At 46.8% G+C, this 139,316-nt stretch overlaps 10 protein-coding genes across 43 annotated transcripts in view; 6 read left to right on the forward strand and 4 right to left on the reverse strand.

Moving 5' to 3' along the window:
- The first annotated feature begins 1,739 nt into the window (after positions 1 to 1,739).
- On the forward strand, positions 1,740 to 15,361 carry LOC125725211 (receptor-type tyrosine-protein phosphatase-like N). 2 transcript variants are annotated; one of them, XM_049001934.1, is made up of 13 exons: positions 1,740 to 1,820; positions 1,944 to 2,104; positions 7,087 to 7,296; positions 7,794 to 8,009; positions 8,583 to 8,730; positions 8,817 to 8,890; positions 10,266 to 10,343; positions 11,636 to 11,755; positions 11,854 to 12,020; positions 13,043 to 13,096; positions 13,212 to 13,276; positions 13,739 to 13,812; positions 13,898 to 15,361. In XM_049001934.1, the coding sequence occupies exons 4-13, from the start codon at positions 7,812 to 7,814 to the stop codon at positions 13,967 to 13,969; spliced, it is 1,050 nt and encodes a 349-aa protein (XP_048857891.1). In that variant the 5' UTR covers positions 1,740 to 1,820; positions 1,944 to 2,104; positions 7,087 to 7,296; positions 7,794 to 7,811; the 3' UTR covers positions 13,970 to 15,361. The 2 variants fall into 2 exon arrangements, with proteins under 2 accessions (XP_048857891.1, XP_048857890.1); XM_049001933.1 differs by lacking the exons at positions 1,740 to 1,820; positions 1,944 to 2,104 and adding an exon at positions 6,686 to 6,731.
- A 905-nt stretch (positions 15,362 to 16,266) lies between these two features.
- LOC125725206 (dnaJ homolog subfamily B member 6-like) lies at positions 16,267 to 21,913 on the reverse strand. Its single transcript, XM_049001928.1, has 9 exons — positions 21,636 to 21,913; positions 20,818 to 20,905; positions 20,082 to 20,191; positions 19,898 to 19,951; positions 19,660 to 19,776; positions 18,769 to 18,891; positions 18,324 to 18,453; positions 18,145 to 18,215; positions 16,267 to 18,055 (listed from the first exon to the last, which is right to left on the reverse strand). The coding sequence occupies exons 2-9, from the start codon at positions 20,880 to 20,882 to the stop codon at positions 17,565 to 17,567; spliced, it is 1,161 nt and encodes a 386-aa protein (XP_048857885.1). The 5' UTR covers positions 20,883 to 20,905; positions 21,636 to 21,913; the 3' UTR covers positions 16,267 to 17,564.
- A 2,816-nt stretch (positions 21,914 to 24,729) lies between these two features.
- On the reverse strand, positions 24,730 to 28,510 carry LOC125725185 (tubulin alpha chain). The gene is made up of 4 exons (XM_049001894.1): positions 28,353 to 28,510; positions 26,421 to 26,643; positions 26,163 to 26,311; positions 24,730 to 25,906 (listed from the first exon to the last, which is right to left on the reverse strand). The coding sequence occupies exons 1-4, from the start codon at positions 28,353 to 28,355 to the stop codon at positions 24,929 to 24,931; spliced, it is 1,353 nt and encodes a 450-aa protein (XP_048857851.1). The 5' UTR covers positions 28,356 to 28,510; the 3' UTR covers positions 24,730 to 24,928.
- Positions 28,511 to 32,242: 3,732 nt separating this feature from the next.
- On the forward strand, positions 32,243 to 37,166 carry LOC125725180 (tubulin alpha chain-like). The gene is made up of 4 exons (XM_049001888.1): positions 32,243 to 32,402; positions 34,783 to 35,005; positions 35,329 to 35,477; positions 35,954 to 37,166. The coding sequence occupies exons 1-4, from the start codon at positions 32,400 to 32,402 to the stop codon at positions 36,923 to 36,925; spliced, it is 1,347 nt and encodes a 448-aa protein (XP_048857845.1). The 5' UTR covers positions 32,243 to 32,399; the 3' UTR covers positions 36,926 to 37,166.
- A 2,427-nt stretch (positions 37,167 to 39,593) lies between these two features.
- On the forward strand, positions 39,594 to 41,814 carry LOC125725181 (zona pellucida sperm-binding protein 3-like). Of its 3 annotated transcripts, none has more exons than XM_049001889.1 (9): positions 39,594 to 39,948; positions 40,093 to 40,338; positions 40,408 to 40,526; positions 40,610 to 40,713; positions 40,792 to 40,969; positions 41,036 to 41,153; positions 41,238 to 41,329; positions 41,398 to 41,471; positions 41,552 to 41,814. In XM_049001889.1, the coding sequence occupies exons 1-9, from the start codon at positions 39,643 to 39,645 to the stop codon at positions 41,644 to 41,646; spliced, it is 1,332 nt and encodes a 443-aa protein (XP_048857846.1). In that variant the 5' UTR covers positions 39,594 to 39,642; the 3' UTR covers positions 41,647 to 41,814. The 3 variants fall into 3 exon arrangements, with proteins under 3 accessions (XP_048857846.1, XP_048857847.1, XP_048857848.1); XM_049001890.1 differs by having other exon boundaries at positions 39,595 to 39,912; XM_049001891.1 differs by having other exon boundaries at positions 39,596 to 39,876.
- Positions 41,815 to 51,893: 10,079 nt separating this feature from the next.
- On the forward strand, positions 51,894 to 55,448 carry LOC125725192 (motor neuron and pancreas homeobox protein 1-like). Its single transcript, XM_049001904.1, has 3 exons — positions 51,894 to 52,595; positions 54,202 to 54,362; positions 54,482 to 55,448. Exons 1-3 carry the CDS (start codon positions 52,205 to 52,207, stop codon positions 54,818 to 54,820), a joined length of 891 nt encoding a protein of 296 aa, XP_048857861.1. The 5' UTR covers positions 51,894 to 52,204; the 3' UTR covers positions 54,821 to 55,448.
- Positions 55,449 to 56,768: 1,320 nt separating this feature from the next.
- cfap65 (cilia and flagella associated protein 65) lies at positions 56,769 to 68,830 on the forward strand. The gene is made up of 33 exons (XM_049001840.1): positions 56,769 to 56,873; positions 57,328 to 57,409; positions 57,579 to 57,760; positions 57,863 to 57,965; positions 58,304 to 58,470; positions 58,674 to 58,873; positions 59,552 to 59,676; positions 59,844 to 60,066; positions 60,925 to 61,193; positions 61,270 to 61,467; positions 61,587 to 61,928; positions 62,066 to 62,203; positions 62,283 to 62,522; positions 62,612 to 62,836; positions 63,042 to 63,188; positions 63,268 to 63,433; positions 63,617 to 63,745; positions 63,939 to 64,146; positions 64,236 to 64,364; positions 64,941 to 65,090; positions 65,363 to 65,429; positions 65,518 to 65,628; positions 65,802 to 65,993; positions 66,087 to 66,245; positions 66,362 to 66,505; positions 66,595 to 66,711; positions 67,113 to 67,238; positions 67,323 to 67,373; positions 67,480 to 67,679; positions 67,755 to 67,874; positions 68,033 to 68,293; positions 68,381 to 68,515; positions 68,676 to 68,830. Exons 2-33 carry the CDS (start codon positions 57,335 to 57,337, stop codon positions 68,749 to 68,751), a joined length of 5,175 nt encoding a protein of 1,724 aa, XP_048857797.1. The 5' UTR covers positions 56,769 to 56,873; positions 57,328 to 57,334; the 3' UTR covers positions 68,752 to 68,830.
- Positions 68,831 to 71,434: 2,604 nt separating this feature from the next.
- Positions 71,435 to 100,058, reverse strand: LOC125725157 (fibronectin-like). 31 transcript variants are annotated; one of them, XM_049001816.1, is made up of 60 exons: positions 99,741 to 100,058; positions 99,308 to 99,433; positions 98,903 to 99,040; positions 98,687 to 98,818; positions 98,085 to 98,222; positions 97,438 to 97,596; positions 96,863 to 97,054; positions 96,341 to 96,523; positions 95,565 to 95,741; positions 94,244 to 94,399; positions 94,023 to 94,151; positions 93,702 to 93,845; positions 92,126 to 92,247; positions 91,568 to 91,736; positions 91,223 to 91,399; positions 90,911 to 91,039; positions 90,705 to 90,794; positions 90,425 to 90,619; positions 90,135 to 90,224; positions 89,854 to 90,048; positions 89,544 to 89,633; positions 89,263 to 89,457; positions 88,952 to 89,041; positions 88,671 to 88,865; positions 88,392 to 88,481; positions 88,111 to 88,305; positions 87,830 to 87,919; positions 87,552 to 87,746; positions 87,274 to 87,363; positions 86,993 to 87,187; positions 86,455 to 86,553; positions 86,174 to 86,374; positions 85,143 to 85,421; positions 84,718 to 84,981; positions 84,353 to 84,447; positions 84,062 to 84,230; positions 83,717 to 83,803; positions 82,816 to 83,007; positions 82,065 to 82,337; positions 81,108 to 81,296; positions 79,783 to 79,872; positions 79,410 to 79,676; positions 79,076 to 79,192; positions 78,815 to 78,979; positions 77,889 to 78,044; positions 77,630 to 77,743; positions 77,241 to 77,510; positions 76,945 to 77,132; positions 76,440 to 76,527; positions 76,118 to 76,297; positions 75,925 to 76,014; positions 75,550 to 75,738; positions 75,368 to 75,457; positions 74,564 to 74,691; positions 74,158 to 74,296; positions 73,857 to 74,018; positions 72,973 to 73,098; positions 72,775 to 72,881; positions 72,544 to 72,657; positions 71,435 to 72,374 (listed from the first exon to the last, which is right to left on the reverse strand). In XM_049001816.1, the coding sequence occupies exons 1-60, from the start codon at positions 99,886 to 99,888 to the stop codon at positions 72,303 to 72,305; spliced, it is 9,114 nt and encodes a 3,037-aa protein (XP_048857773.1). In that variant the 5' UTR covers positions 99,889 to 100,058; the 3' UTR covers positions 71,435 to 72,302. The 31 variants fall into 31 exon arrangements, with proteins under 31 accessions (XP_048857773.1, XP_048857763.1, XP_048857771.1 ...); XM_049001806.1 differs by having other exon boundaries at positions 74,564 to 75,012; XM_049001814.1 differs by lacking the exons at positions 89,544 to 89,633; positions 89,854 to 90,048 and having other exon boundaries at positions 74,564 to 75,012.
- Positions 100,059 to 129,188: 29,130 nt separating this feature from the next.
- Positions 129,189 to 136,191, reverse strand: LOC125725200 (melanoregulin-like). Its single transcript, XM_049001916.1, has 5 exons — positions 136,094 to 136,191; positions 133,846 to 133,936; positions 133,229 to 133,383; positions 131,581 to 131,664; positions 129,189 to 129,263 (listed from the first exon to the last, which is right to left on the reverse strand). Exons 1-5 carry the CDS (start codon positions 136,184 to 136,186, stop codon positions 129,189 to 129,191), a joined length of 498 nt encoding a protein of 165 aa, XP_048857873.1. The 5' UTR covers positions 136,187 to 136,191.
- Positions 136,192 to 138,663: 2,472 nt separating this feature from the next.
- The window catches only part of cpo (carboxypeptidase O), a 4,301-nt gene continuing 3,648 nt past the window's right edge, over positions 138,664 to 139,316 (forward strand). Inside the window, exons 1-2 of the mRNA XM_049001913.1 lie at positions 138,664 to 138,762; positions 139,045 to 139,114. Coding sequence (XP_048857870.1) covers positions 138,704 to 138,762; positions 139,045 to 139,114 — 129 coding nt within the window. The 5' untranslated portion in view covers positions 138,664 to 138,703. The remainder of the gene's footprint in view (positions 138,763 to 139,044; positions 139,115 to 139,316) is intronic.

The following is a 139,316-nucleotide window of genomic DNA, read 5'->3' on the forward strand; positions in this document are numbered from 1 at the left end:
AGAACAACCTGTAATTAAAGTTATTAAAGTAGTAATACCTGTCAGTTCTATTAAAACATCATTATAGTTCAGTACGTTAATATTATAATAGCCATTAAAGTGTTCAGAACAGTGTAGCCTACAGCATGATACAAATGCATTTAAAGCTTAAATAACGCAGTATGGTGAAATTGAACGTGTCTGATAGTAAGATTATGCCTGTGTGAAGTCAGCTTTTGGCTGGCGCCCTGACAGACGTTTTGCCTCCCGATTACCGAGTCGGCTTTTGGGCTGGATGTGCTTCTCCTGTGGTGCCGGCCTCTGTTTCAGTTCATCAGATTTTTCCATACGTTTGCATTTATCTGCCTCATCCGCGTGCTCAGTGGAGCCCATCACGCAAACGGTTCCGAGGGCCATCGACACGAGCGGATAATCAGCGACTCGCACCTTGAGCCGCTGCTGCCCCCGCTGAGATGTTAAAGCTCTCTCTGCATATGTGAAATTACAGCCTCCGCGTGGATACTGTGATCTATTCAACAGCCAATAGTTAACTATGGACAGACAGACAAAACTCAAATGTTAACCAGAAGTGGAGAGTATGAATGTTGTTCTGCATGCAGATGCAAGAGCATAAACCCAAACGGGGGAGTATAAGGGCTGCCCCCGCAGGTGGGAGTCACTCAGTCCATAACTGTGATGGTTACAGGGGTCGTGCCCCCCTCACTATTGTCAGATACATGCTCCGGTATTTTGTTCTAGACACTGTGATAAACCTTACCTTAATTATGTTTTACTCTGATGAGTTCCAGTTTGAGCAAACTCCTTATTTAATCTTGTATCTTTGATCCATTTCCTTTCCATTGATATGTGGGCATGCAGGTTTACAGTTTCATGACAGCGTACTCTGTCAGAAGGCGCTGGAGCCTGTTGCATAGGTGCATGAATAATGAGTGCGTTTCAGCCAATCACATGATCAATGGCAGTGAGCATGTCAGCCAGCAGGCTCGACGGGGAAGTCCTACATCACTTTGGATTATAGTGTGACCTAAGTGGTTGAATGTGGATGTTCTTCAGACCTCCAGTCAGCAGAGGCTCTTGTTGGGACGGGTGTCCTGCTTGGGGAGGTCAGGAGGTCAAAGTTAGCCCCCCCCCCCGATTTGTGTAAGCTGTGTATGTCTCAAGATAACATTCAGCACCATCTGTATGCATGATCTGCACGTGACCCTGAGCTCTGCTCATAGTGCCTTCAGTTCATCATGTTAGAAAAAATCCTGAGCTATTTATATATTTATTTATTAATTGAGGGGTCCTGAGCTGGGATATCCCATGTCTTTGTGCATGAAAGGCTTCAGATTGTGAAACTGACTTTAAATCGTGTCTCGAAGGTACATCCTACACTGAGTGACAGTAACCCCAAAAGACTTTTATCAATTACTTTATAATATTACATTACGGGTATTAAATTATTTATAATTCATCCATATGAGATGGGGGCCCTCCCTCCATCTGGCTACCTCCCTTTGCGCAACTCGCCCTTTCACTCCCCCCCCTCGGTGGATGGCCTATCCAGAACATCACCCCCCTTAACCCTCGCCGCCCCCACCCGGGCACCATCAGCAACATGTGGAGCTGTCACCAAGGCAACGCCTTTTGATGTGTCAAGTTGGCGGCGCTGGGTGAATGGGGTAGCGGCTTAAGCGCGGGGATGGGCCGGGGAGGCGAGGCCCGGGGACGCGCATTTACATTCCTCCTCTTCCCCCTTCGCCAGCCTTACGCCGCAGCTTTACACTAATTCGTCTTTTATTTCTGCCGATCTTTTTCTTCTCATTTCGCCCTGCACGGTAGAGGCTCCTCCCGGTCTCCCCCTCATTTCAGCTTGTCCTTCATCAATTCCAATCAATTCTATTAGTGTTTAAATGTAGCAAGCTTAAGTTTAACGTATTGTATTTCTGGGGAATAATCAGGCAGATAAAGGAAAAAGAAAAACCTAACGGCACTGATAGCGAAACTCGCGAAGTCCTCGTCCCTCGCCTCGTCCGTCATCCCATGGCCCGCTTTTCGCTCCGCATCCCGGGCAGCCGTCACACCAGGTGGCGGGTGGGATCCCTTCGCCGGCTGATTTCGGGTGAGTTTCCATTCATTTGTTTTACAACTACTTTAAAACCACACCGAATAAGAAAAAGATCGTTTCTCAACTTCACTGATTTCACTTATATACAATAACAGCTAGTTATGCCACGTTTCCGTGCTGGCTTTCCATTTCGGATTTACAGCATTTTCACCGTCTTTTACGTAAAGAAGTGATGTAGTGAAGAATGATGCGTTTTCAATGGCCCAGTTTGAATACAGTTTAAAAATCCGTTAATCCGAAAAAAAATATATAAGGTCTATAATGTATAAAATATATTGGCGTATTTTGCTGAGGAAAATAGTTTAATTATTATCTCCGTAGTTAAATTTTGCTTTTGGTACATTTATAGACTTTTCGTTATTAATTTAAATATTGTTTGCATAAAATATATATAAAATATATATATATATATTATAATTGATAGCAATAATATTTGAAGAATTGCCGTAGCATTTTGTTTCCAACTCCGTTTTTTATTATATTTCGTGAAAGTCCCGTTACAAAAATGACCATATTTTCACAAGATTTGTTCAATTTATCCAATATAAACTGTTCTGAAATATTACTCTTGTTAAGTCTCTATTTACACAGACGCCGTGCGAAACGGTTAAATTTTGTACGTTTTAAATCCTTTCGCTATTTAATTTAATCGCATATTACGTTTGCTGAGAGCGCAGCCGTCCACGTTGTTCCGAAAATAAAAACGGAGCAGAAAAAGTATTAATCCTCAATCAAACACTCATTTCACTCTGGTTTGTGGGTTAGTGAAATATTAAGGATGCACACGCAGGCAATAAAACTGGCATTAATAACCATCTTTGCACCTCCTGTCAGGTTTCACTTTGTAATGGACAGTTTTGGTGAAAACACGACACGGATGTGGTGCAGCTTGACATTTTATACCACGATAATAGCAATCATATTTGCCAGATGTAAAAATCTGAAAATAAAAGCATGCTATTTTTATTATTGTTTATATTTTAACCTGCATATTATTATCAGTTGGCTGTTATCCGTTGCTTAATTCACTTTAGATTTTCAATAGCTTTAACAACTGAGGGAACTGAACCATTAAAAGTGATTAAAATTATATAACCCACATTTATATGTTTAACGTTATTTTTCCTTACAATCACATGATACACGGAACATTAACATGAGGTTATTAGATGGAAGGAAAACATTGGCCTTAGTTTTTAAGCACAAACTTTAAGATTAACACACAATGAATAATTTCGCACAATTACTTTACAAATAGTTACCCTGTCCATACTTAACTGTTTAGTATATGTTTACAATACATATAACGCCTAAATACCAAATGAATGCTGACGTACGGTCTTAATTTTATTTAAATATGGAAGCTTTGCCTTATCGCATTTGTGCTCAGTGGTTATTAATAGCTTATTTTCTTGGATTAGTATTGAAAAAGATTCAAAACAACCGTAAAGTGTCACGTAGAATCTAAAGCAGCATCCATTTTTACTGAAAACCATTCTAAATAAATCATTATTAGTGTGGCATTGCTATAATGAATTGAGTGCACTGCGTAAATGGGCTCTAGGTATGTTGTGAAAAGTATAATGTCCAGGTCATATTAAATTATCGGAAACATATGTTTATAATAATATTTATTATTATAATGTTTTTTGTGTTAATACTTGCCCTTTCGCACAGAACCGCCGCTTTTAGCTGGAAGTTGGGGAAGAGATTTGCGGAAAGGGCTTGGTGCTACACGCCTTAAATCTCACCTGTAGGCATGCAGAAGGTTGTTGGATAAAATTGGCCGGATGCGGGGCTCGACCGGGCCGTCGGGCAGAGCTGTCCGTGCTGATAATACGGTGCATTGTATTAGGAGTCCCCACGACCCTGAATAGGATAAGCTGTTACAGAAAATGGATGGATGGATGGATATATTAGGAGTAAGATGCACTCTTCATATAAAAAAGAAGGTAGAAATTAATTTTCTGAGTTAATGCAGGAATATAATTCTTTCGGGCCACTAGATTATCCTACACAACCTGACACTGCAGAATTTGTCGGTATCTTCTCTGTATGAACAACCGTGCCGAGCTTCACGGGGACACCGCTGTGCCCTTTGCTGCTGTCCCGCCTTTCGGAAAGGCCTGTGTCTCGATTCATTTGTGTTTTAAATAGCGTGGATCCGCTTGAGGGAAGCTGTCCGGTACCATGAAGGAGCCTGGATTTGGGGACAGGCACCTCCATGGACAGACCTACTCTGGGAAAGAGGCTGAAATGGGAATTCGGACAGTGTGTGTGTGTGTGTGTGTGCGTGCATCCTCTCCTGTCTGAAGCAGCAGGTCACACCGTTGCTCTGAGCCTCAGACTGTGATGTCAGGTGGAGGCGGTTGCTGTGGTTACGCGGGGGTCAGTGTGGCGCACGCCACTGCAGTGATGTAATGTGTCTGCCGCTGGCCATGTGTGCCACGATGCACTCAGAGCCTCGGACCTCCTCCTAACCCCCCCACTGCAGTACCGGTGTAGGATCTTGTGTTAGCAGTGTGGTGGGTAACTAAGGCTGCTGGTAGAAACCCTATGACTGTAATACCAGAAGTATCACAGGTTGCTCCTGCCTGTCTAGTCCTCCATTTGGTGGGTGTGAAAACAGCTTAATGAAACCGATCTGGTGCCCCCCCTTTCCCCCCTCCAGCAGGAGGCAGCGGCGAGAGCCGGAGCACATGGAGCCTCGCTGGCTGACACCTCGTGTGTTTGCAGTTCTGTTCGTGCTGGCGTTCTTGACATGCCGCGGCGTGTTTTCCTGAATGGCTGATGAGTGTCAGCGGCGGGAGGCCGGAGGTAGCTTTGGCTGTCGGCAAGTAGTGGGGGGGTTGGATCTGATCTGCAGAAGGGGGTGGGGGGGACCTGGTGGGAAGGACAGGCAAATAAGGGCGGCAGATTAGTGCCTACTTCAGCCCCCCAGATTCATGCATCCCAAACACGCAGACAGAAGTCTAAACACACATGCAGCAGATATGTTTATACATGGGGGGGTGTGAGGGGGGTCAGGGTCATAGGCAGGGTGTACTGGACGAGCTGCGCTGACGTGCTGGGAAGGCTTTTGGGGGGGGGGGGGGGGGTGGCAGGTTCCTGAGGGGAGCCTGATTGTGTGGCTGAGCAGAGAGGTCAGTGGGGTGTCAGGAAGGGGACGGGGGGGGTATAGTAGGCCTGGGACACTTATTTTCCCAGCATGGCTGAACGGGGTGGGTGTTATTGTCCTAGTCTGCTTGGGGGGGGGGCTGGGGGGTGTTAGAACCAGAAGGCGCATTTTTTCCTCTCTATTGTTCTGAGGCAGAGATGGGGCGTCGGTGAGGCAGGCTGTTCACTCCTCTGGCTCGTCATTTCGCCTGGGGGGTTAGCGGTCTCCCCAGCAGTGACCTGAAAGTGGGTTTCACCCTTGTCCAGTTTGCCCTGGTCTCCGTGTTCGTGCTGCCCTCACCTTCCTGCATTTTGCAATTTCCCTCTGGAACAGTCTTGTGGTTGCTGGGTCGGGGGGGGGGGGGGGGGGGGGTCCTGACCTCATGCATCCCTCTTTGTGCATCTAGGTGCCCCCATGCCTGTGCCAGTTTGCTTGCATGTGTGTGTGTGTGTGTGTGTGTGTGTGTGTGTGTGTGTGTGAGAGAGACAGGCATCAAGCCCCACTGACCCACCCCCTCCTGCCAGCCCCTACCTTTGCTCTCCTCCCCCTTTCTGTTTCTTGTCTCCCCCCAGGCCAATGCCCCCCCCCTCCCCCAGCAGAAGGCCCCTTGCCTTTTTGCCCCCATTGCCCTAGCCTCTTCACCCCTCTGTGTGGATCTCCTGACCCCCCCCCCCCCCCCCCCCCCCCACTCGCCTAGCCTCTGGGAGTCTTTGTGCTCCCATCCAAAGGGCTGTCAGTCACCCAGCCAGGGGCCCCGACGGGTAGCAGGTGAATCCCACAGTCAGTACATGCGTCCCGGGAGCTCGGGGTGGAGCGGCCACCTTCCTCAGCCTCTGCAGCGTTTCCCGCCCAGCTGGCAGTAATCCTGTGTTCCTCAGGATGCCCAGCTGGCAGGACGCCACCCTCCCATGTGGCTCCTGAGGGCGACATGCTGCTGCTCACCTGTTGCTGCCTGCTCGCCATCTGCAGATGTTCCTCCTTTTCACCGTAGAGCTGCGGTCGCTGCCCAGTAACGAACTCTGCTTCAGTTAGCAAATGGGACATCAGACAAATAGAGAAGGAAAGGGAAAGGGTGCATAATAGAAAGTGTTTTTCTCCACTCTCTGAAAAGGGTATCGCCCCTTGTCTCCCCCCGACAGAAGGGGGGTGGGGATTGAATGGAGCATTTTGTGGTTACCATGGCAGCAGTAGGGCCCGTTCTTCCAAGGCTTGGCTCAGACTTTCAGTTGCCAAGGCAACATCAACAGCCCAGGCTTGGGGGCTTAGTTGGGGTGGAGGGGGCGTGTATGACATCATTCCCCCCCCTCCACCCCACTCCCCCTTGTCCAGCCTCCCTCTGCGTGCCCATTGGCCGGCCCGGCACACTCAGTGCTGATTGACAACGGGAGGGGACTGCCCCTCCCATTCCCCCCAGCTCCGTTCGATTAACTCGGCGACGGGCGAAGAGCTTGTTAAATGCCAGCGGTAATTAAGAAACACAAGCTGAGGAGCGTGTGTGTGTGTGTGTGTGTGTGTGCGTGGGCGTGTGGCTCTCACAAATTATATGCGGGCGGCACGTGTCGGTTTGTGGGCTTTAGCTGGGTAATTAGCCTCTGATGGCGCCATCAATGCCTGGCTCATCTCTGCGCGGAGGGGGGGCGGCTCAGACGACCAGTTGCTGACCATCCCACGCCGGCGGGGGGCAGAGCGTGACTTTGGGGCAGGCTGGCCGCTTGCCGATCAGCTGCTTCGCACGGAAGTTCGCAACGAGGCTTGGATTCCGTTGTCGTCTTCCCGCTGTACCGCTGCTCCCATGGCGTTCCTCTCCCTCTCTCCACAGAGGAGTGACGGTCGGGGGTTGCCCCAGGCAACGCGGGTCCAGGACGGCTCGCGGCTGGTGATCCTCACGCTGGTGGGCGTGGCCTGTGTTGGCGGGATCCTGGCGGCCTCGCTGACGGTCGCCTGCCTGCGACACCATGCCCGTCAGCTGGCCTCCAGAAAGCTTGGCCTGGGGCCAGAGGGGGGCCATGAGACGCACTTTGAGTATCAGGTACGGAGTGCCGGAAGGGTCAAAAACCACACGCAGGTTACGGTGCCACAAGAGCTTCTATCAGTAAATAGCTCACTAGGGGGTGAACATATGGGTCATTCTAGATAAAGCACCAAGAGGCTGGTGCTGTTATATACAGACTATATAACCAATGAGATAATTAACCCTGAATAGCTGCGGTAAAACAGCAGTAATGTAGCAGTTAGGAGATGTGGCAGGATCTCATGAAAGTGGCAGAATAGGGGCTGCATCCTTTGGCTCCGAACCTGTGGGTGGGGGGTCACAGCTGGGTGGGGGGGGGATTGCTGCCTGGAATGGTTCCTGTTATTCCTACCAATGCCCTGGGAAGGTATGACGATCTGAGGAGTTTGAAAGGCTCACTGCTGAAACTCCATTAATAATACTACTACTACTACTACTAATAATAAAAATAATAATAACAATAATAGTGATGATAATGCGTGACACCCCCCCCCCCCCCCCCGTCTCTCGCCCAGGAATTATGCCGCCAGCACATGGCCACCAAGTCGTCATCGCGGCAGGACGCAGGTGGTGGGGGGGGCGGCGGTACGGACACGTCGCGCGTCAGCAGCGTGTCCTCGCAGTTCAGCGACGCACCGCAGCCCAGCCCCAGCTCGCACAGCAGCACCCCCTCCTGGTGTGAGGAGCCGGCGCAGTCCAACATGGACATCTCTACCGGTCACATGATACTGGTCAGTGCGGGCCTGCCTCGCGGCAGCTGGCGAAGTGTTGTATAGCGGGGGACAGTGAGTAAACTAGTAGCAAACTATTTAACGGAGGGGGGCTGCAAGTGGTGCTTCAGCCTGGAGCTTCAGCTTTGTGAAGCTCACAACCTACAGTTTTTGTTGCAATACATAAATACATACATATATACAAACATATACAAGTTATTGATTGTTTCCCCAATGACCTCTCTCTCTCTTTCTCTCTCTCTCTCTCTCTCTCTCTCTCACTATGCTCTCTCCTTTCTTCGTCCCCCTCTCCTCTCTCTGTCCCTCTCTCTCTTTGCCCCGTCACTCTTTCTCTCTGTCCCTCCACTCCTCTTTCTCTATGTGTCTCCCCTCCCATCTCTTCCTCTCTCTCTCTATCCCCCTCTCCTCTCTCTCTCTGTCTCCCCTCCCATCTCTTCCTCTCTCTCTATCCCCCTCTCCTCTCTCACTGTGTCCCCCCTCCTCTCTCTCTTTCTCTCTGTGTCTCCCCTCCTGTCTCTTTCTCCATCGCTCTCTGCCCCCCTATCTTCTCTTGCCCCCTCGTTCTTTGGCCAGGCCTACATGGAGGACCATCTGAAGAACAGGGACAGGCTGCTGAGAGAGTGGGAGGGTCTGTGCGCCTACCAGGCCGAGCCCAGCTCCGTGTCCATCGCCCGGGGTGACAGTAACCACAAAAAGAACCGTAACCCTGAGTTTGTGCCCTGTGAGTGCCCTGGCTCTTCCACGATCTTCCACACCGCCCCCCAGCCCCCACCCCAGTGTAAATCATCTCGCGTGGCTCCGTTACAGACGACCACTCCAGGGTGAAGCTGAAGGCTGAGATCAATCCCTCGCGGGCCGACTACATCAATGCCAGCACCATCGTGAGTACTGGCACTATCGCCACGACGATTGCCGTGAGCGGGCCTGGTGTGGAGCGGGAGGCTGAGCCAAACGTTTTTCGTGGTGAAATTCATCATTAAAGTGGAGACTAGAGCACTGTGATCAAGCTGAACTACTTTTAAATACATTAGCATTTACATGCTAGTTAGGCTGGGAGGGGGGCTGGCGAGAGGGAATGGCAGTCTGCCCGTTTGTAATGAGAACGAGCCCTTTTCGCCTTGATGGATTAATCCCTAGAAAAGACCTGAATGACAGCTTGCCGTCTGGCAGCCCACACCTCTCCATCTTTTAGTTATAACAAGTCCGGTAATCTTACAAAACATCCAACAGTGCCAAAGATTATTTCAAAGTCTGCCGGTACCCATGTTGTGCTCGTGGGAGTTTTAAATACACAAAAATGTTCTGAGGGCAGTGGGAAAAATGATTGGTTCAGAGAGATAACCAATCAGATTGTAAAGGAGGAGGGTCCAAGCAACTAGAGAAGGCGGAACCAAGACATCTGATTGATTGGTCCCACTCCCTCTAGTTTCTTAGATCCACCTCCTGTACAATCTGATTGGTTATCTTTTTGACCAATAATTTTTCCTTCTGCCGTCAGAACATTTTTGTAAAAGTTCCATGAGCCCTTGTTGCTTTGGATGATCTGTCAGTGTGAACACTTTGGCCCTGCTTTAGTCCTGTGGTCATAATGTTTTAACATCTGTGCCATATGGAAACTGTCCTCAAACAAGGCCAAGCCAACCGCATATGGAGCAGAAAGTGTGGGACCGTCTCCTTTTTCCAGAAGACCAGTCGCATTTAGATGTAAACTTCCTTCATAAGGGTGCCGATGAAGACGATTGTTGATATTTATGACCTTCCAACCTGTGAGAGCTGCTTCACAATCACCCAAAGGAGACATACAGCAGATTAAACCAGTCCATCCCGTACACTGAAAGCAATAATGAAAAATGTTATAAATCTGGAAAAGTTCATTTTTTCTCCTCTCCTCGGCTGTGTTCAGATCGATCGTCTGACATGGTCACCAGACTAATCCTGCATGCTCTTACACATCAAAACTCATGGCGCTATTCAAACCTTCTGCCAGTTGACCAATGAGATGTTAGGGTCAGATAACTATGGTTACTTTTTATCAGCAGGACCCAGCCGGACCAAATACAAAAGTGTATATATGTTTCTGATGAAATGTATTGTGTTGGCTAATCCCGGCGTTATTGGGAGCTGGATTGTAACGATTTAGCACAGTTACTAAAAATCTGTGTTTTTTTTCTCATTCTGCTGTTTGCCTGGTATGATGATGATGATGATGATGATGATGATGATGATAGTACTTTATCTCTGTGTCTGTACGCCTAGATCGAGCATGACCCCCGAATGGCAGCCTACATCGCCACCCAGGGGCCCCTGCCGCACACCATCTCGGACTTCTGGCAGGTCTGTGTCGTGTTTCATTGTGTGTGTTGGACGTGAGGCTGGATGTGTGTTACATGAGCTGTTTGCAGTCCTGGATCAGATAATATGAGGCAGGTTGTATACGTGTATTGCCTGATGACATCCTGTCTTTGCCCAGTCTTTCCCTGCCCCCCCATGAATCTGTGTGTGTGTGGGTGGGGGGGGAGGACCAAACGTCCTGTTCTTTTGACATTAGGGGGGGGCGTTTTTCTGGTACCCACAAGGGGAAAATCAATTTAATAGAAATCAGTAACTGACATCGAAAAACTAAAAATGCCAAAATTTGAGACTTGTTTGATTAATTAAGCTTAAGGTTACGGCTGAATAGGAGTAAAGGTTGCCAATACTGGGATTAGGGATTTTCCAATAGAAATACATGGACGGTCCTCACAAAGATATGAATACAAACGTGTGTGTGTGTGTGTGTTTTATTGCATTATAACCTCCATTAACACTAGTGTTCAGCTACTGTTCCATTAATGGTTCCGATTTAGCTGGATTATTTGGACTAGTTAGACTTTTGATTAGCGTGTGATTCAGGTGTTTTGTATCGCTCTGTGTATCTCCCACCCTCTAAGGAGGAAGTAACCTTTAGGTGGCACTATGGCCTTCTGCTGCGTGCTGGAATCTGGGTCGAAATTTGTATGTTTCCTTTTTTGACAGAACAAAATGCCAAACTTACAATTTGTGTGTGTTTTATTGTAGAAGGTGTGCAATATTTATATTATACTGTAGTTAGTGTGTGACAGTGTTTTTGCCGTACACACAGGTTTTGCCGTAGATGGTGTGTGACAGTGTGAGTTACATTATAGATGATGTGTAACATAGTGAGTTTTGCTGTAGATGGTGTGTGACAGTGTGAGTTACATTATAGATGATGTGTAACATAGTGGGTTTTGCCGTAGATGGTGTAATAGCGTGAGTTACATTATAGATGATGTGTAACATAGTGGGTATTGCCGTAGATGGTGTAATAGCGTGAGTTACATTATAGATGATGTGTAACAGAGTGGGTTTTGCCGTAGATGGTGTGTGACAGTGTGAGTTACATTATAGATGTTGTATAACAGAGTGGGTTTTGCCGTAGATGGTGTGTGACAGTGTGAGTTACATTATAGATGATGTGTAACAGAGTGGGTTTTGCCGTAGATGTTGTGTGACAGTGTGAGTTACATTATAGATGATGTGTAACAGAGTGGGTTTTGCGCGTAGATGGTGTGTGACAGTGTGAGTTACATTATAGATGATGTGTAACAGAGTGGGTATTGCCGTAGATGGTGTGGGAGAGCGGTTGTACGGTCATCGTCATGATGACAGCGCTGGTTGAGGATGGAGAGAAGCAGTGTGATCGCTACTGGCCTGACGAGGGCTCGTCTCTCTACCACATCTACGAGGTTGGTGTCCTCCGAACTGCACCTGTATGTGTGCGTGCGTGTGAATGCGTGTGCGTTCGTGTACAGTCAACCCTAACTGCGTACTGCCCGGCTCCCAGGTCAACCTGGTCTCAGAGCACATCTGGTGTAACGACTTCCTGGTGCGCAGCTTCTACCTGAAGAATGTGCAGACGCAGGAGACACGCACGCTGACCCAGTTCCACTTCCTCAGCTGGCCCGCCCAGGGCATCCCCAACTCCACGCGCCCCCTGCTGGACTTCCGCAGGTACTACCATTCTGCTGGCCCAACCACTCCAGCACAGGAAACCTGCTTGCCCACGTGTAGCTGTCACAGGGCGCCTCTTGCATTCCCTTCAGGATTTATTCCACTCTGACTTTTACAGCTATGTAATTTTAAGCATTACATCAGCCAGTGATGCTATTTGTGTTAAATCTTTGTTAAATACTTTGGAAAAGCTGTGTCAAGAAGGGCGCTATATAAAGCTAAATCAAACAGAATAGATTCAAGCATCCAGCCTCTATAATTCCCTCAGTGTCACACAGTGTGTGTGTACACAGACTAATTACACGCATGTGCACCTGGCCGTTTGAAAACAGAGGCACGTGGTCAGCAACACGATCACCTACAGTGTGCTTTATGACCGGCCCTTATCCTGCTTCACTCCCAGGTTGGAACTCGGTCCAACTGGCCAATTTAACCCTCACTGTCATCTGCTTTGCCTGCTAACCCGGCTTCAGGGTGCCGACTGGCTCCGCAACAACCTAATTCTTTCCAGTTTGTCTTCCAGCTCCTCTGTCTTTCTTGCGTAACCCCCACCCTACACACTCAGCCTTCCACAGTATCACCCTGGCCACCCCCCCCAAGGGCCATCGGTTCACACTCCTGCCAGTGTCATTTTTGTGATTTGCAGCTTGTAATCTGGGTCCAGTTGCATAGTCACAAAAATGATCATTGGCAGGTGTGACTGCAGCAGGATCAGTGTTATAGTGGGACAATCCACTGCATGCCCCCTCCCCCCACCACCACTGCCTTATCCCCCCTCCTCAGGTGTCCTCACCAGCCAGTCCCCTGCTGTTCATTCAGATTTTCTGTCAGGCCCCAAGGCACCTCATATTCCACCCCCAGCCTGCGAGACCCCAGGCACCTTCGAGATAAACCTTAAATGTTAGCTTAGCCACATGCTGTTGAGTGAATCCCCATTATTGTTGTGGTCACTGTTGGCTAACAGTACCCTCACCTGTTTGTCCTTTCTCTTCTCTCACTTTCTTCTCTATTACGCTGCTCAGGAAGGTAAACAAGTGTTACAGAGGCCGATCCTGCCCAATCATCGTGCACTGCAGGTAAACCGCAAGGTGCAATGCCGACATCCTCCACAAGATGGCATAAAGTTTCCAAATGTAGCTGTTTTGTTACGTTTCATAATTATTTGATGATTACTTTCTCGGTCCCACGCAGTGATGGCACAGGTAGGACAGGCACCTACATCCTGATCGACATGGTTCTCAATCGCATGGCCAAAGGTGAGTAACTCCCCTCTAGTGTCGGACCTGCATGCTTGACCGTCTCCTATCTTTGGCCCCACTGGAGTCCCTCACTCAGGGAGGCAGGAGATGATGACTGTGTTTCAGTGTTTTTATGTCCTATGGAAAGTGTGTGTGTGTGTGTGAGAGAGAGAGAGAGAGAGAGATGGTATGCTTTACCTTATGGGGACACAATGTCCCCACAACGTGATGAATACCCATTTTTGATGAGCTCCATCAACCATTAAGTTTTTAATAAAAATCTGTGACTGCAATGAAAAATCTAAAAATGCAAAAACTCTTGTATTTTGCTTGGCTACCTATATTAGCGTTAGCATTTTTCCCATATAAATGAATGAGCGGTTCCCATAAAGATGTGTTTACCCGACATTCTTGCGTGTGTGTGTGCGTGTCTGTGTGTGTCTTTGTGTGTGTGTGTGCCCCACATTCCCACCTCCTCAGGCGTGAAGGAGATTGACATCGCCGCCACCCTGGAGCACATCCGTGACCAGAGGCCTGAGATGGTCCACACCAAGGTAGGTCATGGCCGTGGCCCATCTACATATCTCATGCCCTCATCCCCTTAACCCCCCCCTCCCACCCCCACCTCTCTGCCCGCAGGACCAGTTTGAGTTTGCCCTGACGGCTGTGGCAGAGGAGGTCAACGCCATCCTGAAAGCACTGCCCCAGTAATCCATTACCCCCCCCAGTCACTCTCCTGTGGCCCCCTTCCTGTACATTCAAACACACGCTGCCCCCCCCCCCCCTCCGCCCCCCCAGGAATCCATGTGAGGGAAACATTTACACCCAGTATAGACGCCCATTTAAAAAAAGACAAAGTGACTCCTCTCGGCCTTCGCCCCCCTCCCCTTTTTAGTGACGTACTGAATGCCTTACCAAAAACCCTGACCCCCACCTACATGACAGCAGGCAGGTGCAAACAGACAGGCAGGGCCCAGGTCTCTCAGCGTCACCTTTTCTGGGTCACGTGACGCACAGAAGATCGAGTCTAAACAGACCCACCTTCTACCGTACGGTACAGTAACGCTGCAAATCTCTCAAAAACAAACTGAAAATTCCGTTTCTGTGAAGTGCTCAACCCAATGAGGTTATATGTCCGAACACATAACAGAGAAAAATAAATTAATTCAGAATCGCACTGCAAAGACATAACAGCAGCTGATGTTACACTGCATTAAACGTCAGAGCTGGTAGATGTAGGACTTATACAACCTTTCCCCGGTTACCATGGCGCTACCTTCCGATAAACCTTCCGATACACCTTCCGATAAACCTATCGTAAGGCGAAGATATCGTAAGGTGAAAATGCATTTTAATACAGAACACCTAACCTAACAAACATCATAACCTAGCTTAGCCTACCTTAAACATGCTTAGAACACTTACGTTAGCCTGTAGTTGGGAAAAATCATCATCAAAAAGCCTATTTTAGAATAAAATGTTGACTATCTCATGAAATGTATTGAATAATGTACTGAAAGTGAAAAACTTTTACCCATCGTAACATGGACCATCTGAACCTGGGGAGAGTCCAGGATTTAAAAAAAGATACACATTTATAAAATACTAATTTCTATATTACTGAACAATATAAGGGTTAAAGTGTTAGAATAGTTAGGACTGGATTTATGATTTACATGGATATACATGGATACTAAAGATGGTCTTAATATTGAAGGATTAAAGGCAGGACACAAGGAGGATTTTTTTGTGGCCCAGCTAAACACTCTGAACTGTCGATATTTGGTCCGTTTGCTGTTCTCGAGGCCTGGCTGTCACCTAGAGGCTCCTGATTGGAGGTTTGGGTTTGGGAGGTTACCATGGAGATGTTCCTGTGCTCCTCTGTTCCACAGTTAAAGCAGTTTAAAGAAACCCCTCTCCACTTACCCTCTGCCTTCATCTGGTTTCAGCTTCCTCAGCTAAATCTACCCTGACCTCGCTAAAGCTTCTCCCTGTATCACTGTATTTTATGTAGCAAATAAACAGAAAATAAGAAAAAAAAGAAAATATGCTATTTTGTAACTTCCTGTGATTAATAAAGTTTGTGATGTAGTGCAATGCAGAGAGCGCGTGACTGGCCTTTTTCTTGGCCTTGGCTCTGTGGGTGGGGGTGGAGCCAGATGACACAGCTATCCATTGGCTGGAAGTATCTCTCACTATCCAGTGATTGGCTGGATGCTTCTCTGGTATTTGTCTCTGTCAAAAATCTGTTAGCGGCTTAGTGGCTAGAGCAGCCGTGGAGCAAAAGGACACAGATTGACTCTGGGAGCCCCCTCCCCCCACACTCCTGCGTGCCCCCACAAGACAGATGACTGCAGGATCACAGGACAGCCATGGACTTAGGGCTGTGGACATGTGCTGCAGACAGGTCTCTATTCACAGCCAACATAAAACCCCACTTCACACAGAACTACATGAGAAGTTATAAAACTCTTTAAAACATGCTCCTTTTTGGCTGTATAGTGAAACATTATCCAGTGAAGAGCTGATCCTGAACTTGAGTTCCCAATACATTTCATGGGCAGTTGTATAAACTGGGAAACAGGAATGTAGACAGTATATGTTACAAAGATTGGGGGGGTGATTTTGAGACCAGTCAAACCAGCTGCTTCTCAGCATTCCACACATTCAGGAGCAATTCCGTCAGACTGCAAAGCTCTTTCTAAGAGCCACAGGCCCAGAGTGGACACTGCAAGTCTAACTAAGGGGCATGAAGTGAATTCCAGTGAACCTTGGGATGCAGAGCTGGGCCACAGGCAGCTCCAGGTTAATGATCAGACTGATGTGAGAGTGAAGGCGGGGGCAGGTGGAGCAGGAAGTACACGGCCTCCATCGCTGTGCCCTTCTAAGGCAAACTACCCCACAAGGCCTGCCTTGTATTTCTCAAATCCATCCAACAGGAGAGAGGTCACCTGTGTTCGGTTTACCCTGGACTTGACAAATCAGGGACTGCTCATCAAAAACACACATTTTCTTTTTATACTGTATGTTTTATTTTCTCCAGGTGCAACAGAATCACCCCAATCACAAGACATAGATATATGACTGTCACTGAATCAAAAGACTGTGTTTTGTTTCCTTCACCCATCTACCCCTGCTGAGTAAAGCTCGCGTCTGACCACGTCAGTATAGACGAAAGTGGCTTTGGGTGTTTAGCAGAAATGACACTGATAATGTTAATGAAGTGTGGATGACAGCTATTCAAAATATTCCCTGTCAACCATCACGGAATTCCATTGCAAAACATCATCAGTCCATCTGCTGAGCCTTAGAGTCTCGTGAGAAGAACCATGAGAAATGAACGATTGTCTTTTTACAGACTGAAGACCAAATGTGCTTAAATACAGAAATTACTGACAAAAACGTTCTGCTAACACCACAGTAAGAAAGCCTAGCGCACTTCATATAAGTTCCCATCCAAACTGAGACAATAACTGGCATCTTCCTCACCATGTTCTTCATCACACATAAAGGCACTGAATGACAGAAAAAAAAATGTGAAAAAGTTAAGAAGCTTAAATTTAGCATTATTAACGGATGTGAGTAACACTATTGTAGAATTTGGTGGCAATGCACGTACAGAATTCACGTGAACACCCGGGCATTTCCGTAGCACCTGATTTAGCATACATGTAAAGACAGGTGTCATTATTCTGGAAAAAAAAGTGCTATAGATCTTTATAGACATTTAGCTGATGTGAGAATCCACTGCCATTTAGTAGATTAAAGTAATTTAATATTACTGTCAGATTCGAACTTCCTTTAAACCAACAAAACTAATGTAAAAAAAAAATCTGTTTTACGCTTCCTTTCCCATTTTTATAAGTGTTATTTTATATTTGTACAAGAGCCTAGAAAAATACTACATTTCCACAGGCTCGACACAGGGCCATTTCACAGGCACCCGTGAAGACGACTAAAACAAGGAGCAGCTTAACCCACACAAGCAGGGGGGCCTCTGAGGGGGGCGGGAAGGCAATACAGAGAATATGAAGCGGATTCACTGCAGCTGAAGGAGAGCAAGGAGCCAGCGTGGGGCTGGGGGTGACATCAGCGTCAAATGTCTATTTAATTTCATGCGGGCCACCTCAAAACACATTAGGAAGGCATGTCCCATGAGATGGTGAAGGTGGGTGGGTCACAGACAAGATACTTTCAGTCAAGGCACTGGACTTTAGAGAACATGGGCTTAACATGGAAGTGAGGTACACGCTTGGAAAATGGCCGCCGCCACTCCACTCTTGCTGCTGGGTTCTCCATGCACATGTCAACAAACCACGCAGTTGCACTTTCGTTTCTTCTTGACATTATTCTGGGGCCGGTTGCTCTCTTCATCCTCTCGGGGTCTGCTGGGGGCCTGGCTGGCCCCATGGACACCACGGCTGATCACAGGATCTGTGGGATCCCTTCGCGGGGGAGGGATGTTGTCCTTCTCTGACCGCATCCTCTCACTGGCGACTCTGGGCTGGTCCTTGATCACCTTGCCCTTCTTGTTCCCAGACCCACGCCCACCCGGACTGCCATCTCGAAACTCTGACAGGCTGCGGGCCATTGCCACCTGCAGCTGCTCATCCTCTTCTATAACTCTGCTTTTTCGGGAGCGGGGGCTGGATCTGTGGGCGGGGCTGTGCTTCTGCCGGGGGGAGCCCTTCGACTTGCTGTTAGATGAATCCAGGATGGACTTCTTTTGGTGGGCCAACCTTCCAGGTGAGTCTCTAAGGCTTAGCTCAATACCCAGGGCCATTGCGTCCTCCACACCTGCACGAGACAATGCAAAAGTGATTATGGAGAAAGAAAAGGGAAGGCAGAGAGAGAGAGTATCACAAAGCTGAAATGACCACCTTTACCGTTGATGAGGACCTTCTTCAGGACCCCGTCCTCCTCGATCTCCGTTCTCTCCTGCCCATTCTCTACGATTCTATCAGGCAAGAATGCATCACAAAGTTAAACACAAGCGGAAACGTCGCTACCAGAGACTGGAAAGGCGTGAAGCAGCATGATGGAGATGGAGCTGATGGAGACTGACTTTCTGGTGGTGGTGCACTTTCCGTTAACGATGCGCGTGGACGTGGAGACGGACTTGAAGTGGCCCGTCCCGCCGCCTACAAACTCTCTTCTGGCCATCCCTCCCATGGGGGGGAAAGAGGTGAATTCCACTGGAGGAGAGACGGGGTGGAGCCAGTGAGCTTACACTGCAGGCAGTGGCGTAGCCAGGAATTTTTGACAGTAGCTGCGTACCATGTGTATCCAACCTTTCACCGCCTACTTCCCAGCGCCTCCAACTGTGGCACCACCCAACCTATTTCCACGTTTCTTAAGAACAGGTTTTTAACAGTAAACTGTATTTACTATATCTTAAGTGATTGTGCATAGCCGCAGATATTTTAGCGAATTCACTGTGATTGCAGTGATCTAGACGTGATAAGCTGTTCGTATAGGACCTGTCCCACAGGGTGACGGCACAGACTCACTTTGGGGTGCGGGGAAGAAGTGCCGACCGGGAGAATGGAACGGGGGTTCAGGGTACCCAAAAAACCCGCCGTGCAAGCCGCCGTTGGTCATCCCTCCGCGCATACCACCAAAGGGAAAGTCATCTGCAGGGCAGAGAAAGAAGGACAGCTGAGATGTGATGACGCCGTTGGGCTGGTGGCTCGATCAGAGAGGCAGAGCTGGAGATGCCCAGGTCCACGGCATGTCCTGAACTTCACTCTACCTCAGCTTTCAGCTGCCTGACTGTAATGCTCGAGTTATACATTTTGCAGGTGCTTCAAGAGGAGAATGTCTGAAAACGGAAGACTTAAGGCCGTACACAAGCCAAAGTAAGGCCCACAGGTCAATAACAAAGCATCACAGAACAGAACAACTTCATGTGATGCTGCCAACCTGTATGAAGTACACATAAGTACATATTAGTTCTAGGAAAATAATGCCTGACTGAGTTGCAAAATTCTGAGAATTTTCTGTTAATTCCCATATATTCCTGGTAATTCTCATGGAAAGTTTCTAACTGAATATTTCCAAAATTTCCCAGCTTAACTTCCCATGGAATGGAATGTTTCAGGAAATTTACTGCCTCTCTGAAACCCTAACTGCTATTACAACTAAAGTCAACAATGAACAAATGAACAATGACTTTCTTGAATTAATTGCCACACCAAATGAATGTTGATATGCTTTCCAATGTGCTGGAGTAACATTCTGTGGTTTTTCAATTCAATTCCATTCAATTCAAATAACTTTATTTGTCCCCAAGGGGCAATTTTTAAGACCCATAACTCATTTCCATCCTGATGCTGTCATCTGCACAAATACACAAAGCATCCGTTGTGTAGATGCTCCTCCCCGCGTCCTCGGGCTCTCACCAAAAAAGCTGACAAAAGGATCCTGGCCACCAAAGAACTCCCGAAATACTTCCTCTGGACTGCGGAATGTGAACGTAAATCCGGGGAATTCTCCAGGGCTGGAAGGCCCACTCGAACCTGAGGGAGATCACGGACACAAGACATGAGACAATGAGGCACTGTGGCTTGTTGGGGAAGTCCAATCTTTGTAATCACTGCCATCAAAACACAGATTATGCTATGAGCATGTGCACCTCACCTGAACTGCATGTGCTCTCTCTGCCATAATTATCATATGCTTCCCGCTTCCTGCCTGAGAGAGACAAAACGCTTATCCTTACACCAGAGCTTCACACAGGGAACCAGGACCACTGAGTAAAACATGGGTAGATTGTGAACTGATATTTAGATCCAATAAATCAGGAGTTGGACCCGGTTCTTACTATCAGACAGAACCTCATACGCTTCTGCAATCTCCTTGAATTTCTTTTCTGCTTCTTCTTTATTGTTGGGATTCTTGTCTGGGTGCCATCGCAGAGCCTGTTTTCTGTACCTTGAGACAGACAAGCACACGATCGGCCGCCGGGTGAAGCACAAACACCTCGGCCGTTGAAAAGCCCAGCGTTGTATTTTTACAAACGATCACATTCTCAAAGCTGTTTTACACTGTATTACCTCGGGTTAGTGATAAGGAGAATATTTAACTAAATATGAAAAGCTAAATTTGCTGCCAAGGTTTAAATACTCACTCAGTGTTCTGTGTCAGCACTAATGGTGTCTATGAGCTACGTAGTTCTCTTTTCGTTGACACAAGCGCAATTTAATAACGAATACGCAGGCTAACAAAAAAATCAGCAGATATACATTAGCTTCTGCCAAAATGTACATTTTATATTCCAGACAAGGCATGCAAAACGCGGTCCTGAAGCTGTTGCAACGAACACGTTTTGACATTATTTAAAGTTGACGAAACCGTCATGGGATCAATAGCTTCTTTCGGCGACTAATTCAGCATCATCATGTTTGGGAAGGGAGCCGAAAGACACGTATTGCCAGTCATTTTATTCACGTGGAGCGGATTTGCGGGCAGGGAGACGCGGGGGCGTTTCACTGGGTATGATGGCAAAACGTGCTGTTCAATTCACTTACAAGAAACGGCAATATCTGCGCCGTACTTACGCCCGTCTGATATCTTCAGGAGAGGCATTCCGTGACACCCCCAAAATGTCATAGTAATCCACCATGTCTCACCCCGCCTTTTATTAACCTGCAAAATTAGTCGGATTAGATAAAACCGCTACTTGGCCTGCTTTCTAACTGTAGGCCATATACCGCCGAAATGACCTTATCGTTATTAATGCCCGATTAATAAATGCTAAAGTCCAATACTGGTCACTTGTTAATGCCTGCAGATTTGTTACCCTATCTCACCACACGAGCTTCTTAAAATAGTAAATTTTAAAGACAGAGCCCCCACAGGCTATAGCCGATCTACAGTACCCGGAATGGGCGTGTCGGGGGGGTTACTGGTAACACCACGTGCAATCGTTATTATTTTTATTACACTAGGAAGAAACTGTCATAGTTCAGGCCCTATAGATAATAGCCGACCATGGACAGTGCGTTTTACGTCAAGCCCAGCATTGTGTATACAGCACACACATACCCCGACCCCTCTGCAAACCGAAAACAATGCGCGGTTACTTCCAACTCCGCATTACTTTGGCCATTATGGCTCCTGACAGCTGCAGCATCTCGGCGAAAAGAGACGCGACTCGCTTACTCTCCACAGCAATGCATTATGTAAACTAATGAGAACGATGATATTCCCAGATCAAGTATGAAAGCTGTTTTGAACCATCAGGACACTGGGAAGGCTGGTACAAGATATACGGAATTACAAACAGATTTGGAACGTTTTAGTATCTGAAATCGGAAAAAAAAACGCTCGTTACATCGTGTATTATTATAGGATCCATAAAATGATGACACTTTACCTTGATATAATCCGATTAACAGACCATATGGCGTGTCTCCGTTTTCTCCAATGGCCGAGAAATGAGACCGATTCCGTGATTGGCACTCCTAACTAGATCAGTCACTACGGAGGATGCAGTAGCCCAGCAAGGCTCGCCCCGATCGTGCGTTTCCCCTATTCCCGAAGCTCTGTGTTGGAAGCCCTCTTATACATACACTAAAAACCGAAAGTGGTGTAAAAAAACGACCCGACGATCATGTAACCGCAGCACTACGCCCTCTGCAGGGGATAGAATTCACACCCTTACGTCACATTAGCAAAGTGTCCAGGAGAAATTAATATAACGTTCAGGTCAGAGATGCCGCGTGGCAGCGTTTTAATTATGCACCAATATTTCATCGGTGACAAGCTAGGAAAACCCCAACCAAATACCCCTACCTCTACTCAGAGTGTCTATGGATGCCGAAAACATCTAGTCATGCTCCTAAACTTACCTGTAGGCTATATTTGATCTAAACTAATCACTTTCACTTTTGTTTTAGTTTGAGTATTGGTGTAGTGTCCAGATTATGGAGGATAAAGTGTTTTTTCGTCTATACTTTATTAGTCGCATATTTATATGTGACTATATAGCTATCTTATTCCGGTAACTAGTACTTTCTACCGAATGGTAAAGGGGAAAACAGAGTTAAAATATATGTTATAAGGTAGATTTGGTTCATTAACGTTTGACCTATCATCCAACAACATATTAACAAATATAGCTGACGGGGTCGTAAAACATTTACACTAGATGATCATTGGGCCTAATGTGTTTCATTTAGAATAATAACCCAAATTTCAGCATCACACATTTTTTTTTATCGTTTAGGTCTACTTGACAAAAGAAACTGAGCGAACATGAGTACGATTGGGGTCTTGAATCAGGCAGCGACGCCATCTATCGACAATTACTAATTATAACGGACTGAAAGATGGACTAAATCTAAGAACGCAGTGCTCGACCAGTGAAGGAAAAAAAATAGTGTACAACGTGTGGACTTAATAGGCCCCATTTTTAACAATTTCAGAACCTGGCAGTAAACAGAAAATAACAATGCATTAAATCGGTGTCATTAGACCCAACATGCATAATGCTAATTATTATTAGTCATTTTCGCTGTGTAAACAAATAACGACGGCAAAAGTCTCCAAAGAGATGCACGTATTAGTATTTACTGTAGTAATTAATTTACGATTCAGTGAAGTTTTCGTTATTAAACCGGACAGCGTTGGACAGACGGAATTTGGTAGGTAAGTAAAACATTTTATATTCATTCTCAAACTTCCTATACAACATTTATGGGATTTATTCTTGCTATATTGTTATTTGATTATTCTGAGGGGCAAAAAAAAAAAATCTATTATTCACAGCACTGCGAGACTTTTCATGCGTTTCCGCATCCTGTCAGCAGGAGGCAGACTCACCTTAAATTATCTGAATCGTGTTCGGCATTCAGGATTATTTTATTTTTTGGTTTATTTACCCTATTCTGCCTGGAGCCATTAGCCAGTTTGACATAGTACTAATATATGGCCGGCCAATAAAAAATAAATCCCTGGCTACTATAGAATTTAGGAACTGTGTAAATAAAATATAATTCCTTACTATAATATAATAGAATATTATATTAACCCTAAATAGCCTTGTGAATAGTTAAGCATATTTGCTTTACTGTGAATGTTTTATGAGGCAAACGGTATGATTAATAGATGACAAGACTCCTCGAGGGAAACAAGAGTGTTTGCTGTGAGCTCTGCTAACTTTCTGTCCCTTTTTCAAAAATTGCAGAAATGACTCCGATCACTTCCCGTATAAATGCTGATTTTGGTGTTTCTGCTCATCCCAGTCTGTTCCCCCACCGTTTAAAAATACAGACACATTATTTCCTTTGGTGGTGCCTCCTCCTAAGAATGAATAATGGGCAGGTCACACTTTCAAACTTATATGGAAACATAGGGAGTTCTAGACCCGATTTGGCTTCGGACACCATATTTTTTGTCTTAATGACCTGAAAAAGTTTTCTAAAACCATTTAGCAATTTGTCGTGGATTTTCATATACCTCCGGCTCAGACTTTATCGTGGAGATAAATCCGATCAAGATCAGCTCAGGAATGGAAGCCCTTATAAAGGGCTGTAATGTCAGCCGCAAAGACCATTGTAAATGAGCTTCCATCAATCAACTGGATACACATACATCTACCGCTGTCCCAACAAAGAATATGTTACAGCAGCCATCCCACCCTAGCCACAATCTCTCCTCACCCCAGTGTCTAGTAGGAAGTAGGATAGGAATCTTATCCCGCAAGCTGTACACATAACAGCTAAATACGGACCACTGTAATATTAATCACACCTGCACTTTATGTGGATCATATCTAAATGGAACCTGTTTTCACTGCACTGTTGCATGCCCATTTATTTATTTGCACACTGTCGGTTGTTCTTCGTGCTGGGCATAGCTGAAGACGCAAATGTTCTACACTTGTAGCACACAGCCAATGCACCACCTGGAATCTACAGCTCCGAAATTTTGCATATTTTGGATGTCTTTGCAAACCCTTGGGTGTGTAACCGTTACACCAGCTTCTAGTACGCACTCCCTGCAGCTCTGTCCTACCAGACCACACCCTGCTTAAGCTGCCTATAAAACACACCTGTAGTATATAGACGACAGATAGTATAAAGAACGTAAAATATTTTAACGGTGTTTCTCAACCTGCTCTTTAAGGACACCCAGACAATCCATATTATTGCTCCCTCCCAGGTTTCATGGACTATCTGGGGTCCCTGAGGATTGAGCTGTGAAACACTGCTTCCTAAGGTCTCATGGCTGATTTGGTAGTTATAGTAATTGTAGGGCATCTAATTGACTTATTGATGTATAAACGATTTTGTTTGCTAAATGAGATTTTGACTTCTTGGATTCATTTCAGAACTCAAGCATTTTGCCCTGATTCTTTTCATATTTTGATGGTCATTCCTCATTGGGAATCAATAAACCTGCTTGAACTTCCATTAAGAGAAGCGTAGCTTACAGTGATAACATCATAAGCATCAAATAAATACAGGTTGAGTTTTTAAAATTGCATTTATTTCAAACAGACCCATAACAGCATTGTTGGAGAGCTTTTAGGTTGATGTAGGTTCATGGAATGCTCATTGACATTACGGAATGATTACTTGAAATGTTTTATTGTCCATAAGTCACTAATTAAAACTTGGGGAGTTTTGGAATGCAGGGTCAGCACACAAGGGTGTTTCTTCCTCCTTAGTATTCCTCTCCTTCCTCATCTTCCTCACCAACGCTGTCTGTGCCCACCTCTTCGTAGTCCTTCTCCAGGGCAGCCATGTCTTCACGAGCCTCAGAGAACTCGCCTTCTTCCATCCCCTCTCCCACATACCAGTGGACGAAGGCACGTTTGGCATACATCAGGTCAAACTTGTGGTCCAGGCGGGCCCAGGCCTCAGCGATGGCAGTGGTGTTGCTCAGCATGCATACAGCCCTCTGAACCTTGGCTAGGTCTCCCCCGGGCACCACAGTAGGTGGCTGGTAGTTGATACCAACTTTGAAGCCAGTAGGACACCAGTCCACAAACTGGATGGTGCGCTTGGTCTTGATGGTGGCAATAGCAGAGTTCACATCTTTGGGCACCACATCTCCACGATACAGCAGGCAGCAGGCCATGTACTTTCCGTGGCGGGGGTCACACTTCACCATCTGATTGGCTGGCTCAAAACAGGCATTTGTTATGTCAGCCACTGACAGCTGCTCATGGTAAGCCTTCTCAGCAGAGATCACTGGGGCGTAGGTGGCCAGGGGGAAGTGGATACGAGGGTAGGGCACCAAGTTGGTCTGGAACTCAGTCAGGTCCACATTCAGGGCTCCGTCAAAGCGCAGGGAGGCGGTGATTGAAGACACAATCTGACCAATGAGCCTGTTGAGGTTGGTGTAGGATGGACGCTCGATGTCCAAGTTCCTGCGGCAGATGTCGTAGATTGCCTCGTTGTCCACCATGAAGGCGCAGTCGGAGTGCTCCAGGGTGGTGTGTGTGGTCAGGATGGAGTTATATGGCTCCACCACAGCAGTGGACACCTGGGGTGCTGGGTACACAGCAAACTCCAACTTGGACTTCTTCCCATAGTCGACAGAGAGGCGTTCCATCAGCAGGGAGGTGAACCCAGAGCCAGTACCACCACCAAAACTGTGGAAGATGAGGAACCCTTGGAGCCCAGTGCACTGGTCAGCCTAAAAGTAAAAGAAAAGGAATGCAGAATGTTAACCATAACCCCGGCCCAACTAAACAAAAACACAAGACTTGTAGTGTTTAGTTCTTTTAACGCGGTCACTTTTATAAAAGTGGCTTTCCCCTTACGCGGATGGGAAAAAAATGGCCCCCATAACATCAAAACAGGTTTTTAAAATCACTGTCCCCACAATGTAATATGCCAGATCCAACCACACACACGCTTCTATTGCAGAGTTCTTGGTAAACATTGCTAACCAGTTTGCGTGTCCTATCCAGAACCAGGTCGATGATCTCCTTGCCGATGGTGTAGTGCCCACGGGCGTAGTTGTTGGCAGCATCCTCCTTGCCAGTTATGAGCTGCTCTGGGTGGAACAGATGACGGTAGGTTCCTGTGCGCACCTCATCTGAGGAAAGATCAAGACCCCAGTCCTTAGCCTTTCTAGCATAGCGGTGAAAATCAGACAACAGGAAGCACTGTTGTACCATAGCAGAGATTAGCAGCGAGTTCAGTACCAATGACAGTGGGTTCCAGGTCCACAAACACAGCCCTGGGGACGTGCTTTCCAGCACCAGTCTCGCTGAAAAAGGTATTAAAGGAGTCGTCTCCTCCACCGATGGTCTTGTCACTGGGCATCTGGCCATCCGGCTGGATGCCGTGCTCCAGACAGTACAGCTCCCAGCATGCATTGCCCATCTGGGCTCCGGCCTGGCCGACGTGCATTGAGATACATTCACGCTGGAAGGGAAAGGAAAAACAAAAGCTTGACTGTTATCTGGTAATTACAGTACCGTGCTCTCTTATCTAAACGTGAATGGATAAACGTTCTGGCCGAGGGCAAACGTCACTGCCTATATAAAAGTCAACCAAAATTGAGCCGTTCCTGCATCCTGAAGAAACCTGTTCTGTAAACTGACAGCAAGCCACAGTAACAGTGCTGAGCAAATCCTGACTGCAGGACATTTGGGGATTAGCCAGCAGCAGCAGCAAACAAAAGCCCTATAGTATTTCCCCTGGGATTCTTCCATTTTGGTGACAGTCTTCCTCTTACACCATTTCTGTTTGCGAATAGTTTTCAGCAGACCTGCCTGAAATATTTGAAAAGGGGGAGCTGTAATTGAACGCATCTACGAAGATTGAAAAAAAAAAAAAAAACCATCTGTTCAAATTCTATGTGCAAAAGTTAACCCGCATATAAGCAAGTTTTAAACAAGAAACAACTGACTTGTGCGAAACTAGCACATCGTATGGTGAATATCAGCCAATGGCAAAAGGAGGGGCACAGCAACCCACTTCTTATCCCGTGAACCAATCAAATAGCCAGACTCTCTTTGTTCTCTTAGACCACTCAGAGAAAAAGTCCCCTCACCCACGTGTACGCAGCACATCTTCACTTCAGCACAATTGAAAGCAGGTTAACTAACTAAGCTGTAAAGCTTCACCGGCTTTCGTGCAGCTTTGATGGACCATGACCAAACATACCGGAACATTCCTCAGACAAAACACAGGGAGCCGTTATGCTATTAACGCAGTATAAAAATATGTATATAGCATCAAACATACTATATTAATGTGCAGATGTGATGATAAAGGATCAAACCCACATTTATGAGCATATTGCAACTGCAATTTCAAACACTCGAAAAGCAAAATATCGGTGACATTTTGCTTGAAGGGCACCCAAACGTTAATCCGTTATACCTGTAGTCTACGGACGTGTGTATATTTCACAGATGTCAGTATAGTTCAGCCTAAAATAAATAATCCAGCCTCTTAATGCCGGTCTCTGTAGTAATGACAGAGCTGACCGAAGTGCGCGCGAGCCTCGCTTCAAAGATCTCAGTGGCGCGCAGAACAGAGGTCGCACCCGGTCTCCCCTGGAAACGGGCGGTCACGCGCCAGAGAGGGTGGAGGGACCCCCGGGCCGAACCGCCCCTCCCCCCAGCCTGCCCCCGGCAGTCAGCACGCCCTGCTTTGTGTAAAAGGCGCAGATATCTGACTGCGCCCTTCAAGGGAAGCGGGCCGGATTGCTTTTATCCTGCCGCGAGTCCGCTATGCCGCAGGATGCGGCCTGTTCCCCACCACCCAACAAACGGTTTATTTTGTTTGTAGAGCAAAATAACGTTATAGCAGTAGGACTCGCTGTCCCTTTCTAGCACTACGGATAAAACATTAAGGTTGGCTCGAAGTGGCTTTCCTGCACGGTATGGCCCCCAGCCTCCCCGCAGTTAGCTCTATACCCACCCCCACCCCGGTCAGTCTCCTGCCTGTTCCTGTTCTTCGCGGGACACAGTAAGTCCACGTAGCCCGGACTAGCCCCACACTCACGGTACCGTAAGTCAGCATCCTCTTTTTAACGTTCCCTTTACATCTTGCTTCTTAAACTGCAACAAAAACGCACATAAGCGCCGGTTCAGAAGCGTGACTCCATCTGCGCAGACACTCACCATTTTGTCCTTTTTTTCTCTACCTTCTTGCCGACGTTGAGGGTTCGGAAAGGCAGCAGTGCCGACTGGCGCCCGGGGTGGGGCTTTTATAGCGAAGAGGGAGCTGAGGAGCGAGGGGCGGGCGGTAGCAGGAAGCTGCTTTGACTGTTGGCGGGAGCGGCGGTTAGTGGGGGGGAGGGAGAGAAAATGGGGGCCGTCCTTAGCAGCCTACCCAGAATGCACTGTGATGGTGCGCGGTGGAGCCAGGGGCCATTTATTTACAAATAAAAGGCACCCATCTTAATCAATACCAAACAAAGGGCCGTTTTTTCCACCTTGATCCCTATGAATGAGAAGGAATAAGAAGGAAGTCTCAACCGCAATGCAAAAGGAACAATAGCTAAGGGTTTGCCCCACCTAAGAAGGAGATCCGCTGATTTGAAATGGTAATTCATATCTTATCGTAATTAAGCGGATCCAGATGCTGAGCTAGAAGCCCGTAGATGTAGTACGCAGTTAGCAAGGAACAACATCACCTAATGATCATATGTCTGTGTCAGAACAAGAGACTGAGTTTATACCTAGATTCACTTTTTTTTTTAGATCCGCTAAGCTGGTGGTGGATGCTGCAAAAATAACGGCAAACAGTTCTTCATTTTGTTAGGAAAAGAAATTAACAGCGACATCAGTAGTTTTGTTTTTCATGTTTCCTCTGTCAGTCCTTAGCATGAAATTATATTTTCCTTATTCAGGAGGATTCCTTGTGCATTCTTTAGTCCATACTAATACTATTTTTACATAAATTAAACTCAAATGTGATATGTAGTCTTTCTATGAGAAAAGATCTTTCTTGTGAGAATGTATTTTTTATCTCTAACATCTGAATAAAGAACATCAAAACTGTAAACGAAATGCTGCACGCCTAAAACAGGGCTTCTTAATACAAAGATTCTGTTTGCGTTGAGCTGTTGTTAATGAAGTTGAGCTTTCTGTGAGGAAGTGGTTAGTCTTGTGTCCATGACAACAAGTTTATTTTGGCCTGTATCGGTCAGGAAATACTGTCATGAAGCATTAAATTTGTAACCAATAAATATAGCCTGAAGGATGATGGTCTTTAAAACTATATAAACGCGAAATCATTTTGCATTTCCTAAATGTATTTGTTCCTAAAGAAGACTTTGTTAATGCAGGTTGAAGTACAGCATTTTCTTTCTGCAATAACAGAAGGGAATGATAACAAACGCAACGCGTGGTAATAATAGAACAGACCAGTGAGTTTCAACAGAAGGAACCTCTGTCTCTGGGATGTTTACGGACACGATTGGGTGGGGCTTCCTGAAATAAACAAATCATTCAAAGTAGTTATGCAAAAAGCGAAGACCAAATTTTTTTTTTCACATTGACCATAGCGGAATGATTTGAAATGAGTTTTTAGTTTATTTATTATTTTTTAATGGTAATTCTAAGTCATGAGCAGGCGGTTCATAGTACTGAGACTGTAGAAAAGAAATTCACTCTGCCACCTTCTGCTGGGTTAGGAGCCTGACGAATGTACATCATACCAGCATAAGAGAGTTCGTAATGACATTGTAAAGTGCAAAAGTCAGTTTTCCCATATTTTATTAACGTTCGGTAAGAATTTATGTTTATTTACCTGTATTCCATTCTGTGCCACCAGATGGCAACATTTAAAATAAAAAAAATCACTGTGGATTATTTAAAAGTATGCAATTTTGAATTCAATATGAATAGTAATAATATATAATATGTACTAATCCCACATGTTTGAAAACAGTCGACTTTGTTTAAAAATATTACTGACAGTATTGGTCTTAGTGACACAGTCACTATTCATCAACTGCCCTTGACAATTAATGAAGCCAGAAATTCTGCTACCATTCGCTGTATCATTATATTAGACAATACGTCGATATTACAATTGGACTTTGGAGGCATCACCAACTGAACGCCGATCATCGCGACAACCACAGTGAGAGGTTGGCATTCAGGCAGATGTAAAAAGTTTTAACTGCTTGTAAAGACGTCGAAACCCGGTTTAGTCTTAAAAAAGTGACTGAATCTGCTCACAAGACAACGAAATTTGGAGGTGCGCGAAAAAATGTTACTTGCGAGTTTTCTTTTTTTAAAATCTAGCCACAAATGTAACATATATCCGCTATGACCCTACACCCGCTAGGCTGATCAGCGGTAAAGGCGCCTAGACGCAGGTACGAAGTGCGCTTGCGCGAGTCCCTGAACCCCACGACCAATCACTGGTCGCCAGTGTTTGTCCCTCCCACGCACTCCTTCGGCTTTACGTTTGAATGCTTTTTTCTGTATTTATACAGACAGTAAAACCACGGCCATCTGCTGTTTTCCATCACTCCTGTTTTCTCGTCTTACATAGACTCCTTACACTCTTGATAAATATACATTTATTTGCTGTACTTAGGCTACATACCGCACATTTTCCCCCCCAACACTACTTGTCTAACTAGCTCGATACATTCCAAAGTTTACTCATAAAAGGACGGGGTATATTGCAAGTCAAACCATACATTTTGGATATCTTGAAAATAACATAAACATTATTGTCTTCTGCGTGTAACACGTTCTAATATGTAATAATTACACCGACGTAATGATCACAAATTAGTATTATCCGTAATTTAGCAACTTATTTTTTAGGGTGAGTCAGCTACTTCTCTTTGGAAGGAGTTGGCAACACTACGTGTGACTGCTAGACTGGACAGACTGTGAAGAGATTCCTTTCCGTACACACCCTTTTCGGAGTCCTGTAAAATATTGAGACGACCTAAAATTGTTTTGAACCGGTCAAATCACACGATCTATGGGCGTCACACTCTTTAACCCCGGGTGTTGTGTATTGTTACACTACTTTCTGTTTAAGACTAAAAACTAGTTTAATGCTTTACGCTGCTCTTGAAACCCGAGAAGTCCTTTTGCATTACGTGCATAAAGCTCGCTTCAGGCTAAGTCACAGTGCACGAGCTGCTGGTTTAAAGAGGATGTGTTTCAGGATCAAAAAGGCCTCCAGTAATCAGAGGGATAATCAGGGATGCCGGGTTGTTGTCTAGCTTTCTAACTTTGGGTTTGGTTCTGTTTAATTCGCTTTCACCACAAACAATTCCAGAATAATCCATGCATTTAAATAATTAACCACCAATCTTTCATAGCTTTAGTGTTGTTGTTGGGAAAGAAGGGGGTGTTGACGCTGCCCCAGCTCTGGGTTATTCACGTTTTCTTTAAGTATCAAGTGACTCGCACGATTATGACAAGCAAAGGACAAACTCCGCTTTTGCAAGGTCCGATGAACAAATTCCGACAGAAATCAATATCCAAACGCACAAGGATAAAGAACTTCGAAACTCTCCCCAGAGAGAGAGAGAGAGACATAAGGAATAATAAGCCAATTTTCCAGAACTACCAACGAAGTAGCAATGACATAATTTAAATGCTGAAAATGAATCGATTTAAAACTGCTTGGGAGTTGCACCTAAAGAATTTGAAGTTACTGACGTCATCGCGTCCCGGAGTCACTGTTCGTATCACTAACGCCCCATAATTAGGTTTTACGTAGTTACAATGCATTAAATATAACTCTCATTTGGGTCCCACGACATAAAATCAAGTAAATCAGTAATCACGGGGTTGCAGTCTTCACATGCGACTTCTCTAAATAAACCCAGACGACAAATAAGTTTGACTAATAACACAAATACCTTAGATTAGCTTCAGTATATGTGCGACATCACTGCAGACTTATGTTAAAACTGCAAGACTAAATTTTTGCTCACTTGCACTTCTATTTTCATGTGTAGCACACAAAAACACCCTTTTCGTAACCAGCTGCGTGTGATTTAGGTAGGGGCGCCTGCAGCGCCCCTCCTCTTCCGTAAGACCAGCGCTCGGTATATAACGTGACAGCTGTCAAAAGCTGGTGCGACTTCACTCACGGAAACCACATTGAAGGCACCCCGTGAGGAGTTAGATTCTTGCATTAAATTTTTTTTATTTGTCCAGCGAGACTGACCAATACAGACTAAAATGGTAAGTTATATTTTCTACGATGAAAACATTATTTATAGTCACCTTATACATCAACATTTCCACGGATGACTAAGGTTTTATGTGCGCATTTTCTGAGAATTCACCGTCGTATCTCACTTTGCAACTGATATAGTCTACACCCGATACAGTCTACACATTATTTTAATTATTTGTTATTTCTCTTATTGATTTTAAAGACAAGACGTACACACAAAACAGTACTGATCTATTTTGGTCCTGTCGGTTTTATTTAATTCTCCCTGGCTGTGATTCGGTGCAATGCAGCATTACTTGATTGTAATCGTTCCCGATATTCTGGCGCTCCGTTTGAGGATAAGAACGTATCAAGTTTTTTCCCCATGTTTACAGCTTTTCTGACCCGGAATTACGGGTCTGTGCGTTGTTCGAAAATGCATGGAAAAGGGCAAAGGCAAAGTGACTTAATTTGCATTTGGTGACTGGAAGGCTTAATAATCGCTAGGGCTCAACACAATGTACTGCAGGCCTATATTCAATTTGTCGATCGCTATATAAAATACCATACGAAATAAAACATCACGGTGGATTATTATTTCGCTGTGTAAAAAAAAGCCGGGCATTAAATGTGAATGTAAAGGAGATGTTTTCTTAAAGTATATGGGTTGTGAGTTTCAAGCTGATGTTATCCTAGTGACTTATTAGGAAGCTTTAAGACTACGGTTGCCGCAGTGTCCCTATATTAAGTTGTACATCGCACGGGAAACTACCCGAAGTTGCCAGCTCGTTTTGGCTCTCTATTTCCGCCGAAACAAACACTACAACTTACAGGGAGTTCATGTCAATATAACCGTTTAACTCCTATCTCTGTTAATAATTACTTAGTGTTTGACACCATACTATATAAAGCAAATTCCAGCCTCCCCTCCCCCCTTTTCGCGGATCATTTTACAGCTTGCGGTTCCTCGGATGTTTTTTGTTTTTTTTTTGCCCCTGGTTGTACGAAATGGTTTTAGCCGTACCAGGAATTCAACAAAAAATATTCGGAGAACATAACGTGTTTAATTTGCTATCCTCCCAGGCGCAACAGCCTCACTTCCATTTCTCGGTGGGCGGATTAGAGGAGCCCAGAAATAGTGGTCTGCTGACCTGGTCATCGGGCCAAAATTAGGAAATTTCAGCCACCCTCTGCTCCCTGATCCCATGTTCCATTCAGAGTGTTATCTGTAAAAATAGAGCCCTCGTTCCCGGGAGGGAGGGATTAACACAAAAAACACTCCTACTTAGGGACACGTATCCTAGATTTTGGGTCACAGTCACCCACGTAGGCTGAACTGGAGCAATTCCCACGTGACGGGGGGGCTATTTCCAGCACAGGTTACAGCAGGAGATGCTCCCCCCCCTCCCCGCAACCCCAACTCATCAGGGCATTGCAAGAAAACAGGTGTTGGGGAGTCTGTCTGAGATTTCAGTGCTCATTCACACATGTAATCCATGTAATTTTAAGCTCCCAGGGATCAACAAAACAGCAACAGGATTTTTTTAGGTATGTTGATGACCTGGTAGGCCGTGTCTTAAACTGCTCTAACCTGTATAGGAGTCAGACTTTAGAGTACAGGAGCAGACTGAAGGTTTGTTTGCTATCTTTCCTTTTCAAACTTATCTCCTCATGCCTGCAATATTCCGTTAGGGCGTGTCAAAGCACACACCTCCCAAAAAACTTGTTGAGGCCCCCTCATGGAATTCGTCTTTTTGTTACCTGTCGCTTACTCAAGTCAAGGGTAGCATGGACATTGCAAGTGAAGTTGCATCATAGACTACTGGAGATAAAATATAAAGAAAACGATTCAAGCAGGAGCAGCGTGTAATTATCTCGGGTTAAGCTCTGTGGGTGTATTTTAGTGTCAAGCTCTTTTATTTATTTTCGATTTTACATAAAAGGTCCTTAGTCTTTACACGAAAATAAAAAAATTCAAAAACCGTTTAACTTAAGCTGTGTGTGTCATTCTGCTATTGACTAAAACACCGGTTCAAGGTGTCACTTCTTTAAACTCATTGACAGCTGCATTTGTCTCTGCCCTGTCATCTTACCCCCCCCCTCCCCCGCCCACATGTTGTTTCACTCCTGTCCTTTCGTCTGAATTGGTCAGTTGTAGCGTCGCTCACCTCTACTGTTGACTAGTGCTGCCACCTTATGGATATAAACCAGAACTTCAGTTAGATGCAAATGTTATAACTCCTCTTTATTAAAACGCATATTACTATAGCAGATTATGGCATTTGCAAAAGAAGTTAAATTACCCTGTTCATTCCCCTTAGCACTGGAGGATTATGGTAATGACGATAATGATGATGAATATTATTATTATTTATAATGGTAGTAATTTTATCTCTCTCTTCACAGCGTGAGTGTATTTCTGTCCATGTTGGCCAAGCAGGCGTCCAGATGGGCAATACCTGCTGGGAACTGTACTGTCTGGAGCACGGGATTCAGCCTGATGGCCAGATGCCCAGCCAAAAGCCAGCTGGGGTCCATGATGACTCCTTCACTACATTCTTCAGTGAGACCGGTGCCGGGAAGTATGTCCCCCGGGCCATCTTTGTTGACCTGGAGCCCACTGTCATTGGTAAGTCTACGAGAAGTCTGGTTTCCTTCTTAAATTCCTCTAGGAATCACGTGGCCAGGACTCTCTGGGCATAACAGAGAGACTTATAAATATTCAATAGCTGATATTACCCAATCAAAATAGTCTTTGATTGTTAAAGTAACAACCTGAGAATTTAGGTCACCAATAAATAACAGTGACCATATTTCACACCTTTTCAGTGTTTTTTTCCCATCAGCAACTCTAAAAATTCTGTGTAAATCAAGGAATTATTGTTCTATAACAATCCATTTCGAAAAGAACATTTTAAACTGTGCCATTAAATATAATTACTGCGCTTTCAGATGAGGTGCGAACAGGCAACTACAGGCAACTCTTCCACCCGGAGCAACTCATTTCAGGCAAGGAGGATGCTGCCAACAACTACGCCCGTGGGCACTACACCATCGGCAAGGAGATCATCGATTCCGTCCTGGACAGAATCCGTAAGCTGGTATGAAAACACTGCCTCTGCATAATCACACTACTGGAAACATGAACCTATTATTACCATTTAGAACAACCTAATTAGAAGGAGGTATCTATGTCCTGTATCTTCTTCTATTTTGAAGAATAGAATGATACTTCATTGATCCCTGTGGGGAAATTCTTATTTCACCGCCCCCCACCCCCTCCCACACACACACATTCTCCATGAGACACACACAAATGAGACCACATTTGGGGGGGGGGGGCACAGTGGGTTAGGGGCCCTGCTCAGGGGCCCACAGACATGTGACTATATTTTGTTGAGGATGCTGGACCCAGTGACCTTGCGATCACAGACCCAGAGGCTCAGCCTGCTGACCCATACACCAGTTATTAAATTAAATGAGAAGATGCTTACATGGATGGTGTATAATGTTGAAGCAGTCAGTGGAATTTCACACCTGCGCTTGTCTAACTATGACGTCTGCTGTTTGTCCTAAGGCTGACCAGTGCACTGGGCTCCAAGGGTTCCTGGTGTTCCACAGCTTCGGCGGTGGCACCGGTTCCGGGTTCACCTCCCTGCTGATGGAACGCCTCTCTGTGGACTTTGGCAAAAAGTCCAAGCTGGAGTTTGCAATTTATCCAGCACCCCAGGTGTCCACTGCTGTGGTGGAGCCATATAACTCCATCCTGACCACACACACCACCCTGGAGCACTCCGACTGCGCCTTCATGGTGGACAACGAGGCAATCTACGACATCTGCCGCAGGAACTTGGACATCGAGCGTCCGTCCTACACCAACCTCAACAGGCTCATCAGTCAGATTGTGTCTTCAATCACCGCCTCCCTGCGCTTTGACGGAGCCCTGAATGTGGACCTGACTGAGTTCCAGACCAACTTGGTGCCCTACCCTCGTATCCACTTCCCCTTGGCCACCTACGCCCCAGTGATCTCTGCTGAGAAGGCTTACCATGAGCAGCTGTCAGTGGCTGAGATCACAAATGCCTGTTTTGAGCCAGCCAATCAGATGGTGAAGTGTGACCCCCGCCACGGAAAGTACATGGCCTGCTGCCTGCTGTATCGCGGAGATGTGGTGCCCAAAGACGTCAATGTTGCAATTGCTGCTATCAAGACCAAGAGGAGTATCCAGTTTGTGGACTGGTGTCCTACTGGCTTCAAAGTTGGTATCAACTACCAGCCCCCTACTGTGGTGCCCGGGGGAGACCTAGCCAAGGTTCAGAGGGCTGTATGCATGCTGAGCAACACCACTGCCATCGCTGAGGCCTGGGCCCGCCTGGACCACAAGTTTGACCTGATGTATGCCAAACGTGCCTTCGTCCACTGGTATGTGGGAGAGGGGATGGAAGAAGGCGAGTTCTCTGAGGCTCGTGAAGACATGGCTGCCCTGGAGAAGGACTACGAAGAGGTGGGCATTGACTCTTTTGAGGAGGAAGAAGGTGAAGAATATTAGGCGACCATTGTTAATGGAGCCAAAGGTTCGTGAAATCTTCAAGAAACCAGAGTAACAACATAACATTAAACTATTCAGCAGGACTCATAAGGAACATATTTGTTTTTTGTAGCCCGTTTTGTCTTCAAATTCTGCAGCATTAAAGAAACACGAATGTGATAGAGTTCTCATGCAATTCCCATTTTAAAAGGTTTGTTACAGCTATATGCTATTGCCAAACAAATAAAAACAACTCATCCTACTCTCTCTTTGTTTTACTTGAGGTGCTTCCTACCCTATTAAGGTGCAAAAGTTCAAAGGTCATCGCTCTGTTCTAAATGATGAACTAAGATTACTGGATTTATTTCTTAGTAGGTCTTTGTTTCCAACTAGAATAGTAATTGTTAGCTAACCGTCTTTGTCCATCGATTAAGTTCCATCTCCAAAGGTGATGCTATCTTTGAGAGCTAAATCAGCAAATGTTATTTCTTTGGTGTGAATTTGCAAACCAATCACCAAGAAGCTTGACCCACCCATATATAAATAAATAATAAAAAAAATTGAAGGAGACTTTTATTGAATTGTATGTGTAACCCATCGAAATATTTCAAATCATAATACTGTTAAGAAAAATGCTAATTTTTAGATAATTTTCTAAGTAAATAACGAGCACTTCCATCCATGGTTGGTGTCAAAACACAAGAGGTAAATTCAAAACAGAATGGATTTAAGCAGAAGAAGGGGATTCTCAGAAAAGCTCTTCTGCTTCGTTAACTCAAAATGTGGCCAGTAAAGAACAGAACCTCACCGTATCCATCCATCCTGTTTCCATAACCCTGCTCGCTGTCATGACGATCCATGACAGGGAATCAGGTAGGAAAACTCAGCGTGTATAATACGGAATTCTCTGCCAGATAATATAAACTACGCCTCTTCAAGCTTTCAGGCTTAAAGGAAATGTATAAAAAGAAATTGAACCGAACTGAAAACAGTTAACATGTCCGTCAAGGGGCACTAGCTTAGCCATTTCAAAACATCCCCTCTATATGGCTAATCTATACCTCACGAAGTAATTAAGTGAGCTGGTGAGGAAAGTTGAATTAGCAGAGCATAGGTGTACATCAAATATTGCAATCGACACAACATAATGGGCGATGTGTCAAAAGAAGACAAATTCTTGGTGCACGTCTCACTGGTGCATCTGCGACCAGGACAGCAAGTCTCTGTGGTGTTTCGAGAGCCGCAATATCCAGGGTAATGTTGATATGCCACCACGGAGGACGGGCCACATCCAACTAACCAGAATCCAAAACGCATACAACAACAGCTGCCCAATTCACTACATAATTAAATTGATAGTGATGTCAACCTTTCTCACAGTAAGATCAACACAATGCCGACAGCCATTTTGCTGGGAAGTAGGTGCCAGATTTGTATTTCTGGCCGTTAAGTCGAGCCATTTAAGTGTGGGAGCTTTGATGGCTTCACCAGCTGTTAGTTTATTCCTGCTGTGTCGATTTGACGTACTGCCACAAGCACATAAAGCATCTTTAGACTTTATTGATTTAGCGGTGAATTAGCTGTTAATTATGTAATTAGATAGACGTTACAGATCAGTGCTGGCTGGCTTTGGTGTTTATAGGTCCGTTTCAATTAGCAGCTCCTTTTACAGAAGCTTTTATACCATGCCGATTATAGAGCTGATATCGGTTCACTTCACCCACTGGAATAAGGGAATCGTTTACAAGAAGGACCTGAAATGTAACCTGAAAAGTAGCTCAATCTAGGAGATAACAGAAGCCCTTTGAGGGAGTGGAAACTTTGCAGTCAGAAGCACAGATGTTTAAACATCCACCCAGGCCTCTTTCAACTAAAAATCCACTGTTGTGCTTCAAGCGCTAGTTAAAAACTGTATTCATGTTCTATATAGGGAATTGTGTCACTAATTTTACCAATGTAACATTGGTAACTAGATAGCAAGCTAACTAACATCCATCCATCCGTCCATTTTCCAAACTGCTTATCCGTCTGCGTTGTCCGGAGCCTATCCTGGAAGCAATGGGAATGGGGCAGGGAACAACCCAGGATGGGGGGCCAGCCCATCGCAGGGCACACTCACACACCATTCACTCACACATGCACTCCTATGGGCAATTTAGCAACTCCAATTATCCTCAGCATGTTTTTGGACAGTGGGGGGAAACCGGAGTACCCGCAGGAAACCCCACAACGACATGGGGAGAACATGCAAACTCCACACACATGTGACCCAGGCGGAGACTCGAACCCAGGTCCCAGAGGTGTGAGGCAACAGTGCTAACCACTGCACCACCATGCCACCCCACTAATGAATGATTGTTAATTTTGGTAATAATGGAAGTTTAGTTTGTATATTGTTGACAGGCATATGTGCGTCACATATGTGTGACAACAATACATGTAAGTCCATTTAAAACATTAAACTGCTCGCTGAGAGCAGGGTAAAGACACATTTCTATTTGTGATGCTAAGGGTCTTTTATTATGTTCTTTTAGGCATGAGAGCAGCTAACAGATGACTGCTGGTAGAAAGGTTTCAATCGTTAGGGTCCAGGCAGTGTTTGATTAACACTGCATGGCAAGGATTCGAAACTGACAAATCAGAAAAGGCCTATCGGGTGCAGCTGATGTCAGCATGCTATAAAACAGTCTGCTAGCAACAGAGCTAGTATAGTGTGCTTTGTTACCAGCTTTGGAACAATGGCAGTGCATAGGGCTGTGTTAGTGCTGCTTGTTGCATTAGCTTGCAGCTGTGAAGCTCAACAGAAATTAGGGTTTCCTGCAAAGACTACCCAGTTGCTGGCTGGTTATCTGGCTAAGAAAGGGGCTCCCCAGTCGGCGGGCCTCCCGGGCGGGCTCGTTGCTCCCCAGTCGGTGGGCCTCCCGGGCGGGCTCGTGGCTCCCCAGTCGGCGGGCCTCCCGGGCGGGCTCGTGGCTCCCCAGTCGGCGGGCCTCCCGGGCGGGCTCGTGGCTCCCCAGTCGGCGGGCCTCCCGGGCGGGCTCGTGGCTCCCCAGTCGGCGGGCCTCCCGGGCGGGCTCGTGGCTCCCCAGTCGGCGGGCCTCCCGGGCGGGTTTGTGGCTCCCCAGTCGGCGGGCCTCCCGGGCGGGTTTGTGGCTCCCCAGTCGGCGGGCCTCCCGAGCGGGCTCGTTGCCACCAAGCAAGTTGCTCCTGCTCTGGTTAAATCTGTGACTGGCATTCAGGTCAACCCTAATGGTGTGAACGTTGTATGTGGGGAGGATTATGTTGTGGTGCTTGTGCAACCAATCCTCTTTGGTAATGGTCAGCCAATCAATGCGTCAGACATCACCTTCGGTGGCTGTACACCCACTGGGCAGGACGCTTCTGGCACAGTGAGGTTTCAGTCTGTGCTGCAGGGCTGTGGAAGTACACTGACGGTATGAGGGCTTCCTTCTGATGGTTGCTGTGTTGGCTATGCTAGTGCTAATGATGTTGCTCTTCTCCAGATGACTGCTGATGCCCTGGTCTACAGCTTTGTATTGATCTACGCACCCAGTGGTATTAATGGCCTCCCCATTGTGAGGACCAATGGTGCCATGGTTGGCATTGAGTGTCACTATTTGAGGTGAGGATGCCCTGTCAGCTTTGGTGCTCCCTAGACCTAGGAGCCATTGTAGTTACTGACCCAAAAGGCTGCCTGCTCCTTAGGAAGCAGAATGTGAGCAGCAATGCCCTGGTGCCAACCTGGATCCCCTACTATGCTACAATGGCAGCTGAGGCACAACTGAGTTTCTCACTGAGGCTGATGGATGGTAGGCAAGGGGTTCATGCAGCATATCTGGCTTTGCTGTATCTGGGCTTGTCCTCAAGTGCGTGTGCCCTTTGTGCAGATGCATGGCAGAATGAGAGGGCCTCCAATGTGTACTTCCTGGGAAGTGTCCTGAACATTGAAGCCTCTGTCCTTGTGGGCAACAGTCAGCCCCTGCGTGTCTTTGTGGACAGCTGTGTGGCCACCTTGGTCCCTGATGTGACCTCTGTCCCTAGCTATGCTTTTGTGCAGAACTCTGGGTGAGTAACATTGTATGGCTGTGTGAGGCCGCTTGGGCAATGCTGCTTGACATGCCTGCCCTTCAGGTGCCTGACTGATGCCAAGGTGACAGGATCCCGCTCCCAGTTCCTGCCCAGGAAGCAGGATGACAAGCTGCAGCTTCAGCTGGATGCTTTCAGGTTCTCTCAGGACGGCAGGAGCTCAGTGAGTACAGGCACTTGTGCAGGATTTCTGTGCTTAAATGAACTGGCTGCGACGGCAGCTGACCAGCTTCTGGTGTCCCCCTAGCTGTACATTACTTGCAGCCTGAGAGCAACAGTGGCTTCTGTGCCTGTGGATTCCCAACACAAGGCTTGTTCCTTCTCTCTTGCAGCTAACAGGTCAGTGGCTGCAGCATTATGATGCTGGATCAGTTCAGCTGCTAACCAATTGCTATTCCCCATTGCAGGTGGGTGTCTGTGGATGGGAATGACCAGGTGTGTGGCTGCTGTGACACCAGCTGTGGGCTTGCAGGTGTAGCAGGTACGCTTGGCTTCCACCAAAAGATACTCTGGTGGATTGTGTTGCTGTGACTGAGGCACCCTCCCTCCTTGCCCTTGCAGGTGCTCAAGGCACAGGTGTTCTGGGCCCCATTGCTATCCAACAGGGTCCTCCCACGGCTAGTCAGCCTGGACAGCTGTATATTCTGAAGGGATAGGGACCAAGCTGCATGGTCCCTGGATGGAAGGAGCCACCTAACTTGCCTGGCATATTCTGCACTGCTTGTCATGCTGTTGCTTCCCCCTAATGAGGTGACCGCAGTTGTGCAGGAGACCAAGGGCACTGTCTTGTGACTGAATAAAGCACTAATAGTATTTGAAATGGTGCAGTTGTCTGCTTATTTCTTGCCTAAATCTTCCAACTACATCACACTGCTTGCTGCTTATACATTTTATGACTGGAATCCTTCCCTCGATGGAAGGTGTCTGGGCTTTTACCAAATGGGGTTTCCTTCACTAAGGAAGCTATTCCATCAGGGAAGGTTCTCAGTACCAGACCCTGAGCTCTTTGCATTAACAGGCAATGAGGCTATTTTGAGAACCAGAGGGGCAGCAGCCCCTTCACTGATTCCCACCACTAGTCCTTTGTTTTGAGGATGTTGCTGTTCAAGCAGAAGCCTCCCTTTAATGTGGTGACCATGTGCCACACATTAGCACCACCTTCCCTTGTCGGACTCAAATTCAATATGACCACACATTCTTGACCATCCTGGGGCATTGGCAAGGTTGTAAATCTCCTTTCAATATTGGTATGGACTGAATTTGCCCAGAGCTGCCCACTGGCCCAACAGATGACTGGGTTGTGCAGGACTGAACAGTGTGGTTCAATAGAATTTTTAGAACTTGTCTTTGTGGGTGTTATATTTGTATCTCAGTATATTTAGTCAAGTTCCTAAGCGATTTATGAATAAATGGTGCATTTTTTTTAAACATTGATTCAGGGTGCAAACCTGTTTCTTACTGAGTGTAAAATGTTCTGATAGTATGATTCCTTGGAGGAGATTAGAGAATGTAAAAGAATTGGGGATATGAGATGTTTTCAGTGGCTGGGCTTGTGAGAGCAGTGTATTGACAATAGTGATCTGCAGTAGCTTTTGGGAAGATTAATTCTTGGAAGACATTGGCTCTGCATTGACACTTTCAGACATAATAGATTTATTTGTTTACTGGCAGGTAGTTCAATTTCTAGCAATTTTGGTTAGTATGATATAGATACTGACCATTCAAATGCCACACGGACTCGAACCCTGGTCTGAGAGGTGTGAGGCGAGAGTGTGAACCACTGTCACCCAGTGTAAAACCCTCCAAATTTGCCAACTGATAACATGTATAAGTGCCATATTAATGCCAGGTGTGATTTTTGCCACTGATGAATCAGAATATATTCATAGGGAATTAAGATCATAGCAAGAGGATCTTGTGTGACTGAAAACTGGTGTGTTGCCAGAGAACGAGGCACTGGCTGTGAGAATTAGCTAATTAAAAGCTGAGTGTTGACAGGCTGCAGGGTAGAAAGGGGCGGGGCTTCATGATTGACGTTTATTAGTGGGCGGGCGTGTTCATTTATTGTGTCAGGGAGCTTTAAGGGGGGTGGCTAAGCTGTCTACATCAGTAGGCTACAATTATAATTCCAGTGGAACAGAGGGGCACTACTCTGTTTCTCCTCCATTTGCACGTTCACCTGACACACCCAACTATGCCTCCCACTACCCCCCCAAAGAGAAACACCCCCCATATTAACATAAAACAGTCTCACTTTCCTACCGTAGACTCTGATGGGCCCTTCATGCTGAATAAATAGGCAAATGAGTCGGCTCTTCCATAAGCCAGTTTGTACTCGCTGGTTGTTAATATCTAAGACCTAGTTCATACTTTATGCTTTCCATGTGCACTTATGTGCGCTTCTGGGCTGGGGACGGTCATCTGCGCGGCACCTCGTGCTGATGCTGTAGACGTGGGTGGTCACGGTCGGCGCACGTTCCTCCAGACCAGCAGAGGGCAGATGTTGTCTTCTTGATCTGAACGAAGCTCACGCAAAAACAGGAAGACATAAGGTTTGTAACAGCAGGTTTCAAGGTTTCTCGGGTTTGTGAAAGAATAAAAAACACAACTTTAACAATAAACACAATAAAATCATAAAAAAACATTTTTTTTTGTAAAACTACTTAACGGATGTCAGCTTTGTTTCATAGACAATATAGACAGTAAATATGTTTAATTTTTACTGTTCACCTCATGCCCAGTCGCATTTCTCATTGAAAGGACTATTTGACTCTTGTGATTAAATATAATTTTTCTGTAGAAGTCAATAATAATCAAGACATGGCTGCATGCACACATCCACAGCCATTTGCAAACAACCCCCCGGTGATGAAATTTATGTCATGTCCCCTTGTCCACAACTGAAAGTGTATGCAGAGAAGTTAAGTATGAATTGGCCTTAACACTGGCACATGTATACTCTGTGCAGATCACCCCGGTAGTCAGGTCTGAATTAATAACTGGGAATATATTGATTGTCTGTGTCAGGGAGGGTGTTCCACTGGAGAGACAGATTAATTCCATTTATTACCACTACAGTAAAACCAGAAAATGGGCCCCCAGTGATGTTGTGGACCCCCCTCCAGCTGCAATTTTGACATGTAAGTGAAACATTACTGAAGATTAAGTACTTTATGTCATGCATATTGTACAGACTTATGAAGTGCTACTTTTATATCTTTCACTTTTATGTATAAAATCTCATTATGGTGGGAGTCGTAACACAAGAAGTATTTGGTACAATAAAATGTAATGGTTTGTAATATTTTGTAGTCAAACTATATTGTTGAGGCATGTATAAAAAAAGCACGTTTGTGGGATTTGCTAGCTACTGCAGTGCATGATGGGTATGATATTTGGAGGCTACTTAAAGTTCATCGTCTGCATCTGCTGCAGCTGGCATAGGCAGGCCTAGGTGTGAATTTGGAAAGCGGGGGGGGGGGGGGGCATGGTCAATTTTGCCCCAGGGCCCAATGTACAGTTGTTCTGCCACTGCGTCAGGGGCAGGGCATTCTGGGTGTTTGCTCGGGTAGTTCAAAGGTCAGGGAGAGTGGCACCAGGTGACCTGTAGAACTCTGAGCTTGTCCCAGCTGCACCTTGGACTCTGGAACAGTAAAATGGGGGGGGGGGGGGGGAAGTACCTCTAATTACCTGCCCATTTCAGGAATTAAAACAGGACTGTTATCTGTTATCTGGGTCATGTGGAAGGAGAGAAACAAGAGATAAAACCACTTTGAATCTGTTAGGCTGCTACAAGGTGCAGGTAATTCCCAGTTTAGAGAGACCAAAAAAAATGCTTTTTGTGAAACAGTCTCATGTGCCCCAGGTGTGGGCAGGTAACACGATCTTTATTCAGTGGAAGCAAGGTCTTTTCAGGGAGAGGGAGAGCCAAATATGGGCGAAAGCCCCCCACCATGGCAGGGACAGAAATGGCAGCCAAACATGCCGGACAGAAACCGGAAAAGATTTTCTGAGTGACTTTCTTAAATCAGGGCTGTGGTCCAGGTTCCTGGATGTCAAAAAAAAAAGTACATACCAGTGTGTGTACCTCGCTGGGATTCAGGAAAACGTGTCGGCAATCGACATGCAAAACCCAGGTCGCTGGACTCTCTTTCCCAAAATAACCACAATCCATGCCGACCACCCACATTCTGATGGGGGGCAAAAATTAACAAATGCTAATTTCAGTGCTCTGTGACTTAAGGAGGACTAAAACTTTTTGTTGATTAAATTAACAAGCGGGTGGAGTGGGGACTGTTTTCAGTGCATGTTTGGCTTTAAATATGACCTGTCACGTGTGGCCGGCCTAGGTGTAATCAGTCCAAATGAGAGGCCCCACCCCTTAGCCTCTCTCACCCACTTCCCATGGGTGTAACCACCTCAAATCCCTCCTCCATTGTTCCCATTCATCACTCTGTCATTAATCAAACTATTCACTAGTCTCAGCATGCTTCAGGCTGGGCTTCACTGTTCCCTTCGCAACAGGAGATGACAGCCAAGGCCCCCCCAGCCAGCCAGGGACGGCCTGCTACACGTCATACACACAGTTATTAATATCTATTATATCTTTTCTTAGGGGGCAACAGGGTGGTGCAGTGGTTCATGGCACAGTCTCCTTATGTGTGGAGTTGGCATGTTCTCCCCGTGTCGTCGTGGGGTTTCCTCCGGGTTCCTCCCCTCCCCACAGTCCAAAAACACGCTGAGGTTAATTGGAGTTACCGAATAGCCCGTAGGTGTGCATGTGTGAATGTGCCCTGCGATGGGTTGGTGCCCCATGCTGGGTCGCTCCCTGCCTTGGGCCCCTATGCTCTGGGATGGGTTCTTTCTTTTACAATATCTAAGCCAAATCCAAACTACTTTTAGCTTGACTGAATCTAAACACTCCACCTTGACCTCATGATATTTTGTACAGAAATATGTCCTAATCTTAACCAGTCCCTAATTAGTCAACATATCCTTTCCTGTCTTTCTGTTGTTTCATTCCTTAGCATCAGTACTAACCAAACAGCCCAGAAATCGTGCTTGTTCCTCTTGGTGGGACGCTCTCCAAAGCACCTCAAGCGTGAGAAAGGCCCGTGCTGTGTCCATCCATGAAGGTGCCCCCCACCTCCCCCCAGCCCCCCTGCCTGCCAGCGAGAAGGAGAGTGAGAGTCAGTGTGGGGGGCTTGTTTGGGCTCGCGACCCGCAGACCGAGTTCCATTTCCAGCACCTTTGGAACAAACCCAAAGCAAGTGTGAATTAGAGTATAGCTCTCTGCTCAGTGCTGGCAGATAAAATTAAAATTCCTTTTATGGAATTAAATAATGACAAGAAGTGCTGGGATGTGAGCACAGAAATATGTTTCTATGTTTATACTAGATTCTGCATCCACTTGTTGATGTCAGAACAGAAGCTTGCCATTTTTTTATTATGAGAGTTTTTATATCTTCAGATTGAAATAGTCAAATATTTTATTTTAATTGTATAATTCAAAGGTCCTGAATATATTCTTGCTGTCACTCCCTTAACCTTTACTGACATAAATAGTTCTCTGACTCCGTCTGTGCTACTGATTCTCATCTGGTGCCATTAGATTTATAATTAGCAGGAATGGCTTAACAGGTTGTGTTCAACCCAAGTGTAACAAATGACTACAATTTGGAATCAGATCCAGGCATCATAGGGACAAAGCACAGTGTTTCTGCAACCATTAATACTTAGTGCTGCTTATTATACAGAGATATTACAGTCACAGTACATGGTGATATCCTGGCAACAGTTTTTAAGGATTCAAGATTTCAAAACCTTTTATTGTCACATGTGCAATAGTTCCTTGCATGTTAACCAATAAAAGTGCTGTAAAGAAGTATTAGGGACTCAATGAAAATGTTTCAATGCTTTTCATTTTGCTATAAAACTATGATGTTATATCTGTCAACAGTAAGTTGTTTTAACCATTTCAAAACCTCTCCTAAAATCACCCAACCACCCTTCCCACATTCTGGATCACTAGCATGTCAGGTTTGGCTAATCAAAACCTCATTGAGTTATTTAACTAATTAAACGACTTAATTGAGTTGGTGGTGAAAGTTAACAAAACGCATGGAATGGCTGAGGTGCTGCTGAGGGGAGGTTTGAGAACTGAACCGTGTTCATCCCGCCGTTCAATTAGATATCAATAACTTTTTGGAGAAAAATAGAAATTACTCTTCATTTTTTTTGCGTTACTTTTAATATGCATATATTCGGATGTTAACACAAGAAATTGTGTCTTTCTGTGCAGATATGTACTTAATCTCCAGGAAAATAGCTTTACACGTTTTCTTTAACTGTCTAAGACTTTTGCACAATACTGTATGTACAGAGAGAATTAAATGACAATAATGAACAATGAGGCACAGGAGAGATTGGATAGTAAGGGCGGTGCAAGGGGTGTGTGACATGGCAAGTTAGGTCGAGTGTGGGAGGAGATAACATCACGGATCAACACCCAGTGATGGGGTCGCTGACTCTCACGCACCGGGCCCGACACTAACACTTCCAGACTCTCACGCTCACGCAAGAAATTTTACTGCGTGAATGTGTAGTTTATTCTATTACACCCCTAAAACTAGCTACATCAAAAGTGTTGGGGTAGTTTGCAAACCTTACAGACTATTTACAAGGCAATGAAACTGTTACATGCATGTAAATGAGTGTGCACGTGAGTGCAGATTTGTCTCAAATTGAAAATCTCACGCCAGCCAGCTGACTAAACTTGGCAACCTGGCCCATTATAGGGAAGTGGAAAGAACTTCAGAGCAATTCACAGATCTGTCCGCGGTTTTTATAGCAGGGAGATGAAATGAGATTATCTGGGGAAGAAGGTGATAGGAAGATAAAAGTGTGTGTGTGTGTGTGTGTGGGGGGGGGTAATTACGTCTCGTTGAGTGTCATAACCCGCGCTGGACCGCTTATCAGGGTGGACGCACACAATTGCCGCCTTGTTCTGGACTGTAAAGGACGGGCCGCTAACAGCCGTGAGCCCATTAAACGGGCATAAACCTCACGCTGTTTGCGGATGACCTGAAAGGTGCTTTTGTTGCCAGAGGTGGGGAGGACATACCAGCGTGGGCGTGTGGTGGGGGGGGGGGTGCTATTAAGGACACTGTAATTCCATTTACAGTTTCCCGATCAAAGCCGTACGCAGGTCACAAAGAAACTCCTGACCTGATTAATGAGCTACCGACTAGCAATGTGTGCGGGGGGAGGGGCATTCGGGTCAAAGCCGTGTCTGTTTGGAAGCCAATGAATTTCAGGCGGAGTTCAAATCTGTAATTTTAATATCCAGCAACACAGTTGGCTTAGTCGAAACATTACTAAATGACAAACGGTGATTCCCTGCTTGGTCTGACTGTGTGGGACCTCCCCCCACGAAGGCCCAGATTGGCTGCATGCGTGGGGAATGCAGCATTTCTGGCAGTCATGCATGTCTTTCCCTAACACAATCCCCATGAGAGTGCACGCCTGAAACCAGATGGTTGCTGGGTCGCTCTGGGCTTCTGTACCCTGTGGGAAAAGCATCTAAGTGCGGTTACTCCTGTGATTGGGGTACAAACTGTCACTTTGGGTAAAGGTGCCATCCCAATTTGATTTGCCATTTAACCTGAGCAATGCAAACTTCAAAGCTGTATGAATATCTGGGGGGGTATTTAATGTCAATTTGAAAGGCTTAATGTGTTTAAATGTGTCAGCATTGGTGTCTGACTTCTGGGGCCGGTTCTGAGTCACAGAGGCTCTTTCTGTTCACATTAATTCCCAGATTGGGCCTTAAGTGAACCATCCAAAAAAAAATACCCACTAAAACCGGTGGCGTCTGATGGCAGTTTTCTACTGCCATCAAGAACCAGGCTTTCTGAAGACCATGCCTCAAACTGGCGGTTTTCCATTGCAGAGTATGGGAGCTGCACCCGAGCCGTACTGAGCAAGCAGAGCGGAAATCGTGACCAAACCAAGCTGGTTGCATCAACACCATCTGATTGGTGAAAGTGCACAGAGATATTGGTCTTCTGATTGGTGAAAGTGCACAGAGATATTGGTCTTCTGATTGGTGAAAGTGCACAGAGATATTGGTCTTCTGATTGGTGAAAGTGCACAGAGATATTGGTCTTCTGATTGGTGAAAGTGCACAGAGATATTGGTGTTCTGCCCTTGGATTATCGGATGGGAAGAAAGCATATTCTATTTATTATTCATTTTTGCTATTATCACACAATGCGATACATTCCCGAAAAACTCAGAACTTGAACATTTCCAAACTCCTACTTATAGAAGTGCTGTAGTACAGCTGAACAGAATGGATTCGTAATGGATATGCAAACCAGTGCTAATTTCGGTATCACAAGACGGCGATTCTCACAGATGTGGTACAAAAATTAGGAAATCAACACACATGAAATCAGGATCGGAACGGTAAATAAGCGGCACTTAGGTTTAACGTCACTGTCACTCTCCAAACCCGGCTTTACCGAGCCAGTCCTTCCGCAATGGAAAACCGTAGTGAGTGGAACCGCGCTGTAACTAGTTTCTCTGCCCGGTACGGCTTGGGTACGAGTCGTTTCCTGTTTGCCAGTGTCAAAGCGCCGTGGGAGAGCTGCCCGGAGGCATGTGAGGCAGAGTGGACCCGCTGCTCCTAACGTCCATGTGCAGGACGGCCAACACCACGTTTCAGTGGCCTGTCTGCTCCCAGAAAGGATCCCCGGGTCGATTTACTTAACCTGCTTCACTGTGGTAAAATACACAGCTATACAAATGGGGGCCAGTGGATTTGGGGGTCACTCTAAGGAAATACCCTACATATGAGTAACTCCAAATCATTCATAGCTACAAACAGTGTGAACTGTCAAACAAAAGACAAAGAAAAAAAACCGACTGCTACCAAAAAAAAAACATTTTTCAAACAATTTTTTTTGCACTAAACTGCATTGGAGTGTGATAGCCGTCATCTTAAATAATATTGCTTTATTGTAATTGTATGTATGCCAACCATTGTAAGTACACTATGAAAAATGACATTCTTATGTTGAACTTTGCTTCGTGTCCATTGCTTCCGGGATAGGCTCTGGACCCCCCGCGACCCAGTAGGATAAGCGGTTTGGAAAATGGATGGATGGATGGATGGATGGAGGTTCTTGCTTTGTTAGAAGTTGTGTAGCTTCTGCTCCAGTCCCGTTTACACTGGTACCTGGGCGTTCACTGGAAGCTCAGTCTAGCTACACTCATGCCTAGTCGACTCCCTGACCACACGCATGTCTGTAATGTGCTGTTTGCCTCATTTGTATGTCGCTTGTTATTAGGGGTCCAAGCTGCACAGCCCCCTGGATCCCCATCTATTCATTTATTAGTTATGGATGGATGATGGTATAATTAGTTACAATAAGCTTCTAAGTTTAGTATTTCTGCATAGACAAAACTAATAAGTCAGTATAAAAATATATTACAAGAAGAAGAGCTAAGAACGTTAAATTTATTGTGGAAGCATTAATTGTCTTATTTGGGTCGAAATCTGGCAAAAACATCTAAAACAGGATTTGTAACGTGTATAACTATGTTTAGTTTTATTTACATATATGTCAGTTTTATTTATATACTTTATATTTCGTTTTAACTTTATTGCATAATGCACGTTTAACACAACAACTATATACGTTCATTAACGATGTTTTGTTAAAGCAATGTTTATGAAATGTAGATGTGTTTCCATCCACATGCCGAAGAAGAGATCCCCGTTGCACGTGCACGTTGGAAACACTATCAGCCTGTTTTCTGCCTTTTTAGGCCACGGTCCGTGACAGACCACCTATATTCACACACCTGTCCGCATTCCTGCAGCATTCTCACTTCACGCTCCTTAGTCACTGACCTGGGCTATAAGCATCACTTATCTGTTAGGTAATGTTTGCTGCGGTAAACAAAGAGTTCCCCCACACATTGTTCGAGAGAACCTAGGTGTAGGTGGTCCTGCATTTGCGACTGCGTACATACCAAAGACGGATGTCGAATTGATGAGTAATGACCCATTGTGTTATTTTACAGAGGCCAAACCACCTGCAACAGGATACTGGGAACGTCTCCACCGCTAATTATCTTCCTGCTCATTTGTAGCAATTCTCCCGCTTAATGCACAGAGTCTATATTCATAATATTTAATTAGCGAAATAAAGGCGACGGCGCCCTCACAGTTAGGTCTATTATATTTCATAGTTTATTTTGCGTAAAAAAACTTAAAAACCACGCTCAGATTTTTTTTAACTCTCTATTTGTAGGTAATTATTCGATCCTTTAAAACTCACTTTCGCTTGATATCTTGCATTTAAATGTATTTGTTTAAACATTGTTAAAATACGAAGAATGAGAGAATTAACCTTTTAAGAACCAATAGTGAATTCCCTTCCTTCGCACGCAACATTTTTCTTCGTATCTGCATTAGTATCTATATTATTTTATATAGGCTATTTAAATAATATGCATATATTTATGTAGTATGTAATATACAACAACAAATGAAACAAAACAATAATAATAATAATAATAATAATAATAATGCTACTACCACTAATAATAATAACATCTAAAATACTTATGTTACGCAGGAAAGTGTTTTCGGATGGAAATGAGACTAATTGCTGGATTGTTGCGCAATCAAGGCCGCTGTGACGTGGGCCAATCCGATCGCGGGAAAAAGGATGGCTGAGCGGAGGAAGGATGCGGGACGCTGGGGTGGGATACGCGGGTACACCTGGGAGGTCCCCGGCCTGAATATAGGGGAGGGGTGCAACTCTGGTGAGAAGAAAGAAGAAGCGAAAACATACAAAGCAATAGTTAATAAGGAAATTTAGACCACCGGAACATTAGGGAACCTACAGCTTTATGGTGCTGCATTGCGCTTGTAAAGCTGAGTTAATGATTAGCTATTTAAGAATATTACTTTCGAAATCTGTTTTCAGGAAACGGAAGAGTCTTGAACTCTGAAGCAGTGCGGCAGGGGGGGGGAGAGTTTCACTGTAACGGATTCTCTGTTACGGAGATACGGCAGGAGCGCAGGTGACTATGACACCCGGCTGAACGAAGGCAGTGTCACACTTCGCACGTCGCATGCCAGTTGCTTAGAGTAGTAATAGTTTTGTATTGGCGGTTTTTTCGTCCCACGGAAGTTCTATGGATAAGTCAAAAAACTTCCGAATCGATGCCCTGTTGGCGGATGAATCTCACCGGGGGAACCGGGATACCTCTCCGGGTCTGGACCATGGCAGCCTCACCGGCAGCCCCACGACCTGTCAGAAACCGGATTCACGATTCATTATACCTAAATTAGACCTGTTTGTAATGCACCCAGAACTTGCCTCACTCTCCCACGGTACAATCCCTGGTATGTACACGGCACCGCTGTACCCCATATCGCTCCCGGGATGCCAGCATCAAGCCTTTAACTACCCGGGATCCCCTCACTTTACCCATCCACATCCGGAGAGCCCTAAAACAGCGGCTCTTCCCATCGAGCAGTGGATTCAGGCTGGGATTATGGTACCGAGCCCTCCGGGCTACAGATGTAAGTGAACTGGTTATGGGTGCCTTATTGTTTTTGACAAAGTACGTGCTCAGGAATTTGGGAGACTGGTAGGCAAAAATGTACACGCATAGCCTAGTGACCGTGTAATGTGCAACAAATAGTTTGTATATGGAAAATTAATACAATATGAAACAATAAGATACGTATATAACTTTTAAGGGGCGAGAAATATTCTTAGAACTTGGTAGTTTCCATTTTTCTTAATATAAACTTTTTATTAAGTTTTGGTTACTATCGTCTTCGTAAATACCCATGACTTAATCTGCAGGGATTAAGTTATGAGTAATCTTTCGCTTCTTGTTCAAAAATATTCACAGAAACCTTGTCACTTTGCGTTATTGCGTGAACACTTGGTTTTTAATGTTTTGTGTCAGGAAAACGTTCTCAGTTGATTTTAAAAAATCGCTTAGTGCATGAAAGTTAGGCATATTAGACATACAATCTCTATTTATCACAGTGCAATGCAGTTCAATATAGACCTACATTCTGAACTTCAGCTCTCAAATCAAGACAGTATAACGTGCCTGTCTAATCAGCCATTCTGAGAAAAACTGTTTCTACTATGCAAATTATGTTGGAGATTACGTGGAAATTACTTGTTACTTTTAACTATTCTGAGGTTATTATTTTTGACCTGTCCATTACACGTAAGGCTATTTTTGCAGTGTGTTCTTATGATAACCAAAAGAACTGGATACTTGCATACATTCTGATGAATTCAGAATATCAGAGGACGAACGGGAAAACCTACAGCCGCCTCTTGTATACAGTAAAGATGCAAAAATATCGAGTAAATGATTTTTTTTTAGCGGTCCCAGATTCACTGTATTTACTACACGATATTATTTTTAGTAGTATTCTATTCATTATAAATTTACATAATGCTTTTTGACAAGTTCCGCAGGGAAATAGTTTAAATAGGCCTAGTTGAAAAAGTGAGAAAATAGTTATTATGACATAATTAAATATGAAATAATGTAAAATACTTAACAATGTATTATTCTAGGGACACTTGAGAAACACAACCGTTTTTTTTTTCTATTTTCAGTATTTAAAATGTTTAACTTCAGTAACCCTGTCTCCAGGAAAATGAGTCTCTCCATGTCCCTCAGGGGCCCGGGCATCCCGGGGCCCGGGTTTTATTGCAGTGCCACTGTAGCACTTCTGCATAAATGGTACCAAAGTGTAAAATCTCTAAAAGTCTTAAATGACGGTGACTGTTGAATATAGATATCTCTATTGATTCCTCAACAACGTTACCAATATAACAAATTCAAATATAATGTATTTTAAAGTCCGGAGCGTGTGGCATAGGAGTGACCGAGGGTATTTATGGACGATCCGGTTTGCAGATCGAGATTTTGGGCCCCATGATAGCATGTCGTTTTGGGCGCACAACCCAGACCAATCCTGTTGTGTTCCAAATTTTTATGGCCCTTGTCGCTCAGGGGCCCTTGGATTCGTCCTAAGTTCCCCCCCCTTTGTAACATCCCTAGGACCCTTGTTATGAAAGGAGAGGTGCTTTGCATTTTCTGACCTGCTTCACTATGCTATTCATTCCCGTCTTTTTTTGTTTTTTTCTCAGCTGCGCCCCCTTCAGTCCTGCTGGGGAAGTGTCGCAGGCCACGCACAGCATTTACCAGCCAGCAACTTCTGGAGCTGGAAAACCAATTCAAACTGAACAAGTACCTCTCACGGCCAAAACGCTTTGAAGTGGCTACATCACTGATGCTGACTGAGACACAGGTAAGATCGTGGGAGGCATCCAGGCAGTAGGATGAACAATAATTGGAGAATATTAGGAATATCTGTCATTATGTTCATGGGCCGGTGTGGTTCTCCTGGCATTTGCTGTTTGAGGGCAGGTGAAGATCTGGTTCCAGAACCGGCGCATGAAGTGGAAGCGCAGCAGGAGGTCCAGTGGCCGGTCCTCACATACACATTCAGAAGGTCCACCAGGGTGTGAGCATCCAGGGGACACTCAACCGATGGACGACGTAGATGGAAATACTCTGGAGGAGGACGTGGACGACACAGAGGAGGACAAAGATGAGCAGCAGGATTTTGTGTTGGCTCTGGGCAAGAACTGTCATAACCCATCGGACTACCTACAATGTGCCTCAAAACGGAGAGCCTGCTCGGACGCTGACCTAGAGGAGACCAAGAAGGGACGTCAAGGTCAGGATCTTTGTGGAGATCTTTGAAAGATCCAGAGTGCTCTACAATTAAAGCCAACAGAGGAAGATCCTGGTGGCAAGTCCCATGTGGCTCATGCATTTGCAAGGAGCTGATATCCATCACAAATGTATAACATGCATGCTGTGTGACAGGATCCAGTGAGGTTCTCTGTTACAGGTGCAGAACTTGTTTGGAAGCCCAAATTCCCCTCCCCAATCCGTCAGCTCACAGAATGAAAGTGGTCCATAGTCATCTTTGAAGATGCTTTTTCCAGGTGCTTCTCTCCCTTTAGTACCTGCCCTGTAGCTAAATTTCTCACTCTAATTTATTTTATATATATTTTCAAAAAGAAGATGGTGTGCGGTTCTCAGGTACTGCGGTTCCACATTGTCCCTGAGACTTTGCTGGGCTATAGATTTAAATTTATATGAACATACAAAGGTTCAATGGACTGTTTATAAGCTTCCAAACAAATCAGCAGTATTACGCAAAAGAATGACTCACCAGTTCCGCATCCTGAAAGGAACGAAAGTTTATATGGGAATGTTTTTTAAGCCATTGTGTTGAAAGTATAAACTCTAGTAGCTTTGTAAGTTTCTATATTTTCCCCTTAATGACTTTATTTTATAAAAATGTCTGTTGGAAGAAACTATTTTACCTGGGATAGAAAGAAATTTCCCACAATCCCTTATTCTAAGGATGAAATTAATTTTTTGGAATTCTGTTTGTGTTTTTATTAGCGTTAATTAGTCATTTTTAATAGTAAATCTAATCATGATCAGGTGACTAAAATAATAAAATTATATTAAATAAACAATAAGTGGTCCTCCTTATGGAAAATGAAATAAAGTTGTCTTGTTGTTGAAGTTTTTTAATAAAAGAAAATGGCAAAACCTACATAAAACGTGAGGATTTGATATTTTGTTTTAATGCTTGTACATGTAAATTGGTTTGAGTGTCAGCAGGGGCATCATAAGGGGGGTGGGCAGTTAGGAAGATTCCAAGGGCTCCTGAGTGACAGGGGTCCTAAAAGATTTGGAAAATAACAGTTGGGGGGCCCAATATGATACCTTCACGAAGCCCAAAATCTCTAGCAACGCCCCTGAGTGTCAGTCAAATGTACAGCAATAACGAAGTAGCATTTTTAAATCTCCCCGTAAATGTTACGAATAAGAAAAGGGACAGGCGACGTCACCAAAATGAACCAAAATGACAATTGTTTTATACGTACGCAAAATTGCAAAAATATGCAGGGGTGTAGCCAGAAAATCTGGGCACCCAAGCTGGTCGAGCGAGGGCGGTGGTGTGTGGATTTTGCTGGACAGACAAATGAAGCCTATATTTAGTTAGTGTTTATTGTGCGTGAGCATGACTGGAACATGTCGATCTAAACCATGCACTCATCTGGCAAGTAGGAAGCATGCGCTCTGCGACCTCTGTCTGTGTTGTCGGGGGAATTAGCCCATCGGCAAGGTTTACAACTCACAACCCATTTGGTTTTCACTAGTCTAATAACGTTTTGGAGAGAGGACAGTTTTTTTTTCATGTTCAATGTAATGTTTTTTTTCTTATAACGTGAATGAAGATACGTCATATGCAAGAAAATAGAATGGCATTCTCAGAGTGAAAACGATGTATTAGACTATGTCTAAACCTGTTACTTTCATTGACTGCATCTAATTTAGATTTAAACTCTAGGATAAAACTCAAGTACATTTAAATGACTAAACATCATGTGATTTTCGTCCACTAAATGTACACTAAAGCAAACTGTATTTTCGTAAAACAAACAAACAAAAAAAAAACTAGAACTAAATCAAAATATACTGTCGGTATTAACTCCGTTCCCTCTTATGCAGAGTCCGGGAAAACATGACAACGTTGAGAAATTTTAAGACTGAGGAAAACGTTAATTTGTGGGAATATTTTAACAGTGGCGTGTTTTGTCCCAGTACAGCGCCCGTGGTTGCTATGGTGCGTCGCGTGTCAACATTTCAGCGGCGCCGTAGGTATCGAAGTAGCCTCGGAGCAAAGGAAACTTTCAGAACTATTCTGTTTATTACCTTCAGTGTAAAAGAGGTAAGACTTAAAAGGCACGCGACTGCTTCTTTTTTAATCAAAAAATTAATCCAGTTTTTGAGTTTCATTTTTTCTTCGATCAACACCATCTGTAGATCTCCGCTATTCAAAAACTGCGGCTCGAATGAATGAATCAATCAATCAACGAATGAATGAATCATATGCATATGGATTGTGAACTTGCCGGCATGATTTAAATTCAGCTAAATTTCAATTCGATTTAATTTGTATGGCGCATTTTCACATTACATTTTCTCAAAGCGCTTTACATTAAACGACATACAAACGTCAGACGACATATAACGTCATACAAAACTTTGTACGCGTTTGCATTAAATGTTCCGATCTTGATTGAATCCTCTTGCGTGGAACGTCAGTGGCGTTCCTATGGTGAATAACATGTTGTGGAAAAAAGGCAAATATCCAGTTCCTGCTGTATATTTGTCTCCTCTAGGTCTCCAATGTTGGCAGAGATTTCGTTAAACCCTTTGAAATCTGACACCTTTCAGAAGGCAGCCTGCACCAAGCATGAGTTGGTAGGCTTCCACATGCCATTAACACAAGTGGATCTGAAAGTGTGGTTACCAGCCAGTCTTGTTTTTGTGTTTATATTTCTTAATATGTCCGCCATGTGACTGTTTCTGCTGCTTATGCCCCCTAGTGGTGGCAGAGTGATTGGCAGCATCTGTCATTCTGTGCACCCAGCAGGGTGCTAAATCGCGGCAGCTTGCGGAGCACGGCAGGGGGGCAGAGTCCCGCCGCGGCTGCTTTCTAGGGGTGGAGACGCAGAAGCAGCTGGTTTGGGAGAGCTGGGAGCCTGGCCGGGAGGTCACCAAGAGCCTGACACTGAAGAACGTCCACAGCAAACTGCAGAAGCTCCACTTCAAGTGAGTCCCCGGGGGCGGCCGACCTTGGAGAGCACGCTGCGGATGGCGGGGTGGACAGCAGGTCACAAGGCGAACATTTACCCCCACTGACGTCTCGCACAGGCCCCCCATCTCTGGAGTCTTCATCACGCTGTTCCCCAAGACCATCGTCCTGAGTCCTGGGACATCCTTCTCACTTCCCGTGACGTTCCGTCCTCTGGAGAAGGTGATGGTCTTAACAGTCTTGACAGGAAAGTGGAGCAAAACACTCTTCTCATGTTCGTTAGCAGTACCGTGTTGTAAGACCATATTAATCTAAAACAGAGCTGAGCTGAATTGCATATCAATATGCAAAACCGGGCAGGAGTAATTAAAACAATATCACTCTGGGTAGATTAATTTATTGTAAAAGTCTGACCTGGTTTTAAAATATTAAACTGTATAAATAGTTCTGAGAAGGAGCTGGGCTGCGTTAACTGGGTTGAAGTGAAGACTGCCAGCCAGAGTCATGGAAGATCTGTGATCTTCTGCTTGTGCCTGTCACACACACACCATGCGGAGCAGCGCAAATACTCGGACAGCATTGAGTTCCGGAGCAGGGCCGGAACCTTCCGGGTGTCCCTGCACGCCGCTCCCCCCCGCCACGTCCTGGAGATCCCCGACACGGTGCTGCTGCCCCCTTGTGCCGTCCAAGACACATCCTGGGTCACCTTCGTGATCCACAATGCCAGGCAAGCCCATACATGTCAGCTTGTGAGTGTCCCCCCCCCTCCCCACCCTCAGAGGCTCCAGGACCCCCCCATGACCCTGTACTAGTTAAAATAGATTAAAGTGCAGAATATTTATGGTTATTTGCTGTGTTAGTGAAATTGCTCGTGTGACACAGGCATGCACACGAGCTCCCTGTGAGTCTGACCAGTGTCCTGACCCACAGTAAGCTTCAAACCAGCTTCATGTGGGAGGTGGAGGCCCCGTTCCAGCTCTCACCCATGAACGGCGAGTTGGCTGCCGGGGAGGACTGCTGCGTGACGGCGTACTTCCGGCCACAGGAGGCGCTGGTGTACCAGGGGGAGGCTTGCTGTGTCTATGGTGCCCAGGAGGAGAGCCGCTGCACTGTACTGCTGCGGGGACTGTGTGAGTGCCTGTGCGTGCACAAGGGGGCGCTCTCGCATTCCTGGCATGCGTTAGCTCCACAGCGTGTGACAGGTCCGCAGTGTCGATTTCGGGTAGCGTCGCTCTAGGACATCACGAGAAACGAGGTTTCCGACCACTGAGCCTGTTTTTAGATCATAGTCCCATAAAGAAGGGTTTTGGTGAAAAGTTCCTCCTTAAGGTCCGTAAAAGAGGATCCAATTTTATTACTGCTGCCAGAAGACTAAAAGGAAGATTTGCAGCCAAAATAAGAGAACTGGTGGGAGAAAACAGGTTAACTAAGAATGTAAACAAGCAGGTGAGCACGAGGATGGAAATAATTCTAACTACTTACGGTCAGCGTTGGGGAAGTTACTCGCAAAAGTAATCTATTACATAGAGAGGTAAAAAGTTCAGGTCCAGAAAGTACAAAACCTTGGTCTGGACTTGTACTTTCTAGACCTGAACTTTCCACCTCTGTCTGCAACAGATTCGTTTTGTGAGTAACTTCCCCAACACTGCTTACAGTAGGGGGCATTTGAACGTTCGTCACATGACGTTCTCTGTCCTTGTTTGGTAGTTACTGCTCCACCGTTACAGAGTTTGTCTAATCTGTTTAAGGGCAGCGATGCTGTATGAGCTGAAGAGTGCCTTGCACTTTGTACCCCTCTGTCTTCACAGCCAAGTACCCTCACCTCCAAGTGTGCACCCTGCAGAAGGAGGATGAATGGAGCGTGCTGGATTTTGGCAGTGTGCCAGTGGGCAAAACAAAGGAGAAGTACTTTGACATCTTCAATCCATGTCAGGTGAACCATCTCTCCACCACACCTGTCGAGAAGCTGTAAGAGGAATACAGGAAGCTTGTGAAGATGATTTGATTTGTCACATCACGCGTATGGCTCCGGCTTTACTGTGGCCTTGGTAGCAGGTCTGTATGGGTGTTAAGACTGTTACCTCTGTCTCTCTGTGGCAGGTGAGCGCCCCCTTCAGGCTGAGCGTGCTGCACAGGCCAGCTCTCCTGGAGGAGGTGTTCCAGTGCGACGTGCGAGAGGGGCGGGTGGAGCCCCGTGCTCCGCTGAAGGTGCCCGTGCGCTTCTCGCCCCAGACCGTGGATTGTACCAGTGTGGACTACTACTCTGTCACCTGCCCTGGGGGGGTCAGCAAAACCATGCTCAAAGTCACGGGCACCTGCGTGGGTGAGGATTGAACTTGCTTTATGGCATTATTCAGTGATTCTTAAAGTATGTCGGGGCTTTCGGGTGTTGCTCAGACGGGGGGGCTGTTATCTCACCTCTGGTTCGGGATTTACTAAAGTGATCAGGCCATCTAAGAGCACAAGTCTGGTTTCAGCATCGGTAGGGGCCCGATCAGCCCTGAACCCCCCCGCTGCCCCCCCTAAACACGCATGGTACATGTCCCTACCCTCCATACCCAATCTAAGCCCTGGGGCCTTCAGGGTTCTTGCCCCAAGGGACCACAACCATTGGTAAGTGGAGGTGAAATGGACCTGGGTGGGTATAGAATACAGCTGGTTTCTGGGTGTTTCTCAATAACCAGAACATGAAGATCGTGTTTGTGCTTCTTGGCAAGAGCGGTTTTGCTAACTTGCCTCCCAAGAACAAACTTGGGAGACAGTGAATCATGGGATTGGTCCCATTCAGCGAAGATTCAACTGATGTATCCATGATATTTGGGGCGGAGCAAGAACGACATCCGCGGATCTTTACCATTCGCAGTATTTCTGTTCTTAGTGTTGGAACTGGTCTTCAAACACGGTCAAGTACACATGCTGAGAAACACTCTCTGACTGGGCGACAGTGTGTGGGCCATTGAATCTAGAATATGAGTTTGAACCTCCCTCCCCATCAGTGAAATCCATCCATGGAGACCCACCCGGTCGGCAAAATCTCCCAAGAGGGACCCATCGGTAGGGTTGCCAACCACCCTGAAATTCACCTCTGCGTTCGGCCCTGATTCAGGTCCCAGTGTGGCTCTGACTTTGTGTCTGTCTCTTCTCACCAGAACTCTCTCTCTTTTTTCCCACAATCCCTCAGGCCCCCTGGTGTCCCTGGGAATGACGGTGCTGGATTTCGGCTGCCTGGAGCTGGGTACGGAGGCGGTGCGAACCGTGACCCTGTCCAACTGTGGCTTGGCTGAGGCGCGCTTCCAGTTCGATGTGGACCCTGGCGGACATGGGGTCTTCGCCCCGGAGCCGCCATGCGGCATCCTGCCCCCCCGCGGCTCCCTCACCATCCATGTGCACTTCAGACCCCGGCTCCCCATCGCCCACTACAGGAGGGTGGCCTGTCTTCTGCTGCACAGGGTATGTGTGGGCGGTCCGATGGAGGCACCGGCCGTCCTCACGGTGCAGTCCTGACGCAGCGGGTCTCCTATTGCAGGATCCTCTGTTCCTGGACCTGATTGGCACCTGTCACTCAGAGCAGCTGAAACCGGCAATCTTGAAACCGAGGCACCTGCACCTTTACTGGCTTCATCTGGCCCGTGGATTGACCTGCTACCCCCCTGATGTACTGAGCACCATGCTGGAGGAGAACAAATTGCAGCTTGACCAAGAGGGGGCACTGTTGCTGCCAGAGGTCAGATCTAACAGTTGTTTCTCCAGAACTGAGGTTTTTAAACTTAAATCTGGCTTAAATCTGGCTTAAATCTGTCTTAATCAGCATAACAATAAAGGTGATTAGGTATCTCCTCAAAGGACCTACAGATAAAGACCCCTGTGTTGGACCCTGCACAACTCCAGAGGGCGCCAGCGGAGGAGTACTTTCAGGGGAGCTCAGGAGTGGGTTCTGCGGTCACCGTAGACCCCCCCGAGCTGTTGTTCCACGGTGGGTCACGCTCGCGCTCCGTCTCCGTCACCAACCGAACCAAGGGCACACTGAACCTGGCATGGACCACGGCCCCAGGCTGGGCTTTCAGTGTGGAGCCCGCCTCCCGCGACCTGGCGCCCCTGAAGAGCACGGCGTTTTGGGTCGTATACACCCCCCCGCTGGACAACATGCTGCACGGAGCCCAGCTGGAGTGCTTTGCTTTTTACAAGGTGTGCCCAGGGGTTTCTCTCAGGGGGTTTCTCTCAGGGGGTTTCTCTACGTGATGCGTGAGGAGGGAGACAGGGAATGCCCATCCTGGGGTCAATGTGGGGCGAACTCAAGCCTGCCATCTTCGACTCCCTTCCAGGTCCTGAGGAACCATCACCAGGCAGATGATCGCACGCTGTGTCCTCCCTGCTGCGTCACGCTCAGAGTAACCGGCCACTCTTTCCAGCCAGGCTGTGAGCACTTCACCCCTCGCGTGATACTACAGCGTCCTCTGGTGGTGAGTCATCATACGCGTGCATTTTGCCCGTATCCATTACAAACATTTCTCCTCAAATCCCCCGCCCACCCTTTCCCAGGTGTTCCCTCCCCTGGCTGAGACGTGTTACCAGATGGTCCTCCTCCAGAACGCAGGAGACTTGCCACTCACCTTCAGGCTGGACCCTGATGAGGGCCTACCTGTCGCTGTCAGGCACACGACAGGCCTGGTGGCACCCAGGGCTCACCAGATCCTCATGCTCAGGAGCTCCCCTGAGGCAGGCAGCCCTCGGGAACATGTGCTACCCCTGTGGTTCAATGGCTCCTCCAAACACACTCAGGTAATGTTCACCTGTACGTGTTTATCCTTCTCTCCACTAGGTGGCGCCATGCTGACTTTGCCCCTCCCCCCGTGTTCCCATGTGCACAGGTTCTGACTGTGTTACGCAGCACCGAGCGGCCGCAGGTGTCCCTCGAGAGCGATGGCGGCCTGTTCTTCCAGCCCACGGCAGTTGGTTCCCGCTCCATGCGGTCCTGGAGGATCAGGAATGAGAGTCGCATGCCGCTGAGCTTTCGCTGGTCTGTCCAGGACTCAGAGCACAGCGTGTTGTCTGTAGACCCAGAAGACGGTGTCCTGCAGCCCAACGAAAGCTTGGTGAGGGGTAGAGGATCGCTCATCTGTGAAGGCATCCAACCAGACAACGCTTAAGACTATTAAAGTGTCACCTTTGTAGATATACTTCATTAGAATTACACTGCCCCGGACTCTCCACCACTTTCACATTTCCACTGTCTCATCACCCGCTTTTGCCAAGTCTGCAAAGACGTCCGCTAACATGCTGTGATTGGCTGTATCCCAGGCACAGGTGTGGTCCTTCACGCCATTGGCCGAGTCCTTATGCACTCTGAAGCCCAGTCTGATGTTCTGGCCAACCCAAAGCCCTGGATGCAAGAAGTCCCGCCTCTCAGTCAGGGTGGTGGGGTTTGCAACACAGGGGTCTATACAGGTGCTCCTTCATCACTGGTGTCTTGTACTGCTATGGTAACATTAATACCGGCACTAGAATCTTGGACCTTCTTCCCCAGGCAGAGAGCCCTGTGCTTGACTTGGGTGAAGTACTGGTGGGCAGTTGCAAATCGTGTGACCTGCCTTTGCTTAACCATGGTCCATGTGCCCTCTGCTTCTCCCTGGATGTGCAGCAAAGCATCATGGTCCCAGACCAGCCGCAGAATGCGCAAGATGACCCTATTGGTAACAGAAGATACCAAGATCTTTGATTCTGCTCCCCCCCCCAGTTTGTTATTTCAATTGTGAGATCGCCCCCTTCCTGCGGGGTGGTATTTTTCCTGTAATCAATGTGATAAATAAATAAATAAATAGCAAATTGCTGCTGTGATCATGGCTGTACATCTCTGTTTCCCTCCACTACTCTAGCACTGAAGTTAGAGCACCTGGAAGGCATGATTGCGGCCCGGTCCAGGATGCTGATCCGCTGCACAGCGAGACTGGCGCGTAGGGCTAGCTACTGCTGGTCCATCCGTTACCAGATCGTCAACTGGCACGGTACCGGAAGGCCCGCCTCTCTGCGTGTTCATCAGCCAATCAGAGCGTATTTAATGTGGAACATTAAGTGATCAGAAAGGACTTTATAGGAAGAGGAAATGAGGGCACGGGACGCCCTGACTGGCTGGCATGAAGATCGGAAATGGTTCCCTGATTATGTCCCGGCTGCCTAACAGCTGGTTCTCCTCTGCAGGCTCTGTGATATCCGAACCCCAGGCCTTGTGCCAGGTGCAGGGCCGAGGTTCGTACCCCACACTGGAGGTGGTGGACGCAGAGGGGGGCGGGGCTGCTGAAGGCCTGGGGAGGATGCAGCTGTGGAGCATGTTGTCTCTGAGCGGCCTCAATGCGCATCTGCGCCAGGATCCCTCACCGGAGCTCCCCCCCGGTCCGGGGGGGCACAGGTGACCCTTCGTGGTTTCTCTCAGCCGCGCCCCCCCCAGACTCGCCCTGTGGCTGACCATACGCTATGTGTGTTTGTTGCCCCCCCCAGCCCCCGACATCAGCTGCCCGGCTTCACCCCGGTCATGCTGGACTTTGACCTCTGTGCGGCCGCACTGGGATCAGAGCCCTCCAGTGTGACGCTGACGCTGGAGAACACGGGGAACATCACTGCGGAGTGGTGTGTGTGTGTGTGTTTCTGTGTGTGTGTATACGTGTGTCGGTCTGTCTGTGCATACATCTGTGTCTGTGTGTCTCTGTCTGTGTGGGTTTTTATTTACCTAATGTCCCCACAATGTGGTAAAACCTCTTACTTGCTTGCGAGGACGTTCTTCAGGTCCCCACAATATAAACATCAAATTTATAAAAATCTGTGACTGCAATCAAAAAACTAAAAATGCCAAAAGACTTGTATTTTGTTTGGTTACTTTATGGTTAAGGTCAGAGCTGGGGAGGAGTTAAATTTGTCATAGTTGGGATTAGGTCCCCACAAAGATATAGAGAACTAATCTGTGTGTGTGTGTGTGTGTCTTTATGCTTAAATGTATATGTGTGTGTTCAGGCTCTGCTATATAGTAGCAACACAGGAATAATCATTTCTGAAAAGCAAATGTTATGGGACATTTCCCAACACAGTCTGACAAAATATATGCTTTTATTTATTAATCGTTCAGCCATCTGACGTTTAATCTGACGGTTTTGTAGGTATGTATGACCGCCCCAGCACCATTTCTTTAATGGTATCGCTCCACCACAGGTGCTTCCTGTTTCCCGAAGACCAGAAGGTGAAGCTGGAGTTCTGGCCGGAGACCAGCGGCCCCAGCTCTGCCGAGCAGCTGTTCTCAGTGGCGCCGCGAGCTGGCAAGCTGCGGCCTGACCAGCAGGGGGCGGTGCAGCTGATCTACAGGTTGCACACCCTCTCGCATTGATGTCTGCACAGACACCCTGACGTAACTTGCCTACAGCACTGCTCCCGCACATCTGCGAACATCAAGGAGTCACTGTGGTTTTCAGTTCCTGTAGCCTGTGTCAAGCATTCCGACCATCACTATGCGTAATATCACTGGGCTGGTTCTAAAAGACCCACAGTCCTCCAGGGCTCCAATCTGGGCCCTTCTGGCTGATACTGCAGTCGACGTCAGCACACTGGACCTGACACAAGTCCATTCTGTCCCAAAGGCATGACTTGATGGGCACTTTCAGCCTCCCGGTGCTCCTGAAAGTGTCCCACGGCCGGCAGATTCTGGTAAGAGGTTGCTGTGATGTGGATCCTCCTACCTCTTCTCCAGCATTGAGTTCTAAGCCTGATTTTTATCATGCGGCTGCGTTTACAGCTGAACTTCACCGGCGTGACTGTAGCATGTGACCATCCTTATGTTCACTTCACCTCCAGCAAGCACAACTTCGCACCCGTGGCCATCGGGGAGTTCGACCCCCCCCGGCAGGTCTGAAATGAAAATTTTCATTTAGCATCTGGAAATAATAGAGCTTTACATAGCTGGTTATTTTAGTGGATTATTTTAACGGATTAGGTAGCTGGTCTGAAGGTTAAACAGTATATCTGCATCTGCTTGTCTTTGGAGCTTAATTGCCTCTCTTATGGGGCGTGTGCCCACAGACCTACGATCTGTATAATGCGGGCGCCGTTCCAGTGACCTACCGGGTCGACATCACGCCCCTTGAGCAGCTTACGGTGGACAATTTTGGGCATCCTGTCCTGCAGTGCCTGAACCCCTCTGGGGAGGTGCAGCCAGGCCACACAGCACCCCTGCAGTGGATTTTCTCTCCCCTGGAGGCCAAGACTTACAGTGTGAGTCCGCACACCTACCCCCCACCCCCCCACCCCTGACACACCTCGACACACATGGAGATACTGGAGTTTTCCTGCTCTGCGTGATTCCAGGTGGACGTCTCCATCCACGTACTGGAGGGAGACTCGTCACTGGTTACGTTCCAGGGCTGTGGGTTCGATGCTCGTGCCCTGGGGGACTCGCCCCCGCTGTGGCTTCAGGGAGACCATGTCGATGTGCCCCGTCCTCAGAAGGCACCACTGCCTGGGCAGGTGAGGAAGATTTACATATCAGAGCCTGCAGTGCGCTGGGGTTGTGCTGACATCACCAATGAACCGTCTGTGGACTCTGTTTCCCATGATCCCCTGGGCCATGTGGCGGCCCACAGCTGGCGGTCCTGTCTCCGAAGCAGCTGTCACTAGGAGACGTCCCCATCTGCTCCCGTACCACCCGCATCTTCTTCCTGAAGAACGTCTCCAGCACGGATGCGGTCCTTTACTCCTGGAACCTGGCCCAGCAGGTCCACTGCTCGGTGTGTGGATTTGACAGAATGCGGGGATGTGTGTGTGTGAGAGTGTGTGTGCGTGTGTGTCTTTGTCGCACTGATCCTGTGTTTGTCAGGAGGTGCAGATCCACCCTGCAGAGGGAGCCTTAGCAGGGGGGGAGAGTGTGCTATGCACACTTACCTTACAGGCCGTGGGGGGGCCCTGCATCTACACGCTGGACCTCATCTGTCAGGTGGGACCTGAGGAGACTCTCTACCCCCCCCCCCCACCCCCAGCATCACCATACACAAGAACAACACCACGGCTACCTATGACAAAATACCTCTGCATTTGGCCATGTTAATACATTCCTTTGTCTTTGAATTCTGCATCTAATCTATGGTCATTATTCAGGAAGAAGCACAAAAAAAGGCCTTGCTTTTACACAGGCCGATTCATTAAGGTTTTGTCCCGGCTCAAATTTGACACCTTCTTGTAATAAGGAGAAAATCAAGAATTGCATCAATTTTATTTTATCCTTTCTTTAATTCTGCTTCAGATGTCCATTTCATCTGATCACGTCCATTTGTTTTGAGGAAAACAGATGCTGAAGTAGCTTGGTAGATGTCATTAAGGGCAGGGTCACGTCGTTAGGTAACAGCAGAGGGCGCCGTGGTGCAGTATGAAAGGGAGCTGCAGCGGTGGGAGCAGGAAGGAGAGCGACAGCGGGACGAGTTTATCATCACGGAGAGCGGCGTGCGGCCGGCCACCGTCCTTCAGGTCGGGACCCGCGCATGTCCCATCTCTTCAGACAAATTTGGAGACACCCCAGTCTCTCAGCTTTTAAATCTTTCTGGGCTTTAGGAATGTGACGTGGTTGTGCGGAATGCAGACACCCCGGTGAGAAGGTACAAGGTAACAGGACGTCAAAGAAACCTTTTACACTCAGAGTTCATTAAACCCAAAGCACCTCCTGATCCCACTGCCCTCTATCCCTCCCCCTCCCCTCTGTCTCACTCAGACCCTGCCCCCCATCCCCAGTGAGCGGAGTCGGCTGGCCCGGGCGGAGCGTCGTGCCCTCAGAAACGCCCCCAGCGTGTGGAGGAGGCCGGAGCCTCCCCGGTCCGCCCTTCTGCACCTGGGCATGGTGGCCCGCTCGCACAGCCTGCCTGACTTCCAGCGCAACTTCCCGCGTCGCTTCCACACACACTACATACAGAGGTACGCGCCTCCCACGCCGGAACGGTGCCCTCGCTCGGCGAGACGCCGCGCCTGACGTCTCCACTGCTTCTCCAGAAGCTCCAAGCGCTCAGGCGCCGATGCCTGCGAGAGCCGCCCCCTCCTGACGGATTCCCCCCTCAGCTGGCGTGGCCCGGAGGGAGATGCGGTCATGCATGTCCTCACCTGCATCATCAGGTACAGCCGTGCACCTCATGCAACATTCATTCACGGGCTGATCCTGAACCAGCGGCTGAGAACGCCCGTGTGAGCCCAGGCCTGCGTGTGCATGCGTATCATCAAGTACGGCTATGTCCACGTATCACTATTCCAGCTATCTATCTGTCTGTTTATAGGAGCCTGCTGGAGGACCCTCTGTTCCATCAGTCCCTGGTGGAGAGCTTTAATGAACCCGTCCCCTACTTCTCCCAGCTTCGTACCATGCAACCTCAGCACCTACAGCCACCGCCCCCATCCGAGCCTCCTGCTCCTGATGGCCCTGTCAGAACTGGCGGATCCACACAGGAGCCGGGCATCAGCATGAAGCCACAGGCCCGAATCCCTGTGTCCGAGATCCAGCAGGATCGGGACCCGCAGATCCGGGAGACCATCTGCAGGTGTGGGGATGGAGTTAAGCCCCAGCACGGCATTCTGGGTAAGGAAGTTTAAGCCCGTTTACAAGCAGGGTTTGCTGCCCCCCACAGGCTGCCCGAGTTCTGCGATCTGACTGAGGATGTGCTACTGAACACACTCCAGAACCTGATGAAGGAGGCGCATCACGGCGAGCTGATCCTCACCGCGCGCCCCAGGGCCATCGCCCTGCCACCTACCACTGGCAGGTCAGGCCAGGCATAAATCTGTGGGGCTCTAGATTGCAGGTTCACCGTTCGTTGTTATCTAAGGATACAGAAATGAGCAGGGCTGACTGGCATCAGGCATGGACCAGGAGCTGGACTGAAGGTCAGTAGGCATTCAGCTGTGCGTTATGAAACCTTTCAGGAGATCTGGTGTTGGCAGAGAACCGGATATCAAGGCCCCCCCTCGGCGAGGTTCCACATCTTCTCCTCCGTCTTAGAGGAGTGCCTCTGATCCTCTGCAGGGCGTCGGTAATCTGTGCTAATCAATAATTAATAAATTGCCTGGATTCACAAACAGTCCGTTATTGTGCTTGTCTTATTAGTGTAAGGAATAATGTAGTTTAGGCTAAGACGGTGCTCAGGAAAGCAGAAGGTTAAGGTTAAGATTGACGTTATGGATCCCAGAGGGAAATTCTGGTGTAAGAACATGCATGTAGTGCCAAAAAGTCAAGGTGCACGCAGACAGTACGCTTTGTGCAGGCAAACTCAATGTAATGTGAACAGATTTAATAAGTACACAGTACGCAAATATTCCGAAAAATAGAATATTGTGATGCTGAAAATACAAAAAAATTTCAAGAATAATAAATTCTGTGCAATAATAAATGATAAATTATGTTAGAACAGACAGCATCGGAAATTAATGAGGATAAGATTCCCCCAGTTGTGTTGTGGCTGGGGGTGGGACCTGGTGCTGAGGCCGGGGGGAGTCTAACGGCTACAGGTGGAGGCCAATCCCAGCGTTTCTTCACCAATTGTGGTGGAAAGGACATGGACAGAATTGTTCATAACTGTCCAGGTTTGCCAGGATCCCCTTTTCAGCTACTGACCTGTGTATGTCCAGGGTCAGTGTGATGGAGCCGGCCTTCCGGATGAGATATTGCAGGCTCCTGGGCTCACGGCACTTCCCCAGCAGGCCAGGACCCTGTTCTATCATGCTGTGACACGCTGTTTAATCTGAGCTGCATTATAAAGACCCTTCCCTTGACAGTCTTTTATGCAACTGCAAGCATAAAGCTAATCGAGCAATTAAGTATTGGCACGTTAATTACTGCATGATTTAAGTGGATCTTTAAGGTGAGCAATGACAGAGGATTTTACAAATTTGAACTATTAAATATATTATCTACGACTCTTGCAGACAATACCAATATTGCCCTCTAGGTGGAGTCAAGTCATGATTGATTTGTTGTATACAAATACAAATATATGGCTCTAACTATTGTAATCAGAAAATGTTAAAGTAATTTTATTTTTTATGAAATGGCCACTAGAGGTCACTGTCAATGTTCCAATAAGCTGAGGTCAGAATTTTTTTTTCCTTTCTGCATCTTTACTCCGGTTCCCAAAAACAATCATCTAGACTTTTCCCTTGTGAGTTGTGTGTAGGACTCATGGGGGGCCTTGTCGGTGGCGCAACTCTGGCCCCACGCAAAATAGCACTCCGTGTCCACTAAGGCATGCAGCCGCCCCCACGTCTCTCATGGGCTGAGAATGAGACCGGCCCTGTTATTGTTACCCTTTACTGTACCACACTGCAGTCCCTGCTCTGTGTTTCCCAGAAAATGACCACCCCGTCCAGTCAAAGACAAGCATATCTGACATTTCCCCTCCACTTAGTCACTTTGACGGTGTTTTCTGAAATAATAAGGCATTGGGGCCAGTTTGGGACCCCCCCACCGGAATGCTGGGTAATATATGGCTATTTCTGCATGTCCTGGTCCCGTAAAATGGACCGTCAAGCTTGCGAGAGAGTAATGCTTTATCTTAGACTCAGTTTCAAACATATGTTTCTGCTTCTCGGAGTCCTCAACGTAAAGATCCCCTCTGGAAATGTGGGGTCAGTTTTCCTTTCGGGATGTTCAATGTCTGTAGTGTCTAGTTGGCGATTTCCTAATACAGGCATTATTAACAGAGTGTTAGGAAGGATTCCCACTGGTCTGTTTTCAGCTAAACATCTTTAGAGAATTATAAATGATTCACCTTTTTCCAGCATGATTGCATCAGAGCCCAGAGCACTGAATTTGAATTGCCTTGACTTGGATGAGTTATCTCACAATGTGTTCTAGCCAAGATACAGCCACGGTTGGCTGAATTAGTGGTGCTGTGGAGTTCATGTAAACTGGGTTAACTGGGAAAAGCTATCAAGAATACTGTTCACCAGTCAGAGAAGTGCTGCAATGGTAGCTTTTTTCATTCATAAAAGCCTGCACTGGGGATTTTCATTCTCTGAGCAAAGATTTGGTTGAAACTGCCTTTCACAGCTAAGTGATATTTTTGCTGGACAATATGCATGACAGCTCATAAGTCATTTTTATTGAGTGTCTATAAAGTCATGGCCTTTGTGCGTGAAGTCTTCAGTTACAAGTGCTCCCCTCAGATTTTGACCGCGTCTCATTGGCTGAGCTAAAGTCATGTGACACCTGAATGACATCTTAGCTGGCTCATTGATCCTGTTACTGGACAAAACTTGGTGGCAGGATTGGTTTTGCAGACATCCAGCCACTAGAAATTGGGGCTTGAAATATTCACCAGTTAAAGTCTGACTCAGTATTGTTTTATGTGCATATTTCTCCTGGCTGCCTCTTCGAATTTAAAAAACGAACAAGAATTACCAGTACTTGAAACATGAATGGTATGTGCCGGACACATATATAAACAATTGTAGTCTTTTTCAAGACCAGGAACTGAAAAAGCGGTTGAATTTATATCGCACTTCATCCTAACTATTTCTCTCCCCATTGGGAAAACAATTTCCAGATAAGATTTGACCCAATCCAAAGATGAGGAAAACCAGCATTTTGAGGAATCCTGCCCAGTGCATTTTAGTTGTTTTGCGGTTGATAAATTGTCCGTGATCATCTGGCTCGTTGAGCTGTGTGAGAATCAGACGGACTCCCGTTGACATTCTTAGAGAAACTTTATTAAAAAGGATTTTTTTTTTTCTCCACAGTAGTAAAGATTCGGCAACTATAGTATAAAAATAAAATAAAAAGTTTACACCTCAAAATTTGCAGAATCACAAATGTTTCAAATAAAAGGGATATATAAAATGGGCTATTAAAGGCAGTTCTTAAAAATGTTGACGGTTTTGATTTAATCAGTGACAGAAATGGTGAGGTTCCCATCTTTGGTGAACAGGGGCCCAGACAGAAACATGTCAACACATAAATCTGCAATCGCAAAAACCCCAGAACGCATTCAGAATTTTCTAGAACAATGTTCGATTCGTGTTGCCTTGAAGTACAAAAGAAAAGTGACAGTAATACTGGACAGGTAGACATTAAGATTTTACAGTTACTTTAAAACACTGCATGGACAGTTCTGGCTCTCTGGGGAAGGGGACCAATGCTTTGACTAGATGACCATATATGGTGAAGTCAAAGGTGTGGGCGGGATCACGACTCATAGATCAGAATTGCAGACCCCAATTCTAGTAGGTAATCAATGGGGAATAGCTTGCCAAAAAAAAAACGGTACTTGGAATGTTTTTCCACCAATAAAGTGACTCAAATAGCAGGAAAACACACACACACACACACACACACACACACACACACACCCAACCAAAGAGAAACGCGCACAAATCACAAAACCAAAAATACGTGCAGGAGGAGAGAGGCTTTGCGGGAGTCTTTGGTCACAACATGGCGAGGCAGAGAAGCAGCTACAGGACGCTGTTCAGAGGGGCGAGGCACGACAGCTGAGGCAGGGGCCTTCATGTGGGTCTCCTTGGTGTGACTGGAGCAGTTGGAGGGGAGGTACTCCTTCACTGCTCAGGATTATTTTGGGTTTCTACAAGCAGCTCTGGTCTGAGGCACTCAATGGGACATTGGATGTTCTGCAAGAGAGATAGCAGGTAGGACACTTGAGCGTGACAAAGCATCTACTAAACATACTAATGCATGTAAAAGAGAGGAAAGAGTCCCCAAGAGTCAATCTTAACAGACGAATTGGGAGTTTTGGGTATTTGGGAGTGAGAAAGCTAGGCTGGCAGGCAGTAAATTTACCATTTTGCGTAGGATATTTTCCCTGTAGCGGTGGAACGTATCAGAGTTCACCGGTTGCACCAGGATTCCATCCACGTTTCCGCCTGGCCGTCTACAGTTCTCGCAGCGCCATCCCTGGTGGGTGGGGGAAGCAGGGTAAAAAAAAAAATCAACCAATTGGAGCCCTGGTGCAGGCAGAACCCCATGCTGATAAAATGACCCTGCCCTCTAGTGGTATGGAGGACTCCTTACCTGCTGTCCACCATGGCAAGTGCAAGTGCAAATGGCCCCCAGATACTCTTTCTGCCACTGGTTCCCCACGCGGTACACCTTTCCTTCATCGTAGCAGGTAGACTCGTCTGTGACGCATTCGGAGTTAAGCAGCAGTCATTAAGTGGCATCGTTAAGCGCGTACTGTTACACGGCGGTGACCGCTGCAGCAGAACTTACGTGGTTCGCATTTGAACTCGCCCTTTCCATTACCCAGGCAGGTGCAGCTCATCATGTGACCATCCTCAGCCTGGCGGTCCCACTTCTCACCAATGCGGTAGCTGTTACCACCGTCATGGCACCACTCTTAGAAAGGGCGAGAGGTGGGGGCAAGGCACATTTAGGGCAATTGGGTGAAGCAGGTAGTGGGGCATTTTACTAAAGGGGGCACACTTACTCAATGCATTAATGAACCATTAATCGAGTGTTAGTTCATCATCAATCAAATATGATGGTTCATGTTTTCCATGCAAGAACTATATTGGCTAATTAACGAATTCATTAACTGTCAACTAACAGGCTCCTGAATGGAATACATGAACTGTCGTTATTAGTTAATAGTGAACAAACATGGTACCTGACACTTGGTTATTAGTTAATTAATGCATTAAGTACGCATGTACTAATACATTATTTGTGTCCTCGAATAGTGTGACCGAAATAAGATTAATTCAGTGGCACTGGATGAGATGCAAATACTTAGTAATAAATCAGTTACTACTGAAGTACAAATCATGAACAGCAATGAGAAAAGATGCATCGCGATTCATTAATGATGAATTAACATGAGATCCGTAATGCATCCAAGGGGTCTCCTAATACTTAGCTTGTGGTTATTACTTAAGTAACAGCATAATACTATATTATTTGTACCCCCTTAAGTAAAGGGTTACCATTAATACTTTAAGCAGTGCTTCACTCCCGAATGTTATTGGTGCAAAAAAAGAGGAGCTTTGGCATCAGAACAGCAACTGGCAACTGAAACCAGAAATCTACCACTTATTCTAGAAAATCACAGTGAATATAATAATAGAGCAGCTGCACTGGACAGAGCAGTGACTCACTGGACGAGTCGCATCTGAAATGGCCGCTGCCTAGACCCAGACATGTGCACCACAGCTTAAAGCCGCTGTCAGACATGCGCTCCCACTCTGCGCCCACGTCGTGGTAGGTGGCCGTGAAGGTGTCGTAGCACACGTCAGTGCTGGAAGCCACGCCCTCTGGAACTGCGTATTTCGTAAAGGGATTTGGTTAAAACAAACTGGCATTTGCCCACAGTCTACTGTGTAGTATCATTCTTTATATCAGTAAGCTGCTCTTAATGAGTCTGTACTGCGGATAAGCTCCTCTGAAATGGGTCTCTACCTGAGTTGCCTGCAGTGATAATCTCCTCAAGGATCTTGTGCTTGAGCGAACCCTTAAGGGCCTCCACAATGACGTTGTATGAGGCCCCTGAGGTCAGGCCGATGAGCGTGGCGCTGGTGGCCGTCCCTGGGAGACGCATCTGATGGAACGGCGGCGTAGGAGGCGTCAGAACATTGCTATTTTGCTCTCACCCATGTCCCGTGCAGTTTTTGGAAAGTCCCGACAAAAGCACTGCTCATGTTGTCAAACAAAACATCCCCCTCTGTGGTGGAACGAGCTACACATGGTCACTCAACACTGCTGAACTTCTGGCTCTTTCCAAGTGCTAGTGGCAATATTTCCTAATGTTTTGCAAGGGGGCTCACATCTCTCATGAAGGACTGGGCTTGTTCTGAGTTACACTTACTTGGAACATCTTCTCTTCGAGGTTGGTGCGGGGATAGCAGGACACGAAGTAGGCAGCGCTGTGCTGCAGTGGCCTCCAGGAGATGGTGGTTTGCGTTAGCGCTTGTTGAGGGATCCCTGTATCATTCTCTGCAAATGACAAAGGAAAGCCTGGCACCGGGTCCTCATCGAGCCGTACCACGGGTACGCGAACCCCGTCGGGGCCCGCCTGGGGCACGTAGACCAGTGGCTGGCGGCCGTGTGCTAGCGGGTGCTGCCCGTTGCCACCCAGGCTCTGGTACTCTGTGTAGATGTGCTGGCCGTGCTGGCCAGGGAGTTCTGGTCCACTGGTGCCCAGAAGCTGCACGTTGTTGTTTTCGAAATCGCTCGTGTCTTCGGGCACGTCGAGGACGCCAGGGCCAGGGAGGCGATGCACAGGGAGTTCAGGCACTGGAAGCTGCATGTCCAGTTCTAGCGAAGAGATGGGTTAGGAGCAAGCGGGTTAAAAGGGTTAGCCAGGTAGCCAGCGATGGATCCAGCGAGTCTACCTGACTGGTGGATCCATTCATTGGCTGCCACATAGGCTTGCTGTGCTTTCTTTTGAATCTCAACACCATTCAAAAGTCAGAGCATCATGAGGAGGCATCCTAAAGGCAAAGCCGTTGCTGGGGCAGTCTGGTTAAAAGCTTCGCTTTCCAGCAAAAACACTTTTCTTCCAGTGAAAGAAAAGATACAAACCTTTGTCTTATCACAGCAGGAGTGACACCGGGGATTTTACAGACTGTTTTTGTTAGTGTGTAGGAACGTGAATATTTAGTGCACTTACGGGTTGTGGCTTTGCCCACCAGGGCGACGCTGCTCTGCCCATTTTGCAAGGCAGTGATTCTGATGATGTACTCAGTGCCAGGTTTCAAACCTACGACCAAAACACTTGGTGAGATAGGAAAGAGCCTTTACATGAGCAGCTTTGTTACAGCACTAACATGGTGAATCCCCGAGCTCACACACCGGTGACTGTAGCATAGCTCATGCCAGCGTGCGGACGAGGAGTGAGCTCCTTGGGGGTTCCTCCCAACTCCTGGTAGGTGATGTAGTAGCCGGTGATGCGGGTTCGAGGAGGTTCCCAAGCAAATGAGATGCTGACGGGTGTCAGCGAGATGAAACGGATGTCGGTAGGAGGTTCCACCACTGGTTTAACTGTGAACATATTGTTACATATTGTTACATATTGTTACAAGCACTTTAACTTAGTCACTGGATTTCATTTTGGGAGAAACATTAATTAATTAATAATTTTGGCTACCATACATGAAAGGAAAATGTAACTGCAATAAGTCATGCAATCTCATCATTTCTGCACATCCAGTGGGGCGAAGCTTGTACCTGTAGTGGCAGTGAGGGTGAAGGGATCACTGCGAGAGGCTCCGTTCATTGTGTAGATCTGAATGACATAGCTGGTACCAGGCTGGAGACCTGAATGACAGTAATGGGGGTAGGAAAGGAAGAACGCTTAGCGGTCCTGTGTCAACTGACCAGGGGATTATGGCCATGGAATGACCATGTAGCCAGGGCATACCGGTGATGGTGTAGGCACGCTCTTGGGGCGGAACGGTCCACTGAAGGGGCAGATGGCCACCGCTGGAGGGCTTGGCTTCGATGAGATAGCCAGTGATGGTCTCAGTCTTTGAGCGCCATGTGAGAGTGATGGAAGAGTCTTTCACATCTGAGATACGCACACGCCGAGGGGGGCTGATATCTGTGCCAACAAAGGAGAGAATTTAAGAGGGAGCAGCACGTGGGCTTATGGGTGACGCCCTTAAATAGACCGGGTTACTAACAGTACCATGGTTGATACAACAGCAGACAGATGTCGATATGGGCCTATGACACAGACTTACGGTCCAGAGTTGTGATCTCCCCCCGGAGAGGACGGCTGGTGACGGTCTCTTTCAGAGCATAGACCTGGACCTCATATACTGTGCTGACCTGCAGGTGCAGGGAAAGCATCACAGAGTAAATCCACAGGAAATCCACAAGATGATGTCAGCATCGATGCTAGAAAGGACTGTTTTCCCCACCTTCTACATTTAAAGTACTGAGACAATAATATCTTTGGTTTAAATTTGATCACAGGGCCGTTCGGGAGTTTATATACTTTTATATACTATATACTTTTTGAAATTACTCTGGGGAAGGTTTCTGTTTGGCTGTTTTGCGTCATCTTGCTCTACATGTGGCACAAATGACACACGTGAGAACAAATTTGGGGATCACTGATCCCAGGGGGAAGGACCTCACTCAAGGGGACACTGGGCATGAACCAGCAACCTCCTGATGACAGGCACAGAGGCATAGCCCGCTGCGCCACACACGTCTATAATAGGGACACACTTGAAGAATTACCATTAGTCCTGGTATCACAACGTGGGTGGTATCTGGAGCCAGGTTGAACTCCTTGGGTGGTCCATTCCTGCTCTTTGGATTAACAACCACACGGTACCCAGACAGCTCTGCTTTGGGAGCTGCCCACGTGATCGTGAAGGTTGTGGGACCCACATGGGAAAACTCGAGGTGGGTGGGGGCAGCAATGGCTACATCGGGGGAGGGGGTAAGAACACGAGTAAGTGATCACACCCAACCACAGCAAAACAGCACACGACAAATTCCGCTTCTGAGAAGAATGAGCCTTGAGGCCATACCTGTGGCTTGTGTCCCCTCCAAGGGTGTGCTCAGCATTTGGTCGTGTACGGCGATAACTCTTATGGTGTATTCCGTCCCAGGGCGCAGGCCGTGCAGCTCAGCACTCTCGTCTTCCCCGTGGGGGGCAGGGTACAGCTCTCGTTCACCCTCCTCTGGACTAGAGTAAAACACCCTGTATGATGTTACCACCCCATCTGGGCTCTCCCAGCTGATCCTCATAGAGGTGGTTTCCACGTTGGAGAAGCCAAGGTCTTTGGGCCGGTCCACAGCTGTTCGGTAATAGGGGGGCAGAGGGGGTGGTCAGAAAAGAAACAGGGGCCAGACTCTCTCAGCTTTGATTTTGCATGTCCTATGTCCTAACATGTTGCGTTACTATGGGTTCGCTCACTTGTCACTGCAGTCTCAACCAATGGTGGACTCTCTCCATTCTGGCCCAGAGCATATACACTCAGCTCATACTCATTAGTGGGCATCAGGCCCGAGAAGGTGAATTCCGTCTGGTCTGCAACAAAAGAGGGGATTATTAGGACACTCCTGACCCCCACACAGAGCAATAGCTAGATACACAGTAAAGTGCTAGTCACCTATTTTTAATTCCTCAGCATTCATATATCCACCACATTCACCAAGGAAAATTCTGTTCTTACCAGGGGCAACCACCTCGGAAAAGGAGGGACCGTGACCACTCTTGGGGGTGCCTGTGACCCGGTATCCTGTGACGGGAGTTTGGGCGGGGTTCCAGCGCACTGTAATGGAGGTGTCTTTCACATCCGTCACCTCCATCCCCGAGGGAGCATCGACAGCTAAGGAAAAGGAACATGTGCACATCGTGTCACCTTACAGTAGAGTTTCCCCAATCTGGACCTCGGGAACCCTCAGACAGTCCATGTTTTTGCCCCCTCCCAGCTCCTGGTAGTGAGCAAAAATGTGGACTGTCTAGCAGGGAGCTGGGAGGGAGCAAAAATGTGAACTGTCTAGCAGGGAGCTTGGAGGGAGCCAAAATGTGGACTGTCTAGCAGGGAGCTAGGAGGGAGCCAAAATGTGGACTGTCTAGCAGGGAGCTGGGAGGGAGCAAAAATGTGAACTGTCTAGCAGGGAGCTTGGAGGGAGCCAAAATGTGGACTGTCTAGCAGGGAGCTTGGAGGGAGCAAAAATGTGAACTGTCTAGCAGGGAACTGGGAGGGAGCAAAAATGTGAACTGTCTAGCAGGGAGCTGGGAGGGAGCAAAAATGTGAACTGTCTAGCAGGGAGCTTGGAGGGAGCCAAAATGTGGACTGTCTAGCAGGGAGCTGGGAGGGAGCAAAAATGTGAACTGTCTAGCAGGGAGCTGGGAGGGAGCAAAAATGTGGACTGTCTGTGGGCCCCTGAGGCCAGGGCTGCGAAACACTGCTTTATAGTAATTACCTTAATGGGAAAAATAATCTGTATCTTACTGATCATTTAATTGGTTCAACCCAGCAGTGACAGAGCAAGATAAACCCACTTCAACAGGCTTCATAGTTTAAATGATCATATAAATGCTTATAGCCATGTTAAGAATGACTAGATGACCATGAACAAATAAATTGTGTACCAGTCTTGTGAGTGATGTGAATGGGTGTGCTGGAAGCTGGACTGTCCCCTCGTCCCGTCACGGCGTAAACCGTGATGGTGTAGGCTGTGCCGGGCCGCAGGTTCTGGATCGTGGCCGTCGACTGGGAGCCAGGGATGGTGAAATCCTTGGGCGCCTCGTGACCCCCTGAGGCATGCAGCATGGAGCACCAAGCGTGATTGACATGCCCGTCATCGACGACGCTGATGCTAGCGGCAGACCAAGGCGCACGGATATACCGACCTGACTTCCCGTAGGTGATCCTGTAGTACCTGACGGTGGCAGGAGGGGAATCCCAGCTGATGGAAATGCTTGTGGGTGTTGAGGAGACCACTTTGAGGTCAGTCGGGGCATCAGAGACTGCGAGAAGACAAACGACGGTTAAAATGGAGCAGAAACACTGGCGCAGGCAAGAGGGAGACAACAAAAGGTTCTTAACGAGACTTCCTCATCTAAAAGCTGTTGCTTAATAAAAATAAAAATAACTGATTTTAAAAAAATTAAAAAGGAGGAACTGTGTAAAACTAAGGCTTTTTTAATACACTACACTTTTTAACGAGCATTGAGAATCTCATACTAGTGGCCTGGCGACCGGTGAGGGGCAGACTCTCCACATGACCGCTCCTGGCATAGATGTTAATGATATATTCCGTCTCGGGTGCCAGGCCTGTCAGGGTGAAGTGGTTCCGAGTTGGAGGCAGCCGCTCTTCCTTGGCACGGCCGCCGCTGGCCATCTGATAGCGGATTCGGTAGCCGCTGATTAAGGCTCGAGGGGCCACCCAGTGAATGGTGAAGGAATTGGTGAACACCTCTGAGAAGTCCAGACCAGTAGGGGAGTCCAGTGCTAGAGAAGAACAAGAGGCTTTAGGTTCTCCGTCAAACATACCCCATGAGGGGAGCGATTACAGCTCCGGGTGTCTGGAGCGGATTTCCCAGAAAGTAAGGCGCACCTGTTCTCTGAGTTCCTGTAACCGGCAGACTTTCACGGCCTTCGTAGATGTATACCACACTCACAAAGTACTCCGTGTTTGGTAGCAGGTCTGGAAAAACAGGAGTTAGGTCAGGTCAGGTTTGAGCAAGAAAATGCGGTAACACTTTGCTTAAAGCTAGCATTTATAATGCACTATAGTTACCTTTATAATGCATTATAATGGGCGACTTATGAATTAAGGATGCTCTGTACTGCATTACGAAGGTATCTATAGTGGATTATAGATGATAGTTTCATAAAGCCTTTATACTGCACAATAAACATGGCTATATTGTGTTGTGCCTTTTTATTCAATTTTATAACCATGTTTATAATGCTTTATTAATGTATTATAATGTGTTATGAATGTGTTCATAGATTCTTATAGACATGGTATTCATAGAAGGTGTGAGCTTGGAGTCTTTTCCTGGAAACTCAGGGTAGAAGGTCGGGGACTCGGCTGCCAGTCCACCGCAGGACAAATACACTTATACAAATTGGTAATTTAGAGAAACCATTTTACTTAAAGCATGTTTCTGGACTGCAGGAGAACAGGAGTACACTAATGAAACCCTCAACTTACTCCTTCTGGTTATTATTAACCCTCTGGGGTCTAAGGGTAGGGAACACACTTTCACTGACTGGGGCATGGTCACACATTTCATTCAATATCATAAACTTAATTCAAGGCAAATAAATTGGTTCTTATATATTTGTTTTGGCATTACACTTATTCTTATTTTAACATACTTTGTAAATATGTCAGATTTATGTGAAGTTTGTAATTTGACATCAAAGTATAGAAATTGCAAAATGCAGTTTGGAACACTTGCAGTAACATTGTAAAAGTACATAGTAAGTAATGGTGGCAGTTTGTTTTGATCCCAGATATCTGATCACCAAAGTCTTGGCTACATGAAGATGACTAAATGGTGCAGTTGCAACATTCAGCTGGATAAATAAATTAGAAAAACTGAACTCATGTCACTATTTCTGGCTCCTTTCATTGAATACGTAGCAACTTTCATGTGTATGAATGAGCCATTCACACCTGGCCACACACCCCCCCCCCCCCCCCTTTTATGTCGCTGATGGGGATGTATCCGGATCGCGTTTCACCATTGCGCTGCTCATCTAATTACCATGCGAATGCGATTTGAATACGCGGAAATGCGACTATTTAGAATGCGAATAGCGATATTCAGGTTAGGGCGGCACTACACGCCCCCCATGCAGGTCAAACAAAGAAAGGTTTACTTTTTAGCAGATTTAACCTAATTGTTTTGTTGTTGCGCGTGTGCTCACCACGCAGAATGATGCTGTTGTCCCCGCGGACACGATGTTCTATGATGTTGTCGACGTTGTTGCTCGGATGGTAATGGACGTCAAAGTGGGTGATGTCTCTGGGTTTGGGCACAGACGGGACGGTCCAGGTCACCTTCATTGTGTCTGGGCCCACCTCGTCAAATGTCAGTTCGGCGGGAGCAGGAATAGCTAAAGGAGAGAAGTCATAGGCGGCATTAGGTTAAGCGTTAGGAATCGGCCTGTCTGTTCAACATCACGCCGGCGTGGGGGTCAACGTGGCAAGAGAAAAACAGCAAGAGATCCGGCAGTGATTACGGAATTCCCGGCACCTGGAACAAACTACATGTTCCCAAAGCAGTACCAGATTCCCAAACGAGGAAATCACTCTTAGTCTGGGTCTCATCTAAAACACCACCGTGTCACACGTTCCCACAACTTGGTAAAGTCTATGCATACTGGCTCCGGTGAAGGGTTACAATCCTGTTATAGCATTGGGATTGTGTATGAAGTAATAATGATCTGCATATACAGGTATGGGGGCGGCATGGTGGTGCAGTGGTTAACACTGTTGCCTCACACCTTTGGGACCCGGGTTCAAGACTCTGCCTGGGTCATGTGTGTGGAGTTTGCATGTTCTCCCCATGTCATCGTGGGGTTTCCTCCGGGTACTCCGGTTTCCAAAAACATGCTGAGGCTAATTGGAGTTACTAAATTGCCCGTAGGTGTGAGTGTGTGAGTGTGCCCTGCGATGGGCTGGCCCCCATCCTGGGTTGTTCCCTGCCTCGTGCCCATTGCTTCCGGGATAGGCTCCGGACCCCCCGCGACCCAGAAGGATAAGCGGTTTGGAAAATGGATGGATGGATGGATGGATGGATATACAGGTACTAGTGGTGCATTGCCTCCAATAAATCCAATCTAAACACCCAACCCTTCATAAATCCAAGAGTGGCTATTCACCGGTATGCTGTGTGTGCGTGATGGGCTCGCCCTCTCCGCCCTCGGTGACAGTGGTAACACTGATGTCATAGTTGACGCCAGGCTCCAGGCCGCGCACTGTGAAATAGTCCTTCGTGGGCTCCACCATGTCCTCGTAGATAGGGATGCTCTCCCCCGCGGCCACCACCGTGATGCGGTAGCCCATGATGGAGGTGTGGTTCAGCGGAGTCCACCTCAGGCCGATCGTGGTGTCGGTGACGTCCACGAAGCTGAGATCAGTAAGCTGAGGGACATCTAGAGGGGAAGGGGGGGGGCGCATTAGGGACAGGGAACCGCACGTTAACGCGGAGGAACAAGGTCACTGCTGGTCTGACACGCCGTGGGACGGAAAAATCAGGGAACATTCTTAGATGTCAGAAGAGTACAGGCGCCCTCTGGGTTACAATGGTCCATGTTATGTTATTTCACCTTTACATCGGGAATGATTATTCAATAAATTACATGAGATATTCATCACTTTGTTATAAAATAGGCTTTGTGATAATGACTTTGTCCAACTGTGGGCTAATGTAAGTGTTCTAAGCATGTTTAAGCTAGGCTAGGCTAGGATGTATGTTAGATTAGATGTACTGTACTAAAATACATTTTCGTCTTACGATGGGTTTATCAGAATGTCGCCCCATTTTAACCTGAGGAGAGGCTGCATATGCATGGCATCATTTGAAGATTGTTGAAAGTAGAAGGAGCTTTAAGTCCTTTAGAGCCGTCTTACCTGGGGTGACTAAGGTGGACACAGGCACGCTTTTCATGCGGTCCTTCAGCGTAAAGACACTGACATTGTACTCCAGGCCAGGGGTGAGGTTCTCCAAAACGCAGGAGTTCTTCTCCGGGCTCACGAACTCCTCCAGGGAGTTACTGCTCTGGTCACTGGTTGGGGTGCAGGTCACATGGTAGCCTGTGATGCCTGGGAGAAAATATCGACAGTCACATGGTGATGCTCCATGCAGGGCAAAATGACGAGCTTCTGGGCGTCTTCTACCGCAACGCGTATCGCAATGGGCACACATCGCGGACGGACGCGATTTCAGAAAGATTTAAAAATAATAGAGATTTCATCATTTAAAATAAGACACTGCTTAGGGTGCAGTTTCATAACTAGAGACAAAAAAAGTAACTCATCCATATGATAAGATGAGTTTTGTGTTTGTAGGTATATGCTTCATCCTCGTGCACTGCATGCAGTGAAATGGCCGCAGTAACACATGGATTCATAATGAAAGATAAGAAACACACTTTAGATTTATTTATTTTTGGAAAGGGGCGTACCCCCTGTCCCCCCCATGTCCAACACACCTGAACAGACATACTAACTAGCCAACGAAAATACGAGACTTAAACCCAGACCTAAGACCCCCCCCACACTTGTTCACAGATCTATGTGAACTCTTTACACCATTCCTCTTCCACTTTTCATTTTGACATATTTCTGTCTGGTGCTATAAAATCGATCAACTGGACACTCCTGAGCCACCTGGTTCCCAAACGAGCACTTGCTTCCCTCCAGTCTGTCCTCCAAAGACACACTGTCCAATGGGAAAAGGCAGCCGTGATGATGTTCAAGTCGCATGGCAAGACTGTGTGGGTGGCGGACAGGGTGGACAGTCAATATTTACCGGGAGTCTCGGCGTCGGTCCACTGGACTGTCAGGCCACCGGTGTCTCGTTTGGGTGTCACAGTCAGGTCGGTGGGCGGGGACAGGGCTGTGAGGGGGAGTGAGGGGGAGTGAACATGACAAGTAATTGTTAGTCTCTCTAGTGCCGTGACACTGTTCACCTGAGGGACTGATGTCCGGGTTAGATGTTTATGGTCGCATGAATGTAATAATGTCCGTACTAAAATGTTTGCCATAAAACCATACAATTGTTTTTAATTAATAGCTGAATAATATAAAACATATTTTCCTACCTACACCAATGACTGGTCCCCTAAAGGCCCAGATTTTTATAGTTGCTACTTACGTGTGACAACGCGACGTGTGATTGGGGTGCCTTGCTCTTGGCCATTGATAACGGGCTGGATACTATAGGTGTACTCAATGCCGGGGGTCAATCCGGAAACGTAGATGGTGCCGGAGTCTGATGTTGCGTCCCTGGGGGCCTCGCCACCCAGACTCGGCCTCACCGTCAGCTGGGGTACGGGATAGGTGGGATGTTAGCGACGCTACTGAGGCAACCCGGGTTGCATAGGCTGTTTTAAGTATGAAACTTAAAAAGACCAAAACAGAAACTCGTTAGGAGCAGCTGAGTTACCTTGTATCCAACTTTGCGCTCTGGACTCCAGGAGATGGTTATTGAGGTGCTGGTGATGTCAGTAGTGAAGCGTGGGGCATTTCTCATGGGTCGGCCTGAGGGTAGGAAATAAACCTGCTTTAGTCCTGTGACGCACAGCTCAGAGAGCTATTTATTATATCCTTAGCTTCTATCCTATTTGTTATATCCTTAGCTTCTATCCTATTTATTATATCCTTAGCTTCTATCCTATTTATTATATCCTTAGCTTCTATCCTATTTATTCTATCCTTAGCTTCTATCCCATTTATTCTATCCTTAGCTTCTATCCCATTTATTCTATCCTTATGGCTTGTGAGTGCTCTAAGCTTTTCAAGTAGACTCACCAGTGATGAAGGTGATGTTGACACCCTCACTTAACACACTGTCCTTCTCGGAATGCAGTGTGACGGTATACTGGGTATCTGGCCGTAGGTTCAGCAGGGTGTACCGGGACAGACGCGGGGGAATCTTCAGCTGCTTGACATTGGAGCCTTCCAGGCTCAGGAACAGGCGGTAGCCTGAGATGGTGGCACGTGGAGGACCCCACATAATCACGGCACTGCTCTCAGTCACATTTCTGTACCCAACATTAGTGGGTGTGTCCAACTCTGAGGGGAAAAAAGAGTGATGAGATGTGAAGTGAGCAGGCCTTGGGGAAAAAGCCTAGAAGCATTCCATAAGATGAGGCTACTGAGTATTGACTACTGAACAGCTAATAGGAGATGCTAAAGATGTGATCTCCCCAATGATTCGCCTGGTTGTCACTCACTTGTTGCGTGTTCTCCAATCAATGGCTTGCTCTCTGCCCCACTTCTGACAGTGTATACGTGAACGCGGTAGAGGGTGCCAGGCTTGAGTGAGGTGACCTCTACGTATGTGTTACGCGTCACAGTCAGCTGGAGCTCTTGTGATTGGGGACCGTCACGCCTCACGGGGGTGACAGTCACGCGGAAGTCCGGCACCTCTCTCAGAGGACTTCTCCACCAGATGATCATTTTCACGTCAGTCACATCATAGAACTCCAGGTCTGTCGGGGATGGGACCACGCCTGTAGGAAAGAAGTGGGCAAATGTCAAGCCTAACATGCTGGTGGGGGGGTCAGCAGTCAAAAACGGCAGGTACAATGCTTGAACTAGATGTCTGATTGGCTACACCCCCCCCCCCTAAATCCAGTACAATGACCTGCAATAACTTAAGACCAAAAGACTGAAGCATAGTTTCATCCATTACATGCACATTGTTCCAAATCAGATCTGTACTACTACCCATATCACATAAACAAGAAAATAAAGACTCCCTGCCCATGAGGGAACAGGAACATTTGCTTCAGTTCAGTGGTCTTTTAGAAGCTTATGAAAAACTAGATTGAATCCCCTCTTTCAACTGAATAGAAAACAGAGCCGTCATGCTCTGGAAAAGGGCTTCAAGGCCAAAGCTGTCGGTAAAGAGTTCTCAGGCAGCAAGGAACGAGGTGCATGACGAGTCAGCTGGAATGCCATTACAGTATGTAAGTATGTAACTGTATGTAAATTCAGTATGTAACTGAATCCCTCATTGCAAGCCAAGACAACTGCAAAACCTGTATCATGCCTTCTGAAGCATTTAATGAAGTCGATCGTCAGCAAGAATTTTTTTCCTCCCTGGTTTCCTAAGCTCTTCCTTTTGCAGAAATCTTAATCTGGATGCATTTAGGAAGTTCGAGTGGGAAAATGCTAACGGAAAGCTGAGGGTTCGAGAGGGCACAAATAGGATGTTTGATGGTGGAAGCGAGTACAGCTCATCAGAATCATCAGTTTGTACCTGTCTTAGGTTCGCCGGTACTGTTGACTTGCACAAAGAGAGGCTTCGTCTCCCCATCTTCCTCTACAGTGTAGATACTGACATTATATGTAATACCAGGTATCAAGTCATCCAGGGTCACTGAGGTAGCAGTTTCGGGCAGAAGGATATCTCTCCCTCCCTCCTGTGAGCTCCCACCAGGAGTGTACACCACACGATATCCTAAACAAACAGATTTGGTGAGAAGTTTCTCCGTGGAAAATCACTGGCTTGCCTGGGGCAAGTGGTCAACTCTGCATTACCTGTGACGGGTTCCAAGGGCTTAGACCAGGTTACCCTAATGGTGGTCCCATCAACCTCCTCAACCTCCTCAATCTCATAATGTGTTGGCATACCGGTACCTGGGGATGAGTGATCAGCATTGGTTTAAGTAAACCCGATTTCCTGAACTCAGTCTGGCAGATATTTCTAATTTTGATGTGGTTAATTTTAGGAAAATATAGAGTTTACAGACAAAGCCTGAGAGGTGAGAATGCGTTGGTTTAGACACGCACAGATGCTGGGAGAAGGAAGCTGAAAAGAGTAAGGCTTAAGAGGAGGTGTATAGATGTGGTGAGAGAGGACATGCAAGTGGTTGGTGTGAAAGATGAAGATGCAGAGGACAGGAAGAAATGGAAACAGATGATTTGCTATGGCGACCCCTAATGGAAGCAGCCGAAAGAAGAAGAAGAATTTTAGGAGAATGTATTATGGATGGAAAGACTTTGGAAGAATGATTCAAGGTTTAAGAGATCAGACACTGGACACTTCAGGGCGGATGATAGGGATGTTGAGGTGTACCTGTTTCTGGTTCACCAGCGGTGTTGATCTGTATGAAGAGAGGTTTGCTCTCCGCATCCTCCTCTACAGCGTAGATGCTGATGTTGTACGTAAGTCCAGGTTTCAAGTCACCAAGAGTGACTGAGGTTGCAGTGTCAGGCAGAGTGACTTCTGAGCTCTCACCCTCTATTGATGGAGTGTACACCACACGATACCCTAAATAGACAACGACAGGGGTTTGATGAGTAGGTTTCCATGGATATCAATGACTTTTCAGAGCATAGTGGTCGACTCAGTCTTACCTGTGATGGGTGCCAAAGGCTTAGACCAGACAACTGTGATGGAGCTCTCATCCACTGCAGTAACTTCAGGATTAGTTGGAGTATCAGGAACTGTGGGAAGAGTGTCTTCATTACCATTTCACAGAAAAATTTCTGGAACTCAGGCTGACAGACCTTGGTTCTAGCATGAATTTTAGGATAACGTTATAATATGAGTGGGAAGACTTTGAAGGAAAAGTTCAAGGTCTGACAGTACAGATGTTGGACATTATGGGGTGAATAGGAATGTTGAGGTGTACCTATCTCTGGTTCACCAGTGGTGTTGATCTGTATGAAGAGAGGTTTGCTCTCCACATCCTCCTCTACAGCATAGATGCTGACGTTATACGTAAGTCCAGGTCTCAAGTCACCAAGGGTCACTGAGGTTGCAGTGTCAGGCAGAGTGACTTCTGAGCTCTCACCCTCTACTGATGGGGTGTACACCACACGATACCCTAAACAGACAACAGGGATTTGGTGAGCAGGTTTCCATGGAAATTAGCGACTTGCCAAAGGATAGTGCTTGACTAAGTCTTACCTGTGATGGGTGCCAAAGGCTTAGACCAGACAACTGTGATGGAGGTCTCATCCACTGCAGTAACCCAGGGGTTAGTTGGAGTATCAGGAACTGTGGGAAGAGTGTCTCCATTACTATTTCACAGAAAAATTTCTGGAACTCAGGCTGACAGACCTTGGTTCTAGCATGAATTTTAGGAGAGTGTTATAGGTATGAGTGGGAAGACTTTGAAGGAAAATTCAAGTTTTGAGAGAGCGCATGCTGAACACTTCAGGGTGAATGACTGGAATGTTATGGTGTACCTGTCTCTGGTTCACCAGCAGTGTTGCCCTGTAAGATAAGAGGTTTGCTCTCCGCATCCTCCTCTACAGCGTAGATGCTGATGTTGTACGTAACTCCAGGTCTCAAGTCACCAAGGGTCACTGAAGTTGCAGTGTCAGGCAGAGTGACTTCTGAGCTCTCACCCTCTATTGATGGGGTGTACACCACACGATACCCTAAACACACACAACGACAGGGGTTTGGTGAGGTTTCCATGGAGATGAATGAGCTTCCATTGGATGGATGGTAAAATATGCCTCACCGGTAATGGGAGACAGGGGCTTAGTCCAGATGACTGTGATGGAGGTGTCATCCACTGCAACAATTTCAGGATTGGCAGGAGTATCAGGACCTGGGGGAAAAGTGTCATAAATATAGGTACAGATTTCTTGAACTCCGTCTGGCAAAGACCTTAGTTTTTAATATAAATTTTAGGAGAATGTTATAGGTATGAGTGAGAAGATTTTGGAAGAAAGGTTCATGGTTTAAGAAATCAGATGCTGGACACTTCAGGGCAGATGATAGGGATGTTGAGGTGTACCTATCTCTGGTTCACCAGCGGTGTTGATCTGTATGAAGAGAGGTTTGCTCTCCGCATCCTCCTCTACAGCGTAGATGCTGATGTTGTACGTAAGTCCAGGTCTCAAGTCACCAAGAGTGACTGAGGTTGCAGTGTCAGGCAGAGTGACTTCTGAGCTCTCACCCTCTATTGATGGAGTGTACACCACACGATAACCTAAATAGACAACGACAGGGGTTTGGTGAGTAGGTTTCCATGGAAATCATTGACTTTTCAGAGCATAGTGGTCGACTAAGTCTTACCTGTGATGGGTGCCAAAGGCTTCATCCAGACAACTGTGATGGAGGTCTCCTCCACTGCAGTAACTTCGGGATTAGTTGGAGTATCAGGAACTGTGGGAAGAGTGTCTCTGTTACCAATTCACAGAAAAAAATTCTGGAACCGAGGCTGGCAAACCATGGTTTCGACACAAATTTTAGGATTATGTTATAGGTATGAGTGGGAAGACTTGGGAGGAAAGGTTAAAGGTTTGTGTTAGCGGATGTTGAACAAAAGGTTTAAGAGATCAGACACTGGACACTTCAGGGCGGATGATAGGAATGTTGAGGTGTACCTATCTCTGGTTCACCAGCGGTGTTGATCTGTATGAAGAGAGGTTTGCTCTCCGCATCCTCCTCTACAGCGTAGATACTGATGTTGTACGTAAGTCCAGGTCTCAAGTCACCAAGAGTGACTGAGGTTGCAGTGTCAGGCAGAGTGACTTCTGAGCTCTCACCCTCTATTGATGGAGTGTACACCACACGATACCCTAAATGGACAACGACAGGGGTTTGGTGAGCAGGTTTCCATGGCAATCACTGAGTTCCCATAGGATTGTGGTTGACTAAGTCTTACCTGTGATGGGTGCCAAAGGCTTAGACCAGACAACTGTGATGGAGCTCTCATCCACTGCAGTAACTTCAGGATTAGTTGGAGTATCAGGAACTGTGGGAAGAGTGTCTTCATTACTATTTCACAGAAAAATTTCTGGAACTCAGGCTGACAGACCTTGGTTCTAGCATGAATTTTAGGATTATGTTACAGGTATGAGTGGGAAGACTTGGGAGGAAAGGTTAAAGGTTTGTGTTAGCGGATGTTGAACAAAAGGTTTAAGAGATCAGACACTGGACACTTCAGGGCGGATGATAAGAATGTTGAGGTGTACCTATCTCTGGTTCACCAGCGGTGTTGATCTGTATGAAGAGAGGTTTGCTCTCCGCATCCTCCTCTACAGCATAGATGCTGATGTTGTATGTAAGTCCAGGTCTCAAGTCACCAAGAGTGACTGAGGTTGCAGTGTCAGGCAGAGTGACTTCTGAGCTCTCACCCTCTACTGATGGAGTGTACACCACACGATAACCTAAACAGACAACGACAGGGGTTTGATGAGCAGGTTTCCATGGAAATCAATGACTTTTCAGAGCATAGTGGTCGACTAAGTCTTACCTGTGATGGGTGCCGAAGGCTTTGTCCAGATAACTGTGATGGAGGTCTCCTCTACTACAGTAACCCAGGGGTTAGTTGGAGTATCGGGAACTATGGGGAAAATGTTTCCATTATCAATTTATAAAAAGGTGGTTTGCTGACTTCTGGCAGAGACTGACAGATCTCCTTCATTTTGATATGATGAGCTTTAGAAGACTGATAAAAATTTGTGCGAAAAATGTGAAGGAAAGGCAGTTGATGTGTGAGCATGAATGTTAGGGAGGCTTGTCAGAGACATCAGGAGATCTAACCTGTCTGAGGTTCGCTGGCAGTGCTGATCTGCAGGAAGAGAGGCTTGCTCTCCCGGTTCCCTTCTACAGCGTAGATGCTGATGTTGTACGTAACACCAGGTGTCAACTCACTCAGGGTCACCGAGGTATCAGTGTCAGGCAGAGTGAGTTCAGTGCTGCCACCCTCTATTGAGGGACTGTACACCACACGATATCCTGAAGACACAAACCGAGGATTGCTAAGGAAGATCTCCATGGAAACCATCAGCATGCTACGGGCAAGTGGTCATGTATGGCTCACCAGTGATGGGTGCCAGGGGCCTAGACCAGACCACTGTGATGGAGGTCTCATCTATTGCGGCAACCTGATAATTAGTCGGGGTATCAGGAACTGCAAAAGAAATGTCCGCGTTATCATTCATGACTGAGAGTATCGTTGGACTCTAGGTTATTGGCGGCGAATCCTTAAGGTACAAAAGATTTTCTAGATTGGATGCAGGAGCTCACCAGTGGTCTGGGACGTGGTGAGGATGAGCTTGGGCTCTCCATGGACTGGCACCTCGTACACGTTCACCGTGTACTTGCGGCCAGGCAGCAGCTCCTCGATATTGACAGACGTAGCAGTCTGTGGGAGGTCTTGAAGACAAGGTACACACAACATGATGCTTATTAAATGCAAGAACCATGGAGAATGAATAAGATGTACCATTCAGGTTGGAAAAACCCAAATATGTTGTATATTGATGTAGGATAATAGGGGTGGAGACACTGCTGTGTATCAGTAAGGGCCAATCTTTACATTTTCAGAATTGGACTTACTCAAGATCATGGGCTTTGCTCCTTCCTCACTGAGCTCGTACTCAACTCGGAAGCCTGACACCATGTCCGAGGCAGACACCCAGGAGATGACGAAGCTGCTGGAGGTAATCTCGGTCACAGACTCGGAGATGTCCACCACAGGCGGTGGTGGTGTGGTCTCACCTTCCCAGGCTTCCACTGGATAAGGACAAGAGACCGGCTGAGTCAATGCTGAGGAGAGTAAAGGCACAAAATGCTACAATATCCTCATTCACTCTTACTGCTCATCCCACAATCTCAAACCCCTACGGGAGAGCGGGGAGTTGGAATGCTCATCAGACGGGTGAGGTGGGGGCAGACACTCACGGGAACCTGAGGTCGTGGTGAAGTCGAAGCGGGTAACTTCACGGCGGCCACTACGAAGGATGCTGACCAGCTGACCCTCATAGGTGATACCTGACTTGAGCCCAGCAATGGTGTAGGAATTGAGGTGGCCGGGAATAACAACCTCCTTCCAGGAAATGCGGGTGTTTTTCTGTAAGGATTCCCAAGCAAAGCCAGAGCATCGTTCCATAAGCAGCTGACTCACTGAGCAGAAATACATCACAATCCGTGCTGCTGTGCATCAGCAGCTTATCTGCCTCAGGCTGATGGATCTGCTCCAAAAATCAAGCCATACCCTCTCAAAAAATTTGCCCGTGTGGATCTTGACATCTAACTGACTGTTTCCACTGGTCTTTAACCGCATAAACTCATGGCAATTTCCAGAAACTGTAATGGTCTTACGGCAGGAGGACAAACTTTAGCCAATATAAAGCATGCCTTCAAATTGAAACAGTAAAAATGCATTATTTACTCAATAATTAGCTATCAATAATCAAATCAATGTAAAGACAGACAGGTGAGATACAGAAACTGACTGACCGGCCTCCACTTCAGGCGGTACTCCACAACATGGGCAGAGGGTGGTGTATTCCACTGGACTGGGTGGGAATTGGGCTGATTTCCAGTCTCTGTGATGATCACCTGGATGGGTGCATTGCCTCCTGGGATGGGAAGAAGACCCACCAATCAGAAGGGGACCACTTTCCAGACCCGATATCCCCCCCCCCCCCCCCACACGCACACCATGTGAAATAGTGGAGTGTTACAGAATACACATCAAAATATATGCAAGTGGATTATTGCAGGTTAAGCAAGCGTACAACTGCAAACCCCACTGAGATCATAACCAGCTACTTTCAAAGTACTTCTTAATGACACAATGCCCTTCCTCACTCAAATGCAGGTGTTAAACTACATTAACAGGAGTCATATTTGATAAAGGCTTCTGATTTTGCATGCCCGGGTGCTTATGGTCTGCCACATGGTTCTCATTATCACAGGCCCTAAGCCTTCTCAGTGGCAGCTTTCTGCAGCAGGAAATGAGAGACCTCAACACCTCACTGAGCCCCAGCATACAGACGAAGCTGCACCCTCACCCTCATTGTCATGCAGGCTTCTAATCCAATCACACGGAGGGCCCGCATAAAAGGATTACACCAAATGGTGACATCATGATCAATTAGGTAGGAAGGTGTCATCAAATAAAATCTGCAGCGATTTTTAGGACGACTCGGTGTCAGTTTGACTGCTTATCGTGATTCTCCGGCACACGAGGGACGCATCTTAAATCACCAACAATTGGCAGAGCTGGCCTTCACAAAATCTGCTCTCAATTTCTGTTCATTACTGCCAAGAAGTCCTGGCCTCACATCCAGATGGCAGACGGCATTGCACCCCCCTTAGTCAGGCATGACTTTCCAGCATTCACCCCCCCCCCCCCCCCCCACACACACACACACCAGACTCCCAGCCAACAGCTGTATGTCATTTCCTGCAGTCAGGCAGCTGCATGTGGACATTCTCCACTTGACACTTAAAAAATCTAGGACAACATAATAGAATTAGTGTAGAATAAGTGCTTTCGGTTTGGAGTAAGTTTTTGCACAGTGCCTTCCAAGGTTAACTCATCCAAACTTTTTGTAGTCATGATCCATGTACGGGGAGAAAAGTGGCAGAAATTAACTACACCGAAGGAAAAAGGTAAAACCAAGCCCAACAATCCCAGCAGCCCACCCCTATAAACCAAAAGGCGGCAGTACAAACTAATTAAGGGGGGCAGGGAAGAGTGCGACACATCATAGGGTGAAAAACCGCAAAGCACAGCAGTTATCAAAGCTCCTTCACACAATTTCCTTCTGGATAATAAAAGTTTTCGGATTCTGATTCCGTAGATAGGTGAAGAAAGGGAGGGGCCTATCGTTATAGAAGCAGCCAATCAGATCGCACGAGGGCAGGCAGTCCAGGCAGGTGGGGCTCCACCACCGGACAGACATTTTTTTTTTTTTATTGCGGAACAAGACGTTCTGTATGGAAACCGAGTTCCAGCCGTGTGACGCAGAACACCAAACGGACGTGGTAGTGGTCACCGAGCCCAATGCGTCAAGCCGTGACTTACCATGGTAAGACTGCTGCGGTTCACAGCTCAGCTCCCCGATGCCATTGCCATAGCAATAGCATTTGTATGGGATGCCCCGGATGACTTTATCCCAAGATTCTCCGATCTGGTAGAACGCCTTAGTCTCTGGCTCCTGGCATTGGTCTGGGGGGCGGAGTTTGGGGGCGTGGTTAGAGCGGCAGCAGCAACTCATGCTTGATTCACACAGAATCACCGAAGAACAGTTTGCAGCCCAGCTTCATGAGCTTTAGTCTCCCAGGTAACAAGCACCGTGCACATCCTTACAAAACACAGACGAACAGAATCACATGACAGACTGACCAATGGCGTCGCACTTCCAGCGGCCGCGGCCCAGACCAAAGCAGGTGCAATTCATGACGTAGCCCTCCTCGTGCAACTTGTTAAAGGTCTCATTCACTTCGTACGTCTGCCCATCCAGGATGCACTGGTCTGGCATGGGGGACGACAAACATCAGTAACATCACGATGACATTACAACTGTCTAGCCCCCGTACCGGTTTAACCACCCCTCCCCCACCAACCTCTGAGCTGAGAGAAAGCGATGCAGTTCCATTCGCCGCGTCCGTTCCCCGTGCACGTGCAGCGCATCATGTGGCCCAGGACGTCGTGGCGCTTGTCCCACTGATCTCCCACACGGTACATCACGCCCTCACTGGTGGTGCACACTTCCTCGTGAGCTGCAGAAACCAGGTGGGGAGATTCTGAGTCACTGGTCTGGAGGCAGGAACAGTATTTAAGGAGAAAGATGTTTCGGGCAAAATTTGCTGCCTTTGGCCCGGAGACCAGGGAACAAGGACTGATGACGTCAACGACTGAGATGAGTGGTGGAGATACGGAAGGCTGTGCATGGCTAACATCAGGCCAGAGAATTATGGGCTATTTATACTTTCAGAATAAAATGGGTGTTTATTTGGACTGGGATGGTGTAAACGTCTAATTTTATTGCGGGAATGTGAGTGGCAGCGTAGCGGGAAGGGAAGAGAAGCACAGAACTGAATGTTGAAGGTAATCTGGCAGTGCCATGGTGCTGGACGCCAGCCAGGCTGACTTAGGGTCAGGCAGACGCGGGTGACCAGCCAGGGGGGGGCTCCTGAGGCTGAGCCAGGCCAGGGCAGCCGGGGGCTGCAGTCATTATGACCTCCTTAAGCTACAATACAGAGTAAAATCCCACGTGCATTTTGCCAGCCGCCTAATTGCTTTCACAGTCGCTCCTCAAGCCGCCGGCCATCTGAGGCTTTTCCCGGCTCCCTGATTTGCAGGAAATCCCTCAGCCAAACAGCGATTACTTTCCATCAAAAACACAAAATCCTGCCTTCATTTGCTTAGCAACCATTAAAAGACATGCACCATCTACAGCGGCTCTCCCTCCCCCAGGGTAGAATCCTATCACCCCCCCCCCCACCGCCCCCCGCCACCTCAACTTAAATGCACCCTAATTGTCGACATGGTGACATCACACCTTTCCTGTGCTCACGACTTGTAACGTCGCGCCGAACTGCCTTTAATGAAGACTGACAAACAGCATTTGCTCTTGTTGGGCACCGGTTTCTTGCATAAAGTGGCCTAATCATGAACATTTTGGCTTAGACTGAGCACTGAGGAAACGTCCCCTGACAACATGGTCATTATGGCAAAATCTGTCCCACCTGTTGGAGGAAAATTATTTGGTATTCGAGGGCGATGGGCATGATACGGATTTGCCCCATTTACACATGAATCAATTTACATTGTAGCAAATGAATCATTAATATAATAATACGTAACATTAACAAACCACAAAAATGCCATTTGTCCTATTATATAGCTGGAACTGGTCGTCTTCGCAGCCAGACCCCAACTCACCGGCCATAGGGCAAAAGCCAAACTGCTTCTCTGCGTCGTAGTTGTAGGTCGTGCCGCACCACTTCATGCCATCCTGGCGCCCGTCGGACGTGCAGTCGGTGTAGTTACGGCCGTTGTACAGGAAAGGGAAGTGACACAGGGCGCCGTTGGAGTTACCGCCTCTCGTCACCACCAGCACTGGAGGCGAAAAACACACACATGTTCCACCAGATTGTTTCTCCAGCTGACAAAATGATAAGGGTCATGCTGGTTTGGAGCCTATCAAAGGAAGCACAAAGAAACACCCTGCAAAGTCCATTAGGGGGCGCTAGTGCGCCCTGGGGACAAAGGTAGGGGGGAAAAGGACAGAAACCCACCAATCTACGGCCTGACAAGGACATTATACACCAACCAGAAATGGATAGTTCAGGTCCAGAAAGTAAAAATCCAGACCAAGATTTAGTTTCAACCAATCAGTTGTATATAAAGAGTCACAGTCACAGAATATTCAACTGGTTGGTTGAAGCTAAATCCTCGTCTGAATTTTTACTTTCTGCACCGACCTGAAATATCCGGTTCTGAGAGGTTTTGAGGTTGTTGTTCTTGTGGCTGTTATAAAATTAAGTCAGCGTGCTGCAGGTGTGACCAGGACGCCTGGGCTGAGTTTCCCGAAGCCCTCTTTGCGCTACGTCATTCGAAAGTTCTATTTTTTAGCATAAAACTTACAAACGATGCAGCGTTAAGGCTTCGGGAAACTCAGCCCTAGTGATCTGCACCAGCGCCATTCGTTTGCTTACCGTTCTTCTCCAAGCAGAAGGAGTACTTGTGTTCCGTCTCGTAGTCGGAGGATGTGCTGCACCACAGCTGCCCGTCACTCCGCCCCTCTGATGTGCAGGAGTAGTAGGTCTTGCCCATGAACACGAAGGGGAACACGCAGGGCTTCCCATCAGAGTTTCCCCCGTAAACCTGAGAGTGACCCTCTGCGGGCCAGAAACACACAGGTGGAAAAAATCACGTGGGGCTGCAGACGATTTTTATTGGATCTTTAAATCACAAAAGCGGATGTTGTACTGATAGGCTAAATGGTTTCTTCGGAAACTCCAGAGGTGTGACAGGCCAGCCCTGGTCTACAGGTATCCAAGAACAAGTGTTGGGTATTTCAGGTCCAGGAGCTACAAATCCAAGATTTCGTTTCTACCAACCAGTTGCGTACTCTGTGACTGTTATGCTCAGCTGGTTGGTAGGAACAAAATCATGGTCTGGATTCGCAGCTCCTGGACCTGAAATGCCCAACACTGGCAAAAACACCAGATACCAACCCCACTCCTCGCAGCTGACGCCATTCCCCAGGCAGGTACACAACATCTGCTTGCTGCCTTGGGTCTTGATCCAGCGCATGCCCAGGTAGTAGGTCATACCGGCGTCCGTCAGGCAGCTACCGGGCACAGGGAGCTTGGGCAGGGGCCTGTACACGGCCTCCTGAAGGTCGGTCACCACCCGCGTCCCAGTGCCTGAATTTAGGAGAATGGGGGTCGTGGGGGTGGGGGGAGCAGATGGAGCTTTGAGATGGAAGGTGGCTACATCATAGGACATGAAGAAGAAGGACGATGCCCCACATGAAACCCTGACCAGCATTAAAGATGGTCCAAAATAAGAGGGGGTTCAATTTTTCAAACTCATATTTTTATTAAATATTTCAGGACTAGCAAGTGTTAAACATGATTCTATGTAAAGCCAAGAAAACAGTTATTTATCATGAGCAAAACACAGAAAATGCAATATATAGACACCTTTGTAACATAGTGTTTTGAGTTTCTCATAATATAATTACCAATGATGTTATCCTTAGCGCCCATGCAGCTGGGCCTCACATCTGCCCGGGGGTCCCACTTACCCAGCACGGTGGTCTGCAGGGACGAGTGCCTCTCGCACGTCCACTCGCCCCGGCCGTTTCCAGTGCACAGGCACTGCACAGTGTTCCCACTGGAATCCCTCTTGGTCCATGTATCTCCGATGCGATACGAGGCATGCGTGTCCTGGTCATTACACCGGTCTGTACAGGTGGGTCAAGGAGGGGGGGGGGGGTTGATTGGACATTGATTGGATTCCACCAAAGCCCCCACCCCTCGGGTGGCACATTTAGCAAATCAGCTCATGCCTAAATCACAGCGAGAGTCGGTAGCAGCCTTAAAAATCAAAGCTGTGAAATTTACTGCCAGATTCCTGCAGTTCAGCTACAGTCAAACACTATGCGAGTGAAACACATGAATAAAATGATTTTGGAACATGGAAAAGAAGAGGGGAGTCGGATCAGAAAACAATTTTCCGAAGCAGAGCAGCCAGATAAACGTTTTTCCACTGCGGCAGATGACAGGATCTTCCCTGGCCTCCGAATATCCAGCTCTGACTGGCTGAGCTCAGGCCCCAGATGATAGCAGGTGTGTATGCAGTGAGAGGAGTCACCCCATCCATCCATCCACACATCCATCCATCCATCCATCCACCCATCCATCCATCTATCCATCCATCCATACTCCTTACTTCTAGAGGTGCAGGTGATGCGACCGCTGCCTTCACCCAGACAGGTGCAGTCCACCATCATCCAACCCTGGTAGGGCTTCTCAAAGGTCTCACCCACCACGTAGGATGTCCCAGCTGCGTTGTCATAGCAACGCTCCGCTGTGGATAGGGGACAAAGATATCAGGTTTACTGTCTACCGTATGGGTTCCTGGGTGCTTGGGGTGGGATTATATTTGATCAATGCTGACATAACTGCTATGGGAATTTGACATAAAAGTTTGGAACTTCTGCAAGAGGTTAAGATGGCGAACACCATTACAGTCAGGGTGAATGACTAGGATCAATAAATAGATAATATCCAATTGAATTGGATAGTTGAAAAAAAAAAAAACACTGTCAAAAACAACAATGACTTTGGGTGGAGCACTGGGGGGCAGGGGGTTTGAGGACTCCACCCATTTAAGGGGGTCCAAGGGGTTGTATTAGCTGGTTTTTATTATTGCGTGAGTTACAACCCCCATCCCCCCATAATTTATGCCAGTGACAGTAACAATCGTTGTCTTTTTTCACCAGTTTACTTCATTCCGATCTGTACTGGCACCCGTCAGCTATACATCCATACCCAGAGGTTTGCAGGTCCACTCCCCCTTTCCGTTGCCCAGGCAGACGCACTCCAGCATGTAGCCCCCTGTGTCGTGAAGCCTCCTCCATGTGTCCCCGATCTTGTAAGAATTTGATCCTTCGTGACAGCGGTCTAACACAGAAACGGGACGGTGTAAGTGGTCTTATTCTGACAACGGCGCACTCGATGAACTGACAGCAATGTACAGTCACTCACTTGCAATAGTACAGCTGATCTTTCCCCGGCCGGAGCCGATACACGTGCAGTCCCAGATCATGCCGTCCCTGGGGCGCTCATAGGTCTCTCCCACCCGGTACGACCGCGCGTTGATTTTATCGTAACATGTTTCTTCGGCTGAAAACGACAGCGCTGGTCAGTTCGCGATCGCTCAGGCGCAGATGCTTGGCAGGACAGGCACGGAGAAAAGCACGGAAACAGCACTGCTCCATATGATAGAAAATCAGTCGCATGATTTTCCAGAATTGCACAACGAAACAAAGTAGAATCTGAGGCGTCCACAGTAAGGAATGTGGAAACCTGGATGGCTTTAGAGACAGTTCTAGACTGAACTTAAAATACCTAGACTGAATAAAGCAAGACGAGACAAAGACGAGAGCTCACCATCAGGTTTAGTTTTACACTTAATTCCTGCAGAACCCAGACACGTGCAGAGCAATGTTCCACTCAGATGCGGTCGGTCCCACTGCTCATTAACTCTATAATATCGGCCATTTTCGTGACAGCCATCTAAGGGAGATATTTCATGAATAGAATCCTAGTGAATGATCAATTAACATGCATATCAGTAACCGCAAGCCTATTGTCTTGGACTTAAAATGAATCATACAAAGTTGGTATACAGCCATTAGTACGAAAAACAAAGTGTTTTATGTCGTTTCATTTAAACATTGACACTAAAAGTTGTGAAGAATATCAAAACAATAAGCAGATTCTTATTAACAAATGGTCAATGATATATTTATTTTAATGCATATTTATATAATGAATATAGGCCTATACATAGAGGAGTCTTACAGTATTTCAGGCAGCTCACCTTGAGAAACAGAAGATGCCTCTTCGAAGCCGGGATATACTTTTTCCTGAGCCTGCCGCCGGATTCTGTTCAGGTTCTTCGGCATGCAGTGAACAGCGCTGCTCACACAGAGAACAACGAGGAGCCCCGTCAAAGGCCCGCAGCTCATTGTTAAATCTTAGTTAGGAAAATAACTTATTGCACGAACTCCTTGGCACCTTCGGTTTCCCGAGTATAAATGAAAAAATGCAGGGTTCCCCACACCGCCGAGCACCTCCCCTCCCTCTCCCGAAGTTAACTCCAGCGGTCCTGCTAGAGGGAGCCAGCAGCGAGTGGAAGCGGCGCGGCCCTAGACGGCGCTTTTATCGGCGGATCAGCCCCGGGTGGGAGGGGAGTACCCCTGTTTAGACGCGAGGGAGGTATATTCCGCTTACAAATACGGCTCCGGAAAATGTGGTTTAGACATTAACCGAATTAATCAACGTTGTATAAAATGTCTGGTTTATATTTTGGCAAAGTCATTTCGAAATTCAGGTCCAAGTCATTTTAGGACATTGATCGAAAGGAAAACCTTGCAGATATTTTGAGAACCGTGTCCTTCTACTCTCTTAGCCCTGAGTTTGAAAACACCAAGAGTGTGGAATAATTGCTTAAAGCATTTAAGGTAGCTAGCTCATTATTGGGCAGCAGGAATTATAAGGGAGTCCTTGAAACACGATTCTTTACATAGACGGGACATATGGGACATTCAGGGGACATGATGATGTATTATGGTGGACATGGTTTGTCTGTTAAGCTATGGAATTGCCCGGGCAACATGCTTGCTTCTCCCGCGCACATAAGCAGCCTTCTGGAGGGAGAAGGATCACACAACATGTGCGGCCAGTGAGTCGGTCACAGATGTTAACCTCCGCCTTATGATCTTCCAGGGTGGAGCACAGAACTACTGAGGAACCGCTAGTGGTTAAGTCTGAATGTGAACAAAACTTACACAAGTTCATTGCGTTTTCTATGGAGATGGTGTGTAAACAGACACAAAAAGCTATTTTTGAAAGCGTCGAAACAAAGAAGCCTGATCTAATATTACAGTCTGATATTACAGCTAGTATTGCTCACTAATAGGACAGTTTATTAAATGACCGAAATATACTTGTGTATAATGAAAAGTGTATTTTGGGAAAATTATATGATATGTTGCTTATATAATCCATATAAATAATGCTTATGTATTATGGACATGTATGTGGAGAGCGAGTGGTACTAGATCCACTATCTGAAGAAGCACATGTGGAAATGACTTGTAGACAGAGCAGTTTAGCTTCACACCGTGAGACAGTTATTGGTAACTGGCAATGAAATATAAGGAAAGACAGCAACAGTAAGCTTATTCTATCCAGGTAGCTTCTCACACAGGGAAATTGGTAACAGCCGGCTACAGGAATGCAGGGCGTTTAGGGTCCTCCGAAGTCTATCCCATCTCATGTGACATTTCACCGAAACCGTATAATTTTTTTGTTCTATCAAGTCACAACAAATGGCAGGATAAGCTCCTCATTTCCGCTCTCTTCGCAGCACCCTAAGAACAACGACGTCGACACAAAAGCTGACGAAGCAAAAGCCGAAGGAGAAAGCTGCCCCCAGCCACTCAGATCTCATGCAGCTTTTGTTGGCATACTTTTCTGTGGTTGTAGCTCAACCCCCCCCCCCCCCCCCCCCCCACCCTTCCAGAATGTTTGGGTTCCTTTGACCGCTGGCCGGGTGTCTTGGCTGAACCGGATCCATGCACCCTTCGAGGAGAGTTCACTAGCTTTTGAATGGACCTGCATTTGGTAGTCGGTGACACGCCCTCGTGCGTCTCATACAGGCCCCGGCTGGCGATGGTACTCAAGCACCTCATTAATACTCAGATCTGAATTGGCTCCCTGCTGTAGGTTCAGTACTTGGAGCTCGACTGTGAATATGACAGGAGTGTGTTCCTGCTGTGTGAATTATGCCCTCAGGCGACTCCCTTCACATCTGTCCCATCTCCTACCGCCGCTTGAGTCAGGGATTGACTCATGCGGATCAGCCTCACATCCTCTCCGAGGCTGGGCTGGAGTACGTGTTGATGGACATGCGCGTCTGCATGCATGCCCGTTCTCTCATATACTCAGATGAAAGACTTAAGCTAGGGACATAGCTTACCCATTCAAGGCCTTGCCGGAGCCCTACTGTTATGCTCCTAAGAAAAGTGCTTAGCCTTACTATTTCCATCGGTGTATAACTGAACAAAATATATTCTTTTTGTATCCACCATTAGAAATGTGTATGTGTTTAAGGTAGTAAACTAGTTGTTTGAATTGATTGCTATTTTTCTAATGAAGAAGCGGTATAGGGCCGGTCACACAGGGGTAGATACCTAAAAGGGTCCGTGTGTCAGTCTGTCTCTTCATCTTAGGTCTCATTTACACTTCTGTACAGTATCCATGCCGCCAGTAGCTGCATAACTTACACTTATACTTATTCCAAAAGGCTGGCCCTGGGGGGGTCAATTTGCAACAAAGTTTGCAGATTTTCCTGCTGAAACACATCTAACTCAGGTAATTGCCAGGTTTAGTAGGAGTGTTTGAGCAGGGATATCTGCAAACTATGTTGCAAACTGCCCCCCCCCCCCCCCCCAGGACCAGAACTGGGGAGCCCTGCCCTACACTGTAGCCCAATGCCTAGAAGTACATTTCTGGAGAGCTGTGCAACAGGCTGTGGTATTTTCTGTGCTGTGGCAACGGCGTGGATTCTACACAGAAGTTTAAATTAGCCTCCAGGGTTTGGGGGAACCAAATCCTAGAGAGTGTAGGATGTAAAAATTTACCTTTGATGACGACTCTCTGTAGGGTGCCTTGAATGGAAAACGAGACATTAATACCGGATTGTTTTTCCCTCTGTAACCTGATTTGATTTGCAGAGACTGATAAGAGTTTAAGTCACGGATGTGGGGAGGGAAGCAAGGAAACAAGCAAATGCTGTAAAATTCTTTACATTTTCATTTGTTTGTTGCTGTAAGTTCGGCAACTCAATTCTGAAATAGTTCTTAACGAGCTTTGATGTATTTCACAGTTTGCCATTTAGAATTTTAAAAAGGACAGGAATTGCTTTGAGTCATGTTTACTACAGTGAAGCTGTGGTCTATGGTGAAGACTTTACTCCCGAAATGTCGGCCCATCAGTGAATAATCCAGTGTTACCAGCTGTAGGAAACTAACATCCGTTGTGAGGGCAAAATACACTGGGACATTTTTCTGCTGGTAGGTCAATGATGAGAAACTGTGGCTCAGGTGAAACCACAGGAACCACAAGCTAGTGTGAAGTAGGATCTGCTGAATCACGCGTCTGGCCAATAGCTGTGGTGTGACTATGACGTTAGGTTACCTATACACAAGCGCCAGTTCCGCACTGGATACCAGTGACGATCTGTGAAAGACAACGTTTCCTTGTGCCGAAAGTGAACCATTGAGTCATTCCCTTTTCCCGGAACTGGCCGCCAACAGCATGAAAATTTTCCACATGTGGAATATCTCATATAGAAAACCTGCAGCTCACGGAGTCTCCCGAAATGCACAGGCTTCCTGTGTTTAAGCCCAAAGTCGTAATGCAGGGACACACAGTTAAAATTCATTGGTGCTCTAATTAGCCTGGGTTACGCATGTTTATTATGGTGAGTTAGGGATCTGGAATACTCTGTAAAACCCTTGTTTTGTTAAAATTTCATTTGTGAAGGCCTTGGTAGTGACTGTTTGTGGCATAAAAATTCCTCATGTCATGCCTTCCAGATGTAAATTACGTAATTTGTCAAATGCTTTTGTTTAATGTCCCTGTTATCGGACTGTGAGCTTTCCAACCAGTGTGGGATCCTTTTATGTAGCTCTGTGAGAAAATTTCACACTGTGTTTATCTCGAGTTCAGGTTAGCTTTCACATGAAAAAGAGATTTTTTTCCTACCCTAGGAGACACCTGTGGATTTAAGTCTGCACTGAAGTGTGTGATTTAAAAGTCCTTCATGAAAGATCTGTCAAGGTATATTATGATAAAATGATAAAAAAGACTTATTATATGTGGTGCTTAAAAAAATTATTGTAATGTGCGTTACATTTTTTTGATGTGAATATACTTAATTCATTAATTACCTAATTAATTAGACCCTCATGGTTCTGAATAGTGAAGGAATTCAAAGTGTTTATTAAGGCTGAGTTTCACAAGGAAAGCAAAATTATAAGACAAACCCTGGTTTGTATAATGAGACATTGTAATGGAAAGTGGTTATAGAAAATGCATGGATGGATGGATGGATGGATGGATGGGAGGTTCCTACAATCCCATTTCCACTCAGTGAAGACATGTGTAATAACAATTCACTCCCCAACAATCTACCCAATATTCCCGCAACCAGTAAGAGGTTTCCTCTGCAATCAGGTCCAGAATGAGCTGGAAATCAAATTGCCACAGTAAAAGCAAAACTACTTACAACATTTTAAAAATCTAAATTATGTTTACTTCACTGCCACATGCTGAGACATGATTTCTGTGCAAGCTATTCTGAGCCGGAGTTGGTTAAGTTATCAAAATAAAAGATTAATCAAGTATTACAGCCACAGTATGACCATGTTAAATGCCTTTATTGATTTGCTACTGGGGGGATTTTGATGGCCCCCCTAAATGTCTGGCTTGGGCACATAAACATAGCTGAAGTGGTGTTAAGTTCCCCTTTGCCCTCCTCCCCACCCCCATGCATACACACCATGATATCTTGTCTGAACCGTGGATCTTCTGCAGCCGTCTTCAGCCCCCTCTTAATGAGCTTCATGGGTTCCTCACTGTCAGCTTCCATAAGTTTGCATCTCACACTCTGCTACATAGGAAACGGTGTGATGTAATGGACTGGAACCTCGCCTTAGAGACCGGCTGTATTTTCTGCGTCCCTGACGGCAGTTCATGCTGGTCTCCTTGGCTGCAGGAGACCACGCAAGCAACGGATATGTTGGAAAAAGCCAACAGCTGCCTGGATAAACCTTGAAGAAACAGGTCACCTTTTCACGGTACTGCAAACCCTCCGTCTTCATGAAACGCAACCACCAATCCATCAATTACTGTCAACGCTGCAATTATACCATTAGTCCTGTTATACCATTAATTATACCATTACAGCATTAATGCTATTATACCATTAATTATACCATTATACCATTAATGCTGTTATACCATTAATTATACCATCCATCCATTTTCCAAACCGCTTATCCTACTGGGTTGTGGGGGATCCGGAGCCTATCCCGGAAGCAATGGGCACGAGGCAGGGAACAACCCAGGATGGGGGGCCAGCCCATCGCAGGGCACACTCACACACCATTCACTCACGCATGCACACCTACAGGCAATTTTAGCAACTTCAATTAGCCTCAGCATGTTTTTGGACTGTGGGGGGAAACCGGAGTACCCGGAGGATACCCCACGACGACATGGGGAGAACATGCAAACTCCACACACATGTGACCCGGGCGGAGACTCGAACCCAGGTCCCAGAGGTGTGAGGCAACAGTGCTAATCACTGCACCACCATGCCGACCCTTAATTATACCATTATACCATTAATGCTGTTATACCATTAATTATACCCTTAATGCTGTTATACCGTTAATTATACCATTACACCATTAATTATACCATTATACCATTAATGCTGTTATACCATTACTTATACCCTTAATGCTATTATGTTTATTTGCAGCATCTCTGTATTTTTCACTAAATATTTTCTTTCATCCTCCGGCACATAATTCATGCTTAGCTTTTCTACCTTCTTCATTGTACTATTTCAGTGAAGTCCAAACACTCTTCACTGGCAGACTGTAATCATTAAAGTATATCAGACAGTCCCCTGAGGACCAAACTTGTACCCCGGGGCCCCCGACGTGGGCTCCATTACTGAGATGTCCCCGCTGAGTATTAGCTGCTGGTATTTTTTCAGTCTGTAATGTAGAGGAATCACCTTTCCTGCTGGTTTCTTTAATATCAGGTAATTGTCAGCAGCACCACACTGACATGCTGCTTATATCTGTCAGCTTTCACAGTGCCTGGATCGTTCATATGGTCCTGGTGAATAGGAGGTTTCCCAGGTCAGTACGTCATAGGTTCCAGGCCCTGAGAGGGAGTCATGGTTTTCATCCTACAGTAAAGGTATCCTGAGGTCCTTCTGTGAACATCCAGATGAAGAGATGGGAAATAATGAGCTACAGCCCTAAAGAAGCCCCTTCACTGCACCTCAGTACCAAGAGCAGGTCAGACTGGCATCCTATGCCCCCTGCATGCTGCCCCTTCGCCTCCTCATGCTTAGCTTTCACTCTCATATCCTCATGCCCAATCATACGTTGGCGATGTCCCACATGGTGATATGGATGCACTAATAATTATGACGTCACAAAAATCCTCAATAATGGAAGAGAAGCACGCCAAGGCACAGAGCCGTCTTCCTGCTGGGGAGACCTAATCCTACACACAGTTTCCAGCACCTGCACAGCCTCCTCTATGGTCCCCTGGACTCGCTCCCACATGCAGAGCAGCAGAACTCCTTGGCCACTTGAGGAAGAGGCAGAAAACTTGCCTTCTGCCCTGAACCTAAGCCCAGAAATACAGGATGGATCAAACCTTAGCTCTGAAACTTCTTTAAAAGAATATTTATACACATAAGCTGCATTTATGATGCATGAATTTGCAATTAACATACTGAATGTACTTCAGTTGATGAGTTTTTTTTATTTTATGAACTTTATATACATTGAATTTAAGTAGCTTCAGATGAAAGAGTCTGCATTATGAAAACATGAACATGTACAGGAAAATTAAATAGCAGTTTATTAAACAAAAAATAAGTAGTTATTACTTATTAAGACTTGCCCTGGGCAGAACAGAATCGGACAGAATCTTGTGACAAGGGGAACGGTGTCCGTGTTTTGGAATGGGAGTGGAGATGGAGAGGAGCAAAACAGTGGCCAGGAATGAAAACAGACAGATCAAGGGAGGCGCATAGGAAAGCAAATAGAACTTTGGCTCTCGGGAGGAGGTGCAGAGGGGGGCAGAGCCGGGCACCGGGGCCTGGGCGTCTTCTGAGGCTCAAAGGGAACACAGGAGTCCATCTCAAACGGTGGATCATAAGGCAGAAGCAAAACCAATGAGGAGGTTCTCAGCTTATGGCGCTTTTCCACTGTAACCAGGAACTGAACCAAACCCGACCCATACTGTGAACTGGCGCTTTTCCACTGTAACCAGGAACTGAACCAAACCCGACCCATACTGTGAACTGGCGCTTTTCCACTGTAACTAGGAACTGAACCAAACCTGACCCATACTGTGAACTGGCGCTTTTCCACTGTAACCAGGAACTGAACCAAACCCGACCCATACTGTGAACTGGCGCTTTTCCACTGTAACCAGGAACTGAACCAAACCCGACCCATACTGTGAACTGGCGCTTTTCCACTGTAACCAGGAACTGAACCAAACCCGACCCATACTGTGAACTGGCGCTTTTCCATTGTAAAGTACGCGAGTCGTACCCGAGCAGCTACAGCACTGACGTGGTCCTGCTTACTGGCAGGGCTGAAAGCATGACCAGACCGAGCTGGTTACATCACCACCATCTGATCAGTCGAAATGCAGGGAGATACCGGTGATCAGTTTCGATATGTATGGATTATCTGAAGGAAATAAGGGAATATTCTCTATATCATTCATTATTAGTAGCATCGCACATCACGATGTATTCCTGAACATTTCCAACCTCCTACTTGAGAAAGTACTATAGAACAGCTGAACGGAATGGATTCGCCATGCAAATTTACGCAAGTGACTGCTAGCCATGCTAACGTTCGATGCTGACATGACATAGCGATTCTCAGAGATGCACTAACAGAACGTAGCACACAGTAAATCATAATGTGCACCATGTGAAGAGTAAATAAGCGTCTCCGTCACTCTCCAAACCCGGCGACGCCTTTACCGAGCCGACCCTTCTGCAGTGGAAAACCGACGAGAACTGGAACCGCGCCAGAACTAGTCTCTCTTTATGGTATGGCACAGCTCCTGTATGCCAGTGGAAAAATGGCATTGGTTGCCCCCCCCCCCCCTTAATAGTCTGACTGGGAGGGGTATGGAGTCCTGTGATGGGAAATGTGTCACCAGTCACACTGACAATTCTTTGACACATGAAATCGGGGTCACCGGGTGTCAGAAAGAGGAAGCGAAAGAGCGAGAATAACGACAGCTGCGCGCACCACCTTCTGCGTGGACACATCTGTCTGCTGTGACCTCGGTCAGCCGCGGAGCTCAGACCGCAGGCGGCAGTGCAGAGAGAGGTCTGGGCAGCCAGGCGAGGTCGCGCCACCCTAGTGGTGCAGCCTTATTAAAGGCCGCGAGAAGACCAAGCCCCCCCTGAAGCCTCAAAGCAGCCAACCTTAGCCTGCATCTCCTGTACAGGAGATGGGGGCCAGTTCACTGAATTATATTGTTCTAATACAAAATCTGCTGCACTGTATTCCTCCCTTCCTTCCTCCGTTTGTAGCCAACTGCTCAGATGAGTCTCCCAGCTGGCTGGTGCCATCAGCCGTAAAAGACAATACAGACAACGACGAAGGAGCAGCCGCCGCCATCGGCAGGTAAGAATGGGCGACTCTGCTGGCGGAGCGTGGCGAGCATTTAGGCCCAAAATCCGAGAGTGAGCGTGGCCTAGTGGGACTTTCACACCAACCCAAAAGGGGAAGGCCCCAATTCCTCTCCAGGAATTGTTAGGGGGGTCTCCATGGTTACGGGAAAACATACGCCGAAAATCCAAAGGAAAAAAAAAAAATCTGAGAGATACTTCCCAAATACTGCTGAGTCAGTGCGTGGGACTCCAACTAAGAAGAAATGGACTGGGGGGGGTACAGAGTGCCCATATGTCCACCCCCCCACTTCCATAGCGCTGTGATGAGGCAACACGACAAAAGCCAGAATCACCGCACTGATTTCATTTTTTGGGTTAAATACATTTTAAGTGTATTTAGAACATTCTGGTTCCCCAGTTCTCACTGCATGACCTTTCCTGCTGGGCCGCCGAGAAGCAACATCCAAAGCGTGAGTTACAGCCTGGGAAACACGGATCAGCGGTTATTAACCCAAACAAAATCAAACCCGTTTACAGTTTAAGAAGGCTGACCCCATGTTAAAGCTCAGTGTCCATTTACTAGTGGAGGATTCCCCCACAAACCCGATCAGGATAAACGATGGGATAGAAGATGGATGGATGGATGGATGGATGGATGGATGGATGGATGGATGGAAGTACAAGATGTTCTTAAAAACTACAATGATAATGATGTAAGTTAGTGATGAAATTTGAATACCTTTCAACTCATTACTCATTAAAAAGTATTATCTAACAAATCCGAGCTTTCGCACAAATGCGATAAGACATTCAGATAATAATAGTCATAATGATATATAATTGAGTGTTAAAATATAGGGAATTAGTCTGACCGGTAGACACTGTAGGTTACCGTGAACTTCGGGTTACAACCTGATATGCCTCAGAGTATCAATCTACCTAAATTAAAGTATCAAAATAAAATATTATATTTTTTCGACAAAGACTTTAAAAGCAGGATTTAAATGATCTGATTTAGGTTTTTCAGGCACTACATTTGTCCTGAATGTATGACAGAGGTCGGCTGTCATTGTTTGGCTGAGGCAGTTGTCATGGGACACAATGACTGCATTATGACTGCAACTGTAAAAGTAAAAGATCGAGACCATCTGATCATCTGGAATGATTAGTTTTTCCTGGTGACCTTTTATCCACTGCAGTCAGTTTTGCTTCAGCTGTAGTACAATGTTGCAATTACTTTTACTGCGGTCAGTGAAGTAAAAACCTTATCCAGACAGCAAATACACATCCCTCCAAAAATAAAGTAACGTGACACTAGAAGGTAACAAGCAGATGTACAGAAGTACAGTTGTAGAGCGCGATTGCTTGTGATTGCTTGCTCTGGTCAACATGCCAGCCTAAATGATAGTTACCCAGCCAAGGAAAGCTCGATTCAGGGTGGGGTTTAAACTCAAACCAGATGTTATCTTGTAAGCAACGGAGATGGGGTTCAAATTTCTTGGGGGCGTTACAATCCATAGCTTCATCAAAAGGATGCAGTACTGTGAATGCTTGTACCCCTGCAGGGCAGCCTAGAATCCTGCAGAGCTGATAAGGAGATCCTGACAGACTGTGTCCATATCAACCGCCATCTGAGACAGCAGACTGCCTTATCTGTAATGACTGGGTGTTTGGGGAGGCGTACCACCCTGAGCCGAGAGCTCGTCAGCCCTGCTGCAATCAAGAAGGCTGATAAGTGGTGGAGACGTGAGGAGAAGAATGGATTTAACAGTTTCAGGCAGACGGAGGGAACGGGGCAACATGTTAAGAATTTTAAATTTCACAGGAGGAAGAAAGTGAAAGTTCAAACACAGTGAGGCTGACTGCGGCACCTCACGGGCAGCGAATGGGGCCAGACATATTGCCCTTGTTTCTGATATGAGCTTTGAGGGAGAAATCTATCCAATGATTCACCCTCCTGGGTTCCACTTTCCTTTAGCCTGGAGGGGGTCCTTATGCCCCCCGCCTTTTTTGTTACCCTGATTATCTGTTCACCTTCTGCGTCGGTAGCCGCAGCCCTGATCAAAGGCTATCAGGGACATGAAAAATGCCCGGCCCCAGCCGTCCGGCATTGCTGTGATGACGGGGCGTCGCAAGGTAAGGGGAAGGGGGTGGGGGTCTCTGCTGACAGGTAGGGAAATTACATGTTATAAAAGCAACAATGACTCAGGTAGCGGCTAACGGGAAGAGTGCAGAGAGTCCGTCTGCTCCCCGTTTGAAGGGGGGATTGTTGAGCTTGGACGCCCTTCACGCGAGACTGGCGGGACTCTCCTGCTCTCCAAACAGCCCCGGTCCAGTCCTCTGTTGACACCGCTTCACAGCAGCACATTTTGTTTGCTACAAGTACGAAAAGTGCTAATTTTGGTTTGGAGGTGTTTTTTCTCTAAACGATTTCCTATTTGCTGGTAAATATGTGCCAAACCCTCGCTGTCCCTGAAATGTCACGGACCGCGACGAACAGAGAGGACCTTGACCGCGGCGAGACGGCACGCTGCGCTGATTGATGCCTTGTTTTGCTTTTGCTACGGAGAGGAGACTGTGCCGCCCCCCCCCCCCCCCCCCTGACTCACAGGACCTCGTCTGCCCCATGTGTCCAAACTGTCACCTCCTGACAACCTCCTGTGTGATGTCACACCGAACCCTGTGCCAGAACTGCAGGTCGTAAAGAGGCGTGAAGGTGCCGGCGGCCCGATGCGGACACATCAAAGTCCTCGGGAGCTCGCTGATGAGTGGGGAGCATCTGTGGGTGCGACCGGTGTGTTTAAAGCGCACACAGAGCCCAAATGGGAGCTCGGCCTTAGCACTGACACCCGGAAACTTTAATCAGGATCTCGCAGCACTGGGGCGGCTAAGGCAATGGGCCCAATTTGCTTCAGGGATTTTCTCACATGGGTCACAAAGAGAATAATGAGGCTGCTGACTGGCTATTTCACACCCCAGCTAAGATGTGTCACCACCCAGCAGCTCTGCAGTAATGTGAGCGCTTCAGAATCTGAAAAAATCTGCAAAGAATGGCACTACTGAAAAGGAAGAGTTAAGTACATATGGACTTTAATTCTCTGTTTCTTTTAAAGCTATCTGCATAAAAAGCGTGAGACTTGCTGAACCGAAATGTGGAAAGCTACCTGGGAATAAGCTATTATCCTGAAATTCCGTGATGACTCCCAATAATCCCCCATAAGATTTTAATCTTAATTTCCAGGGTGATTCCCGATGGTTCCCCGTTACCTATTATCCTGCAATTCCGTGATGATTCCCGATAATCCCCCATGACCTTTTAATCTTAATTTCCAGGGTGATTCCCGATGGTTCCCCGTTACCTATTATCCTGCAATTCCGTGATGATTCCCGATAATCCCCCATAACCTTTTATCCTGCAATTCCGTGATGATTCCCGATAACCTTTTATCCTGCAGGGAGCTGTGGTGCCGTTGCGTGTAGCATATCATAAAATGATCTTCTTTTTTGACACATAGCATTGAATGGCAAAGATGTTTTGTATAAGGCAGCATTACATCTGGAAAATAAACTGGCAAAATATGTATTTCAGCTACCATGAAAAACCAAACTTCAAAGTAAAGTCTTCAAAAGAAAGCAGATGTGTAAGCAGAGAGTTTTGGTAACATAGCTAAACCATATGTGTTTGTGTGTGCGTGTGTTTGTGTGTGTGTGTGTGTGTGTGTGTGTAGATGAATACATTTACAGGGAAATATTAAAGTGGTGAGATCAAAGCGCTTGAGCAGAATGGCTGTACTACTGTAGCTGGACTGGGTGCAGGTTCTGCGATTCCAGCCCCATGACGGCCTGCTGATGAAGGTCACAGACCTTTGGGAATTCATTCCTTAGCAACCAGTTGCCTCACACCAGCTCTGAGAGTGGCCACGTGTCTCCATCTCAGTGCACAAATTCTAAAAGGGAAAAGGGTGGATTCTGTTGTCCCTTGGGCATGTAGCCACATAGTAAAATTATGGGTTTGAACCCCCTGCCTCGTAATTTGTTTGCTCCCAACTAGGCCCGGTAATAAAATTATGATTATGAACTTTGTTAGATCCCCCGTGAATTTCATTTCTGGCTAAGGGCCTGTTGTCCGTCCTTCACCCCATCCAGTTATACGACACGTTCTCAAAGCAAACCGGACACTCAGTTTGGATATAATCATTTGTCCAAAATTTGGAGCTACCTCCCCTGCAGAACCTCCGCATGACATCACTCCTTAGCATTCCCTTATTTGGCCGGGACGGTCGGTCTCGCGTTGGACGGGACGCCTATGACTCAGCGTGTTTCTAGCGTGCTCGTTAATCATTGTCTTACACGAAGCCTAATTCATTGTTTTTTTTTCCCCGTGACATCTGAGCTTTCCCAATCCTCGAACCTCTAGCCATACTTGGAGGAGCTGTCAGGCCGCTTAGTTACGGCCTCAGGTGCAGCAGAGGAGGATGGAAGGAGCTCCAAGGAGTCATAAATGCTTAAACCTCCTCCTAGGAGTTACGAAATCTCCCACATCGCAGTTGGTTGCTGACTTAGTCACTCAGTACCTGTCTAGACAGCGGCTTCCACCTAGAACTTTTTTGTTTGGCCCTTCAGGAGTGAAAGCGATATCTCTGTTGCCACCGTCGTTAAGATCTCGTGTTGTTCTGGTATAGATACTAAAGGAAACATTTAGCGATACTCGTGGCCCTAGGCTTGGATGTCTGCTAGTGTCATTAATTAGGTCATGTAAGAAAGTCAGGCCCGCTGTCCAGCTCAGCTCTGGATTGGTCCTTCAGCGGTCACCCGAATGCGTACCGGCGTGTCCGCAAATGGCGGATAAGCACGGCAGTGGAGCTGATTCATCCACATGCTGTCTCCAGGCTTGTATCCATGACCTCCGGGGCTGAGTAGCGTCTGGGGACACGTCCTGGGAGTTTGTAAAACCGCTCCGGGCTTCTGCTTTCCAGGAAGGAGCTGCGGTGGGGGGAGGGGGTGCAGACATGGACTCCCGACGGTCACTGTTTGCTAAGGTGTCTGGGAGGCTGACTGATGATTGGAACAAACCAGCAGGTGTCTCTGTCATGCAGTCAAGGTCAACGTCACGGGGTCACGTGCAGGATATTTGCTCGATGCGGTCTGTGTCAGGCGCGGCCAATCCTATCCTCACAGGGCCAGCCTGAATGCAGGTTTTTGGAATAACTTTTATGTCACTGTTCACACTCAGGTGTGAGGACTCTTCAGCCAATCCGTCCTCTAATTAGTAATCTAATTAGGGAGTTGCAGCGAAAACCCGCATACGCACGGGCTGTTTCTGGATAAGACTGGCCACCCCTGCTCTACAGTGTCATGAAGGCAGGATTTTCAGGGATTGCAAACATGCTAGATAAACCAGGCTGGAGACAAAGACGAAAAAACCTTCTGGTCCAGAGATCATTATTCATGAGCAGAGATTGAGTCCCTCAACCCGTCCCTGTGAGCAGACGGATTACCAACACGAACAGAATAGAACAGAACAGATTATTCTGAAAAATAAGCATCATTGTGGAATACAGACAGATTTCAGGTTCTGATCTCTTCTTCCTCCAGGTTGCAGGTCCTGTTCAGCTCCGTGGCTGTTTCTGAGAATGATTGAGAGGTGGAAAGGCGCAATGACCATCCTGATAATAAAGCACACAGAAGCTGATCCGAAGGAGGAAGGAATGTTTGTGGGCCTCATAAACGAAGATTGATGAGATTTGTGGCTAAAAAAATAGAAGCTGAAAAGGATAAATGTGTCAGTAAAGCAAAAACAGGCAGGCAGTTAACAAAGCCCTCGCCTTTTTTTTTTTTTTAAGAAACAGTTTTATGCATTACGTATAACATATCCAGACTGAATCTGACATCTTGGAGGGAGGTCAACGTTGAGATCTGCCAAGCATAAATTCTCCTCTGACTGTTTTAGCGTTACGCCTGACCTTATATAGACACGCAGCCTGTACACAGGCAAACGGGGTATAGATACAGATGAATATGTGCAGTCAGGATAAGCCTCATACGGTCAGCTGGGCTGCCCTCCACATGTGGGGCAGCAACCGAATCGGCTGCTTTCTCAGGATGAAAGGATAGGAGACAGAATTTCAAGGCCCTGTAGGTGGAGTACCTGGTGTTACAGACTCGAACGGCGTCTAAATAAACCTTCAGTGTTGATTCTGCCTCTGCCGGAAAATCATGTTTCTGTGCGACACTCGCGTTTCCCAATTAGGCTTTTACCCCTAACCCCCCCCAACCCCGATCCTCCCAGACTGGTACCATCCTTGGCCACTCTTGTCTCCTCTTCCTGGCTGTAAACACAATGCGCCCAGTCTGGGAGGACCCACTGCCAGTCAGACTACGGACCAGCCGCTGGCGCTGGCCTGCGGGGGAAGGGTTGACTTTGTGGATTTTGAGGGAGGGAGTTTCACTGGCTGGGTGGGGGGGGGATGCAGGCCACGTCACGTCGCTGGACTATGGATGTTATTGCGCGCCGGAATCTCGCTTGGGCCGCCAGCACAGCTAACAAACCACAGATCTGCGCCCAGAATATGACCTTTCACCAGACTCTGCTGACCCCCCACCCCCAACAGACACACGCACACCTCTCCACAGCCCACACCCTCACAAATGCTGCCTCTTTTAAATGACTCCCCCTTAAACTGATGTCCCGTCCTAACCTAGTTGGGTGAGACCAAATTGGTGCTGGACTCATGCAAACCCAGAGAGGTATTTTAGTCTTTATATGATGCAGATATGCCATATTAGCGTCAGGACACTAACCTAACCCTGAAATCCAAAGCCTTGGATCAGTTCCTCATATTATGGAATAACGTTGCAGATCAAAATTCAACATGGGTTGGACTTACGCTGCACATTAACAAAAGGAATTTTTTAAATTGTGTAATGAACCTAAAATATGAACTGGCTCACAGTATTATTAGCTATTTTTGCATTTAAAGGGGATTCACACACCAGATCAGTTCTGTTCTCATTACCTTGTCTATACAGTTTCAGTTTGACTGGAGATATATCTGGCAAGGGGTCTGACTTCAGCCCGTCCTGGCAGAGTCCTGGCTTAGATCACTGGGGTTAAGGTCCAAGCTTTCAGAGAAGTGATGTTCTGCCTCAGCCCCCGGGTGGAGTGAGGTCATCATCGCGGTGGACTCGCACGGGCCCTCTGACATCTGTGAGCATTCAGTTTTGTTGTGTTTTATTTTGCTAACAAACCTGCCGCGGGAGAGCTAGTCGGTTACAGGACGCACATCTCCGCGACACCGAAGACCTGCGGACAATGCAGCATCACACAAGGGCAGCGGAGACGGGGTGCAGGCAGCGATGATGACAACATGGTGCGGCAGCCCAATCTCGGGGGTTCACCAGGTCGTGCACTACCCCCCCCTCCCTCCCCCCGGGTGGTTGTAGGGCCAGACCTGGGAAATTCCCAAGCAGCGAGTAGCCCCTCTCCGAGGGAGGGGTGGGCACCGCCTCGGAAAGCTCGGGCGGCGGAGTCAGCTCCAAATGATTTCCTCCGTTAATATCCCTGTCATTTCCTGGCGCTTTTGGACGTGTCCACTGCCCAGAGCATGCAAAACACCGTCACGTCGAATGACACGAGAGTTAAAAACAAAGCCTGCCCCCTTCGCTCTTATTAATATCATATTCATATAACACTGATTGCTGAATGGAAGTTTCCCCATGAAAAACGATTTTACATTTTGTAGCCTTGTTCGGCCACCGACTGTGCAGCATTAAGGCATACAACAGTTCAAATTTATGTCATGTTCTCCAAGAGGTCTGGTTTCAAGTCCTAAAACGGTTTCGGTGAATTAGTGTCTTTACGTGCCCCTGCCCATGAATGCGTGGCCTGTGATGGACTAGCGTCCCGTTCTGCGTGCGCCCATGTCACATGCTTCCTGGGAGGGGCTGCAGGGTGACACAGATCCTCCACTGAATACGTGGTTGTGGAGGACGGCAGAACACAGAGAAGATCTTTTTGTGGAGGCATCAGAAATGCATGTTTATTTTGTACCACTGAAAGGTAACAGCCCCGGATTAGACCTTTGGAGCGCAGACAAGCATCCATGAAGAACTTGGGCTACCTTCTCTACTTTGAACTGTGCGCTTCACCTCTAATTACCTGCTGCTGCTCGGAAGTATCTACTAACTTTATCAAATGTGTCATAGTCAGTGGGTTTTATTATAGACTGTTAGATGTCTGAGGAGCGCGTCTATGAACCATGGCTGTTGGAACATGTTTGGTTTTGTTACTTAACACCGTTGCCTGTGCCCTAGTCAAACGTGTGCTTTCAAAGAAATTATCTCCGCCTCACAATGATGTTACCGGGAGAGGTTTAGATCTTATACCTCAACGACCACAGATGTAGGAGAATCTCTGTGGTTTCTCTTCACGTCCCAGTGAAAGCTAATGAAATCTTCGCCGTGACTGAGCAATCGCTCCTTAAGTCCGTCAGCAGATAAACATTAGCATCATATGTATGACTTAATGATGGAGCTTCTGTCTTGCATGCCTGAACATCTGCGGTGGTCATACTTCCACGGTCCTCCCTTTTATCCAGCTGAAATGACTTCACCGTGTAACTATGGTTCTGGGACATTCTAAGGTGATGACATCCGCCCAGGTCGGGACAAGGGGAGGCATAGAATCTGGGCAATAAATTACTGCGGGGCATATTCTAGGCCCACTTCTGCTCTGACACTACAAATGACACATCTGAGACGAAGACAGGCCTTGTTTGCAAAGGGTCAGTGTCAGGGGCTAAGCAATGTTCTATCTAATCTGGTAAGCAGAAGGCATAGCTTTGGTAACATGGAGAGGTCATAGGTCAGGAACTGGGTAACTGTCCTGGCTCAAGTTTTCCTGACTCTCAGCTTCCCACCGCCCACACCAGTTAGATATGACGAGGTCATTCCAGCAGTTCACAAAAAGTTTACAAATACTTCCAAAACACTCCTAAGGGTATGTAGTTGAAATTGCGCAACAATAAGGGTCGTAGTACATGCTGACCCACGGCCGAGGCTGAGTAGCGTAGCAACAGGTCTGATTTCTCGCACGAGACAGCGGCCTGTCCTTACATGATTGTGAAAACGCCGTGCTTGATTTATTTGCCCGGAGGCAGTTGTTATTTCAAGCTAAACAAACTATTCCGTTCCGCCAGTAAGCTGGCCAAACTTCCCTTCAGTTCACCAGGAACAATGAACACAGATAACGAAGTTTTAGCTTCCCACTTGTTTTTAAAAGAAATTATTAATGGAGATTTGTAGCAAAAGTACTTTTGTTTTCCTCCCGTATCAGAATCATTTCCACAGCTGAACAGGAATACGGATGGTGTTTACCATGTTAGTGAGAATCTAACCAGATATGCCGTAAACAAGAGATCGTGTTCTAAGGCTAGCTGGAATCGATAAACAAGCCGTTCACTGCTGCTGACTATGTTCTGCAGTCCAATAACCTCTCCAAAGCTACGCTTCAGCTTGGAGTATCACATGAGTAACATTCATTTTGCTTGAATGAACAGGCCTGATCTGGGACCTGGGATGACATCATCAGGTGGCGCCCCCAGATGGAACAAGTATTAATTGTAGTTCACTGCAGGAAGGAAACAGGCAAACATGCACAAGATCTTGTCTACAACAACAAACAGTTTGTGTTGGGGTGGGGTAAAACTAGCCCACGAGTTAGACTTGGCTCCCAGTATCGCTGCTGGGTATTTTTACGATTGGCAGTGCAGAACTTGGCCACTTAACGAAGCAGGGAAGATGGGAAAACTGCGAGAAGTACTTCCAGATATGACAAGCCGAACTGGTAGGGTTTCGACCGGAAATGGACACTCTTGCTTGCATGATTCCTGGCCCTAGAGAGCAGGGGGCGGCCCAGACTTCCCCAAGGACCAAGCTTCAAGGACTGTGAACCCACAACAAAGCGGTGATTTCCGCCCAGAGATCCTCCTACGGCGCAGTCTACCTGCAACACAGCCTAAAGACCAACATTTTCCATTACCTCTGAGGGTGTGTATTCCGCATCGTAATCAACCACAGACCAATGACAAATAACAATGTCAGCGCAAGTTAGCAAGTCAGCAAATATCAGACACTGAAAAATACAGAAAGTTTCTCTTTGCTGTTGTCTCTGTTTCCGCTACGCTTTGTGCTAATTACCACAGCTTCATTGTCGCCGGCTTTCTCCTCGAGGCCTTGTTTACGACAGTGTGTATTTTGTCTCTGGTTTCCTGCCAGGACTAGAGGAGGCAAAGAAAGCTTCCATGCCTTCATCCATGTTATAAGCTTTCCTCATCGTTCCAGGCCTTTGTTCGAGGATCCGTGCAGAGACAAGTTTGCGCGGAAAAACATCGCAGTGGAATGGATTTCAATATAATTCTCTGCGTTTGTTGTTTTTTAGGGACTGAGTTTGGCAAGTTTAGCGCACAGTTGCATTTCAGTCTCGTTAAAAGGAGACGTTAGACTTCCACCATCAGTAAGATCTAGAAACGGGGGGGGGGGGCTCGATGCCAAGGCGTAGCTGGCTCTGCGTGACCCGTTTGGTAAAAGGGGAACAAAGACTCTGGTGGAACCTGGAGGCGTCTAGCGATATGAAACAGGATCAGATGCCTCCCGATTAAAATCTGTCTCGGTCTTCGACTAAAGAGAAGCTTGTAAATTTTAATAAAGCTGAAGAAGACGGGTGGATGGGTGACTAAGCTGTTGAATCGCACAAGACATTACACAGTCAGAACATCTCCGGCAGGGTGGCATGCCTGCTATTGGCTTAACGTTGCCACACGAAAGATCAACAGCAAAGTGAAACTTAAGCCCCGGTTAAGCTTAGCAACAAAAAGTTAACCATAAATAAAAGGACATTAATTCCATAATGGTACTAAGTGATATTTTACCTCAATGCCTCCATCTCCCCACTACATCTTTTAACTAACTCAATATCCACATCCATATCTAAGCATCACTGGAGTGATCCACACTGTTATCTTACAGTTGTACAATGATAACAGTTTACCACATGGAACACCTGCCACAGGACACGCTGCGGTTATTTTTGTTTAAATCAAAGCTGCTTCTCAGGGGCCAGGAAGGGGGCTGGTACGGGACACTCGCTCTCAGGATTTTGTCGACTATCGCATGGCAATCTCCAGACAAAACGTAAGACACGCCTCCTACGTGAATCATCCCGTATTCACTTTTTGGGAAGCGGCGATGAGTCTTTTGTGTCTATGAAGTTTTGTCTGGCTAAGATCCGGGCAAAACAGTAAAACTATACTTTAACTGCAAATTATTTCACGCAACTCAAAGTAACAGCTTCGTAGATCGCCTCCCTTTGTATGTGTATTTGGGGTTGAAACTCAGATCTTCTTTGCAGGATGAATTGAAAAGCTCAAAGTCCGGCAGCCAGGGGGAACAGAGGACCGTAAGGGGTTAAAGACTTGCTGTGAGATAAGCTATGAGGTAACCCTCCTAAACTGCAGAGAGAGGAGACCCAGCTGGCGGGCGACTGCTTCTCTGCTTCTCGAGGAGCACGAATCAGAGCCAATGGAGAACAATGGGCCCCTCATGAGCTCACTGATACTAATCCACCATTCATAAAACCGGCTTTTGCGGAACGCAGACTCTAAAGAGCACGGTAATTAACGGGTGACCTCCTCATATTTTCGCGTCGCGGGTTTTTGTGCTCTTCTCTCGGCCTCTTTGACGGAACCTGAGACGGACTAACAGAACCATGGGGGCATGTTAGTGACAGAGGGGGGAGCATCTCATTCGACAGATGAGGTCCGGGCCGATCCCTCAACGTCAGTCTGTCACCAAAGCAGCAATGAAGTGCTCATTCCAGAGCTGCGGCTGGAGAATGAGACCATTGTTCACCTTATTATTGATATTTATCATTATTGTCCACCCAATGGGTGGGTCATTAGGCAGAGAGGACCACTGTGGGGCTTTCACTTGCATCCATTGCGCGTTTAAGAGAAGATCACCTTCATGTTGGGGAGATAAACACTAACCCTCTGTCTAGCTGACCTACCTGCTCTAGGGCCCCAAATTCTCAGGTCTGGATGGTGCAAAGATGCCTCCACCATCCTCACAAACCTTGTGTATTAGAGAAACCAGGCAGCAGGCATGAAGTCGTGATGCTCCACACCGCAACTCTGTCTCTAAAGGGCATTTTCAGAATCAGAATCAGAATAAATGACACTGTACAAATGGGTAACCCAATGTACAAAGTATAAGGTGCGAGGTTGAGTGCAAACAGAGTTTAAGGGGGGAAGGTGACCAGGAAGCCGGTGACACAGCTTAGCTGTTTATGAGGGTGCTGGCCTGAGGGAAGAAACTGCTCCTACGTCTGGAGTTTTATTTCTGTGTTTGCTGCAGCGTTCTCATGTGTTCCGAATCATTTCAGATGAGTCGTTCTTCCCCTCTCGCATCAGGCAAAAACTGTTCTTCACGTTTGTAAAACAAAAACCGAATGCTTTTCGGATGAGGGATGCTGTGCGACCCAGTTAAGCTACTGTCGTTTTATCTACTTCTGAGCTGCTCGCTAAGTTTGTTGCTTGTACATGTTTGTATTACGACGAACACGGAGCTACGCTCTCGTTACATTTACTGTATGACATCATTTATCTTTCTTTTTCTTTGTTTGAGGGGACACAGACTTATTGGTATGAGAAGTGTTGTGTGCCTGCAGTCACCATTCCTAACATCCTCCATATTCAAATCCAGATGTCATACATTATTTGTAAAATCAAGATCCAAATGCAAGAATGCGATTTAGCTGTTTTTAATTCATCAAATGCAACTACACTTAGCTGGCATTCATGCATGTTGTCATATTTTATTTTTTTACTCTGGAAAAATTTTAATGGCGGTGGTATAGCGTTAGTTAGAACAGTGAATCATTCCAACTAGGGCAAGCCTGTGACTGTCACTTGTGTTTTTGAACACTTTGTCCCATTTACAGGTAACACTGATTCGATTTCCTGATTGTGATGGGAAAACAAGCATGACAGTCTGACGTGGTTCATCCTGGTTTGTATCGTGCACAACGAACCTGCAGTAAACAGAACACAGCGCCCTCTAGTGCCGAGGAGGACTTTAGGGGCAATGCATGCTTTAGTTATCATTTTCTGGGGGAATAAAAAATGAACCTATGCAAGTTTACTGAGAAAAGGTTACCTTGGGGGGGGGGGAGGGTGGTGTTGAGTGGCAGAGAGTAGATGTTAATCTGAAACACAACCGAAGAGGTAAATTAAAAGGCTTTATGGGAATAACCCACTTGCGTCGAAGGCCGTAACCTGTGCTTCTCATTTTGAAGTCACTCTGAATCTGTGCATGACCTCGCTTCTGGTTTTCCTTTTCTATCCCATTTCACTGACCATTTAATTGTCCGTACTCTGCCACTTGAATTACATATATAAAAGTTATTATGCACATACAGTTAGGTCACGAATTGTTTGGCACCATTAACTAACTTTCTGTTGGTAGAAAGAGCCATTACCATATTAACTCTATTATAATGTCATGTCAAGTCTTATTTTTGACAATGCATTCATTTTGTACAGATAGCAGCTCTTACGGGTTACGGATGTTTCAAAGCCTTTAGCAACTTTCTGATGTATTAGTTCTGTTTATGCACAACATCACTCCAAATGCTGTGGTATTTCACTGGATACAGTGATCCTACCCAATTTAAAGCAACACGTGCATGATTGGTTGTTTTGGGGCTCTCGTATCTCATTGGCTGTGAAGGTGTTGCCTCGGTAACCCCAGCCGAGCAGTTCAGAGCAAACATTCCTTGAGTCTATGGTACAATGGCTTTGCCCCGTAACAGGGGTCGGGATCCTGCTCGGGAGCTCTGCGGAAGCGTGTCGTCCTGGAAGGATGTGTGCAAAAACAGCCGCAGGAAATCTGACAGACATCACTGGGGCTGCCTTTTGATATGGGAAGCACCCTGGGAAAGCCAAGATCACCCCCCACCCCCCCATCCTTTAGGATTTTCCCAGCTCCAAGGCTTGTGTCTGCGTCATATAGTATAGTGCATGTGTGTCAGGGGACGCCCCTTCAGATTACATTCTCACATTCTACTCAGAATATAATCCATTTGCCCCAGTCTAGACTATTAAAGTTATCTGCCAAGCAAACTTAGTTTGAAGAATTTGAAGACCCTGTATTAGAGGTGTGATTGGTGTTAGGAACTAACAAGCAAAAATAATGCTGTCGCTAAAATGCACTTAGCGCCAAGACCTGTAGCCACATCCCTGAGAAGAGGACAGTCTGGGAGTTAAACCCGGCTTGGGGCTTTAGCTGTCTGTGACCATCAACAAGAATCTTACTCTCTGGGCTTCATAGACTGTGAAGACAGGTCTCAGTAACTTGGACTGACCTCGGTAGACAGATATACAAGCTGTCATGAGGCAGCGCAAAGCCACCTGTTTAAATAAAGGTGCCTTGGGTCTCATGTTATCAGAAACCCTCTGTCGTCAGTTCTGACGCAAAACGTGATAGATTCAGGCCCTGCAGTTTCGATCTGGAGAATTTCGATGAGAGAAGAGGTGGTACTTTTGAAGTGAAGCTTCCTTTTCTGTTGTGAATATTGAGGTACGTGGGCTGTCTGACAGTCTGAGGAGACATCCTTGGGGAGCGAACTCTTAAATGGTGCCGTTCCGGCTCAGTGCAGAGCTCACATTCTCAGTGGTGGGTTTCACCAGTAAGTCTCCGCCTCTGAAGGCCCTGTTGAAGCAGAACTCTTGCAGTGAGTGGGTCGCGGTCCTGAGTGGGTCGCGGTCCTGAGTGGGTCGCGGTCCTGAGTGGGTCGCGGTCCTGAGTGGGTCACGGTCCTGATTGTCAGGCTGTAAATCCCCGCTTAAACGTTGGGTCCATTGTACGGCGTTGGAGCTACTATTCAGCGACCCTTTTAGCAAAACAAATAAAAGTGAAAAACCATGTTAATGCTGTAAGACTGTTTACACTAAGATACAAAATATGCACTGTGAAATATTGAGTAATTCCTAACAGCTTATTCTCTCCATTTCACCTGAATGAAAACCCTTCTGGAATGTGGAGTAGGAGTAGACAATTGTTTACATATTTATGCAACAAAAAGCATAAAGACAAACCTGTCCCTCTGTGCAGTTATTTGAATCATCTCAGCCGCTACAGGCCAATGAGTTTTTAATTGCATACTTGCAAATCAGTGACAATAAGTGGAGTGATGCTCTGTTGAACATTCCCACACTATGCTACTAATAACGAGTAATATATAGAATATGCCCTTCTTTCCTTCAGATAATCCATGTGCAGAACATTGGTATCTCCCTGCATTTTGACCAATCAGATGGTGGTGACACAGCCAGCTCAGTTTGGTCACACTTTCAGTCACGTCAACATCGTTACGGCTCAGATAGTTTACAAAGGAAACCGTCAATTCATGGTACCGCTGGAGTACAGCTCTGTTCTTGGTTACAGTGGAAAAGCGCCATTAGATGCTTTCTCGGGGCCCAATGTGATAAGCTTTTAAGGGGCCCAATGTGATATGCTTTCTAAGAGCCCAATGTGATAAGCTTTCATGGGGCCCAATGTGATAAGCTTTCTCGGGGCCCAATGTGATATTCTTTCACGGGGCCCAATGTGATAAGCTTTCTTAGGGCCTAATGTGATATTCTTTCATGGGGCCCAATGTGATAAGCTTTCTTAGGGCCTAATGTGATAAGCTTTCTAAGAGCCCAATGTGATAAGCTTTCATGGGGCCCAATTTCATAAGCTTTCACTGGGCCCAAAATCTCTAGCCACCCCCCTGTCTCCAAGGCCATCACCGGGATTGAAAAAAGGCAGAAGCAAGTTTTAAAATCAAACTTTGCAACATTACATTACAATTTCAAGCTTTCAAGACAGTCAGGCATTTAGTCCATAGCTAGTGGTCAGCAGAAGGTGGTGCTTGCTTGGAAACAAAAGCATGAACTTTACATCTCGTTCCCACTTTTAGTCAAACCAAAAGCAAAGGAAAGATAAAACATGAGTATGAAATCAGGATTTCCCCAGACATGAATGTGCAGTGGCTCCCATGGCAACGCTCACATGCTCTGGACCCCGTATGAAAGATGCTCATTTATTTCATATCTGATGATATACAGATGCTCTGGTAGTCAGGCCTCTGCTAAGTAATCACTGTAAGAGAGCCTTTCTTACATTATGCCTCCCCTTACAGTAGAGGCCCCACTCCAGGCTGCTGATCTCATTGGAAAAACAAACAGGTTCCGCCTGGATCGTCCTCACTTGGCCTCCTCTTTATTTGACACAAATAAAAGTGGAAAGTGAGTGTTAGCATTAGCATTAGCGCTTGGTGCTCATCCCGCCTACTGACAGAGAATGGGGAGGGACAGGGTGGACACTCCGTAAGAGCGATGGGACAACTCTCACTTTTCTCTGAATCATCATTTTTTTACGCCCTGAAAAAGGGGAACAGGCTCTTCAGTCATCTTCAGTGAACTTTATCTTGAAAGTGTTGCAAAATTGCAAGGTGGCGACAACCAGGAGTGACGCACGGCTTGCAGGAAAGGGGTGTCCCCCGCTGAGGTTTACTCCCAGGGAGCACCAGTAGAGCTGAAAGGGACGGGCTGAAGCTAGCTGGAGCCCATGGCACCTGATGCTCCGCCCCACTACCTGGAGCCCCGCCTTCCACCAAGACCGGCACATGGAGCCTATCTTACCTCCAATGCTACGTTAATCCTCGACAGGGCAGCGCGCCCACAGGCTCGCCGTACAGCCCTCAGAGGCAGCTTGCCGTACGGCTTGGAAGCTGCGCTGACTTCATGCCTATAAATATATTACATTTCAGCCGCAGCTGTACAGGACGAATGGAACAGGAAGGTCGATTATCCTCCCAAGGCTAAGAAAAGATCCAGGGGCGACTAGACTGCAGCACAGCGCTGACTGAGAGCAGCTCCTCAGAATTTACGGCCCGGCAATGTGGGCCATTTTTGGTGGGACGGGGGCCGCCTCTGAGGAGTACCCAAGGAAGGCTTCACCCACCGGCTGACCGCTCCCCCCCCCCCATCTCTCCTTCCACTGAACCCACCCCGCCCCAAACTTGTCCCATTTTCCTCACAGAGAAGCCATTTCCAGGCTGCTTGTCATGCTCTGAGTCCCATGGAGTCTGACTTTAAAAAAAACAAAGTCTCCTCTGCAGATCGCAAATCACCCAAAGCCTCCAGGGCCCCCCCCGAACACCCACTCCACCCCCCCACCCCCCCCCAACTGTGTCCTGGGACAAACTCTCACTGTGGGCTTATTGCACAAACACCACTTAAGCCTTTGGTGCCTCTGTCCTGTCCAGTGGCAGGCTGGTGTTGACCACAAACATTAAAATAACGTCCTCTGGATGTTTGCTCAACACTGAAAGATAATTGGTAGATGGAGCAGGTCGCCGTGAAGGGCAAGAGCCACATATGAAGATGTGGACTGTTTGAAGTGTGCTTGCTGTCTTGCTGTTGTTTTTAATTAAAAGCGTAATGACAACACTAAACACTATATACCGCACCTTCAGGGATGCCCGGGGATTCCCTGAGTTCATGTCCCTGGAGGAATGGAGCAGTAATTCAACATTCCTTTCATGTGATTTTATGGCTCTGATCGTCATCCACAGCCTGGTGGATGAGGCACGGCTCAGAACGACCCCCATAGTCGTTCTATAGATAGATAGATAGACAGACAGACAGACAGACAGACAGACAGCCAGATAGATAGATAGATAGATAGATAGATAGATAGATAGATAGATAGATAGATAGATAGATAGATAGATAAATAGATAGATAGATAGATAGATAGATAGATAGATAGATAGAGCCCATGGTTAAATCAGGCCACTCCTGCACACATCTGGCAGATCCTTCCAGATAAATGAACGGCAGCCGGGATCAGTATGTGCCAGAGCTCGGGTGTTTTGTGGGCCGTGTTCCACATACCGTTTACTTTACTTTTTGATTATGTTCCTGAGCATTTGCAGCTGGATGCTCTTTATTTATTGAATTTCTTTTGTTTTGGGGTCTCTGGGGTCTTTCCCCGACCTGCCATCCATCCTACGGCGTGAGTGACATCACTACACTTTTTTTTAGAAGCGATTCTCTGTCTATTTTTTTGTTGGGAGTGCCACTTAGCACGTATACATATCTGCCTGACGCCTAAATGCCCCCCCACACCCCCCCCCCCCCCCCGCTGAGCTCTGGCGGATGCTGGTGGTGGTGGGGGGAGGGGCAGCTTAAGGTCCCCAGGACCCTACTGTTTGGGAAAGCTGAGCAAACAAAGGACTCTGTTTGTGTTTGTGTGTTATCTGGTCTAATGGGATCACAGAGGAAGCCCACAGTGCTGGGCTGGCGTGTCTGCGATGGACTCCCAGCCCTCATCTGCGCAGCATCTCCCTCAGCCTCCGGGGGGGCTAGCAGCACCCCACAGCTTGGTGCCTGCCCGCCTTACCTTCCTCTGAGCCCATCTCCATTATCAAAGTCATTTACTCGTCCCAAAAACACCAGATTGCATCTTAAGATTGAATTCGGTCTCAGACCCAGATCAGTTAGTGTCTGGCTTTTTCCTTTTCCAGTTTTTCAAACCTGGGCAACAAGACTGTCTGACGCACTACTGTGCAAGAGGGTAGAACAGGTGGTCTGCATCCCCTGCCTCCTTATTGGCTAATAGTCATGAGACATATCGATGCTTTTCATGTTAGTACCTTGCAAATAGCCCACATCAAAATGCTTCCAAAATCCATGGCAGCTGTATCTGACTTCATTAAGGCGGAGGGAGACTGAGCCTCTGCACAGTCACAGGGACAAGAAAGTGGAGATTTTGGTCCCTTGCAGGAGTGGCATGATGCTGATCGATGACAAAAGTAAGGAAATGCAGTTTGATGCTGCCCAAACCCCAAAGTGTTTTTCCTGTTTGCAGACGCCTCACTGAGGAAATACAAATTAAATATCAAGTTACCAAATTAAATCCAATTTGCATACACCATTTGGGATTAAAGCATGCACAATAATTAGCCACCAGCTATAAAGATGATTATTTGCTGTGCACTGTAGTCACATGCCCCTTACGTAGCCTCTCGGTGCCCTGGGGAGCCCAGCTGCTGTAGTCAGTAAATCACAGCATCAGGCATAAATTAGGCTTCAGCACAGCCTACTCACATTCTCAGGGAGCCCCCCCAGGTCAGGGGGCCGCGACGTGCCACATTGTGGATTTGTGTGTCCACTCAGTTCCAAGTGATTTCTTAAGGGTTTAATAAGGACCTTCCTGGTATATGGTGCAGCAAGACCGACGGCAGGCCCAGTGAGGCACCCAACGCTGCTGTGGCCATTTCCTGTGAAAGAGAAGCTGGCTCGTTCACGACGACGACCCCCCCGTGAAGGAAGGGGTGCGAATCGAACAGCGGCGTTCCTGCACTGCATGGTCACGGACAGATTCCACTGGCGACTCTTAAAACTAACGACCGGCTTAACTGTGTACACTTAAAAAAACTAAGGCCTTTTGGAGAACGTTAGCATTGAGACTGCTTAGACCTGAATGATTGATTGCGTCAAAAGATAAGATAAAGTGTCCATTTAAGGATATAGGAGAGATTACAGAACAGATTAGCTGCAACCTTAGCCAAAGAACATGCAGCCTGCATCACTCTATCTCTGTCATAAATGTTCGGTGGTATCGCAGCGCGATGGGGCAGCAACAGGGCTGTTTGATAAGTGGGACCTTCTGAGTCACGACCGAGGCACAGACGAGTCAGAGGTTCAGTGCTAATCTGTCTCAGATGTTGTAAGCTCTTACCCCCCCCCCCTCCCCTCCCCCACTCGATTTCAGCTGCTTGAGAATCCAAAGCAAACAGTAGCAAAAAAAACCCATGACAGTAACACTGTGGGGGAAGGGGTTAGGGATCCTTACACTCATCGGACGTGGTGTAACTTCTGTGTACACGGCAGTGATCAACTGGTATCCAGGCAACCCAAAAAGTGGGCTCAGCTTCTCTGGTGCATCCATGGAGAAGGGTCACCCGGCTTGGTCTGGTTTGAGGTGACCACGGCAGGTCAGGAACAGTGGCAGTGACAGGAGGATTCTGCTGAAACCAGTTTAAAGTGGTAAGAATGACGACGAAGGGCCATAAAACATCCATTAACAACTTTTATTGCAACTTAAGATATGGGTTCAGTGCAACTTACTCACAAAGGGCTACTGGCCCCTTCATCAATCATTTCGGATGCCAAGGTCACCAGGGTTCCACAGCTGAATATATTAATTAAGCAGTGATTGCACACATCTGAAAATCTTTTAGCATATGTTCAGGAGGAAGGTTTTCATACCATCCCTACACAACCAAATACAGTCAAACGGTTTATTTCGGGATCATAAATAGCTCCGGAATCTTTTACGGTTTAGTGTCAGCCACCAACAGCATCACACCTCTGTCCAGCGCCTCTCTTCTCTGCTTATGCCATGACGGGGAATGCATCTACCACGCCTCAGTGGTCAGGAGTTCAAAGTGCAGTGAGCCAAGAACGTCTGAACCCTAAGGCATCACTGTTCTCAAAACGTACCCTAAGTGGGTTGGTAAATTCAATAAAGGGCATCATGGCAGAGTGTACAGGGTGAGAAACGCTGCAAGAGGGATCGATCACGGACGGGAGGGGAATTTTGGAAGGTCATTGACCGGTGCCGGAGTCCAGATGCCATTAAGAAGCTCATAGAGCCGGTGGTGCGCAGATAGGCAGGGACGAAACAAATACGTCAGTCATCGATCTCAGAGCGTGGGCTATTGATGTCAGTCATCAGCCACACTGCTCTGGGGAAGTCACTGCTTCTCTGGAATGGTGGACACACTTACTGAATCCTGGGCCACACTCTACAAATATTCTATGTTGATGGGGAGAGAGAATATCCTGGCCACAGAGGATGAGAGCGGTGATGGTGTCTCTCCTGCCTCACCTATCCATGAATGCTCACTGACAACCCCACCCCACTCCACAGCTCTTCTCAAACTGTAGAAGAATGCAGGATCAGACCTCCTGTCCTGATTGCTGTTTGGCCCAACCTCAAGCTCTGCAGCCACCTTGGGCAGGGGTGAAAACGGCACCTTCTTTCACCCTGGACTGAACAACACTCTGTGGTTTGGGACACAGAATAGCGACCAAGAGCTTTTATTTTAAATAGCATAGCGCCTCCTGATGGCCTCAATGGGTAGCACAACCCAAACAAGTGCTGTAGAAACTGCTAGTGTCTCAAGCCTGCTGAGGGGGAGCACTGATCACCAAGATTGCTGGCTTGCAGTTAATGGTGACCAGTTCCTAACCTGAAGCAAAGGGGGGGTTGTATTAGTTCACACATCTAACGAGAATCTTAATGCAGAGAGACAGCAGTTAATCCCAAAATCCCCTAGAGGGAAGTATCCTGTTAGTGGTACAGCATGTGGGAGTTTGGGCGATGATACAGGAGACTGGAAACCGCAGAATGATGTCAGATTTCACTGGGAATGATGGAGAATTTGCTGGTCAAAGCCAAGTCCTCATGCAAAATTGAGGCTGCCAACCTGTTTCTTTTCAGTTAAAATCAAAGTGCGCTGACCCACCACCTCCGAATGATGCTTCTGGAAAGTTCAAGCTCAGAAAGTAGAAGTGCAGACCAAGATTTTGTTTCAATCAGCCAGTTGAGCATAAGGAGTCACAGTCAGAGAGTAGTTAACTGGTTGGTTGAAACAAACTCTTGGTCCGGATTCGTACTTTCTGGACCTGAACTATGAGGGTCCTTAGTATGGAGTTTTGCTTCGGCGTATGTATGTAAAATTACAGCAAGCCAAGTATTTGAGAAACGTGTAGGAAATGGCGTGCGAGGTGACCGCACCAGTGGGCAGATGGCACGGCTGCAGGGGGTTCCAGCCCAGCTCCCTTTGGGCCCGGTGGACTTTTTCATGCGAGCTTCAGGTATGACATCATCAGCACAGCACTTTTTATTTAGAAATTTCCAGTGGTTTCCAGCTTTTTTTTGGGGGGGGGGGACCGCACAGTGACAGAGCAGGATAATGAGAACAAGGTGTCGCCCGGCTCCCCCTCCAATCTGCACGGCGGCCAAGTGTGGGCGGCCTCTACCTTCTGATGGACCCCCCCCGCTCAATTTTGTTCCACATCTGCTTTCAGCTACACAAATTGGGCCGGCATGACGACAATATGTAGGTCACCCTTAGTTATATAGCACAGTGTCTGCTGTGTGTCAGGAGAGAAAGAGAACTCACAATGAACAGTCACATTACATGGGCTATCGAACGTTTTTTCTCAGTTCCAGTATGTGATGAATTGCAACAGTTATTCAGAGAAAGTCCACTGGCTTTTGATGACTGTGGGTTCACGTTCAGGAAAATTTGGGATTTGCTTCCCCCTGCTGGTAATATTGAGAAAGTACAACACGTAGGAGAGTATTTCCTACTGTATGCTCGGTTTGAAACGCTGCGCATTATTCTTACAACAATATATTGCCCAGCTGTCTTCCTGTGCAGCTGTCAATTAGGATGTGCAGTGAAACACACATTTACAGTCACTTCCATCCTCGGTCCACATTCTTGCAGTTTGTGTATTGCTAATCAGCTGTATTCTTGAAAATATGTTTTTGGAGGTGATAGTTGCTGGATACGTTTTCGTTTTTTGTTTTTTCCACGAGGCATACAGTAAGCAAGAAATGGCACTAAACTCAGCCAAACCCAGCAAGAATATAAAATCGTAAGGATGATATATTACAATGTAAGACGTAAGTGTGCCAGGATCTACATCATGTACTTGGCTGAGAACATGGTCCACTTGGTGCCTGGGAATGAAGAGCGTGTCCAGTACACAAGCACCTGGCAGCCAATGAATGCTTCCCACATTGCAGGTGACCACAGACCAATATGGCAGATTCTGATTGGGGGAGGATTACGCAGGATTACAATGTATCCACAGAGGAACTCACGAATTGCGCAGTTAAATGCATTAAAGTTTTCCACTTAGAATAATGAATTGGCAGTCAGAATCCACAGCCGGCATTCTCAGAATGGGCTGAGAGGCCCGTCTGCCTGAGCTGAGCTGCCTGGAAGTTATATTTTCTCTACCTTCCTGCCTCATTCCGCCTGAGATCCCCACAAGGTCATTTTTACAGGGTGCTGGGATGAGGTCTTTGGATATTTATCCTTTGCCAGTTGGACAAACTCCTCGGCGCTATCAAGAGATACCAGGCGATCCTGAAAAGCAGAAAATGATAAACAGCAGTTGCAGCATTTTTAACTTATCGTCGTGCACAAATTAGCTGAAATGCATGCATGTTCCTTCTATTTCATGAAAATCAAGAAATCCATGGATTTAACTGGTATCAGAAACTTAATAACTTACTTATTTATTATTCCTTTATGTCATGACCTGCACGTCCAGCCCTCGTGTGTGCCACGCCCCCCCGATCGACCACCGATTCCCCGATTGTGTCCAGCTGTTTTCCATTGGTCTGATGTCATGTCCTGTATTTAGTCCACATCTAAGTCCGTATTCCCGAGATCCATCACTGATGTTTGTCGCTGTCTGCCCTGCGTCTCCCCTAAATGCCCCTCGTATCCCGCATTCTCGCCTGCCTGCTTCATGCTTCCACCCTTCCCACCTGCTCGCCTGACCCTGGACGTTACACTTTATAAATGTAACATTAATTGCAGCGTTGATTTCCCTGTAAGGTACCATGTTTTACAGAATGAAGCCTGTAATGACAGAATTCTTTAAAACTCTGGATAGGCGGGATTAAAGTTTTCGGCTTTTAACCCAGTTAATCCAGGTTCACTGAGTTCAGGGCTCTACAAATCTGGACATCTATTCCAAATTCAGCCTTTGTTTTCAGTTCTTCCAGGTAGTTAGTTTAATAATTCCTGATTTTTATTGGCCTCAGAGGCTTCACACCCGGCTCACAGGTAAAGGGAGGTTGGAAAATCAGCAGGGCTTGGTCCTTGAGGACCGTGATTTGAATAGCCCTGACTTAGTTAATGGCTTTGAATGTTTATTTTTCCTTGGACTAGGGCAGCTTCATTCCCAGTCAGCTGCAGACTGGCCATCAGGAAGTTTAGGAATTTTCCCAGTGGGTCAGTGTTGTGAAGGTGAGTCTTTCATGTGCCCTTCCAGCATAATGTAACCTAAACCAGTGTATTGAGCCACAGCACTGAAAAAATTCCACGACATACCACCAACCAAAATGTTACAAAATGACACTCTGTAGCCTAGTAATGAGAAAATAGTCTCTCAATTTATTTATGCTCAGTCAGTGTGAAACCTGAGCCTATTTGGATGAACACAAAGCTCATATCCTGGCAGGAATTGAAGACAGACACACACACGAAGCTTTTCCTCAACAGCTCTCTCAGTCTCTCAGTTTTTAGTTTTTATATGAGTCAGGCTTGAAAAGATATGTCGTGGAAAATGGGAGTAATGTTGAAATAGCTTTGTTTGTTTAGAATACATCACTATTACAGCACAGACACTCGACAGTGGCATATTATTTGCAAATAATAATTAATTTTCAAAAAAGTTTTTTAGTTTCCCATGGTACACCTTACGATCTCACACGGTATACTAGTGTGCCGCGGTACAGTGGTTGAAAATCACTGACCAAAACGATTGCGATTGGCAAAGTATAAGAAATGGGACCCTGCCCCCGCTCTCAACAGCAAATTTCCGGGCTATTTCTCGTTGCCAGTCTGTCCCTGTTGCCAGTACTAAGCACTTTGCCCACTCCTTCAGAGAGCGTGAAAGTGCCAGGTGGGCGTGGCCTACCATGACAGACAGGTACTTCTCCCCGGTGCCGAATCCCATGGGAAACAGGCTGCACTCTTCCCATAGCGTGCGCAGCAGCTGGCTGGCCCTGTGCAGGTTCTCTCTCTCACCTTGCGTGTTCACCTCCAGCAAGGGGTCCACTTCATTCTGATAGCCTTTAAAAATGATATCCATAGAGTATATACACTAAGGGTCTCGGGATACAGTCCTTGCGGAAAATGCTTCGTAATTTTCTCTCCTTGGATTTGAACTGACAGCATTCTGGGATCAAACCTGATCCCTGCCAGATAGTTTGAGGAGATCAGTAAGAAAGCAGAGAGCATGTGCCACACAGCAAATACACTTCACATGTGCAAACCACAAATAGTGATCTATAAAACTGATGTAAATAAGGTAGTTTGTAGTGACGCCAAGAGAACCTTCATGAATCATTTTCTGTTTTTTTTTTTAACCCCCCTAACCAAAGACACATCAAGACACATCGCCACCGGCTGATCAGACAAACCCAGATAAGTGCCTCTACTGTGTTGAAGCAGACAGAGTCAAGTGTCTGCAGAAGGGGCCAGAGGACAGAGGGAGGGACGGCTTAGCTATAGAGGAAAGAGGGCCTGTCTCACCCATCTGCAGCAGGATCTTCCTCCACCTCCCCAGCACCTGTCGCCGGGCGCAACGTAGTGTGTGGATGTCGTAGTTCAGCTTCTCCCACTCCTGATAGAGAGAGAGACGGACAGACAGAGAATAAAAGACAGAGAGGATGACAGACAGAGAGTAACAGACAGGGAGAGTGACAGAGACAGACAGAGAGTGACGGAGACAGACAGAGAGAGACAAACAGACAGTGACAGACAGGCAGACAATGACAGATACAGACAGAGATAGACAAAGTGATGAGAGAGAGACAGATGACAGATAGAGAGCGACAGAGACAGACAGAGAGAGACAAAGTGATGAGAGAGAGACAGATGACAGATAGAGAGCGACAGAGACAGACAGAGATACAGACAGACAGAGTGACAACAGAGAGAGAGAGAGAGAGAGAGAGACAGATGAAAACAGAAAGCGATGGACAAAGACAGACAGACAAGCGGAGAGAAAAAGAGACAGACAGAGAAAGTGACAGATATGATAAATGAGAGGAAATCCAACAATGTGTAGTGCTGGGTCTCTCCAGGACTGAAGATGGAGACCCCTGCTCTATGCTCTATATGTACAAACGTATTGGGACACCTGGCCATGATACCTACAGGAACTTTTATAGCATCCCATTCTAAATGCATAGGCATGAATATGGAGATGCACTCCCCCTCCCTTTGCAGCTATAACACTTTTCTGGGAAGGCTTTCTTTCCATGACATTTTGGAATGTGTCTGTGGGAATTTTTGCCCATTCATCCAGAAAAGCATTTCTGAGGTCACAAGTAAAAAATGTTGTGATGCGTTAAATATCACTGAAGTACAAAAATAATTGTGTGTGCTTCATTTTTTCTCTGCTTCATCTGTTTTTATATACTTTCGCATAATTTCCCTGTTAATGTCGGTGTTTGTGGTCGTATAGCTGTAAGAGCTGCGACTGCCTCCGAGGAACTACAATGGGGCGGAATTCCCTATAGGTGTGAAAACAATAAAAGTTCCTGGTTCTGGAAAAAGGTTCTGGTTCTTGAAAAAAGTTCCTGCAATGAGAAAGCGCCTATTGATTAAGAGGAGTATTTACATATGGCTGTCTCCATACTGCACTGAGAGTCTGGTCACTAGTGAGGGGGGAGGGGAGATGATAAGGCCACAGAGAGGCCTGAAGGAGGGTGCCATATACTGTCCATTCATCCTAACCACTGGAAATGCCCCCTCCCCCCCATTCTAGGAAATCACATGCTGGTGGTTATGACCAGTGGTGGTAATTCATCGAAGGGCAATTCCCAGCAGGTCACCAGAGAAACCATGAAAAACAACAACCATAACGTCACAAAGCAGACGTCGGAACTGACCACAGACTGCATGCTCATGCAGTCCAATCCTCTTACAGAAAGGTTTCCCTGTTCTGTTCCTGTCATTACCACAGTTATCCATCTCACAATGGGCTGGGTCAGTGTCCCAAGAGCCACAAGCTCTCCTGAATTCTCAGTCCACTGCACAAAAAAAAATATCTTATTTAGTGATCTTTGTGTTAACAGTGTCTATCTCTGGCTGTTGGCATGGGAAAAGAATTCCCCCAATTTCAAGGGTTAGTTGTGACCGTCGCTGGCTCCAGTATTAATGTTACTGCACATTTCCTGGGGTGGATTGCACAGTCAAATCCCTCTTTGTGTCTTCCTTGGACAGCAGCCAGTCCAACACGCCATGAGGAGGCCATTTGAAGACCACATCTCCGCCTTTTTAGGTAAGGAGAGGTTAAATTACCATTTACTCTGTCATATCAGCCAGACTCATATCCATGAGCATCATTCTCTATTTTTTCCCAATAAGCCCTGAATTCTCATCCACAATACTTGTGGCCTTTCATCTTTGCTGAACTCATTACTGGAGGGGTTCAGCCTCTGAGACACATACTCATCCAACTGAACTACAGGGCGGCCCAGGGAGCAGGGAAACACACTAGCGGATAAAGGACTACAAGACAGAGAGGGGAAAAGCAGGATGACCAGCGACACCTGCTGGCCAGTAGGGGACAAGACAGAACAAAGTCGGATGGACACCGATGTTGACCAAATCAATTCACCAGCAACAATGAGTACCATTCCTTTTTTACACCATACACTCCTACGCAGCTGAGGGGGCCTTAAAATGGGAAGTGGAATAGAGATTACATGGCGATGTACTGTCTTGGACTGGGGTGTGTGTGGATGTTTATGTTGTGTCCAGGCCCACTCACCTCTGTGTCTTCCTCCAACTGGTTCCTCATTATGATTAAAGCATGCAACTCGTCTTCTGAGTCAGGTTCGATGGTGGGGGAGGCGACCCACATGCTTCCGCGGTGGCTCCACTGCTGGTCCACCCCTGCCCCGCTGTCCAGGTCACGCCCGCCTCCCTCCCGAGACCTGGGGGATGGGCGGAGCCCCGATGGCCAGTTCAGGACTTGGAGTGAAGTCTGAGATTCCACTTTGACCGTTTCTACTAACAGGGCTGAGCAAAACAGCACCATACTGCCCGAAATCAGCTGAACCAGAGCTGCAGGGTTTTATCTAACGGCAGGGAAAGTCACCTGCGGAAATGCTGTGCTATTTCCCTCAGCCTGGAGCAGCCCGGGTGATCAACAGAGGTAAGAAGGCCCCCCACCCACCACCTCCTGGATGCAGCAAACAGCAGGCTAGCTATGCATTAAATCACCTGCATGGCAGAGCGAGAGTAAGGCTGGGTTAGGAGCATAACTACACGCAAAACTCAGTCACAGAAAATTGGAAGGATTTTAACATTACTGTTATTACAGTTGAGAGCAATGATCAATAGTATTACTAATACTATTAATAATAACAACAACAGCAACAACAACAATAATCCATCTATCCATCCATTTTCCAAACCGCTTATCCTACTGGGTCGCGGGAGGTCCGGAGCCTATCACAACAATAATAATAATAATAATAATAATAATAATAATAAATGTTTTTGGGACACAGGAAATGCATACCAAAATGCTGACATATGAGGTATGCATTTATTCTGTTTGAACAAGGAGGGGCACAGGAATGTCCCGCTTCTTACCCACACCTTAAGATAATGTCCTTGTCTTCTAGTGCATCACCAATATTGCGCCCAAAGCAACAGAGAGATTGTAAGATTTTCCTCAGCCCCATTGACATACAGCAGTACTTCAGGAAGACGGGCAGGAATGTGACGATGCAGTCACACTCCGCATTTCTTTGGATGCTTCCTCTAATCAGAGGGGTGGTGACACTCCGATCAGCATGTCCCTCATGATTAAACCACAGACAGAGAGGCTCTGTACGTCTGTAACATTCATCCGTTGTCGGTGCTTTTAAAACTCAAGTCCTCTTGGTTGCTTCCTCACAACTGTTCTCAAAACTTTTATTTTCCTGACATATTTTGTTTATACTACGTATTTACAAAAAAGGAAATCAATTTAAAAAAGTCTGACCTTATACCAGTGAATATACACAATGTGCAAAGCTGGACTGTTTTGACACGGCGGCATGTAATATGAAAGAAAATGAAGAGATCAGCGCGCAGTATAACGGCAAAGGGTTAGTGCGGCTTGTTCAAACACCACACAAAATCCCCAGCGGCGTGTGGGACACCTCCAGCACGAGTGGGGAATGGCTACAGAAAATGTGAGTCTGCAACATCACATACGAGTTATTTATTTGTGATTTTTGTGGACCTTATGTATGAAAATTATATACCAGTTGAAGCTCATATTAAGGACGATTTGCCAACGAGATAAGAAAAGGTTTTAATAAAGCTACAACGGCTTTGTTCATTGTGTTTCCGAGGGCAGGCGTCAGGTTTCTGAATAGCTGTACTTTAACCTGAAGTTGGAAATTAATTTTGTTGCCATAAATGACTATTTACAGCATAATTGCAGTGCTATAAAGAGTTCCCTCCCCACACTGTACAACTATCTGCTTTTATCTTTGTAATTGAGAACTGTTTTGTACTCTGACCAGGTGACGTCGCTCAAAAAATAATAACAATGTATTAAAAATCAAAACTGCAGTGTGACTTTATTTTTTATGTTGCGCAGTAGTGCTCCACTATGCATGTGTATTTTTACTGAATGGGTGAAGAAACAGAAATAGCTAATTCTGCATATAGGGACTAACGTGAATTATTTATTTACAAGTTTTATTAAACATTATTAAATAGTATTACTGCCTGTGATTGGCTGGCGCCCCATCCTTGGTTGTTCCCTGCCATGCACCCGTAGCCTCCGGGTTGGGCTCTGCCCCCCCCCCCCCCCCCGCCCCGACCCTGAATAGGACAAGCGGTTTCAGAAAATTGATGGAAGCAGTATTACTGTATGTGTGGGGGGCAAAATGTGCGAAGAACCATAAAAATCTCGGCCTTCAGGGATTTATGTGTTTTAAAGTTTTCCGGTCATGTAAAGCTGTCATATATCGTCTCTCGAGGGTTACAGATGTGCAAATTAAATACGATAGATGGGGCTGCCACTGTCGATCTGAGGAAAGAGGGGACACCACCACCCCCCTGGGTCCCCAGTGATTAAATTTACTGAGCGGGTGGGTATTGGTTTAAAATGGGACACGGCGATGTGTTCCCTACTATGGGATGGGTGGTGGCTCCAGTGGCAGGTGATGTGAGCGTGATCTTTGAATAGGGTCAGAATTTCTGAACCCATTTGTTTGCACTCACTGCACAAAGGGCAAAGGTGCTGGGAGCGCTGTTACGCAGTTATAAGATAAGAGGGGCAGTTTCATCTTTTTCGTCGCCGCTTGTGTCTTAAGATCAGTCGGTGCACTGCTTTCGTACAGTACAGTGCCAGTGTGGTGTGGAGAGCTACAGCATGCTGAGATTGGGTGGCTTTTTAGTTTTTGCTCAGCTTCTGCTAGGAGTTCACCATGTGTGAGTCTTCATGTCTCATTTCTCTGTCCCTAGTGAGACACCTGGGTGTATTTTGTTAGGCTCAGCAATTGTGATTGTTTTATAAGGAATGGTCATGTTCAGCTATAATTCAAGAGATTCATTACTTTAGATTTCGTTCAGCTAGAGTAAAATGTAAATCCTGATGATTATCCGTCTCCCGGTCATGTCTCATTTCTCTCCCGTTCACTGGAAGGGCACTTTAAGAACCCATTTGTCCGTCCACCTGTGTCTTGATATTTCTGTCTTGTCACATATTGCCAGACTTTCGGACATCAAGCCCCTGGCAACACTGGAGAACTACAACTACACCAAGTACCATCCCATGGAAGAGGTGAGATATCAAGTCCATCGTGGAAGAAAAAACACATTTTATGTAGCAGATATTTCTAGCAAGTGAAAAAAATATATACTTTGAAACCAGTAATCTGACAGGTGGATATTTAATCAATTCCCTTTATAGATCACATTCCATAGCGTGTTCCATTGAATGTTGAATCGCTGAGCTAAAGTAGGTCAGGTCTCCTCCTAGGAGG

This window comes from Brienomyrus brachyistius, unplaced genomic scaffold (genome assembly GCF_023856365.1).
Source record: "Brienomyrus brachyistius isolate T26 unplaced genomic scaffold, BBRACH_0.4 scaffold62, whole genome shotgun sequence".
NCBI lineage: Eukaryota > Metazoa > Chordata > Actinopteri > Osteoglossiformes > Mormyridae > Brienomyrus > Brienomyrus brachyistius.

What these genes read in the sequence shown, in the direction of transcription:
- LOC125725211 (XM_049001933.1), top strand. An exon ending in CTACCGGTCACATGATACTG is followed by an intron (nt 8,010 to 8,582) that starts GTCAGTGCGGGC and finishes TTCTTTGGCCAG; the next exon opens with GCCTACATGGAGGACCATCT. An exon ending in ACATCAATGCCAGCACCATC is followed by an intron (nt 8,891 to 10,265) that starts GTGAGTACTGGC and finishes CTGTACGCCTAG; the next exon opens with ATCGAGCATGACCCCCGAAT.
- LOC125725185 (XM_049001894.1), bottom strand. An exon ending in CCTGGAACCCACTGTCATTG is followed by an intron (nt 26,312 to 26,420) that starts GTACTGAACTCG and finishes ATCTTTCCTCAG; the next exon opens with ATGAGGTGCGCACAGGAACC. An exon ending in TGGATAGGACACGCAAACTG is followed by an intron (nt 25,907 to 26,162) that starts GTTAGCAATGTT and finishes TTTTACTTTTAG; the next exon opens with GCTGACCAGTGCACTGGGCT.
- LOC125725157 (XM_049001806.1), bottom strand. Translation starts at nt 99,888, where the DNA reads ATGAGCTGCGGGCCTTTGACGGGGCTCCTCGTTGTTCTCTGTGTGAGC. An exon ending in CGCTGGTGAACCAGAGATAG is followed by an intron (nt 89,042 to 89,262) that starts GTACACCTCAAC and finishes CTCTTCCCACAG; the next exon opens with TTCCTGATACTCCAACTAAT. An exon ending in GTCCACCTTAGTCACCCCAG is followed by an intron (nt 82,338 to 82,815) that starts GTAAGACGGCTC and finishes CTTCCCCTCTAG; the next exon opens with ATGTCCCTCAGCTTACTGAT.
- LOC125725180 (XM_049001888.1), top strand. An exon ending in CCTGGAGCCCACTGTCATTG is followed by an intron (nt 35,006 to 35,328) that starts GTAAGTCTACGA and finishes CTGCGCTTTCAG; the next exon opens with ATGAGGTGCGAACAGGCAAC. An exon ending in TGGACAGAATCCGTAAGCTG is followed by an intron (nt 35,478 to 35,953) that starts GTATGAAAACAC and finishes GTTTGTCCTAAG; the next exon opens with GCTGACCAGTGCACTGGGCT.
- LOC125725200 (XM_049001916.1), bottom strand. Translation starts at nt 136,186, where the DNA reads ATGTGGGTCGCCTCCCCCACCATCGAACCTGACTCAGAAGACGAGTTG. An exon ending in GAAGATCCTGCTGCAGATGG is followed by an intron (nt 133,384 to 133,845) that starts GTGAGACAGGCC and finishes TCATTTTTAAAG; the next exon opens with GCTATCAGAATGAAGTGGAC. An exon ending in AGAAGTACCTGTCTGTCATG is followed by an intron (nt 131,665 to 133,228) that starts GTAGGCCACGCC and finishes TCTGCTTTTCAG; the next exon opens with GATCGCCTGGTATCTCTTGA.
- LOC125725192 (XM_049001904.1), top strand. Translation starts at nt 52,205, where the DNA reads ATGGATAAGTCAAAAAACTTCCGAATCGATGCCCTGTTGGCGGATGAA. An exon ending in GAGCCCTCCGGGCTACAGAT is followed by an intron (nt 52,596 to 54,201) that starts GTAAGTGAACTG and finishes TTTTTTTCTCAG; the next exon opens with CTGCGCCCCCTTCAGTCCTG. An exon ending in TGATGCTGACTGAGACACAG is followed by an intron (nt 54,363 to 54,481) that starts GTAAGATCGTGG and finishes GTTTGAGGGCAG; the next exon opens with GTGAAGATCTGGTTCCAGAA.
- LOC125725181 (XM_049001889.1), top strand. Translation starts at nt 39,643, where the DNA reads ATGGCAGTGCATAGGGCTGTGTTAGTGCTGCTTGTTGCATTAGCTTGC. An exon ending in GCTTTTGTGCAGAACTCTGG is followed by an intron (nt 40,970 to 41,035) that starts GTGAGTAACATT and finishes CCTGCCCTTCAG; the next exon opens with GTGCCTGACTGATGCCAAGG. An exon ending in TTCTCTCTTGCAGCTAACAG is followed by an intron (nt 41,330 to 41,397) that starts GTCAGTGGCTGC and finishes TCCCCATTGCAG; the next exon opens with GTGGGTGTCTGTGGATGGGA.
- LOC125725206 (XM_049001928.1), bottom strand. Translation starts at nt 20,882, where the DNA reads ATGGTGGATTACTATGACATTTTGGGGGTGTCACGGAATGCCTCTCCT. An exon ending in CTTCTTCCCCGCACCCCAAA is followed by an intron (nt 18,454 to 18,768) that starts GTGAGTCTGTGC and finishes TCTCTCCTCCAG; the next exon opens with TGGAATTCACCTCTTTCCCC. An exon ending in AAGTGCACCACCACCAGAAA is followed by an intron (nt 18,216 to 18,323) that starts GTCAGTCTCCAT and finishes CTTGCCTGATAG; the next exon opens with AATCGTAGAGAATGGGCAGG.
- cfap65 (XM_049001840.1), top strand. Translation starts at nt 57,335, where the DNA reads ATGTTGGCAGAGATTTCGTTAAACCCTTTGAAATCTGACACCTTTCAG. An exon ending in GCGGTGCAGCTGATCTACAG is followed by an intron (nt 65,091 to 65,362) that starts GTTGCACACCCT and finishes TCTGTCCCAAAG; the next exon opens with GCATGACTTGATGGGCACTT. An exon ending in CCCCGGTGAGAAGGTACAAG is followed by an intron (nt 67,374 to 67,479) that starts GTAACAGGACGT and finishes TGTCTCACTCAG; the next exon opens with ACCCTGCCCCCCATCCCCAG.